General features: G+C 38.5%; 1 protein-coding gene and 1 non-coding gene across 6 annotated transcripts; both read left to right on the top strand.

The window, feature by feature from the left end:
• The first annotated feature begins 58021 nt into the window (after positions 1-58021).
• On the top strand, positions 58022-114707 carry TMEM161B (transmembrane protein 161B). Of its 5 annotated transcripts, none has more exons than XM_016186354.2 (12): positions 58022-58180; positions 71641-71744; positions 85034-85117; positions 87569-87666; positions 96624-96762; positions 102572-102723; positions 103512-103572; positions 104329-104469; positions 106894-107007; positions 111307-111481; positions 112424-112520; positions 114342-114707. In XM_016186354.2, the coding sequence occupies exons 1-12, from the start codon at positions 58178-58180 to the stop codon at positions 114617-114619; spliced, it is 1446 nt and encodes a 481-aa protein (XP_016041840.1). In that variant the 5' UTR covers positions 58022-58177; the 3' UTR covers positions 114620-114707. The 5 variants fall into 5 exon arrangements, with proteins under 5 accessions (XP_016041840.1, XP_007519038.2, XP_060057126.1 ...); XM_007518976.3 differs by having other exon boundaries at positions 96606-96762; XM_060201143.1 differs by lacking the exon at positions 104329-104469 and having other exon boundaries at positions 96606-96762.
• A 28913-nt stretch (positions 114708-143620) lies between these two features.
• LOC132541542 (U6 spliceosomal RNA) lies at positions 143621-143727 on the top strand. Its single transcript, XR_009552688.1, has one exon. It is a non-coding gene; the product is annotated as a U6 spliceosomal RNA (small nuclear RNA).
• The last annotated feature ends 452 nt before the right edge of the window (positions 143728-144179 follow it).

The raw sequence follows: 144179 nt of genomic DNA, 5'->3' as shown, positions 1-144179 counted from the left end.
GTACACACCTCTTTTTGGTTGGGTGCTATGGAGTCCTTGGGGTATAAGCCCAGGAGAGGAATTACTGGATCATATGGAAGGTCCATGTCTAGCCTTCTGAGAGTTTTCCAGACTGCTCTCCACAGAGGCTGTACCAATTTACATTCCCACCAGCAATGTAAAAGGGTTCCTCTGTCCCCACATCCTCTCCAGCATTTGTTGCTGCTGTCCTTTTTGATGTATGCCATTCTTACAGGAGTGAGGTGGTATCTTAGTGTTGTCTTAATTTGCATTTCTCTGACAATCAGTGACCTAGAGCAGTTTTTCATATGTTTGTTAGCCTTTTGGATCTCCTCTGAGGTGAATGTTTTGTTCATATCCTCTGCCCATTTTTGGATGGGGTCATTTGCTTTTTTGGTGCTAAGTTTGCTGAGCTCTTTATATATTTTGGTGACTAGTTTCTTGTCTGATGTCTGGCATGTGAAGATCTTCTCCCATTCTGTGAGGGGTCTCTCTGTTTGTTTAATAGTTTCTTTGGATGTGCAGAAGCTTTTCAATTTGATGTAGTCCCATTGGTTTGTTTCTGCTTTAGTCTTCCTTGCAATTGGGTTTGATTCATCAAAGATGTCCTTGAGGTGTAGGTGGGAAAGTGTTTTACCAATGTTTTCCTCTAAGTATTTGATTGTTTCTGGTCTGACATCTAGGTCTTTGATCCATTGGGAGTTGATTTTTGTTTCTGGTGAGATAAAGTGGTTCAATTTCATTCTTCTGCATGTTTCAACCCAGTTTTCCCAGCACCATTTATTGAAGAGAGCCTCCTTTTTCCATTTAATCCTTTGGGCCCCCTTATCAAAGATTAGATGCCCATAGGTGTTGGGATTTACTTCTGGGCTTTCAATTCTGTTCCACTGGTCTGTGTGCCTATTTTGTTCCAGTACCATGCTGTTTTGGTGATGATGGCTTTATAATATAGTTTAAGGTCTGGGAGTGTGATGCCTCCATTTCTGTTTCTTTTCCTCAAGATGGTTTTGGCAATTCTAGGTGTTTTCAGGTTCCAGATAAATGATTGTAGTGTTTGTTCTATTCTCTTAAAGAAGCTTGGTGGAACATTGATGGGTATTGCATTAAATTTGTATATGGCTCTGGGGAGAATATTCATTTTGATGATATTTATTCTTCCAATCCATGAGCATGGGATATCTTTCCATTTCTTCGTATCAGTTTCTATTTCCTTGAGTAGCGACTCATAGTTTTCAGCATACAAGTCTTTCACTTCTTTGGTCAGCTTTATTCCTAGGTATTTGATTGATTTTGCTGAAACAGTAAATGGGAGTGATTTCTGGATGTCTTCTTCTTCAGATTTAGTGCTTGCATAAAGAAATGCGACTGATTTTTGTACATTGATTTTGTAGCCTGATACATTGCTATATTGCCTAATAACTTCCAGTAGTTTTCTGCTGGAAGTTTTTTTATGTTTATTTATTTTCCCTTTTGTTGCCCTTGTTCTTTTTTTTTATTGTTGTAGTTATTGTTGTTGTTGCTGTTGCTGCATAGGACAGAGAGAAATGGAGAGAGGAGGGGAAGACAGAGAGGGGAAGAGAAAGATAGACACCTGCAGACCTACTTCACTGTCTGTGAAGAGACTCCCCTGCTGGTGGAGGGGTCAGCGAAGTCTTTTGGTTGTATTTTTCCGAACTGAGCATTAGTAGGTGGGGATGCCACGACTGACCTTAGAATACATTACAAACCCGGCAGTGTTCACTTGTGCACAGTGAAGGGAATTACCATCAGGTTGTTAACTGGCTCCCTAGCCTCATAGCATGCCATACTACTGACTTCATTCTTCACGCAGGTTTCTGGTGAAGTAATGGAGTGGGCTTTAAAATTCCAGATCTGGACCCCACCAATGCGTCCTGGAGCCCCGCCTCCCCAGAGCCCTGCCCCACTAGGGAAAGAGAGAGGCAGGCTGGGAGTATGGATCGACCTGTCAACGTCCATATTCAGCAGGGAAGCAATTACAGAAGCCCGACCTTCCACCTTCTGCATCCCACAATGACCCTGGGTCCATGCTCTCAGAGGGATAAAGAATAGGAAAGCTATCAGAGGAGGGGATGGGATACAGAGTTCTGGTGGTGGGAACTGTGTGGACCCCTCTTATCCTATGGTCTTGTTGGTGTTTCCATCTTAAAAGTAAAAAAATTAAAAAATAAAATAAAATTCCAAAACTGACTCACAAGACCTTGGGTGATCCTGTCCGTGCACCCTGGTCCAAACTACTCTCCCCTTCACACACTACAGATATGAGTCTGTTGTTCACATCTATTAACTAGATGAGTTGGAAAGGACTTTAAATTTTCTTTGCTGCACATCTAGAATAGTTTTCCTGATTTTAGGTTATTTCAGGCTAAGATTTCCATATATATATGTACATACACATGTATATATGCATCAAATGAGAAAAAAAGACATTTAATTTATTGTCATACCAATTTTTTTTTTTTTTTTGCCTCCAGGGTTATTGCTGGGGCTCGGTGCCTGCACTACGAATCCACTGCTCCTGGAGGCTATTTTTCCCATTTTGTTGCCATTGTTGTTGTGCTTGTTGCAATTGTTATTGTTTTCATAGCTGTTGTTGTTGTTGGATAGGACAGAGAGAAATGGAGAGGGGAGGGGAAGACAGAGAGGGGGAGAGAAAGACAGACACCTGCAGACCTGCTTCACTACCTGTGAAACGACCTTCTGCAGATGGGGGCTCAAACCTGTCATACCAATTTTAAAAGGTCTGAATGCACCTGACCTATAAATATTTGTAAAATAAAATCATCAGCTCAAATGATATGTGAAAAAAACATTCAAATTTTTAGATGTATTTAAAAAGAAATAAATTAAATTGGAGTTACTGTTGAAACTATATTAATGTTTAACAGTTAAACTACATCGTAACACTCAGCACTTCTCCCTGTACATATCATACTGTTCAGCAAGAATTCACTTTTGACTTAATAACTTTATTCAGAACTCACAAAAGAGAACTGATTCTACCACTGATAACTACACTAAAAGTTAGGCTTATAAGAGCAGCAGCCACTTCATCCTGAAAGGAAATGTTTCCCTTTGGGTGTCAAAAGATAAGTCCTATGTCTGCCATTTGTTTGCCTACAATCTATGATAATTTTTATTTATTTATTTGACCAATAGGATTGTCCTCAGGACATCTTGCCTGCACAACTCCACTGCTCCTGGTTGTCTTTTATTTTTTACTTTTTGATAGAGTGAGACAGAGAGAAGTAGAGAAAGAAAGGAATAGAGAGGGTGAGGGGCTGAGTGGTGACCCACCTGGTTGAGTGTACATGTTACAGTGAGCAAGGACCCAGGTTCAACCCCTCCACTCCCACTGCAGACGGAAAGCTTCATGAATGGTGAAACAGGGCTGCAGGTGTCTCTTAACTCTCTATCTCTCCCCCCTTCCCTCTCAGTTTCTGACAGTCTCTATCCAATCAATCAATCAATCTATAAATAAATAAATAAAATTTAAACATTAAAAAACAAATAGAGAGGGAGAGACCTGCAGCAGGTCTGTAGGTGAGAACAACGGGCTTGAACCTGCGTCCTTGTGCATGGTGACACGTGTACTCTGCTGGGCGCACTACCACCTGGCCTCTAATGTTATCTTATAAATTTTCACATACGAGGGGGTCGGGCGGTGGCGCAGTGGGTTAAGCGCATGTGGCGCAAAGCGCAGGAACCGGCGTAAGGATCCCGGTTCGAGCCCCCGGCTCCCCACCTGCAGGGGAGTCGCTTCACAGGCGGTGAAGCAGGTCTGCAGGTGTCTATCTTTCTCTCCCCCTCTCTGTCTTCCCCTCCTCTCTCCATTTCTCTCTGTCCTATCCAACAACGAACAACATCAACAATGGCAATAATAATAACCACAACGAGGCTACAACAACAAGGGCAACAAAAGGGGGAAAAATGGCCTCCAGGAGCGGTGGATTCATGGTGCAGGCACCGAGTCCAGCAATAACCCTGGAGGAGGAAAAAAAAATTTTTTTCACATACGAGACATAAATAGCTGAATTTCAGGTAACTGTAAAGATTACTTCCTTTGCCTCCTGCCTCCCCCCCCCACCGATTTTGAAAACACCCGTTTGTTTGGACTTATGAAGAGTTGTTGGTATTTTAGTCGCAAGAGAAGAATGACTAGATTAAGAAACAAGATGATTCTGAGACAAATTAAATTTATTTATTCTGTTTCGAGCCCCCGGTTCCCCACCTGCAGGCGAGTCGCTTCACAAGCGGTGAAGCAGGTCTGCAGGTGTCTACCTTTCTCTCCTCCTCTCTGTCTTCCCCTCCTCTCTCCATTTCTCTCTGTCCTATCCAACAACTATGACATCAATAACAACAATAATAACTACAACAGTAAAACAAGGGCAACAAAAGGGAAACTAAATAAATACTTTAAAAATGTATTTATTAACTTGTATGCTGTGACATGTACACATATAGCTGTTTCATTAGCAGAAACATAAACTAATATGTTATTATCCTCATATGCAGATGTTGCTGAAAAGGTTATTTCATAACATATTTCAAAGTGTAGATGACTAAAACTTGATTTGTGGCTACAGCTCTTTACTAGTAGTTCCTGCAGCTATTTGTGTCTTTGCCTCTTAGATTCTGTCTACACCAAATGACAGGGCATTCTGACATCCATGTCCCATCTCTAGGGCGACCAGACTGGCAGACATCCAGGTATGTTCTTCATTTTTATTAACCTGCTGTATAAATAAACTGAGCTGATTGAAAATTTGTGACCTGAACTATTGTAATTTTTCCCCTGGCTTTGTATACTAAAATATGAAGAAGCTATTTATAATTCATAGTTTTAAAGGACTGAGGTAACAAGATTAGTTTTGACAAGAACAATAGAGACTCTCAGAGAATTATTCATGGTTACAAACAGAATTTTTGTCTTACCAAAATTCATTTCTTGAAACTCTAACCTCCAATGTGCCTGTATTTGGAGATATGACCTTTATAGAAGAATTACAACTGAATGAGGTCAAAGGGTGGGGATCCAATCCTATGGAACCAGCAACCTTAAAAGAGGAAGAGGGTTTCTTTCTCCATGGCTGCCACCTGCAAATCACAGAGTCCTCACTGGGAAGTAAACATTGGGGTCTTTCTAAATTCCAAAATTGTGAGAAGGTAATTCTGTTGCCTAAGGCACTCAGCGTGGGGTATTTTGCTATGGCAACCTGAGTAGACCACTGAAACTGCTAAAATATGTGTGTGTGTGTGTGTGTGTGTGTGTGTGTTGTAGTCTCATTGGAGAACAATAGAATAGGAAAGAAAGCAGAATTAATCTGAATAACTTTATTTGCCATCTCCTTTCCAGCCCAAACTTAAGCAAATGGGTAGACTAAAGTCTTTAACTGTCAGTGAAAAAGGTACTTTCTTTTTTTAAAATTTTATTAGTGATTTACTATTGATTCACAAATTATAGGATAACAGTGGTATAGTTTTACACTATTCTCACTACCAGAGTTCTGTGTCCTCAACCTCTCCAGAAGAAACTGCTATAGCTCTTCCCAGGTCACAGATATGGATGGACTATATATTTCTAATATATATATATATATCCCCTACCTTCACATTTTTTCTAAGTCATACCAATGCTTATTACTATTTCTTTTTTTTTTTAATTTTATTTATAAAAAGGAAACACTGACAAAACCATAGGATAAGAGGGGTATAACTCCACACAATTCCCACCACCAGAACTCTGTTTCCTATCCATCCCCTCCCCTGATAGCTTCCCTATTCTTTATCCCTCTGGGAGTATGGACCCAGTCTTTATGGGGTGCAGAAGGTGGAAGGTCTGGCTTCTGTAATTGCTTCCCCGCTGAACCTGGGCATTGACAGTTCGATCCATACTCCCAGCCTCTTTCCCTAGTAGGGTGGGGATCTGCGGAAGCGAGGCTCCAAGACACATTGGTGGGGTCATCTGCCCAGGGAAATTCGGTTGGCATCATTTTAGCATCTGGAACCTGGTGGCTGAAAAAAAAGAGTCAGCACATAAAGCCAAACAAATTGTTGACTAATCATGAACCTAAAGGCTGGAATAGTGCAGATGAAGAGTTCGGGGGTCTCTGTTTTGTAGATAGGAGTCCTACTTAATATTACTATTTCTAAGTGTCCTTCCTTTTTTCCTCTTCTCTCTCAGATAAACAAAACAGCGCCGGACTTCCTCTGATGTTCTCCAGATTTTCTTCTCTTTCAGGGATGGTATAAAAACTAAGATGCCTGGTGACAAATGTTTGGAGTCCTGGCAGAATTGGGGTAAAGAGCTCTCTGGTCATCTTCTCCTATCATTCTTCCCTTTCTTTCCCTGGTAGGGTAGGCTTCTGGAGAGCTGAGGGTCAGGGTCATCGGCCCAGGGAGATCAAGATGGAATTACAGTAGCCTCTACAACTTCGTGGCTGAAATGCAGTAAGATATTAAGTAAGACAAAATGTTTATCAAATAGGCACCAAAGAGTATAAATAGATCAGATGAAAACAGAACCTTAGTGCGGAAAGGAGCTAGCATGTCTATTTTAGGCATATTCCTAGTGGCCCATGACTTTAGTAATCTTTGCTTGAACTTGATAGCTAACATGGAGATAGAATAGAAATATTTCTGGGATGATAGTTTCAGAGTTGAGAATAGAACTAGAAATCCAGACTAAAACAAAGAATAGCTCCCAAAGTTGAAAAACAAATGTATATATAAATACAATAACTGTTTACCATATTGATCTGACCAGAGCCCTGTGAACATTTATTTAGTATAGGAGTCAGCATAACCTCTGAGTCCCTATCAGTCTGAGCACACAGTCCACAGTCACAGCTGGGAATATTGTAGGCTGTACACATGACAGAATGAGTTTTCATCAAGTGGCAGGATAGGATGACCCAGCCTCCCTTCAGAAAGTGAAGCAGTCCTTATCATTGCTAGATTATAGTAAGGGTAAGGTTGTGGAGAGGCCCACAAAAGGGCTTATGCTAACATTCCTGATGGAGGTAAAGAACGGATCTGTTAGAGGTGTATGTCCATAGTATCTGTGGGGGAATCCAACGATTCCCTGACTAGGACCCCAGGTAATGAGGTGGTTTAGAATTGGCCAAAATGGACATCATTAAGTGAGCCAGTCTCTTGCCAAAAAAAAAAGTCACTTTAAAATCTACCATTGAAGAAGGCACAATCACCTGAAAAGAGAACTAATTTGAAAGCTTGCCTGGAAATAGATGCCTAGTACTTAAACCCCTTTCTTGATAAATTGTACTGAATTTCTGAAATTTTCTAATTCTAATAAATAAGTCAAAAGATGAATAATTTTTTTACACTTTTTCTCAGTTAGCTTTAAATTTCTTACTGAAGCTCCTGAAACTTCTCCCCTATAAATGTGGACCAGGGGCTTGAACCCAGGTTCTCAAGCACAGTAATATATGTTCTCTACCCAGTGTGCCATCATCTGGCCCTAATAAAGTGCTTCTTTACCATTTAGTTATTCCTGCGAGTTTTAGACATTTATCATCTATCTATCTATCTTGAAAAAAATAAAGATGGCCAGAGGAGGAAAAATGAAGTTCATTCTCACTGGCTTTACCCTTTTATAATATTTTATTTCTTTTTTTAAAGATTTTATGTATTTTTCTTTTTATATTTCTATTTATTACTGGATAGGGACAGAGAGAAATGGAGAGGTGAGGGGAAAATAGAGAAGGAAAGAGACAACTGGAGCCAAGCTTCACCACTCGTGAAGCTTCCCCTGGTAGGTGGGGACTGGAGGCTTGAACCTGGGTCCTTGCACACTGTAATGTGAGTGCTTAACCAGGGGCACCACCGCCTGGCCCCTAACCTTTTATAATATTTTATCTCCTTCATTATTCTGGACAAAACCCTTATTTATTATTTATTATTTATTTATTACCTATTATTTATTACTTATTAACCCCAAATAGTTTTTCTTTGTAGCTACACAATTTGAACTTGCTCTAGGAATTATGTTTAGTAGCACATCAATATTATTTTAGTAATTGTAACAGATGTTTCTCATTAATGCACGGTGTTAATAATAAACTGGGGGGAGTCGAGCGGTAGTGCAGCGGGTTAAGCACACATGGCACAAAGAGCAAGGACCGGCGTAAACATCCGGGTTGGAGCCCCCCGGCTCCCCACCTGCAGGGTGGGTCCCTTCCCTTCACAGGCGATGAAGCCGGTCTGCAGGTGTCTGTCTTTCTCTTCCCGTTTCTGTCCCCCCCCTCCATTTCTCTCTGTCCTATCCAACAACGACGGCACCAATAACAACAATAATAATAACTACAACAATAAAAAAAACCAACAAGGGCAACAAAAGGGAATAAATAAATAAATAAATAAATAAATGCTTAAAAATAATAATAAAAACTGGGATAAATCAAATTATTTTTCTGTAAATGTGAAAGTGCTCTAAAATTTGGTTTATTTTTTAAGACTATTGAGGACCTTACGATCAGTTGTGTTTGTGTTTTGCACTTGATGCCCCAGAATGTGTTTCCCTCTACCTTCCATAACATGCCAGATTGATCCCTGGCGGAACAACCCTTCCCCAGCTTTGAACAGCAGCATGGATATCATGAGATTGCCTGCCAAGCAATATTAAATTTCTCCCTGAGCTATGCCAATATAGGTTTAAAATGCATTGCCACTTTATTCTTAAGTTTTTATTTCAGTGAAACTGGACAAATACACAATCTAATAATAGATGTGTTGGAGTTTTTGTTCTCTTGAGACTTTCTGAATATAATGATTGGAGGGAGGGGGGAGAGGAAGAGGCTTGTATAAAGAACAAAATAAGAATACATCCAAAATGTTTGTAAATAATTCCTTGATTATTATTTTCCTTTGTTTTTTGCTTTGCATATTCAAGAGACTGTGACATCATACTTATTTTTAGTTGTAATACGTTTCGATGAAGTAGAAAAGTATCAGTATCCTGGGCTATAAATAGCTCTAGCTGAGAGCAAACAAAGGCTTCTATGTGCTATATAACACAGAGCCAATACAGTTATCATAAATTTCACTTCTAACAAAAGAAATCAGGGTTAACAAAATTGTTTAATTTGCTTAGGCAGAATGAACCTTGTGCCTCTGCAAATTATTTCATGAGCTTTATGTTGAATAATGCTCTAGAGAGATACTTTTTTCTCCATTTATACCCGACTAGGAGCTAGCTTCTAGTTTATTTCAAGTACATAATATATGTGGAAAAGTGCTTGCAAATTAGAGGAATTATTGTAACACAAGTCTGCCTTAAGACATACAGGCTCTCAAGTTAAACAGGAATTACGTTCTTTAGCTAGCAGATTTATGGAATGTAATGAAGTTTTTGCTACTGGGTAGTAAGAATAGACTGCATAGTCTATTTCAATGGATAATCAGAAAAAAGTAAGTAGGGGACAGTGTTGAGAAAGGGCAATGAAGTAGGTAGTCAGAAGCTCTCTATGACCTTGAGCACTTGATTTTTCTAACCCTTAATTCCTCTAACTGCAAAGTAGTAATTCCAAACCATATTATTATTATTAGGATGAAAATATGTAATAGGGCCAGCAAGATAGCTCACCTTGGGAGGCGCCTGTTTTGTCATGCAACCCAGGGAAGCTTCTGTGCTGTGATGTCTTTCCATCGCTCCTTCTGAAAATGTCAGCCCAGAAAGGTGAAGTCCTGGGGGCTGGGCAGTGGCACACCAGGTTAAGCACACCTATTACCAAGTACAAGTATCAGGCTCAGATCCTGAAGGCTTATGCTTCACAAGTGATGAAGCAAGTCTTCAGGTGTCTATCTTTCTCTGCCTATCTCTATTTCCCCACCCTCTTTCAATGTCTCTCTGTGTTATCTAATAAAAATTAGAAAGAAAAAAAAAAAGGGAAAAATGGCTTCTGGGAGTGGTGGAATTGCAGTGCCAGCACTAAGACACAGCAATAACCCAGGCAGCAATTAAAAAATAGAGAGAAATCCTGACAATAAACACACACACACACACACACACACACACACACACACACACACACACACACACACACGATGTGAGTGTGCTTTCTGTCTTTCAGAGAGTGATAATAATTTTAAATGTTAGTATCTAGGAGGTAGGGAACAAAAAAAAAAAACAAGTGAAAATAGGCAAAAGGATGAATTCACCTTCTTAACCTCATCTTTGTTGGAGCTTGAAGAAATCATGTTAAGTGAGATAAACCAGAAACAAAAGGGTGAATATGGGATGATCTCATTCATAGGAAGAAGTTGAAAAGGGAAAACACTAAGCAGAACTTGGCCTGGAGTTGGTATATTGCACCAAAAAAACTCAGGTGGAGGGAGGGTTCTGATCCTGGAACATGATGGCAAAGGAGGACCTAGAGGGAATTGTATGGTTATGTAGAAAACTGGGGAATGTTATGCATGGACAAATTGTTATGTTACTGTCAACTGTAAATCATTAATCCTACAATAAATTTTTTTAATATTTATTTTATTTATTTATTCCCTTCTGTTGCCCTTGTTGTTTTATTATTGTAGTTATTATTGTTGTTGTTGTTGGATAGGACAGAGAGAAATGGAGAGAGGAGGGGAAGACAGAGAGGAGGAGAGAAAGACAGACACCTGCGGACCTGCTTCATCGCCTGTGAAGCGACTCCCCTGCAGGTGGGGAGCCGGGGTTCGAACCGGGATCCTTATGCCGGTCCTTGTGCTTTGTGCCACCTGCGCTTAACCCGCTGCGCTACAGCCCGACTCCCAATAAAAAATTTTTTTAAAAAGACTCTGGGGAGTGGGGAAGGGTTCAGATCCTAGAACATGATTACTATTTTGTAGAGTCAAGACCTGGAGCATGTGTGATTTCACTAAAATCACCTGGAAAACTTTCATTCAGATAGGCAGAGAAATAAAGGAGAGACACCACAGTCTCAGAGCTTCTCGTAGTATTAGTACCTAGTACTCACCTAAGTCATGTACAAGGTGAGCTATCTATCTCTCTAGCTGCCGAACATGAACTTGAAATAACAGTTAACAAAAGATTTTGAGGAATAGCCTCACTTAAAAATCACTAGTTGAGAGCAGGGCTAATCAGGCATTTTCTGTAAAAGTCACTAGTCATTAGTGAAGATTTTCAGTTTCACTATAGAGAGGTGGGGTAGGGACACAGACCTTTGGCGGCAGGAATGGTGTTAATATACAATCCTATTAACATGTGGTCTTAGAAATCACTATATAGTCAATATGAGGGAGAAAATAGATTGAATGTCTCAAATTTTATGACGCATAGAATGCAGTTCTGAGTATATATTCCTTTAATCTAAGCACTTAAGGTTTCAAAATGGTAACCTGATTGAATTTTAACAGTTGGCTTAAATTGTTAATACATTTCTATTAGTGATTTTTTTTCTTTGAAGTATAAAATCACCTATAATCTTAGACCAGAGAGACCAGAAACAACTGGTCTTGTCAGTATATAAGATACAGTTACTTATAAATAGCATTAAATGACTTAAATCATGGTGTCATCTTGTATGATAAAGCAAATGTTAACCATGGGATTTTCAAAGTGAAACAAATTCCCAGATAACTTGGTTATAACAATAACTATTATCTTCTTAGATTCTAAGACAGCAGAAAGCTTTCCCATTCTCTGTAAAACCCATATTTCTCCCAGTCCTGGAACCTCTGGGATATGGCTTGATTTTCCTTCATGCTTTTCTAGATCCAGCCATTTGATTCTGCATCTGCTGATCTCAACCAAATCAATGCAACCAGAACCACCTCCACATGTTCCACTTAGGATTGTGTCTGGAGACACCAGGCATAGGATGTCAACCCTTCATTTCCAGTTGCAGATGCTACCATCACGCCAACCTGGCTTCCCTGGGCAGAAGACCTCACCAGCATACCCTGGAACCCCACTTCTCCAGAGCCCTTCCCCACTAGGGAAAGAGAGAAGCAGGCTGGGAGTATGGATCAACCTGCCAACGCCCATGTCCAACGGAAAAGCAATTACAGAAGCCAAACCTTCCACCTTCTGCACCCCATAATGACCCTGGGTCCATACTCCCAGAGGGATAAAGAATAGTAAAGCTTCCAATGGAGGGGGTGTGATTAGGAACTCTGGTGGTGGGAATTGCGTGGAATTGTACCCCTCTTATCCTATGGTCTTGTTGATCATTATTAAATCAATAAAAAAACCATCAGTCTCTCCAAGAACATTAGGTGTCTGTTTACCCTCCTGCTGCTGCTTTACAATCCTATAAATAAAATAGTCACTTTATTTCTAACCATACAAAAACAAACCAGTGGCAAAATTAGTTTTTAGAGAATAAAAAAACTACTCATAATGCAGTTACTTTAATTAGTACATCTCACATACATGTGTGTAGTATGTTTGTATAGTCTATATAATATACCACAGCTTCATCAGTGCATAGCCTCGTCATTACCATGAAATGTTTGAGTACAGAGCATTGTCTTATTTATTTCTATGTTCCTGGAACCTAACACATTTGCTAGCCCTTCGCAGCCACTCAGTAATTGCTTAGTGGATGAACAGAAGAAAGGTCTATTAAGAAAGATTAATGCTAGAGACTATAGCATTTGCAGAATTCAACCAATGAAAAGAGAAGTGATATTTCTCAATTCAGTTCATCAACATAAACATTAACCCACTTAAATCTACCAACTTATTATTATTATTATTATTATTATTATTATTAATTGACATTAACTATGTTGAACCTGTGCTTTCATGTAATGCTGGAAATCAAACTGTAATAGTTTGCTCACACATGTGCTGCACACCTGAGTCATGTCCCTGGCCCCATTATTTCTTGGTGTGTGTGTGTGTGTGTGTGTGTGTGTGTGTGTAAAAGAGAGAAACACTGCTCTACCATACACCGAATTCTTTTTTTAGTACTTTTATTAGTGATTTAATATTGATTTACAGACTTCTGTGACCCCATCCCTCTCCAACAGAAACTGCAATAGCTGTCCCCAGGATGACTATGTATCTCTATCCCTATCTATCCATCTGCCTATCTATCTATCTATCTATCTATCTATCTATCTATCATCTATCACCTATATCTATTTATCTATCTATATATCCATATCCATTTTTATTCACTTCTGTGGTCCTACCTTCACTTCCTTTCTAAGTCACACCTATGCCTATCACTACTTCCAAGTGCCCTTCCTCTTCTCTCTCAGAGAAGAGAAACAGTGCTTCATTTTTCTTCTGTTGTTTCCCAGATTTGCTTCCCTTTCAGTGATGATATAACAACTAGGATTCCTGGTGACAAATGTCTTGGTCTCTAGTGAAATTAAGGTTCAGAACGCTCTAGTCATTTTCCCTTGTCATTTCCACACCACCCTGCTCCCCCCATCTGAGAGTATGGAACAGAATTCTTTATGGGGTGCAGAAGGAAGTTGTTCCGGTTTCTGTAATTGCTTCTGAGCTAGACATGGGCATTGGCAAGTCAATCTTTACTCCCTGGCCTGTTTATGTATTTCCCTAGTAGAGCAGGGCTCTAGAGAGGTGAGGGCCTGCCTTCCATGGAATTGTCTTTGTTCTTATATGACAGGCACAAAAAAACATATATATATGTATATGTATATGTATATGTATATGTATATGTATATGTATATGTATATGTATATGTATAAATGTGAAATAATACAGACACCACATGATTTTGCTCATTTGTGATATTTAGAGAAAACAAACAAAATACAATAATAATAAGCTTTTAGACTGTAAGAATAACTATTGGCTGCCATAGTGAGAGGAAAAGGCCAAGGGAGCGGGTGGGGGATGGTATAAATCAAGACAAAGAGGACACACATGCTGATTTTCAGTGATGCACATTGAAACTGACATAATGGTATAGTGAATGATATTTCAAATATGGTGAAACCATACTAAAAAAAAGTTAACCAGCACACCGGGTTATGTAATGTACTTAATGTTCTGGATTAGTATTGAATGTACTAACAGTCTTTAACTATGACTGGTCACATAAATAATATTGTTTAATCTAAAGCTATTAATATTGGGAATGTGAGCACGATGATGAAGTGTGGCAGGCTATAGTGGGCTTATAGTCTAAAATAAGTCCTTTTAACATTTTAATTTCCCATACAGAACAGAACTTGGACTGTATTCAGTGTATTGTATGTACCACAGTAAAGGATTCTGGGGCAGGCAGGTGGGATGTTCCTGTTTTTCCAGTTCCTTCTGGTATATAGTCTCAGGAGGATACACGATTCTGAAAACTTATCCATCTCTTCCAGCTTCTCTAGTTTGGTCTCACATAATTGTTTATTGAAGTCTCACATGATACTTGATACTTTGGATTCTTGCGGTGCCTATTATGATCTCTCCCCTTCCATTTACAATACAATTATTTTTTGGATTTTCTCCCCCACCCCATTTATTGATTGATTGATTGATTGATTCAGTGAGTTTGGCCAAGGGTTTTGTTTACCTTTTCAAATATCCAGCTCTTAGCTTTATTGGTCTTTTGTATGGTACTTTTGTTTTCAGTGTTGTTGATTTCGGTTCTAATTTATGTTATGTCACTCCTTCTACTTGCTTTCAGATGCCTTTGTTCTTCTTTTTCCAAATACCTCAGATGAGAGGTCACAGTGTTTACTTAAGTTTTTTCTTGCTTTCTGATGTGTGACTGTATGGCTATGGATTTTCCTTTTTTTTTTTTTTTTTTTGCCTCCAGGGTTATGGCTGGAGCTCTGTGCCTGCGCTATGAATCCACTATTCTTCAAACAAATAAATAATAGAATAAAGATATTTTAAGTCACTTATGCAAATTTACAGATAAATAAAATTGTGGTAGATACACATACACAATGGAATGCATTCCATTGTCTTAACAGTGATTAAGATGTCTCCTGTGCCTCATCTTGGGTGGAACTTGACATCAGGTTAAGTGAGGTAAGTCAAACATAGAGAAACAAATACTGAATCATCTTATTGATAGATGGATGCCTCCAGTTCTGTTATTTCTTCTCAAGATTGTTTTGGCAATTCTAGGTCTTTTCTGGTTCCAGATAAACATTTATATCATTTGTTCTATTCTCCTAAAAAATGTGCTTGGGATCTTGATGGGGATAGCATTAAATTTGTAGATGGCTCTGAGTAGTAGGTTCATTTTGATGACGTTAATTCTTCTAACCCATGAACGTGGGATATCTTTCCACTTCTTTGTGTCTTTTTCAATTTCCTTGAGTAGTGACTCATAATTTTCAGTATATACAAGTCTCTCACTTCTTTGGTTAGGTTTATTCCTAGATATTTGATTGTTTTTGTTGCTATAGTAAAGGAATTGATTTCTGGATTTCAACTTCTTCTAACTTAGTGTTTGCATAGAGGAATGCCACTGACTTTTGAATGTTAATTTTGTAGCCTGACAGCTTACTGTATTGTCTGATGATTTCCAAAAGCTTTGATTTCTATTCTTTTTGGACACATATTCACATACTAGATCATATGGTAGCATTTTTAATTTTTGAGAAGCATCTATACTCTTTTCATATTATCAGTATTGATTTACATTCCCACTAACAGTATAAAAGATTTCCTTTACTCACACCCTCACCAATATGTGGGGTCTCTCTTTAATTTTTTTTTTGTAGAGACAGAGAGAAGTTAAGAGGGGAGGAGAAGATAAAGAAAGAAGAAAGGAGAAAAAGAGAGAGAGACCTCTAACACCACTCGTGAAGCTTGTGAAAAGACCTCTAACACCACTTGTGAAAGAGGCACTAGCAGCACTGCTTCACTGCTGATGAAGCTTCCTCCCTGCAGATGGGGACCAGGAGCTTTAACTAGGTTCCTTGCACATGATAAAATGCGCATTCTACAAGATGCACCTCTGCCTAGCCTCCGACTTCATCATTCTTTAAAAGCCGAGTATTATTCCATTGTGTGGAGATAGCATAACTTTCTTAGCCACTCATCTGTTAATGGACATCTAGATTATTGCTTCCAAGTTTGATCAAGTGAACCTGTCTTTCTGACTTGCTACCATAGCCTCTTGACAATCACCTACTTGTAGGTTCAACCGTACCAATTCTTCATGTTCTTTGGACATACCATGCCTCATGAATATCTCAAAAGCCATCTTGCTTTACTTAGTCGTGTCATTTTAGATATTGAAAATGTTAAACTTTAACAGAGCCCTGTGCTCTTTGAAAAAGTATAATTTATGAATTCCATGACTCTAACTTTTGTGCTTCCAGGAAAAGACATACTACAAAAAACCGCTCTTAGCTGTCTTACATAAGACTTAATAACTGTTTACCTTTGGCAATTTTCATTGTTCTTATAAATTATTAATTAAACTTTCCTCACTGATCAACCTAAACAAAATAATTTACTTTACTAACTTCAGTTAGATTTCTTTCACATTGAATTTTGGAGCAGAATAGTATCATTGTAACAACCTCTTCAGATGATCAGCAGACCATAAGAAAAGATTTTCTTGAATCAAGTAGCTAATCCTGAATCTATTTACCCCATTCTCTCATATCTGATTCTTGCTGCCATTTCTTTCCCTCTGAAGAAAAAAAATCCATGTCTTTCCATATGCTTACAAATATTATAGTCTATGCATTCTCCCTATTACAATAGTTCCCTTTCTCCCTGACTACAGAAGAAGATCTTACAAGTAGAATTTCTCCTTATCTAAGGACAGATTTGTCTTCTTTTACAATGTTATTACTCCAAGAATATTTTCTAGGCTCAAGATTTGGTTAGATATTTCTCAAAGGATCCCACCAATCATATCTTTATTCTAGTGAGGGTAGAGATAACACAGGGTAGCAAGACTGTGGTCTTGTTTGGATTCCTCACTAGAAGGTGAGCTTCTTGAGGGCAGTTTCTGTACTACTCACATTTCAGTCTTTATTACTCATAGTGTTTCAGGGCTTCTTAGAAGTGCAACTAAGGCAAGTTTAAGTGACGAGGAAGTAGTTCAAATATCAGAGGGCAGGACTTGCCTGCCTAAGGCTCCCTGTTCAATCCCCAGTACCAGCACACATGCCAAAGTGGAGCTCTGGGTTCTGTCTCTTCCTTTCTCATGTGAAACTCCCTCAAAATCTTCTATGAAATAAATGAAATAAATCTTAAAAACAAAAAAGACTTAAGTACTTTGATGCCTAATTAAATTGACAACTACCTTTTATTCCTGTGAAGATGAACAACTGGTCTGAGAACCCATTTTTGGTCAGTCAATTCCATTGATAAATGAACGGGGGGTGAGAGAGGGGAGACCACAAAGATTATTCTTCTACTTCTTCATAGGAATAGCATTCATGCCCAGAAGGGGTGATTTAGATTAGACAAAGGTTTGCCACCCTCCACTGTTCCTTATAAAACTATGTGGGAAAGCAATTTTGATTATTGTTGTAGAGGCCATCAGTTCTAGAAAAATATCCCAGAAGAAAATGGGTTTTTTTATTCCTTCTGGCTCAAAATTGTGACTTATACACTTCTGGAGATGGAAGGAATACCAGTTTCAATTTATCAAACACATAAAATGTTAACTGTGTCATTTTATTGAACCTTTATGACATACATCACCAAGATAAGATTTATATTACACCAGAAATGCTGCTTCCTTATTCCCCAATCCAGTCAAGAGATCCAGCCTAGCCTCAAGGACTCCAGCTAAAAGCCTCAAGGTAGACAATAAAGAAAGCTGGCTCCTATGTTTAGATATAGTCCCTGACCTGAGTCAAAATCTTTTGCAAATGTCACAATTTGCTTTGTTTCCTTTTTTTCCTCAAGGGTATTTTTGTCACTATCATTCAGATTCCTTGCCTAAACTCCTACCCATTCATAATTTTAGTTAGATCCCTGCCTTTCTGATTCTCAAATGATTTGCCTATGAACCTGTTACATTCACCCGAGTGCTTCATGGCAACCTAGTCTGTGTCAATTCTCACTATCCAGGGCTTTAGAAACTACCTGCCCATTTTAGTGACTTAGCAGTGGTTCATAAGAACACTCAATTAAAATTAAAGGGGTATAGTTCCAGGCCATACCCCCACCAAGGTTCTACAAACCCCCCTCCTTGCCCCCACCTGTAACCACCATTTAATTCTTGTCCACCTTTAATTCAGCCATGCATCTTTGATCCATAGCTATTCCTGAACCTGACAATGGTTTTACGACAGCTCATAATGGCTTACCATTGTCTATTTGACTTTATCTTATGAACAGTTCTCTCCATACTTATGATGGCTTCTCACTGGCTACTTGGCCATACTGACAATTAGACTGTGAAATCTAAGGTGGTTATTGGAGGCAAGGATTGAGAAAGAGAAAAGGATTAGGTGGAGAATTCCATTTGGTTGACACACACACACACACATACTTACACACACACACACACTCACACAAGTGAAAATATACTCTTAAGTATCTTATAAAACTATAAACCAATGTTAAATTACTAAATGGAAAGGTTGCCTTTCACAGCCATTTTTTTATTCAATTCTTTTCTAGTATCTTCACTATATTTCAATATTTTTTATTATCTTTATTTATTGGATAAAGACAGCCAGAAATCAAGAGGAAAGGGGGTGATAGAGATGGAGAGAGAGAGAGAGAACTGCAGCCCTGCTTCACCACTCACAAAGCTTCCTGCCCTGCAGGTGGGGGCCGGGGGCTAGAACCCGGGTCCTTGAGCATTGTAATACAAGCGCTCAACCAGGTGCTCCACTACCTGGCCCCTATATTTCAATATTTTTTCATAAATTTTTTTCATAAAAGTTTCTGAAAAATTTGGACTTTATCCCCTGAATTCCTGTGATGACAGATAAATGTTGAACTTGGCTGTAGACACCTATCATGAGGGAATGAGGAATTATACCCATGTGGAAACAAAGTACAATAAACCACTAACCCATGTTGACTCTGTCTGTTACCTATGTACAGATCTCCTGTCCTTTCCCAAACAGTTGCTCAGCCATCACTAGTCAATTGAAAGTTATTGCTCCACATTTTGGGGAACAGACTCCCCTCTGAAACATGGCAATTTGATAGGTGGAGGCATTTCTTCCATCCATATACCAGCACTGGAAGCTGTTACAGAAGAAGAGACCATCATCCATATTCAAAGATTTGCATTGCATCTCCCAGAGTGAGAAATAAAAAATTATAAAATTATAAAGGAAGTTTTGGGCAGGGTGAAAAAATAAGAAGAGTTCAGAAGTAGGCCAGTGAAAACCCCCAGGCTTAAGACACTTATAAGTGCAAAAACAAGCAGTCAGCTTCTAGTCATTCTGATTATCAAAAGATAAGGTTTCCACACCTGGAAATGAACAGGAGGCAATTGAATGTGACAGAAATCTGCCCCTGATGCCAGAGTGGCTATCAGCACATTCCTTTACCGTTTCCCATGCACCCAGTTTTCAGCTGAAACAAATAACCAATGCTTTCCTGCCTAGCAGCAGTCAGCTGCCTCTCTCCTTGCTGACTGTCCTCTCTCTGTCTCACCTGGGAAGCAGATGGCCCCTTTTTTCTGTCCTCTCTGCCCTTCTTTTGGTGACTATTTCTTAACTTGTTTTCTCTAATAATAAACTCCCTATAACCTTAAGATATTTATTTATTTATTTATTTATTTATTTATTTATTTTACCAGAGCACTGATCAATTCTGGCTTATGGTGTTGCAGGGGAGTGAACCTGGGACTTTGGAGCCTCAGGCATGAGACTCTCTTTGCATAATCATTATGCTATCTACCCCACTCCCCCGAAAAAAAAATTTTTTTTTTTTAAATCACTAGGAGAGGAAGAACTGAGCTGTTTTCTATTATGTCCGTTCTCCCCATTATATTGATATTTATATTATAACTCTTGACTAACACATGGTTATAGTTATTCAATCTTATTCACAGTTGAGCTGAATTTTGCTCTGATTACCTTCCCTTCATGGTACATTGTTACTTGTTTTTTTTGTTTTGTTTTGTTTTGTTTGTGAATTAAATAATTGTTCCCTTTTTATTTGCACAGTTTTCCATGAACACACTGCTAATTCTTCCCAAGCGCTTCTGTTTGTATGCTTACACCTCCTTAAAATTATGTCCTTGAATAATAGACATCAGACAATTACGTTTTTGCTATCATTCCCTGACGTCTCTTTTCACCCATTTGATAATGTCCATTTTTTCTCTCAAATAACTTCTTTATCTGTTTACTTACTCATTAATTTTTCTTCACTTTTTATTGAAATTACAATGTATCATAATGTTAAATGTTACAGGCTTTCATCATTAAACATATACTCTTTTAGATTCTATTTTTCCTCCTTTCCATTTTTTTTTAATAAAAAGGAAACAGTGACAAAACCATAGGATACGAGGGGTACAACTCCACACAACTCCCACCAGAACTCTGTATCCCATCCCCTCCCCTGATAGCTTCCCTATTCTTTATCCCTCTGGCAGTACGGACCCAAGGTCATTATGGTGTGCAGAAGGTGGAAGGTCTGGCTTCTGTTATTGCTTCCCCACTGAGCATGGGTATTGACAGGTTGATCCATACTCCCAGCCTGTCTCTCTCTTCCCCTAGTGGAGCGGGGCTCTAGGGAATCAGGGCTCCAGGACACATTGGTGGGATTGTCTGTCCAGGGAAGTCTGATTGGCATCATAGTAGCATCTGGAACCTGGTGGCTGAAAAGAGAGTTAACATATAAAGCCAAACAAGTTGTTGACTAATCATGAACCTAAAGGTTGGAATAGTACAGATGAAGAGTTGTGTGTGTGTGTGTGTGGGGGGGGGGGGTCTCCGTTTTGTAAATAGCTAGTAGCATCTCCCCAACCAATAACTTGGATTCACCTATATATCAGGTTTCATGCTCAGGAGGAAGGAAAAAAAAAAAAAAACTAGTATAGTCTTGGGCCCTTTGGAATATAACTAAAATAGGCCTTTCCACATTTTAAGATTAAATTTATAGCAGTATTATGTATGCACTCATTCTTAAATGAAAATCAGTTTTGCTGGTATGCTAAAAGTCAGACCATGCTTTTTTAAACAGAAAACTAGGGTCAGGGGAAAAACTTATGTTCTCTTCTGAAGTCATGTAACAGTTCTTGGATCCTCTTGATAAAGTCTGCCATCACTGAGTACCTACTCCTAAGCATTATCTAGTTAGCCCATCCATCTAACTGCTGGGGAAGTCAGAACTAAGGAATACAGTGGTGACAGCCGAGGTTTAAGTCACACCGCACACAGCACACAGTCAGGCAGTAAGTGTGGAGCTATGCTAATGACAGTCTGGAGCACCTTTGAGAGCCCTATTCAACAGTAAGTTTCTAAGGGCGCATTGGTGCTAATCAGATACAACTCTTCCTTTCTCTACTTTATTTTATTTTTTATTATTTTTTTTATTGTTGTAGTTATTATTGTTGTTGTCTTTGTTGGATAGGACAGAGAGAAATGGAGAGAGGAGGGGAAGACAGAGAGGAGGAGAGAAAGATAGACACCTGCAGGCCTGCTTCACCGCCTGTGAAGCGACTCCCCTGCAGGTGGGGAGCCGGGGTTCGAACCGGGATCCTTATGCCGGTCCTTGTGCTTTGCGCCACCTGCGCTTAACCCGCTGCGCTACAGCCCGACTCCCTCTCTACTTTATTTTTTAATTGTGTGATAAAACAACATATTTGGTGCTTATAAATGTGTCCACGGCTATGCAGCTATCAAGAACAATGAACCCACCTTCTCTGACCCATCTTGGACAGAGCTAGAAGGAATTATGTTAAGTGAACTAAGTCAGAAAGATAAAGATGAGTATGGGATGATCCCACTCATCAACAGAAGCTGACTTAGAAGATCTGAAAGGGAAACTAAAAGCAGGACCTGATCAAATTGTAAGTAGGGCACCAAAGTAAAAACCCAGTGGTGAGGGGTAGACATGTAGCTTCCTGGGCCAGTGGGGGGTGGGAGTGGGCGGGAGGGATGGGTCACAGTCCTTTGGTGGTGGGAATGGTGTTTATGTACACTCCTAGCAAAATGTAGACATATAAATCAGTAGTTAATTAATATGAGAGGGGGAAATCAATTGTATGTCTCAAAGTTTCTCAAAAGACAAACTGAATCTTTTTAATATATAGGCTATGTATTTGATATGCGGACTCTCTCAAAAGCCTAGACCAAGTAGATTAGAAGCTTCCAATAGCACAGCTATATACAAGATACTGGGTACTGTACAGCAAACCATAACAAAGGGACTTTTCAAAGTTAACCCAATTAACAAATAATGTGATGATAATATTAACTATCGATTGTCTTTTTGAACCCTAAGACAGCAGGAACCTCACATCTTGACTATAGAGCCCCTACTCCCCCCAGTCCTGGAACCCTTGGATAGGGCCCACTTTCCCGTATGCATCTCCCAATCCAAACCAAATAATATTGCATCCGCCGATCACAACCTAACCAAAGCAACGATTGCCACCTCAACATGCTTCACCTCAGACTGTGTCCAGAGACTTCACGTGTGGAATGACAACCCTTCAGCTTCATTACTCGGGTGAGACCTTTCCTTTAATAGTACACTCTAATTTCATCTCAGGTAGTTCACTTTCTAACAAAGTCCCATAACCTAGATATACACCAGTTTCTGTGAGAGAGAGCTTATGTTCACACGTATCCATAAACTACTGCAAAATATATACCTGAAAGCAGAAGTACATTAGAGTTTGCAGTGAGTACCTCCCTAACACTTCCTCTCCACTATTCCAAGCTTGGGATCCATGATTGCTCAACAAATTGTTTGGCTTCATATGTTAACTCTCTTTTCAATCACCAGGTTCCAGATGCCACCAGGATGCTGGCTAGGCTTCCCTGGATTGAAGACCCCACCAATGTGTCCTGGAGCTCAGCTTCCCCAGAGACACACCCTACTAGGGAAAGAGAGAGGCAGACTGGGGGTATGGACCGACCAGTCAACGCCCATGTTCAGCGGGGAAGCAATTACAGAAGCCAGACCTTCTACCTTCTGCAACCCTCAACGACCCTGGGTCCATGCTCCCAGAGGGATAGAGAATGGGAAAGCTACCATGGGAGGGGGTGGGTTATGGGGATTGGGTGTTGGGAATTGTGTGGAGTTGTACCCCCCCTACCTTATGCTTTTGTTCACTAATCCTTTCTTAAGTAAAAAATTTAAAAAAAAAATGTGTCCACGGAATTTACATCTAGTATGTATCTGCTTCCAAATGTTACAAGGTACTGACAAGAATAAAATTAAAAAACTTATTATTATAGTCACTTTTTTTCTCTTGAGAGATTTGTTGCATAATACTGTTTACCTTTACATACAATAATTATTTTACTAGCTCAATTTTTGCAGCCAATACAATTCACAGTTTAGTCAGCTGAAAGGCTCTTAATACTCTTTCTTCTATATTATCCCAGTATATTCAAAGGTCTTAACATTCAAACTTCATCCATTAAAATTTAGGCCTGTAGAGATCATATATTCAGAATATGATATTTGTGTTAGAAATTGCTTACTAGATCAGAGTTCAAATATTCTTTTTCATTTTACGATACATTAGTCCAATTCAGTATATCAATGCCTTCTCATATAAAATTTCATATAACATAAAATATTTTTATTTTAACATAATATTTGGAAAAACAGTGCATCTCAAAATATTGAGTTTGAGATACTAGAATCATGTTTTCTTAATTTTGTATTATTTATTTTGCCATCAGAGTTATTGTTAGAGCTCAGTGCCTGCATAACTTCCCTTCTTCCAGTGACCTTTTTTCTTTGTTTCTTCAAATAGACGGGATAAAAAATTAAAAAGAAATAAAGTGGTATCTGAGATAGAAACTAGAGGAGAAATAAGCAGAAATAAAAAAATTGGGAACTGCATATCAACACAGATCAACACAAGGAATAGATATGAGACTAAAATTCTGACTGAAAAAAAATGGAAAGCATTTTCCCTTCTTAATATTTAGACTTAGTTTTATCATCAATTCTCACATCTGAAAATAAAATAAATGAAGCTGTCCTCATCCTTTAAATTCAGCATTTTAATCTTGAATTTGCACTATAGGATATATGTTTTGAGCAGGGTAGTCTTAAAGCTTTAAGATTTTAATTTTATCTAAAAGGAAAAAAACTGGCATTTTTCTTCCTACTTAAGCCCCCTCCTTCCAGGGACAGTTTAGTGTGCAATGACGTGCTGAGTAATGAATCATACTGAACCTAAATTAACTCCATGAACCTTTTTCATGTTGACTTCTAGCTCACAAAAGCACACTATCATATGAGAGGATTACACCACCAGATTTTAAATACCACATGAATAATTCTATTGTGGTGACTGTATTAAAGTGCATAAGCAATTTGAAGAGCCATATCCTTTTGACGGCCATATCTTGTGAGCATAAAATAGTTAAAGAATAAATCTCTAAGGTAGTCCCAGAAGGATTCTTTCAAACCATTTCACAGCACACAATTTCTCCAGGTAGTATGCACCATGGATGTTATTCTCACAGTGGCACATGCCAGAGTCCTCCAGGAAGGTCTTCCATTCATCAGTGCGTAGCAAAAAGAACAAGTGAGAGAGTTCTCAGGCTTACAAAGTCCACATAGCATAGTTTTTTATACTTTACTATGAAAATCTTCCCATCTCCCCAAATTCAAAGACTATGTTATGTACCTTTAGAACTATTTCATGATTGTACTTTTGCCATCTTTTAACCCTCATGAAATTTCATTTGCTATTTATAAGGCTTTTTTTCAATCTTTTGAAAGATTTGCTTTCTTCTTTCTTTCTTTTTAATTTGTGTATTTATTTATTTATTTATTTTTATTGCCACCAGAGTTAGCACTCAGTGCTTGCACTATGAATACATTATTCCCAGTGACATTTTTTTTCCTTTTTCTCTTTCTTTCTATTCTTATTAGTTAGGACAGAGAGAAACTGAGAGGGGAGGGGGAAATAGAGAGGGAAAAAATAGACACCTGCAGCTCTGCTTCACCACTCATGAAGCTTTCCCTTTTGCAGGTGGGGACCAGGGGCTCGAACCCGAGTCCTAGTACACTGTGATGTATGTGCTTAACCAGGTGCACCACCGCCTTGCATCACCGCCTGGCCCCTACTTGTTAGGGTTTTCTTCCAGAGTCCAGAGCTCTACCACTGTGCCACCTCCCAGGCTGCCTTGTTAGGTTTTTCTATCTCTGTCTCTCTCTGAACAAGAATGGGAGCATTCCGGGTGGTATGGCTGTAGACAATCACACTCTATCTGAAAGAGGAAAAAAAATCAGTTTGGAGCATCAAAGCTTCAACATCCATTAGAAGAAAAATGGGGGTGGTGGTGGCTGGGATTGGGGGTAGACCTGACTGGAGGTTTCATAGGCTGTCTCACGGGAAGATGCTAGAGTTATTCCTCAAACACTGCAGTATGCTATGTAAAGTTTATTATAACAGTCTTTTCTGATACACTTTTAAATAAAACTTATTTTTGAATCACAGGTTCACAGAACAATTGAGTGCAGGTACAGAGACTCAAAAGGACTACCTATTAACATCCTCCACTATCCTGACACAGTTGATGAACCCGTGCTGACACAGAAACACCATTAGGATTTGCTCCTGCTGTGGTGTCTTCTACAGATTTCAATGACTTTATGCGACAGGTTGCCATCTCCCTAAATTTATCTTATAAATTAATTTATCCTGACACCGAACTGGACAAAAACAGTATAAAAAGTCTAAAACACACACATACACCACAACCATCACCACCAAAGCAGTGAAAACAACGGCAAAGTTACAGGCCATATTCCCTATAAGTGGAAAAAAAGTCTTTTAATATATTAGGAAATGGAATTCAGAAATACACGCAAAAGGAAGAATCCACCAAGATCAAGCACAGTTTACCTCATGGCTGCAATGCTGACTCAGTAACTAGAAATCAATCAACATATCCACCATATTAACAGACAAATGAAGAAAGTCACACAAACTGGCATAGAAAAAAATAGTCTCTAACATCAATTAATGATTAAAAAAACTTTGAGAATAAAAGTTTCTTCAGCTCAATGAAGAACACACATACACACAAATACATAAAGCTAACATACTTAATAGTGAAAGCATGAATGTTTTCTCCCTAATATTGGGAACAACGCAAGTATTCTTACCTTTTTCTTCAACATAGTGCTATCTTCAACCAGTGCAACAAAGGATAAGTTCAAGAGATGTAAACGACATCTGGAAAGATAGGAAATTCCAAAAGAAATCTACAAAAATAAACACTTGGCATTAACAAATGAAAAAATATGGTTACAATACTGTCTTATATTGGGCAAACAGAGTAAGCTATTGCATTTTGATTTATACTAACAGTCAACAAATTGAAACTGAAGTTAAAAATACACTACTAGTTATAAGTACTAAAAGAATGAGATAGAAATGTAATTCTTACTAGAATATAGTATCTAGGACTTTCATACGTGCAGGAAAAACAATGGACCCATGAAAGAAAACAAAACAAAACAAAAAATTACTGTGTGTGTGTGTGTGTGTGTGTGTGTGTGTGTGTGTGTGTGAACTGCAGCACTCATCTTAGTGAAGTTATCAATTGTCCCTAAATTCTCAAAGTGATACACAAGTTTTAATGCAATGCCTATCAAAATCTCAGCAAAATTTTCTAGGCTATAGAGAACATTATTCTAAAATTGATGTGAAAGAAAAAAGAAGCTAAACTAATTTTGAAAAAGAAAAATAAATTGTGAGAACTCAGTCTATCTCATTTCCAGACTTACTGCATAGCTACAGTAACCAAGGCAGTGTGCCTTGGCAGAAAGCTAGTCACAGAGCTCAATCAAACAGAACATAGAGCCCAGAAATAGACAGATGCAAATATGTCAAACAGATTTTTGTCAAAGGTGCAAAATAAATTCAATGGAAGATAAATAGCTTTTTAAACAAATGGTGCTGGTGCAACCGTAGGGGGGAAAAAAAAACCCCACATTCCTTGTTTCACGTGTAAGGCTAATCAGTTTTAAATAGATAACAAAACCAAATGTAAAGCAATGAAACTTTTTAAAAAAATATTTATTTATTCCCTTTTGTTGCCCTTGTTGTTTTATTGCTGTAGTTACTATTATTGTCGTCGTTGTTGAATAGGACAGAGAGAAATGGAGAGAGGAGGAGAGGACAGAGAGGTATAGAAAGATAGACATCTGCAGACCTGCTTCACTGCTTGTGAAGCGACTCCCCTGCAGGTGGGGAACCGGTTTCCTTATGCCAGTCCTTGCGCTTTGTGCCACCTGTGCTTAACCCACTACACTACCGCCCAACTTCCAAAACTTTTATAAAAACAAACAAAAAATAAATGAGAGAAAAAACAAACCAAAAAACCCATTATGTCTAGATTTTTAAAAAATGATAACTTGAGCTGACTAAAATTAGAAAGTTTTGGCCAACAAAATCTGTTAAGATAATGATAAGAAGGGGCCAGGTAGTGGCAAACCTGGGTAAGCGCATATGTTACAATGCCCAAGCCCCCAGTCCCCATCTGCAGGGGGAAAGCTTTGTGAGTGGTGAAGCAGTGTTGCAGGTCTCTCGCCCCCTCTCTGTGACCCCCTCCCTTCTTGATTTCTGGCTGTCTCTAACCAGTAAATAAATAAAGACAATACAAAAAAATTTTAAAAAAATAGTTGAAGAGTGAATTTCTTTAGATATATTTTTTCAGAGATATTTGAAAAAGAAAAATGTATATTTGACAATATATTATTTATCTAAAGTACCTAAAGATGTGTCAAATCTCAATAGTAAAAAATGGTGCTTTGGAAAATAGTATTAAATTTTCTTCAGAATGAAATATGCAGATATTTTCTAGTAATTGTACTCAGGCATTTAACCCAGAAAAATAATGACAGTCATTACTTCCAGATGATATGATTGTATACATAGAAATTATTAAACAGTATAATAAGGTTATAGGCTACAAAATTAATATCCAAAAATTAGTGGCTTTCTTTTGTTCAAATAACTATCTGGAAGAAAAAAAAAATCCAGAAATCAATCCCTTTACAATAGCAGGGGGGAAAAAATCGACTACCAAGGAATAGATCTAGCAAAGACGATAGACCTGTACATTGTGAGTCACTTCTAAAGAAAATAGAAGACATAAGGCTATTTTATGCTCATGGGTTGGAAAAATTAACATTGTTAAAAATTACTACCCTACCCAGAACAATATACAGATTCAGTGCCACCCCTAATCAAAGTCCCACTGAATTTCTTTATTGGAATCAAACGAGTACTATAAATGTTTATCTGGAACTAGAAACTCACCAAAATGAATTCTGAAAACAAAAGAACAAAATGGAGCTGTTTGTGCTTTATCTTCCAATTATGTTACAGAAGTATAATAATCAAAACTGTGTGTTATTAGAACAAAACCACAGACAAATGGAATAGTACTGAGATTCCAGAAATAAGTCCCCATACCTATAGACAATGAATTTAGGACAAAACATCAAATGGAAGAAGGAAAATAATTTCAATAAATGGTACAGGGACCAGAAATCATCAAATATATAGAAGAAAGCACTGCTAAGAACACTGCATGAAATTTGTTTCAGAAATGTTCTCAGAGACTCCAGTGCAACAACATGAAAAGCAAAAGCAAACATAAACCAGCAGGACTTATATCCAGCTGAAGAGTATCTACACAACAAAAAGAACTATCATTAAAACAAATACACCCTACAGAATGGGAGAAAATCTTTACAAACTATACCTAAGACAGGCTTATAACCACAGTATATAAAAATCCCAGCAGCCTCAGTAACAAAACAAAAAAATTGAAAAATGAGACATCATGAGCAGCATCTTCACCGAAGAAGATTCTTGGATGGCCAGTAGGCATATGAAAAATGCTAAATATCGGGCCGGCAAACTAGCTCACTTAGATAGTGCGCTTGCTTTACTATATGCACAACCCAGGTTTGAGTCTAGCTACCATTGTACTGAAAGAAACTTTGGTGCTGTGGTGTTTTCTTTCTGTCTCTGTCTTTCTATCTGAAAAAGGCAACCTAGAGCAGCAAAGCCCCAGTGATGGGGGGAAAAAAAAACAAGTTCAGGGAGTCGGGCTGTAGCACAGAGGGTTAAGCGCAGGTGGCGCAAAGCACAAGGACCGGCATAAGGATCCCGGTTCGAACCCCGGCTCCCCACCTGCAGGGGAGTCGCTTCACAGGCGGTGAAGCAGGTCTGCAGGTGTCTATCTTTCTCTCCTCCTCTCTGTCTTCCCCTCTTCTCTCCATTTCTCTCTGTCCTATCCAACAACGACAACAGCAATAATAACTACAACACTAAAACAACAAGGGCAACAAAAGGGAATAAATAAAATAAATATTAAAAAAAAAAAGTTCAAAGTCACGACTGATTATCAGATAAACCTAAATCAAGACAAAAAAGGCTTGCCACCTCACACTTGTGAGCATGTCATACATTAAGAAGAACAGAACAGAATCTGGGCTAGGGAGATAGCATAATGGTTGTACAAAAGTAACTTTAATGCCTGAGGCTCTGAGGTCCCAGTCTCAGTTCCCAGCACCATAAACTAGAATTGGCCAGTGGTCTGGTTGAGAGAGAGAGAGAGAAGGGAGGGGAGGAGAGAGAGAGAGAGAAGGGAGGGGAGGGGAGGGGAGGGGAGGGGAGGGGAGGGGAGGGGAGGGGAGAGGAGGGGAGAGGAGGGGAGGGGAGGGGAGGGGAGAGGAGGGCAGAGGAGGGGAGAGGGGAGGGGAGAGGAGGGCAGAGGAGGGGAGAGGGGAGAGAGGGGAGAGAGGAAAGAGAGGAGAGGAGAGGAGAGGAGAGGAGAGGAGAGGAGAGGAGAGGAGAGGAGAGGAGAGGAGAGGAGAGGAGAGGAGAGGAGAGGAGAGGAGAAGGGAAGAGAAGGGAAGAGAAGGGAAGAGAAGGGAAGAGAAGGGAAGAGAAGGGAAGAGAAGAAGAGGAAACTCAATCTCCACACCACCATCAGCCAGATCTGAGCAGTGCTTTGGTAAAAAGGAGGGGGAGGGGGGGTCTATTTTTATGAAGACACACAGAGAAAATAAAATGATGGTGGTGTCAGGATTGAACCTAGAACCTCTAGAATTCTGGGCATACAAATCTTGTGCTCTAGGGCCAGAAGGTGACGTACCTGGTTGAGCACACATGTTGCAATGCACAAGAACCCAGGTTTGAGCCCCATCCCCACCTTCAGGGGGAAAGCTTTGTGAGTGGTGAAGCAGTGTTGCAGGTGTCTCTCTATCTCCCTATCACCTCCTCCCCTTTTTATTTCTGGCTGTCTCTAGTCAATAAATAAGGATTAAAAAAAAATCTTGTGTTCTAATACATTAAGTTGTTACCTCGGCCCCATTTAATGTAATTTTAAAGACTTGTTCATGTTTATGAGTGAGAGACAAATCACCACACAGTTCTGGTAAATGTGGTGGGAGCTAACAGACCTCACACATGCAAGTCTTACACTCTAGTGTTGACCCTTCTTCTCAGCCTTGCTATGAGAATTTTTATAACTATTGGATTTTTTTTTCATTCTCTTAAAGTTCCTCAATAAAGACTGTGTGTAAATGCCCTTCAACTCCTATCTAGCACAGCACAGTGCAGAGTATAATAAAAGAGAATACGTTTTTTTTTTAATTTGAATTGAAATCTCTAGTGCTATATTAAAACGAGTTATTTTCCTGAGTTAATAGTTGTGTCTTTTGGCAAATTCTCTCTATACAAAGCCAACATGAGCACCAATTCTATTTTTAAATTTTATGAGACCCATGTGTTTCTTCAGTAATCCAAGGCCCTGTTTGGATTATCTCAATAATCACTCAATTCTATGCTGAGCCTTAGCTCAGGGTGACATTGGATAAATCATGTGGAATTAGCATAGTGAATATATTCTTTTTGCCTATTTCTTTATTAGCAAATTGTACCTCCCCATTCTAGCTCACTAGAGAATTATGAGATTAAATAGGGTAGTCACCTATTGATTATACAAGGTATAATAAACCATTCAGATTTTTTTTGTCTTTTCTAGATCTTTTGGCCAATTAAAAAAACATCGCTCATTAGTAGTCTTCTTAAAGGATGTTACAAAGAGAGAAAGAGGACACAAAAGCTTAAATTATTTAACAGTAGGGTCAGTAAAAAATTTGGCAGGGCGGAAAATCAGAACCATTAACTAAAATGAAGATCATCTGTCTTTCATTAATATGAATGATAATCATCTGTGAAACATTCTGAATTCCTTAGAGAAGCCTTTGTTTGTGCTTGTATATATTAAGTGTGTGGCTTCCTTATGGGCATTTTTAATTTCTTTAATTCTGATATTTCATTGATATAAGAATTTATACTATAAGAGAATACATAGAAATGAAACATGAACTTCATAATATCATCAGTTATGTTTCCATGATAATTTTGAGTACTGAGAATGGAATTGTGGCTTATATTTAGCTTTGATTATTCTTATGCATACTTTGAAGTGAAATACTACATCAAAAGTAGACCAAAACTGGAGTTATATAGAAAAAGTAAAAATCCCAGTTTAGACGGCTATATTATTATGCAAGGTTGATTTAAGGAAATGAAACATGTAGGCAACATATAAACCCAAAGAAATCGGCCAATGCTGTCATTTCTGAACAGTTTGTAGTTTTCTGCTTAAAGTATACATTGTTATAACACAAATTATGATTTTTTGAAGAGATGATGAGAATAATTGCATACTTTGGTAGTGTTGAGCAATCTGGGGAATTGTTTAAAAATTTATAAAGACACATCTTTATAAAGTCCAAACTGCTTTATTATCATGAGGAACTATAAAGAGCAAGAATAAGTGACCTAATCTAGATTTCTTGTTTTATTGTTTCATTTTTTAGAGAAGAGACATTAAGACTTCATGTCATTCATTTATTGATAACCATAACTAGTATGCTAAGAAAATTCTTCAGAGGGGGCCGGGCGGTGGCGCACCTGGTTGAGAGCACACATTACAGTGTGCAAGGACCCAGGTTCAAGTCCCAGTCTCCACCTGCAGGGGGGAAGCTTTATAAGTGGTGAAGCAGTGTTGCAGGTGTCTCTCTGTCTCTCTCCCTCTCTGTCCCCTCTCCCTTCTTGATTTCTGACTGTCTCTGTCCAATAAATAAATAAAGATAATAAAATATTTTTAAAAATAAAATTCTTCAGAGATTATATTTCTTAAAATTTTCCTCTTTATACATATTTTGTGGATAAGAGCCTTTTAACATCTTTATTTCTTAAGCTGTCATGTCCTACAAAGAAAGATCTAGTAAATCCAGATCCAAAGTACACAGTATTCATAATTAATAACTTCCTATTGTTTTTTTGTTTGTTTGTTTGTTTTCTTTTTTTTTTTTTAATGAAAATGGTAAATTTTTCTCTGGGGTTTCCTCACAGTGGCCTCTATAGACTATAGAGTTTGTAAACCTCTAGATGCCCCAACATAGTGCTTGAAAACTTGAAAAATGCAGACCAAGTGTGACACAAAGACTCCACACCAAACTCCTCTAAAAAAAAAAGATTAATTTTATTTATTTATTATGAAATAAAAATTTCACATGAGAACAAGAGAGAAATAAGTACACTGTCCCAGTACATGAGATACTATGGATCTATGTGGGAGCCTCAGGCAGGCAAGTTCTGAATGATACCAGCTAAGTTATTTCCCTGGCTACATCAAGATTTTTTTTTAGTAGCCTTCTAGATCAACTCCCTTTGTGTTGGGCATCTTTCTAAAATTACGTAAAGAAATCTTAAGGCTACATTGAGACATGTTATGTGCCTACCCAGACCTCGTGTCAACCAGAATAATTTTACTCTCATTGTTCTTCATGAAATGCCATGACAATTGTTTCTTTATTTTTAAAACTGAGTAATCAATAGTCAAAAAACAAACACTTGAAGATCATTGATGATACCCCTATACTCACTTATCTCCATGTAAAATTTTACTTGTACCTAAAGATTATCTGAAATATCAAACAGGAATCCACTTTTGAAATACATTACTACTAACTCACACCTGGGTTAAGTACCATCTTTTGAAGTCTTACACATTCTTTTAGTTTCTAGTTCTTCATACTAGATGAATTATTTTTCTATTCATAACCTTTCCCCTCTTTTTAACTCTCAGTGTTATTTTACTACTTACTAAATTATGGGTAATCTCAGAGCTCTGGCATTTGAAGTTTTCAATCACATGGCACCAGAACTATCTGACACTGCCTGTTTTAGGTAACCAGAATGCAGTAGGACTGAGGGACCAAGCAGTCTCATACATACTGAATTGGAATAATACCAAGGGGCCAACACTCTGCTATTCTCTGTTAGGCTTCCCACCAGTAGTTGCCAGCAATCAATCTAAAACAAAACATACAAAAAACTCAAATAAGAGATAAAAGGTATTTTATTTTTCTTCTTTCTTCTACACAAAACACTGAGGATTAGAGAGATAGCACACTGGATAGATTACTTATTTTTGTTTTGCCAGCTGCACAGCCAAGTTTCTAGCTCCGGCATCATGTGGCTTTCCTTCTGTCTGTCTGTGTCTCCCTTTCTACTACTTCTCCTTCTCCTTCTCCTTCTCCTTCTCCTTCTCCTTCTCCTCCTTCTCCTCCTTCTCCTCCTTCTCCTCCTTCTCCTCCTTCTCCTCCTTCTCCTCCTTCTCCTCCTTCTCCTCCTTCTCCTCCTTCTCCTCCTCTTCCTTCTTCTTCTTAATTTCTTTATTGGCGGATTAATGTTTTACAGTCGATAGTATTCTTCTGTCTTTTTTCCTCTCTTTTCTTTTGTTTCCTTTTACTTTCTTTCTTTCTTTTTAGTCATCACTGTGCTGACCTTTCCATACACAGAAAGAAACACTACAATATATTTAACATGAAATCTGACTGAGTAATATGGCTAAAAAGTGTCTAGTAAAACCACTAGTTTTAGTTTGCTTTCTGAAATCACATAAGAAAATAACAGTGATTATCTTTTTAGGCATGTAAGTTTAGTACTCCTGACAGATGTCAAATAAATGATTTATTTATGACTGGAACAAATTAGTTTAATAAGGGACTAACATAAAGAGTTCTATCACTGGTGTTTATACTAATAACTATTAGGCTTTATTGTAAAAAATAATTTAGAGGAGTTATTTTTCCTATTTAAAACCAAGAAATCTTAAAAGTTCAAAAAGTATGAGGTACATGTTTTTAAATTAAAGATAGTTTACTTATTTATATATATTTATTGTATAGAGACAGCCAGAAATTGAGAGGGAAGAGAGAGATAGAGAGGGAAAGAGATAGAGAGACACCAGTAACCCTGTTTCACCACTCATGAAGCTTCCCCCTCTTGCAGGTGGGGAAATATACACTTAACTGCGTTTGGGCTATTATGAATTGTGCTGCTATAAATATAGGCAGACATAAGCCTCTTTCAATAGGACTTTTTTTTTTTATCCAAATAACCTTAATTATTACCAGATGGAGGTAAGCAGATAAGCTACAAATTATGCATAGAAAATTGATTACTGTGAGTCGGGAGGTAGCGCAGTGCCTTAAGCGCAGGTGGGGCAAAGTGCAAGAACCAGCTTAAGGATCTCAGTTCCAACCTCCGGCTCCCCACCTGCAGGGAAGCCGCTTCACAAGCGGTGAAGCAGGTCTGCAGGTGTCTATCTTTCTCTCCCCCTCTCTGTCTTCCCCTCCTCTCTCCATTTCTCTCTGTCCTATCCAACAACGGCAGCAATAACAACAAAAATAACTACTACTACTACAACAACAAAGAAAGGGCAACAAAAGGGAATAAATAAATATTTTTTAAAAAAGAAAATTGATTACTAAAACATATTGGAAGTTAAGAGAAAAACAAGTAAATGTAATCGTTTGCTTAACTGTAGTTAATATTACAATAAAATGTACCTCAGGGGAGTCAGGTGGTAGGTAGCACACCCAATTGAGTACACATATTTATTTCTCTCTGTCCTATCTTTTAAAATAGAAATTAAAAAAAAAAGAAAGTGTAATGTGGCCTCTGGAAGTGGTGGATTCTTAGGGCCAACACTGAGCTCCGGTGATAACCCTGGTGGCAGTAAAAATAAATCTATAAATAAAAATGTACCTCAGGGCTTGGTGGTGGCGCACCTGGTTGAGCACATATGTTATGCACAAGGACCTGAGTTCAAGCCCCCCAGTCGAACTTCCCCACCTGCAGCGGGAAACCTCACAAGCGATGAAGCAGGTCTGCAGGTATTTACCTCTCTCCCTCTTTATCTTCCACTCTTCTCTAATTTTCTCTCTGACCTATCCAATAAAATTAAAAGGGAGAAAGAAAAGGAAAAGAAAAAGAAAAAGAAAAAATGGCCACCAGGAACAGTGGATTTGCAGCACAGGCACCGAGCCCAAGCGATAACCCTGGTGGCAACAACAACAACAACATAGGTGTGAATGGCTGTGCAGACACCTATCCTGAGAAAGAGAAGAATCTCTACTCATGTGATGATGGGCTTGTACATCATTTAACTAATAAAATGATAAAAAATAAACAAAAACCTAGGACATATGGATGCATTAAATGGCATATGATAGATTTTTATAATGTGTCTGATTTGCCCTGAATGCTTTGTAGCGGTGACCGTATAGAGGCTATATTTCTGCCTATTTTGTCTATATTTACATATACTTAACATGTGTTTTAGAAAGTATATTATAAATTAAGTGAGTGTTAAATGTCTTCAATTATAGTATGCTTTCCTTTTCCCTCAATTTTTTAAAAAGTTTATTCCAGGAATCGGTTATCCTAATCACAGTTCAACTTAAAAATCAGCTATGTTTTCATGTTGTTTATACCATTTTGGGGAAGCAGCAGAAGAGAAGATGGTGCAGAGGTTCTAGAAGCACAGAAAACTACTTAGTAGCTTGGTCTAGTGGTTTGTTATAAGCTGTAATCAGTAGGGTTTCCTACTTGCAATTATTTGAATATGAATATTTTATGTATCAGTAACTCGTCTTTTCGTGTTCACGTGCTTAAATGAACGTATTGTCGTAAGAATGCTATTCCTGTTTGCTCAGAAAAACCTATGTAGAATTATTTATATGAAAACAGGTAGTTAAAAATTCGGGGCCCTATGATGGCACACCAATGATTGTAGAATGCACACATCACCATGCACAAGGACTCACCTTCAAGCCCCTCATCCCCACCTACAGGGGGCAACTTTATGAGCAGTTAGGCAGTGCTGCAAGTCTCCCTCTTTCTATCTCTCCTTTCCCTCTCAATTCCCCTGTGTCTCGATGAGAGAGAGCAAGAGTGAGTGAGTGAGAGAGAGAGAGAGAGAGAGAGAATCAACTGCCATTTAAGAGTCTCTGTCTTCCTGGGCATCAAAACTTCCATAGCTTCTTATTGCTTCTGGCATGCCCTCCCAGTCTGTGACTCTCTGACTGTGCCTTTGTTTCAGTTTCCCTGAGTGATTATTCCTTAATTTCAGTCAGCCCATCCCCAAAACAAGCATAAATTTGTTTCGATTTAAGCCTGAACTGTGCTAACAAAAATATATATAATTATTTTATTTTTTCAAAGATTTTTATTTATTAATGAGAAAGGAGGAGGAGAGAGAAAGAACCAGACATCACTCTAGTACATGTGCTGCCGGGGTTTGAACTTAGGACCTCAAGCTTGAGAGTCCAATGCTTTATCCACTGCGCCACCTCCTGGACCACTATAATTATTTTCTATACAATATATCTTCCACAACAGAAGTAAGGGCATACATGGTAGAAGTAAACACAGTTAGCATGTTCTTTTCAAATCATCTCAGTTTTCCTATGAACTTCTGTATTGCTTGCCTAGCTAGAGTTTAAATTACAAAAAGAAGTTTGCCCAATGTATTAATATTCAGATTTTTTTTGCACTAGTTGTACCTGAAGTCTTAACTTTCTAGAGGGAATTTTGATTTTCAGAGAAGTATTTCTTCTCCATTTTGTTTTTGTTTTTGCTTTCAAAGGACTTGTTTGTTTAGAAGAGAGAGAGCATAAGAGAAAGACTAGAAAACTACTAGATTCTAACAGAACCTAGAGACTAGGTTTAAAAAAAAAAAGGTTTGTTTGTTCGTTTGTTGGAGGGGAGAGAAAGAAAGTGAAAGGAGCGAACCTAGAGAATGTATCAGTTCTGACCATGGACCAAACCTCGGGCCCCAGGTGCGCAAGTTCTATGCTGAAGTTTTTTCCCAACCTCACTTCTATATATCTGTATAAATTTAGCCACTACTGAAGGAGAAGTGATAGAGATATTTTGAGCCAATAATTTCATTATTATAGGAGAATTCATTTTATTTTATTCCGAGTGAGTGAAATTACTTAAAGTGAAGACTAGGTAACAGGTAACTTTTAAACTTTTTGCTTTTTTAAGAAACTTCACACAAATATCCTAGTAACTGAATTTATTCTAACATTGTATCAGTATAACAAGTACTTATCATTCATACTGAGAGAATAAAATATCTCAAACTATAATATTTGCAAAAATATGAAAGTAAACATTTATTAGTATCAAGCTCAGCTACTTTAAATACTTATTTACTTAAAATTACCATTTTAAGAAAGACTAAAATAAAATATAATCAAAACTCAAAAGATAGTAGCACATCTTTTTGAAGTAAGGGGAAAAGTCCCTTGGTCTAGCTAGGGAGTGCAGACTTGGAAAATTGGTAGTTTGACACTGTGAAGGGAATAAAATTGTCATGAACAAAGGTGAAGAGGGATTATATTTGTCAAGAAGAGACTCCTACTGGATGAACTGTCTGAGGGTTGTGGCATGTCACATCTTGTCTTAGAGAGTTAATGACTGGTAATGTTAAAGGAATGGGTCTTTTGTCAGATCATTATAGCAGCCCTAGTTACAACTGCCTCAAGATGTAACAACTGGCTCAGATAAGGGGCCAAAATACTTCAGTGAAACATGACTCAATCCAATCATATTTTCCCTGATTAGGAGAGGGAAGTCAAGGTAGTTTTTACCTAGAAAGCATTAAGGGTAAGCCCTAGGGCATGAATACAGAGCTAGGTTTGGTCCTCAGGAAATAAGGGTTGAAGAGTTTGCTTAGCCTCTGGTTTTATCCACATAGCAGAATAAACTTTCCTCAACCTTGGTTTACTACAGAATTTTTTTTTTCTCAGAATAAGGAAAAAAAAAAAAGTTAAGGGTTCAGGTCCCGGAACATGATGGAGGATGTCAGTGGGGGGTGTGTTGTTATGTGGAAATGTTATGTATGTACAAACGATTGTATTTTACTGTCGACCATAAACCATTAATCCCCCAATAAAGAAATACAAATTTTAAAAAAAGTCAAGATGGTAACACAAATGGGGCTAATGAAAGATATATTGTAAAATAAGTAAAACCTTTCATTTCCCCTTAGAAGAAAGGACAAAGTTTTATAGAGTTTGAGTACCTCAGTGATGTTAGGAAGGGAATAGGAAAATTGTCTCTTTCCAAGAGTCCCTGAGGTCAGATTTAACACCTGGGTATATTGAAGGAGTTCTGGTTTTTCTCAACTGTGATTCCGTCCCAAAATGTGATGTAGGTCTAGAACTCATCTACTAATGTTAACCTGAGGAGGACATTGTTCTTTTTATTCCAGAAGAATGAATCCATTCTTCATTCTTATTTTAAAACATTTGATTTTAAAAATCAGAAAGACTCCAAAAAAGCATGAAGAAAAAGTGACTTTATAATTCTCCCTCAAAAAGTACACACATTTTTTAAAATATTATTTTATTTATCAACATCTTAAATACTATTCCAAAAATGAACTTTCTAACAAACTTCTTCTTATGGTTCCCTCAGTAGTAGACTACAGAGCTAATAGTTATCCACCAAAGAAATACAGACCTACTGGGGTCCAGGAGGTAGTGCAGTGAATAAAGCATTGGACTCTCAAGCATGAGGTCCTGTGTTCAATCCCCGACAGCACATGTGATGTCTAACGAGTGATGTCTGGTTCATTATCTTTCTCTTCCTATCTTTCTGATAAATATATAAATAAATAAATCTTTAAAAAAAACCAGACCTACTAGTATATCATTCTAGAGAGTCATCTCTACAAGCTAGCAGATATTACTTTATAATTGAAATACACTATGGTTATGAGTTCTAATTATTATTTTTCTTCATTTATTTGTTTTGATATATCACTTAAAAATGCTTGACAATACCAATTGCATTTACTCAATTGACAAGCTTTAAAGAGTTCTGAAGGAAAGGTTTTGGATAAAGGTAGAAGTCAGTAGAAGAAAGGATGATATTTTGTTTTGTTTTCTTTAGTATCTCATTGTTATCTTTATTTGCATTTCTCTCTTTTTATTAGTGCTTAATATTGATTTACAAAAGTGCATGTCAACAGGAGTATAATTCTGCACCATCCCCACCACCAGAGTTCTGAATCCCCAATCCCTCCATTGCAAACCACTGTAGTTCTCCCAAGTTTGCAGACATGGATTAACTATCATCCTTGCAAATATTTGTCTATATTTGTACATAATTGCCCCCTTTTTCTTTCAGGTCCAGTCCTCTCTTCCCCTCCAAACCACTCATGATCCTTTTACTACCTCCAGATCTCTTTTTCCTCCTCTGTCTCTTCAGGTCCTGATGGAGCTGGAACTCAGAGACCTCCTATCACTTCACCCCCACTGGGAATATGGATCAAAATTGGTTTTGGGGTGCAAAAGGTAGGAGTTCTGGCTTCTGTAGTTGCTTCTTTTCTGGATTTGAGCATTGGCAGGTTGATCCATACCCCCAGCCTGTTTCTATCTTTCCCTAGAGGGTAGATCTCAGGATAGGCAAGGTTCCAGAACACATTGGTGAGGTCATTTGCCCAGAGAAGTCAGGATGGAATCATAGTAGTGAGTGAAACTTGGCTTCTGGAAGGTGTCAGGACATAAAGTGAAACAAAATGGTTAATTAACAGGAACCAAAAAGTAGGAACAGAGCAGATGAGCTTAGGGATCTTGGGATGGAAGAAGGCTAGGATGCCCATTTTAGACATGATTCTAGGCACCTATGACTATGGTAGTTTTTGCTTGAGTTTGATGGCCAGGATGAAGCTGAATAAAAATATTGTCTGAGAAAGTGGTGTCAGAGTAGAGAAAAGAGCTAGAAAGTTGGGAATTAGGGCAGAGAGTAGTAGCTCCATTCTTGAAAAAAATTCTGTGGATAAAATTAATTATTTACCTCCACCTCCACGCACCTGACTCAGGACCCAGCATTACCTCGGACTCTGTGATGTGAAAACTGTGCTGTTTATCAGGGTGGGGCATATGACTTTGGTGGAGGCTGTGGTGACTGACACACATCATGTGTGGCTATGAAATTATACCCCTGATCTTATACTTTTGTAAAAACACTGTTAAATTACAAATAAAAATCAAATAAAAGAAAAAAGAAAATTTAAACAAGAAAAGAAAGGAAGGGAGGGAGGAAGGATGGATGGAAGGAAGGAAGGAAGGAAGGTAAGAATGAAGGGAAGGAGGAAAGTGTCCAGGGAGATGGCTCAGTGTTAGGTCAAATACTTTACATATATGAGGCCCTGGGTTCAATTCCTGACAACATGTATGACAGAGCTCTCTCCTTATCTGTCTTTTGCTCTCTCTCACTCTCTACTCTTATTTTTTAAATAGTGATTATTTATTTATTTATGACATAAGAAGAGAGAGGAAAAGAGAATCAGACATCACTCTGATACATATGCTGCCAGGGATAAAACTCAGAACCTCAGGATTGAGAGTTCAACATTTTATCCACTGTGCCACCTTCCCAACCACTCTTTTGCTCTGTCTTAAAAACAAGGGGAGGGGGCAGTGGGAGTCAGGCAGTAGCGAATCGGGTTAAGCGCACTTGGTGCAAAGTGCAAGGACCTGCCTAAGGATACCGGTTCGAGCCCCCGGCTCCCCACCTGTAGGGGAATGACTTTACAGGCAGAGAAGCAGGTCTGCAGGTGTCTATCTTTCTCTCCCCCGCTCTGTCTTCCTCTCCTCTCTCCATTTCTCTCTGTCCTATCTAACGACGATGATATCACTAGCAACAATAATAACTACAACAATAAAAAACAACAAGGGCAACAAAAGGGAAAATAAATAATTTTTTTTAAGAAAGGGAAATGATGCTGGACTTACATTCTAGGCATGACAAAGAAATGCCTCTCCTTCCTATTTTGTCTTAGTCACTTTCATTCCATCCCATTGTATAACATGCCATCTTTCTGCTGTTGTTTATGCTCAGAGTAGCAAAATAACACCCCCCCCTCCTCCCTTCTCTTTATTATCATGACACTCTGAAATCACTGATTTCTAGGAACAGAGACTTCCCTCCAGCCACTCCTAGATTATATAGTCTTGTACTCTCCCAACATTTCCTTTCTGTTGTCAAAATGGAGCTGTCAGGGTCTAGTCTGACTTCTTGATCTCAGTGATTTCAAAATCACTTGCAGGAAAGAAGAATTTATAAATAATTCTGTTTTAGTTTTCCTACACACTGGTAACTGTCTTAAGTTATTTTTTAAACAAAAACAAATTAATTTCTAGTGGTAGGATTTTAAGGTTGAATACAAGGGTAGAGGGGTGGAGAGTGGAATTTTAGACTACTGGCCTTTCTTCTAACCTTTCCTCTGTTTCTTGGAACCATTACACATGATCACTATTTTTTTTTCTTTTCCAGTAAAATCTGTTTCTGTTTTCAACAGATTACAAAGTCTAGTTGTCTGGTTTGCCCTCAGTCCCATATAACTTTGATCTATACTCTTTCAAAGGTATCTTCATCTTGAAAAGGCAGGAGGAACGAGCACTAGCAAATATTTGAAAAGAATTCCTCTTCTTTTTTTTTCCTTCTTAGATTGAAATGCCCCAAGTAGCAAGAACTGGGTGATCTCAGTATCTCTGGAAATGACAGTGTTGTTTTCATGACTAGTAATAAACAAAGAACAGAATTCATCACTAGTAACACTTACATAAAGCAACCCTTCAGTCTGTGACCTACTGACCAAATTAATACCAGCTTCCAACAAAACTGTCTGTATGTGAGAACTCCGAATCTAAAATAATGCCAGTATTTGCAACTTCAGCAAAAAGCACTAGCAGCTAAACAAAGTTCAACCATTGAGGGGCTGGGCGGTGGTGCGCCCCGTTAAGCGCAGATAATACGAAGTGCAAGGACCTGCGCAAAGACCAGGATGGGAGCCTCCACTGCCCACCTGCAACAGGGACGCTTTACAAACTATGAAGTAGATCTGCATGTGCCTATCTTTCTCCCTCTCTTATCTTCCCCTCTCCTCTCGATTTCTCTCTGTCCTATTGAATAAAATGAAAAAACAAAAAGCTGTGGAGGAAAAAAAAATCACTACCTTTAGACTGGACAAGAACAGATAAGAGGCATAAATTCAACAGTTTATAATGCAAGGTATTGAAAAGTTATAAGCCTGAAGCTTTAATATTTTAAAGTACTATTTTGGAGTACAAAATTCCTGTAATCCAAATTGATAAACAGTATCTATTAATATATTGTCATTATTTAAAGTTAAGCATCAATACTAGAATGCTGGGCTAACGTCATGGGCGGGTGGAAGACCAGGAACTCCTGGCGGCATGGTAATAAGGTTCTTTATTGATGCAGGAGTCCCAGAGTCAGGCGTGAGCACAGAGGGTTAAGCCATGTGGCACCAAACAGCAATGGCCGCCTCCTGTTCGGCACACCAGCCCTTCTCCAGGTCTGGACGGGAGAGAAAAAGAGTGAAACCAGGAACAGAAGTGGGTTTTATGGGATAAAACTGAAAGTGGAAAGTCGGAAATGGCTAGGAAAGGGGTGGAGAGAGGCAAAAGGCATGCTGGGAAGGTAGAAGTGTCCTTAGCAACTGTTGTGATGGTTTTAACTGGTGGGATTAGTATACCCTGCAGGCAGGGCAGGTCTCCAGGTAGAAAGAAGATAGATCAGGCAAAACAATGATTATGCAAATAGGCCATACTATCAGCAATGCAGCATGGAGCAGGGGGAGCTGGCTTAATGCCTGACACTAGAAAAACTTAGAGAGATGGTGGACTCAGTGCCTTTTAGCAGCATAAAAAGTATAGCACTCTTGGAGAGTCTCTCATTTAATTCAAACTCTGCTTTCTTAGTCTTTTAGTATGAACTGTAAAACACCAAGTAAGTACCAGCAATATGGGGATTAATGTTAGCATAAGTATACCTTGGTTAAAACTAGATAGACTCAAAGACTTATACACTCTACCTCCGATATGTGTCTCTGGTTTTTACAGAGACTGAAAATTCAGTATCTAGGACAGAGGAGATAATATAATGTTTATGAAAAAGACTCTCTTGTCTGAGGCTCTGAAGTCACTTGTTAAATTCCCTGCACCACCATTAGCCAGAGCTAAGCAGTGCTCTAGGAAAAGAAAGGAAGGAAGGAAGGAAGGAAAGAAGGGAGGAAGGTGGGAAAATAGAAAGAGAGAAATGCAAAAGAAGGAAGGGAGAGAGAACACAGAAAGGAAGGAAGGAAGGTGGAAAGGAAGAAAGAAGGAAGAGAGAGAAAGGAAGGAAGGGAATAAGGAAGAGAGGGGGAGAGAGAGAGGTGAAGAGGAAAAGGGTAAAGGAAAAGAAAAAATAAAATTCAGCATCTGGAAGGAAGGTAGGAATCTATCCAAGTACATATGGGCATGGCTTAAGAAGTTAGCATGACAAAATGATTAAGTACATTAATGATAATGATAATTGCAGCTGCTATTTATAATACTTATTGTGTCAGAAATGACTTTAAATTCCTTAAGTATATTAACTCATTTAAATTTTGTCAATCTCTCTAAGTAATTATTATACCCACTTTACAGAGCATAGACCTATGAAATAGCAGTGCAAAATATTTCCTAACATTATATAATTAGGAACTTCCAGAATTTGAACGAGGCAACCTTGCTGTGAAACGTCATTTATAACTACCTGAGTTGTTCAGTCCCTTCATGAGATATTTGATCTTTCATTAAATATTTATCAAATATGCACTATGTCCTCAGTACTGTGGCTGGCTCCAGGGCATACTCGAATGAGTTAAGCAAGAGATGGTAACTACCCTTATAAAATGTAAGGTCTAGTCTGAACACAAACATTAATCAAATAAAGAAACAAATGAAACGTTGCAATGTGACAGATACACAAAGGAGGGATGCATTATGCTCTAAGAGGCTATCAAAGAGATCGGTGAAATTTTTTGTTGAAGAACTGGCATATGCAGTAGATATGAAGGAAAGGCAGACTTAAGCTAGACAAAGAGAAGAAAAAGAAAAGAGAAAAAACACTAAGGATAGATTAAAAACAGGCTGGGGGTATGGATCAACCTGCCAATGCCCATGTCCAGCAAAGAAGCAATCACAGAAGTCAGAATTCCTACTTTCTGCATCCTAAAAAGAATTTTGGTCCATTCTCCTAGAGGGGTAACTGCTAGGGGAAGATGACCAGAAGGTCCTGAATTCCATTTCCATCACTTCCCAGAGAGAGAAGGAGGTGGGTTGGCGGGGGCGGGGTGGAGGGGGTGGGTGAGTGAAAGATACTCAAAAGTAATAGGTATGACTTAGAAAGGAAGAGAAGGCAGGATCATAAAGAAAAAAATGGGCAAGTATGTATAAATATAGATAGATAGTTATAGAAATGATAGTCAACCCACATCTGTGATCTTGGGAAAACTAATGTAATTAATTTCCAGTGGAGGGAATGGGGACACAGATCTCTGGTGGTGGGAAGGTGTGGAATTATACACCTGTTATCTTATAATTTTGTAAACCAATATTAAAGCACTAATAAAAACATAAAAAATAAAAAATAAATCCAAAGAGAGAGATTCCAACGCAGAGAAAACAGAACATATAAATATTGTGTGGTGAGTGGAACCAGCAAGAATACTGGTCATCAAGAATACTGGAATACTGAGGATATTCCAGTCAGACATGAGATCCCAGAGGGCCAGAGGAAAAATAACACCAAATTCGAAAGGTTACTAAGTCCAGACTTGGCAGGGATTTGGTCGACCATGTTGTTTTACCTTATGGCCTTTTCCAAGTCCTGCAAAATGTGAAATAGGGCAGTAGTGGCAGAATTAGAATAGATTTGTGCTGGGGATCAGACATCTGGTTGAGCACACACGTTACCATGTGCAAGAACCAGGGTTTAAGCCTTGGATCCCCACCTTCAAGGGAGTGGGGAATGCTTCATGACCAGTGAAGCAGGGTTTCAGGTGTCTCTCTGTGTCCCCTGCCCCGCTCAAGTTATCTTCTGTCAAATAAAATAGAAAGGAGAGAGAGTGAGAGACGACCACCAGGAGCAATGGATTCATAGTGTCGGCACTGAGAACCTTAGCTATAACCCTGGTGGCAACGAACAAACAAAGAAATTTGCTTTTAAAATTACCATTGTGGGAGTCGGGCTGTAGTGCAGTGGGTTAAGCGCATGTGGCGCAAAGCGCAAAGACTGGCATAAGGATCCCGGTTCAAGCCCCAGCTCCCCACCTGCAGGGGAGTCGCTTCCCAGGCGGTGAAGCAGGTCTGCAGGTGTCTATCTTTCTCTCCCCCTCTCTGTCTTCCCCTCCTCTCTCCATTTCTCTCTGTCCTATCCAACAACGACGACAACAATGAATAACTACAACAATAAAAAAAAGCAACAAGGGTTAACAAATGGGAATAAATAAATAAATAAATAAAACTAACAATAAAATTACCATTGTAGCCTCGGTGAGAAAACATAAATGAATAAAACTGTCACTCCAACTTTAATATCAAGAGTGGGATCAAAATGGACTTTTAGATATAAGTATATGACTGAGGAAATTGTTACAGGGATCCAGATGAGAGATGAGGATAGCTTAAACAGCAGTGTTGATGCTCATAGAGAGAGAAGTAGGTAGAATCAAACTATAGTAGGTAGAAAAAAATCAATAGGACTGTCCTGAAAAAATTATCAAGCTGTGCTGGGTGGTGGCACATCTGGTTGAGTGCACAGGTTGCCTACCATGTACAAGGACCAGAGCTCAAGTCCCTGGTCCCCATCACAAGTGGTTCAGCTTATCTCCCCTTTCCTTCTCAATTTCTCTGTTTCTGTCCAAAATAATTTAAAAAATATTTTTTAAGTGATCAAACCAATTTAGTCATACATAACTATTATTTTACTCTTGACGGAAGTAGCGAGCACTTTTTGAGATAAGTGCTTCTTTGGTTGGTCTTGCTAATACGTTACAATCGCAGCAGGTCTCAGACCAAATTCTGTCAAATCAACTGCTGTTTTTTGAAAGAGAGAGTTTTGAGCGTGGTAGCTGACCTTCAGTAGTTCAAACACTGTCCTCTAAAACACAACGAAGTCGCAGGGATCTGTATTTTCATAAGCTATCATGTATTATATATCTATTACTACATGGACACACTACCACAAATTTGGGCTGACCTTTTCAGAAGGAAGAGCCAGACATAGACAGAGGGTGAAAGGGAAAGACATTCCAGCATCAAAACTTCCCCCAGTTTCCTGGGGGACCAGGGTGGCATGGATGACAAAACGGACACTCTCCCAGGTAAGTCGTTTTGCTGGATCTACACAATTATTTCAAAGTAAATTATAGATAATCTAACCCCCCACACAGGTAGCCTAAAGCAGAAGGCACACTTTATTATATTATTCAATGATAATTTGTTTGATTTTTTTAAAAAACATTTTCATACTTATATATTTAATCCTTTTTATTGCCCTTGTTTTATTGTTGTAGTTATTATTGATGTCATTATTGTTGGATAGGACAGAGAGAAATGGAGAGAGGAGGGGAAGGCAGAGAGGGGGAGAGAAAGACAGACACCTGCAGACCTGTTTCACCACCTGTGAAGCGACTCCCCTGCAGGTGGGGAGCTGGGGGCTCGAACCGGGATCCCTTACGCTGGTCCTTGTTCTTTGTGCCACCTGCTCTTAACCTGCTGCGCTACCGCCCGACTCCCAATTTGTTTGCTTTTAAATAGAGACAGAGAGAGTGTGAAAGAGAGCACAGCAATGCTTCCTTTAGTGTTGTAGGAATGGTCTTGAACCTCCATGGCACACATGGCGAAGCAGCACACTATCGAAATAAACTATTTGTACAACCTGAGTGAAACACCTTACATGAAAAAAAATGTATGTTATCTATAACAAGATAGTTCATAACAAACTGTAGAAAACCAACTACCAGATGATTCAATTCATATGTGGAATACAGATGCCAAAAACAAGCGAACTTGCAAAAATAATGCTAAGCAGAGTTGTCCCTTGGACTTTATAAGAACTATGGTGGTTAGGATGGGCGGAGAGGATTGTAGAACTTTGGTGAACGGTGTGGTGACTTACAGTCACCATTTATGGTTGTAATAGCACACTCTTGATTTCTTACAATTTTATGAAATTTCCATATCAGGAACTAAAAAGTCAATGCAAACAAAAAGTGAATGAAGATACAAAAAGATTTGTTTCCCAGAACCTTGAAGATAAATAAACAAAAACAAAACAAAACAAAATAACCTGAGTAAAAGCCAAGTTTTTTATACTATAAAGTCTTTTTTTTTTTTACATTTTTAAAAATTTCTTTATTGGGGAATTAATGTTTTACATTCGACAGTAAATACAATAGTTTCTACATGCATAACATTCCCCAGTTTCCCATATAACAATACAACCCCCACTAGGTCCTCTGTCATCCTTCCTGGACCTGTATTCTCCCCACCCACCCACCCCAGAGTCTTTTACTTTGGTGCAATACGCCAATTCCTGGTCAGGTTCTACTTGTGTTTTCTTTTCTGATCTTGTTTTTCAACTTGTGCCTGAGAGTGAGATCATCCCATATTCATCCTTCTGTTTCTGACTTAACATGAATTTTCCAGGTTTATCCAAGTTCAGCTGAAAACAGTGAAGTCACCATTTTTTATAGCTGAGTAGTATTCCATTTTGTATATATATATATATATATATATATATATATATATATATATATATATATATATATATCACAACCCATAAAGTCTTATCAGGGGGGCCAGGCAGTAGCTCAGCAGTTAAGCACACATGGTGTAAAGCACAGGGACCTGCATAAGGATTCCCCTGATAAGACCTTATAATATAAAAAACTTGTCTTTTACTCCAATTTTTGTTGTTGTTAGTGTTTATCTTCAAGGTTCTAGGAAACAAATAATTTTGTATCTTCATTCACTTTTTGTTTGCATTGACTTTTTAGTTCCTGATTTGGAAATTTCACAAAATTATAAGATTTCCTCAACAAATGAATACTATATGAAATGGGAGGGAAGACAACTGAGATTTTTTTTTTTTTTAAAGCAGAGTCGGGCTGTAGCACAGCGGGTTAAGCGCAGGTGGCGCTAAGCTCAAGGACAGGCATCAGGATCCAGGTTCAAGCCCCCGACTCCCCACCTGCAGGCGGGTCCCTTCACAGGCGGTGAAGCAGGTCTGCAGGTGTCTGTCTTTCTCTCCCCCTCTCCGTCTTCCCCTCCTCTCTCCATTTCTCTCTGTCCTATCCAACAACAACAACAATAAAACAACAAAAGCAACAAAAGGCAATAAATAAATAAAATAAATATTTTTTTAAAAAAGCAAATAATTTCAGAATTTTGATCTCTGTTTTAAACTCTTTTCAATATTTTCTTATAGTGTTCTAGAAACTATTTTGTTTTTCATAATTCTCCCAAAGACAGGGACACTTGTTCTTAGATATCATTTTCTAAACCCAAAGCTCATACCATTATACCCCCCTCCTCAAAATCTGAACTGTAAATCATTCAATGTAGATGACACAGTCTACAGTGAACGCATGAAGTACTATCTTAGAATATCTTGTTCAGTTTTGGAAAAGCATTGCTTCTGTCAATGCTTACACTACTCTCTGAGCAAAATTAGCAAGTTACTCTTGTTTAGCCACTACCATGAGTCTCGTTCAGTGTTTTGAGTATGTTACTTCTTTTATATAGAACAACTCTACCAGAAAGATTATTACTTTCCCCATTTAACAGCATGGGGGGGGGAAAAGATCAAAGGTTCTATAACTAGTAAGTGCTAAAATATGACATTAAGCTTAGGCTTGTCTGACCTCACAAATTTCTTTCTACTACACCAACCTACTTTTCAAATTCTTTTGTAGAGAACAATGTAAAATACCAACTTAGTGGTTTTGCTTTCTTATTGCCTCTAACATTACAGTGTAGAAACTGCAAGTGAAAAAGAAGAAGAAGAAGAAGAAGAAGGAGAAGAAGGAGAAGAAGAAGAAGAAGAAGAAGAAGAAGACGAAGACGAAGACGAAGAAGAAGAAGAAGAAGAAGAAGGAGAAGGAGAAGGAGAAGGAGAAGGAGAAGGAGAAGGAGAAGGAGAAGGAGAAGGGGAAGAAGAAGAAGAAGAAGAAGAAGAAGAAGAAAGAAGAAGAAGAAGAAGAAGAAGAAGAAGAAGAAGAAGACGAAGAAGAAGAAGAAGAAGAAGAAGAAGACGAAGAAGAAGAAGAAGAAGAAGAAGAAGAAGAAGGGGAAGAAGAAGAAGAAGAAGAAGAAGAAGAAGAAGAAGAAGAAGAAGAAGACGAAGAAGAAGAAGAAGAAGAAGGGAAGAAGAAGAAGAAGAAGAAGAAGAAGAAGAAGAAGAAGAAGAAGAAGAAGAAGAAGGGGAAGAAGAAGAAGAAGAAGAGAAGAAGAAGAAGAAGACGAAGAAGAAGAAGAAGAAGAAGAAGAAGAAGAAGAAGAAGAAGAAGAAGAAGAAGAAGAAGAAGAAGAAGAAGGGGAAGAAGAAGAAGAAGAAGGGGAAGAAGAAGAAGAAGAAGAAGAAGAAGAAGAAGAAGAAGGGGAAGAAGAAGAAGAAGGGAAGAAGAAGAAGAAGAAGAAGAAGAAGAAGAAGAAGAAGGGGAAGAAGAAGAAGAAGAAGAAGGGGAAGAAGAAGAAGAAGAAGAAGAAGAAGAAGAAGGAGAAGAAGAAGAAGGGGAAGAAGAAGAAGAAGGGGAAGAAGAAGAAGAAGAAGAAGAAGAAGAAGAAGAAGGGGAAGAAGAAGAAGAAGAAGAAGAAGAAGAAGAAGAAACTGCAAGTGAACTTTCCCCCTCACTTTATCAACTTCTGAACACAACTTTTAAAGTCCATTCCCCATTTGGGAACTTTAACTTTCTTGACACTAGCCTACAGGGTCCATGTCAGCATTTTATAATCACCCTTGTTATGTGGTTGCTCTCTACCAAGGTTCCTGTCACTTCCAATTAGACAGGCAATTCTTCCTTGTTGCTCAGAATTAGGCTTCCCAGTTGAACCACTGGAACATCAAATCATGAGAAAGGCATCACAAAAGCTTGCCAGATGTTTTGCTTTTAGTCCAGTGAAATATTCCAACTTTTGAAAGGTGTTCAGTTCTTTAAATTTTCTTTTTTTGATTGTTGTATTGTCATGATTTTTTTTAAATAGTATACTGTAAGCACTTCAATACCAGTAATGAATTTTTTATGTAGCAGTACATGTTTGGAACCAATTTTAAGTCTTTCAAATAAAATAAAGCAGTTCTATGTTTCCCAGTAAAAATTAGATATATTTTGCCATAACATAATTGTAGATACATCAAGATGTATTTGGTATTTAGGACCAAGAAATTAAAGATATTAGTAGACCATCTGCTAGACTATGTTATTTTGCTCATTGGGAAAGAAAAACACATACCACACTTTCATTAGATAGAAGGGTTAATGTATTATGTATTTTTGTCACTATAATGGGTTACAACATTGTAGGGTTTCAGAATATAGTTTCACGCTACACACCATCACCAAAGTTGTGTCCCTACCCTCCCGCCCCTCAAAAATAACCGTTACAGTTTTCACAAGTTTTAAAAAGTTTTCACAAGTTTTAAAAAGCTTGCTTTTTTTTTTTTTTATTTCACGTAGCATAATCACCTCCAGTTCCATTCTCTTTGTCCCAAACCTTTTCTTTTTGTTTGTTTTAAAATCTTTTTTTTTTAATTGAAAGTTTGAAAGTTAATATTTCATGGAATATGTATACCATAAGTTCTTTTTTTTTTTCTTTTAAAATGTAGTGTTTTGGGGGCTGGGCGTTGGCACAGTGGGTTAAGTGCACATGACAGGAAGTGCAAGGATCTGCATAAGGATCCCGGTTCCAGCCCTTGGCTCCCCACCTGCAGGGGAGGCACTTCACAGGTGGTGAAGCAGAGCTGCAAGTGTCTTTCTCTCTCTCCTTCTCTGTCTTCCTCTTCTCTCTCCATTTCTCTCTGTCATATTCAATAATAACAACGACAATAAACAACAAGCGCAACAAAAAGGGAAAAATAGCCTCCAGGAGCAGTGGATTTGTAGTGCAGGCACCCAGTCCTAGCAATAACCCTGGAGGCAATAAAATAAAATAAAATAAAATAAAAAATTAAAATGGCCAAAAGAAAAGATGAAAAAAATTGTAAATATAGTGTTTTAGTATAACAATAATCGACAGTTGACATGCTAAAATAGTAGTAACATAGTGGTGTTACATTAGTGTAAGATATTGATTGTGTATGTATGTGTGTGTGTGTGAACTTAGTTTACAGTGGAAGTTTTGCTTTTGATTTGATATGATACCTTCCTATAATCTTTTGCTAGTCATCTGTTGATGGGCTTTTAGGCTGTTTCTACTCTTTGGTCACTGTGAATAATGCAACTATGAATACGTGCTTACATATGTCCCTTTGGATGAGTGTTTGTGTGTTCTTTGGATAAATATCTAAGAGTGGTCATTTATTTTTATTTGTTTAAGGACTCTCCATATACTCTCTTGAAGGGGCTGTACCAGTATGCATTCCCACCTGTAGTATACAAGAGTCCCATTTTCTCCATAACCTCACTAACACCTTTCATGTCCTGTTTTGTTAATGTAGGACATTGCCAGTGTAAACTTGATTTGCATTTCCCTAATAAGTGAAGTGGAACATTTCTTCATATGTCTGTGGGCTATGTGTACCCGTTCTTTGGAAAGCTGCCTGTTCAGTTCTTTGGCCTACTTTATTTATTTATTTATTCTTTATCTTGAGCTGCACCAGTTCTTTATAGATGTTTACTATTAATCATTTGTCTGATAGGCTATGTGTAAATATCTCCTCCCAGTTACTAGGTTGCCTGGTTATTCTTGGGCAGCTTACTTTCAATGTAGAAAAGCTTTTTAGTTTGATACAGAATTATAATGTTTTACTTATGATACTATATATATTTATTTTACCACTGGACTCTCTCACATTATAGGTGCGCAAATCCTGTGCTTTAACACACTGAGCTATCTTCTCATTTTATTTCATTATTTTAAAATTATTATTATTATCTCTATCTATTGGATAGAGACAACCAGAAATCGAGGGGGAAGGGGGCGACAGAGAGGGAGAGAGACAGAGAGATACCTGCAACATTGCTTCACTACCCAAAAAGCTTTCTCCTTGCCAGGTGGAGACTGGGGGCTAGAAACGTGGTCTTTGAGCACTGTAACATGCACACTCAACCAGGTGCACCATCACCGGGCCATGGAGTTCTCATTTTAATAACTTATTTTTTTAATAACGATGTTGCTTCACTTTCAATCTTTATGTGATTTTGATGAAAAAAAAAAGAAATATTTATTTGTTTATTGTGAGAGAGAAAGGATGAGAAAGAAGTTCTGGAATATGAGCACTGGGAAAGAGCCTGGGATCTCAGGCATGTAAGTTTGATGCTCAAATAGTGAGGTGGTATCTCCTTAGCCTCTTGATTTTTTTTTTCCCACTGCCTTACAACGCTGGTTCTAATGCCCAGTATAGTACTTGTTTCTGGTACTACGGGATTGCTTTAAAAATGTCATCCTTAAATATGTTTGATGTAAGTTTGTGTGTGTGTGTGTGTCTCCGGGGTTATTGCTGGGGCTGTGGCTGCAGTATGCTCCTGGAGGCCATTTTTTTCCATTTTGTAGCCTTTGCTGTTGTTGTTATTACTGTTGCCATTGATGTTGTTGTTGGATAGGATGAAGAGAAATGGAGAGAGAAGGGAAAGACAGAGAGGAGGAAAGAAAGAAAGACACCTGCAGACCTGCTTCACTGCCTGTGAAGCGACATCCCTGCAGGTGGGGGGCAGGAGGCTCAAACCAGGATCCTTACATCTATGCTTGGGCTTTACACCCGCTGCACTACTGCCAGACCCCCTTAAGTTTTTTTTATTAGTGATTTAATGATCGACAAGATCACGGAGTAAGAGGGGTACAATTCCATACAATTCTCACCACCAGAGTTCCGTATCTCATCCCCTCCACTGGAAGTTTTCCTATTTGTGTTTGATGTTTGTTTCTGACTTAATGTTCTGAATAATTTCACTGTGGCAAAAGGCTTTATCCATAGATAAAATGTATCCATGTTATGAAAATTTGTAAAACTATACATTGATTATTTTTTGGAAAGGCTCCCTTGCCCTTCATTCAGATAATCACATGGATTTTATTCTTTAATCTTGTAACATGCTAAAACACAATTCTAGGTTTAAATCAATCTAATCATCATCTATTACAATTTTCTACAGAATTGCTGGGTTAAGTTTGCTACTATTTTACTTAAAATTTTTGCATCTATCATCAGGCATCTGGTTGGACTCTTAATATGTTTACTCTTGTTGTCAAGTTTTAGTGTCAAGGTGACACTAGAAGACTAATACAATAAAAAGTATTTTTTCTTTCGTATACTCCGGAATGACTTGTGTAAAATTGATATGATTTGTTCTTTGTATGGTTAGCAAAAGATTCTGGTTACTATATTTCCTTTGGGGGGGATGATTTTTAATTATTTCATCAATTACATACTAATTAGCTCATTCATATTATATATATATGTATATACATATACGTGTGTGTGTGTGTGTATGTATGTGTGTGTATTTAGCAGAGCATTGTTCAGCTCTGGTTTATGGTGGTGTGAGGAATTGAACCTGGGACTCTGGAGTCTCAGGCATGAGTCTCTTTGCGTTCATTCAATTTTTCTATTTCTTCTTGAATGTCTTGTTGTCTTGTAAAGCGAAATTTATCAGCTAATAGTCTACTCTTCTTGTGCTTGACCACTAGACCAAAGTTGTTCATTATAGTTCCTCAGTCTCTGCAGCAAAGTTGTTCGTTATAGTTCCTCAGTCTCTGCACCAAAGTTGTTCGTTATAGTTCCTCAGTCTCTGCAGCAAAGTTGTTCGTTATAGTTCCTCAGTCTCTGCAGCAAAGTTGTTCGTTATAGTTCCTCAGTCTCTGCACCAAAGTTGTTCGTTATAGTTCCTCAGTCTCTGCACCAAAGTTGTTCGTTATAGTTCCTCAATCTCTGCACCAAAGTTGTTTATTATAGTTCCTCAGTCTCTGCAGCAAAGTTTTTCATTATAGTTCCTCAGTCTCTGCACCAAAGTTGTTCATTATAGTTCCTCAGTCTCTGCAGCATGTGCAAACTTACCCCATCTTTATTCCTAATATGCTTTGTACTAGCTTTCTGTATAATCTTACCAAAGATTTGTTAGCGTTATTACATAAGATCTAATAATTTTTTGTTTCAATTTAAAATTTATCTCCACTATTCTTTTCCTAATCCTTTACATTCAGTTGTGAGATCTTTAACTTATAGGCTTCCAAAATTTTATTAAAGTTTGCATTTCCTTTTATTATTACTTTTGCTGCATTCCTCTGGTATTAATACACAATGGTGTCTGACTAGAGCACTGCTCAGCACTGGCTTTTGGTCGCAGTGGTGACCAGGTTATGGGGGGGGGTAGGTAAAGCCTAGGACTTTGGAGCTTCACCCATTAAAATCATTTTGCATATCCACTCTGCTATCTCACCCACTCAAGACTCGGGCCTCAAGACCCCTCCCCCCAACCCCTCCCCCTAGGGCACTGCTCAGCTCTGGTTTATGGTCGTGATGGAAATTGAACCTAGGACTTCAGAATCTCAGGTGTGAGATTCTTTTTGCATAACTATTATGTTATCTCCCCAGAATTTTTGTAGTTGTAAATATGTATTTTCTATTTTTTAATTGAGAATTCTTATTTGACTTTGACCCATTTCACATGGAAAAAGGCTTATTTCCAAATATATGAGGTCTTCAGGATTTCTGTTGCTATTCTTTTTTTTTTAATCGCCTCTAGGATTATTACTGGGGGCTCAGTGCTGGCACTATGAATGCACCACTCTCAGTGGCCAGCCACTTCCACCCCCCTTTTTTTTCTTTCTATATTATTTGATAGGACAAAGAGAACTTGAGGAGGAAAGGAGATAGAAAGAGATACCTGCTCCACCACCTGTGAAGCTTTCTCCCTTTCAGGTGAGAAATGGGGGCTAGAATCTGGGCCCTTGAAATGGTAATGAGTTCACTCTACCAGGTGTGCCACCGCCTGGCCCCCACTTTTTTCTTATTTTATTTATCTAAATGAGAGATAGAAAGACACCAGAGCACTGCTCCTGCTCCAGCATGAAAGTCTTTTGCATCACTGCTGTGTCCCTAGCCCACCCAACCCCTTTTAAGTATGTCTTGATGGAAAAAAAACATTACAAGTTGGTGCATGTGTTAGTAGAATATTTAGTATTTGAAAATAGTTCTCAGGACATTTGAACACATTACAAAGTCAAAACAGTAAGCAACTAAACTTTTTCTCAAAGACTGAACTAACTTCCTTATTCAAACTACCAACTTTTCCTTTTTTTTTTAGTACGTATGTATGTATTGCCACCAGGATTATCCCTGGAGCTCAGCGTCTGCCTAATACTCTGCACTCCATCAGATAAGCCACCTGCCAGCACTGCCCCTCTCTCCTTTCTTTTTAACCTCACCATTCACTTCTGATTTCCCTCCTGTTACAATTCTTCCTTAAATTTTTTTTTATTAAAGACTTTGTAAAAAAAATTCTCATCTATTTTAAGTAATCGGAACAGCTTAATCTACTTCAAGTCATGTAACCAATATAAAGTATTAGAATAATTCTGTGGGATTAAAAAAAAATGTATGGGTTTAATGTATGGTATGCCTTTTAATCTTAAGAAATCACTTCTAACAATAACAGATATTTTTTCATGTTGTAATAGAAATAGGGACATTAGAGGATACTGACCAGGGGTTATTTATCAATTTGCCATGTACCAAGTAACACTGAATCCCATGACCTATTAAAAGTTATAAGGAGATAATGAATATAAACTGTGATTTTCCTCTCCTGGCAGCTATGGATTCCACCCTGATAATAATACCATTCTTTCTGCCAGACAGGAAGAGATGCTTTGTGAACCTCAATGAGACTGCTAGATTTAGGATGGATGTAAAACCCAGTGTCAGGAATGAATGAAAAAAGACTTCACAGGATGCGTTGGCACTGACAGATTGATAGCCACTTCCCTCTCCATCTTTTCTTCCTCAAGGGTGGCAGCTGTTTCCTACACATACACCAGAGACTCAGATTCCTTTACCACAGGTACCATCCGCTGATGCCCTGGGGCTAGATACCACAGAGTGGATGGAACCCTCAGGGAAGTTCAGGTTTCAACCTCAGCAGCATCTGGTTCACAAAATGGAATTCCTTGCCCCACTCCATCCTCTTAGCATTTCCTCATCTTCGTGCTCAGGACTAGCCTCACTGTCAACGCTATTCCTACCCCCACAAATAATTGAAATAATGCAAACAGTCCCTAGCCCCCTTCCTAACACAAAACAACTGCACTGTCATCTTTCTTGTGAATGATGCAGATCTCTGTCAGGATTTCTGTAGGCATGGAAGGCGTTGATATCACAGTCTTCATGTACTTTGTGAGGAGGGTTAAGATTAATATCTAGGGTGAGGGAGATAGCAAAAATGGTTATGCAAAAGGAACTGGCAAGCCTGAAGCTCCAAATTCCTAGGTTCCATCTCTGGCACCGCCATAAACCAAAGCTGATCAGTGCTCTGGTTAAAAAAAAAAAATGATGGGAATCTCTGACTGCTAGACCTCCATAACGTCTGAAGCATCCCAGTTTCCTCAATGCCGGTTCTGCCAAAACTCTGTGAACTAGCAAAAGGAGAACCCACAGATGAAATTGCAGAGATAGTCACGAGTTGAGCAAATCATGAGATCAATTTCTGGGCTAAATGTGCCCTTGATTTATGTTCAAGTCTGGTCTCCTTGGAGGCGATGTCTAGCAGGTATGCAGAGTCCATTTCCTCATCTCCCTTCTAGTTATCTTCCACTTGGGCCACGCATTCCCGCGCAAGCAACTGTAGGTTCTTTAAGACAAGTTACTACAACTTAGTGTGGTGGTGGGGGAGGAACAGGCAGAAACAGGTGACGGGTACAGAGTTTGGAAACAAAACAAAGGGTGTTAGAGACTAAGTTGGGGGGATTTAACAATCTAGATACGTAACTATTTAAAACGAAAGGGGGGGGGGGAACCCCACAAAAAAAAAAAAAGTCGTCCGTATTGGAATAGAGCAGAGCCCCTGGGCGGAATAATGGTCTTTCTGGTGTCTCGTCTCTTGGAAGATGATGTCCTTCTGCTTTCCACTGACATCTGCGAACAGTGATGAAGAAACTCCTCACGAGCCGAGTCCCACTGCCCCCGAGGGAGGGGAGGAAGCGCTGGAGAAGCCTCCAGAACTCAGAAGGACGGTTCCCAACCCACCACCTGCGCTTCCTCCACCTCCGGGAGCGAGGACGAGCTTCTGCCGCCAGCGGCCAAACCCACCTCCGCTTTCACACGGGCGCGGCCCAGGCGCTGGCCCCGCCCACCTACCTGCCCTGCGCCTGCGCCTGCGCCCCTCAGGCTCGCGCTCAAGGTCAGCGCCGCCCGCAGCCCCTCGCCTAGCACCCACGGAAGTGGCTAGAGAGCACGTCCTGCGTCGCCTCACTTCTGCGTGGCGTGGGGTCGCTGGGCTTCGGGAGCAGGGGAGGGACTTCCTGTCCCGCGCAGGCAGAACTTCCGGCGGGGCCGGAAGACCCCTCTCCGTCGCGCTTTCGAGTGGTTGCGGACGGCGAGGTCAAGACGGGAGGTCCGGAGAGGTCCCTGGCCACTCCAGGACGTCTGGTCTGCGACCTGGCCTTGGCGTCATGGTGAGTTCTGTGGGGACTGGAGCAGCAGCGTGGGGAGGAAGAGGGCCGGGAGGTCGGTCCGGGGAAGGTGCCCGGTGACGGGGGAGCGGGAGCATTGGGTTAGATGCTGGGCAGCCTCCCCGTCACCCCCACCCCGAAGCGGCAGAGCTCGGGGACGTTTGGGGAAACACCGTCTGTCCTGCCCCGGCTGCTCTTTCTGTCCAGGAATCCAGAGGTGTCTGTCCATCAGCCTCATTACTCGTTTTCCTGGGGTCCTAGTTGACCTTGCCATCAACTCCTCCCTCCCAGCTGCCGTTCAGTCACTGCAGAGTAGTGGCCTCTCTCGGTGTCTTTCCTTTCTGACAGTGAAATCAACACCTGTCACTTGAATGGCAAACCGAGCTGCCTTTCAAACTTGGTAAGGAAGAGACTCTGGGGGAAAGGGATGGTGTCTGAGCTTGCAATAGGAAGCATGTGCTGTGCATTCAGGTCTGCAGGAATCTCAAAAGGTAAGATGAAAAGAAAACGGATTTGCTGCTCTAGGGAGTTTAAAAGGTGAGGAAGAACGGGCCGTGGAGAATTGAAATGAAAGGCTTCTAGGATTGGACTGACTGTAGGTAAAAAGAGAGTGATCTGAAGGAAGGCTAAAATTCAGGGACCCGGGGGGAAGAGGATCGTCGCTTGGCTTTGGATAGCAAATATTTTGTACGGGTTGGTCTGTGGGGACACTCAGCTTGTCACTGATGAAGCAGTGGGAAGGTGCAGTCTCTGAATCTGGACTTTAAGAAAAACTTCATTTTTGTGTATTTGATCTGATGGAACAGAGAAATCGCGAGGGGAGGGGAGGATAGAGAGGGAAAGAGACACCTGCAGCCCTGCTTCACCACTTGTGAAGCTTCCCCCCTGCAGGTGGGGATCAGGGGCTTGAACCTGAGCCCTTGTGCATAGTGATACATACATTTAACCAAATGCAACACACCCGGCCCTTGAATCTAGACTTGTCTGTCATAGGTAAATAAAGGAGGGCATTCAGTAGTCTTAAGTACTAAGGGCACTTTATTATTATTATTTTAAATAATTTATTTCTTTATTGGGGAATTAATGTTTTACATTCAACAGTAAATACAATAGTTTGTATATGCATAACATTCCCCAGATTCCCATTTAACAATACAACACCCATTATGTCATTCATCATCTTTCATGGACCTGTATTCTCCCCACCCACCCACTCACACACCCCAGAGTCTTTTACTTTGGTGCAATACACCAATTCCATTTCAGTTTCTACTTGTGTTTTCTTTTCTAATCTTGTTTTTCAACTTCGGCCTGAGAGTGAGATCATCCCATAGTCATCCTTCTGTTTCTGACTTACTTCACTCAACATGATTTTTTCAAGGTCCATCCATCAACAACAGATGAGTGGCTGAGCAAGTTGTGGTATATATACACAATGGAATGCTACTCCAAAAATGGTGACTTCACCGTTTTCAGCCGATCTTGGATGGGCACTTTATTATTACTATTTTCCTGTAAACTGCTGTGTGAGTTTACAAAGATAGCATACTGGTTATGCAAAATAACTTTCATGCCTGAGGCACCAAAGTGGCGACAGGAGATTTAGCCATTCCTGAAATCCCAATCACTGGTTCAGTAAAATTTATTATTGCCTGTTTCCTTCTTTTTAAGATTTTAAATCCTTGAGCCAAGAAATTGCCTGCATAGTAGAATACATGTTAAACTGTGTGAGGCCCTGGGCTTGCGGCCTGGCACTACATAAGGAGCATCACGAATAGAAGTTTTGTGGTTGTGTCTCTGTCTTCTCTTTTCTCTAAAAAGTGAAGAGTAAAAAATTAGTCTGGAAAGCCTGTTTGATGATATTCTTGCATGTGTATGAACTAGACTCAGGGTTCAGTCCCTGGTGCTGCTTAAGTTTGCCGTGCCTTTCTAGGGTCAAAGTTGCACATCTTAGGTTTAATTACGTATGATGATTGACTTTTTGAATGACTTAGACATATCTGAAAGTGAAACAAAAGACATTTGAGAAGAATGTGGTTCCTGCTCTGCAAGTCCTAACTCTTGGGCACTGTATGTTGATTTTTTGGTCGGGGTAGTTGAAGCTAAGCAATGATTTTAAAAATTAACTTGTAACCTGGGAGAGGGCACAGAGCTGAGAGCAAGGAACTTGTAGACATGAGGCCTTGAGTCCTATTTTGGCATTCATGTGCGTGAGTGATACTCTAGTTCCTTCCCTTGTTCTGGCTCTAGCTTTCTCTTTTACCTATTCAATAATAACTAAGTAAATTCTTAACTGTACAGCAGCTGACTGCAAACTTGTTCCCAATATTCTGTGATTCCTGGGCCTCTCTGTCCTCCCAGGAGAAGTTTGTTTTAAGCAATGTAACACATGCTGTTTCTGTCAAGAGAAGGTGAGTTAAGAGAATGAATTGTACTCTGATAGCTGAGCTTTGGTTTTCCCAGCTTGAAATTTGATAATGACTATATGCAGGTGTAACCAGTACTTGGAATCTTGCACTTGGCTTAGCCATTGAACAAGAATATAGGTTGACTGTATTTAGGATTCAGTGTGATTGAACTGAGAACTCCTGCACTGCTTTTTTGCCAGGTGACATAATGAAAACAGTGCTAGACTTGAACTTAGAAAGAACACACTTCATCTACTATTCTGTGAATTTGGTAAACTCTTGAGAGCTAAAAGTTTCCATTTTCTCCTACGTAAGATAAGGTCTCAGGTTCAGCCACCAGCACCAGTTCAAGCCAGTGCTGTGCAATGTTCTGGTTAAAAATTAAAATAATAAGGGGCCTGGCAGTGGGGCACCCAGTTACGCACACATGTTAGCATGCACAAAGACCCCAGTTTGAGGCCCTGCTCCCCACCTGTGAAGGGGCCATGCTTCATGAGCATTGAAGCAAGTCTGCAGGTTTCTACCTTTCTTTCTCCCTCTCTCCTTCCCACTTCCCTCTCAATTTTCTTTCTGTCATATCCAACACAAATTAGAAAGAAGAAAAAAAATGGGGCAGGTAGATAGTATAATGGTTATGCAAAGAGACTCTCATGCCTGAGGCTCCTTAGTCCCAGGTTCAATCCCCTGTACCGCCATAAACCAGAGCCGAACAGTGCACTGGTAAAAAATACAAAAAAAAAGGTAGTCTGGCAGTAGTACAGCAGGTTAAGCGGACGTGACGCAAAGTGCAAGTACTGGCATAAGGATCCTGGTTCAAGCCCCCAGCTCCCTGCGCTTCACAAGATGTGAAGCAGGTCTGCAGGTGTCAGTCTTTCTCCTCCCCTCTCTGTCTCCCCTCTCCCCATTTCTCTCTGTCCTATCCAACAACAACGACATCAATGATAACTACAACAATAAAACAAAAACAACAAGGGCAACAAAAAGGGAATAAATAAATAAATAAATATTTTAAAAAAGAAAGCCACTGGGAGCTGTGGATTCATAGTGGCAGCTCTGAGCCCCAGCAGTAACTCTTGTGGCAGGAAAAACAAAAACCAAAAACAATAACAGAGACACTTAGGACCTTGTGGGGATTAAAAAAACATACTCTCATTCTTAGAACTATGGATTTGCACTTTCATTCAAGACTTTTTTCAGTGACCTGGCAATGCCACTGGGTAGAATGCCAGACTTTCATGCTTGAGGTACTGGGTATGAACTCCAGCATTGTATATGCCAGAGTGATGCTCTGGTACTTTCTGTTGTGTAAATCAATCAGTCATTTTAATACCTTTTCTTTTTCCTCCAGACTTAGTACCTGTATCTAATTAAGTAAAGTTTAGTTTAACTTATACCATGTCCTTTTGGCTTCCTTAGGTTTGACTCTATTGGGTTCCTGCCCTCTATTTATTAATAGGTAATACTTGGAGTATTTGTCCAGATCTTTGGCCATATATCTCACTATTGGTCTTAAAAACTGCTTCTGAATGTAAAATAAGTCTTGTGCCATCTTATTTATTTTTTATGAATTCATTTAGTCTTTATATCTCATCTCATGTAGGTGAAAACTCAGTAGATGCCTATGTATGTAAAGAAGTTCTATCGTGAGCAAATGACAATAGTATTATGAGGTAGACTAGATATATTGAATATTCACTCGCCTTTTTCTTGCTTTAAAATTACTGTGAAAATGGATAGTTCATAGACTATATGCTAAAAGAATAGCCAAGAGACTCTTATGCCTGAGGCCCCAAAGTCCTAGACTCAATCTCCCATACTACCATAAACTAGAGCTGAGCTGTGCTCTAGTAAAAAAAAAAAAAAAAAAAAATCTATCATCTAAGCTGGTTCATGGAAGAAAGGTAGAATTATTAGCTCTTGGAAATGCAGCTCTCTTATGATAGCTTGTTGTTTTTTTTTTATCATATAGTCTCCTGTAGTAACTTACTGTTGAGATTGTATTATTTTATTTTATTATTTATTTATAAAAAGGAAACATTGACTAAACCATAGGATAAGAGGGGTACAACTCCACACAATTCCCACCACCAGAACTCTGTATCCCATCACCTCCCCTGATAGCTTTCCTACTCTATAACCTTCTTGGAGTATGGACCCATGGTCATTGTGGGTTGCAGAAGGTCGAAGGTCTGGCTTCTGTAATTGCTTCCCTGCTGAACATGAGCATTGACAGGTTGATCCATACTCCCAGCATGTCTTTCTCTTTCCCTAGTGAGGAAGGGCTCTGGGAAAGTAGCGCTCCACATTGGTGGGGTTGTCTGTCCAGGGAAGTCTGGTTGGCATCTGGAACCTGGTGGTTGAAAAGAGAGTTAACATACAAAGCCAAACAAATTGTTGAGCAATCATGGACTTACACGCTGGAATAGTGCAGATGAAGAGTTGGGTCCTCCATTTTGTAGATAGCTAGTAGGCATATTTTAGTTATATTGCAAAGGGCTTGTGGCTATACTAGTTTTTTGGTGTTTTTTTTTTTTTTTGCCTGAGCCTGAAATCTCATATGCCAGGTGTGTCCTAATTATTGTCTGGGGAGGTGATGTCATGGCTGGCAGAAGGACTGGAAAGCTGGATCAGGGAAGAGAGTAGCTCCCAAATATGGGAAAGGTGTATAAATAAATATTGTTGACTGTAAACCCCATCAATTTGATCTGATCTGGAGCCCATATTCAGAGCCTATGTGACGTCTGCATTCCTGTAGATCTGAGCTCACATTTTGTGGTCATAAGTAGGAATGTTCCAAGCTGCCCCAATATCAGGACCCATCTTCCTCAGGTGTAGCATAGAGTATATTGTCCATCCTCTCGTCGGAGGATGGAACATTCTCTACCATTGTTGATCCAAGTTGAGGGCAAGGTCCTATGGGGACCCACAAAGAGGTCTATTGTGTTGTTCCTGATAGGAGTGACCGATAACAATGAAGAGAGGGATTTATGCGAGGTCTAGTCCCATCATGTCTGTTTGGGAATCTCAGGACTCCCCGCAAAGGGCTCCAGCTGATGGGGGTAGCCTGATAGTGACTATGACTAAAGAGTCATCATTAAAATATGCCAGTCTCTTGCCTTTATTCAACTTCTGCAGTCCTTGCTTTGATGAGGTCAGCTTTGGAGTGAGTGAGAAAACTTTAATAGGAAGTAGGTGAGGAGGGTATCTTAAGTCTAGGTAGACACTATTTCATTATGAACTTGATACTGACTCACTACAGACTATTGTGTATTTTTGCTTTCAGGTATATATTTTGCTGTAATTTATGGATACATGTGAACATATGCTCTATCTTATGGGACCTGGTCTATATGTAGGTTTTGGGGTTTTGTTAGGAAATGAACTTCCTGGAATGGAATTTGAGAATACTATGAAAGGAAAGGTCTCACCCGAGTAATGAGGGTGAAGGGTTAACATTCTGAATGCCAGACATATATATACCACAGCTTTCTCAGCCACTCATCTGTTGTTGGGCACCTGAATTGCTCCCAGGTTTTAGCTATTATGAATTGTGCTGCTCTGAGCATAGGTGTACACATTTCTTTTTGGTTGGGTGTTATGGAGTTCTTGGGGTATATCCCTGGGAGAGGGGTGTGAGAGTTCTCCAGACTGCTCTCCACAGAGGCTGGACCAGTTTACATTCCCACCAGCAATGCAAAAGGGTTCCTCTGTCCCCACAGTCTCTTCAGCATTTGTTGCTGCTGTCCTTTTTAATGTATGCCATTCTCACAGGGGTGAGATGGTATCTCAGTGTTGTTTTTATTTGCATTTCTCTGACAATCAGCGACCTGGAGCTATTTTTCATGTGTTTGTTAGCCTTTTGGATCTCTTCTGTAGTGAATGTTCTGTTCATATCCTCTGCCCATTTTTGGATGGGGTCATTTGCTTTTTTGGTGGTACGTTTGCTGAGTTCTTTGTATATTTTGGTTATTAGTCTCTTGTCTGATGTATGGCATGTGAAGATCTTCTCCCATTCTGTGAGGGGTCTCTTTGTTTGTGTGATAGTTTCTTTGGCTGTGCAGAAGCTTTTCAATTTGATGTAGTCCCATTGGTTTGTTTCTGCTTTAGTCTTCCTTGCAATTGGGTTTGATTCATCAAAGATGTCCTTGAGGTGTAGGTGGGAGAGTGTTCCACCAATGTTTTCCTCTAAGTATTTGATAGTTTCTGGTCTAAAATCCATGTCCTTGATCCATTTGGAGTTGATTTTTGTTTCTGGTGAGATAAGGTGGTTCAGTTTCATTCTTTTGCATGTTTCAACCCAGTTTTCCAAGCACCATTTATTGAAGAGAGGCTGTAACTATTTTCTGCTGCCTCCCCTCATACCAGATGGTTGTCCTAGTGCTGCTGGGCTATCTTTATTCTTTAATAGTGGGTAAAGGGATTTTTAAGTTTTGATCTGATCATAACTATATTTCATAGCATGTCTTCTGATTTCAGTGAGTCTAAACTTGGGCTTCACCTTCCAGTATGCACTTTCATAACTTTTTGCCCCTAATAATTTTGTTCTTTTCTTTCTCTGTTCTTGTAGAATCATCTGTTTATCCTCTCTTTATTTTGTATCGTAATGGTCCATTTGTTTTCCTAGTGGAATTGCTATTCGTTGATGATAAAGGTTTTGCTGTTTCTTTCTGTTTTTGAGTGGTCAGATACTTGGCACATGTAAGTTTATTGTTTGGTGAATGTTTATTAAATACACTGAATTGTTTGTAGAAACAGCATAAGGGTTGGAAATTAAGGGTCTGAGTTCTGTGTATGTCTGTAACTGGATAGTTCTGTGATCTTAGTTATTTGGACCCTTATAGTCCTATTGATAAATTTTTGGAGTTGGTTTGTTTAAATTCTCTGTGTGACTTTTTTTTTTTTTTTTTTTTGACACCTGCAGACCTGCTTCACAGCCTGTGAAGTGACTCCCTTGCAGGTGGGGAGCCGGGGCCTCAAACCGGGATCCTTATGCTGATGCTGGCCCTTGTGCTTTTCGCCACGTGCGCTTAACTGCTTCCCTACCGGCGGACTCCTGACTTTTTTTTGTTTGTTTTAACTTTTAATAGTGATTTATAAAATTATAAATTAATAAGAGTGTATATTAACACTGTTCCCACCACCAAAGGTCTGTGTTCCCACTCCACCCTCTATAGTTAAGCTAAAAATGTACCTTCTCCCCCCACCCAGATTTTTTACTTTGGTGAAATACTCCAAACTCAGTCAAATTCTACTTTGTTTTTCCCTGTCTGTTCAGTGTGAGTTCTAAAGTAGAAATGATAAAAAGCTCATACCGGTTGGAAATATATCTGAACCTTTCTGGCTGTATTTAAAACATATAAACAGAAACAAAATAGAAAGCTTTTTGTTTTCCCCTCTTAACTCATTCAGGAAATGGATACTTTTTTGAAACCATTAGGGTAGTCTGAATACCTAGTGTATATATATGCTAATATGCTCTCTATATAACAGTAAGCAATGCCTTCTGTTTCAGTCTATCAGCAGGAGACTTTAATAATTAAAAAAAAAAAAAAAAACCTCAACTCCCCTGAGGTTGATACACTGTTCCAAATTCAAATCTTAAGTTACAGCATGTTTGTATTTAAGTTGAAGTTTTACCTTCATCACCAAGAGGTAGTGTTTGATATATTTTATTTCTTGGACCACTGTTTAATTTTCCTTGGTAAGAATTTTCCTATCCTACCCAGAAACAATTACTGACAGAAACTGAAATGATTATTCTTCTACAGACTAAAGGCAAATAACTTTCTTGCTTTTTATGGCCTTAGGTTAATAGATATAGAAAGGGTGGAACCCAAGTTGCCCCGGTGTATCACCCTTCTTGGGTCCTTATGAGCTATTTCATAAATGACTTTCCCTAGTTCCAGTTATCAAGAGAATCAGGGCCTTGGGGCAGTGAATCCAGACAGAAACCATCTCTCTGGTCAAGTTATTGTTTTGCAGTCTTAATAAAACCATTAGGGCTACGTGAGTCAATGACCCATATGGTTGTGTGCTTGAGACTTCAAAACTGATGAACTTTGTAGCTTTACTGCATCTCTGCCCAGCTTAACTGTATCCTATTGTGAAATTCATATTTACTTATGGTTTAAAAGTATTTATGCATTCTTTGAATTAAAACTATAGAACTATGTTCATGAAATTTAACTTTAAACTCAATATTTTAAAATTCTGCTTTTGTATAAATGTAATATACATAGATACTAAATTGGGCAGTGAAGATGGTTTATTTGTAAATTTTAAATATTTTAATTGGGATGTCAGAAATGTCGTGACACATTTTTTTTTGTATAGAATATCACATGACTTTGCCAATAGCCCAATAGCTTAGGTAATGAATTGAATAGTTGGTATTTTAATATGGACAGTTCCCTGGTATATATACTGTAATTGCCAATTATATAGTCATAATTCAGAAGTAGATCTAAATTATATTAATATGCTAAATTAGTAAGATACGACTCTATAGCATTTAAAAATATATTTCAAGAACCTGTCATGTACACTTGTTTGTATGAGGAATAACTTTGAAATATTTTCTTGTGTGATTTAAACATTAGATTATCTCTCATAAATGTTAGGTAAATTCCTGTATTGAGATAAATACAACTTTTTTTTCTTTCAAAAGCACAGTCACTTAACAGCAGATACGCTCTAGAGATTTGTTGACTTCTGTTGCAAAGTTGGAAGAAAACTTTTATTATATACTATACTTAGTGTTCTCTTTCTATACACCCACATATGAGTTTGAAAAAGTATTTCCAATTAATGTGAAAATGTAGTGGTCTAGGAAGGGGGTACAGTGGCTGAAGTGCTGGACTTCGGGTCATGAAATTCCAAATTTGCGTGTGCCAGAATGATGCAGTGGTCAACTGTCTCTTTCTACTTTATGTCATTAATAAATATATAATTTTTTAGGTGGAGGGGCCCAAGAGATAGCTCAACCAGTAGCATTTATACTGTACCATGCTCAAGGACCCAAGGACCAAGATTCAAGCCCCAGACCACCAGAGAGCACCATGAAAGGAGAGTGGTGGGATGGTGCTGTGATGTCTGTCCTTGTCTTTGTCTCTTTCTCCCTCTATATCTCTCAGCCTCTAAAAAAAACCCTTGAAGAGCAGTAGAAAAGTGCAGGAATACAGCCTCAGTAAAGCCCTGCTGGCAAAAAAAAAAAAAAAAAAAAAAAAAAGGAAATAGAAAAATAGAGGAGTGGGATATATATATATATATATATATATATATATATATATATATATATATATATATATATATATATATATTCCCCCCCACTTGGTCATCACTGGGTATTCACCATCCCAGGCTGACTTTTCAGATAAAAAGAGACAAGGAGAAACACACTACAGCTCCAGGGCTTCCTTCAGGGCAGCTTTGAGTCTGGGGTGTAGACTCAAACCTGGGTAAGAGCTTAATGAAGCAAGTATCCTGTCCACGTGAGATCTGTCATCCTTTCTTTTCCTTACTTTCTTCCTTTCATCTACTAGGACAGTGTCATTAAAAGTTCTTTGTAATGACATACACGGTGTGAAACATCCTCCCTGCAGGTACCCTGGGTCCATGCACATGGTAACGTGTGTGTGTACTCACCCAGATGCACTGCCACCAGCCCCACCCCCCCAAGTGAGCTATCATTCTGTTTTGAGCACCAGAGCTACCACTGCAATGTAAAATCAGTTTTCAGGGGCCGTGTGGTGGCGCACTTGGTTAAGTGCACATTACAGTGCACAAGGACCCGGGTCCAAGCCCCCAGTCTCCACCTGCAGGGAGAAAGCTTTGTGAGTGGTGAAACAGTGTTGCAGGGGTCTCTCTGTCTCTCTATCATCCTCTTCCCTCTTGATTTCTGGTTGTCTCTACTCACTAGATAAATAAGGATAATTTTTTTAAAAAGCAAAACAAACATTTTCTGTCTGGGTTATTGTAGAAACCTAATTGTCATTTCCAATTCTAGTCAGTCTAGTGTGCTGATGTTTATTTGGTTTTACTTCATAGTTTGCATGTTCAGTGGTGGGCATATCAACAGTTTTCATTATGCTTCGTAATTTTGGAATAAGAGGAAAAAAATTGGTGAGATGTTGCTTTTCCCAGCTCACATTCTATTATATGTATCTTTCAAATCAGTCTTTCTGAAATGCTGATTAATACCTGTAGCATTTACTAACTGTGACTAGGATATGGTTTCTGCTATTAAATAGCTTACTCTTCTATTTTTATATATGTTTGTGAGACATTGTATGCGATGACCTTGAAGATTCTGTGATACCATCACTTATTACAAGACTAGATTGAGACTCATTCTCCACAAACTTTCCCTGACTAAAAAAACATTATCTTTTAAGTCTACAATCTCAGACCAACTTCTTATATACTTGCTAATATACTTTGTGGCCTTGTCTGTCATAAAAAGTTCTGTGTAACGACATTCACTGTATGAAGATTATATCACTAGGATAGTAAGTTCAGCTGATAGGACATACTGAAAAAAAAAAGATTTAAAATCTATCTTGTGGTGTTAGTTGACTATGAAAATGATGTAAGCTTTAACCTAATTGGTAGAATTTAAGCATGAAAATATTTTCAGTAAATCTGTGGTTGAGAAAGGTTTTGAAGATGTTTTTAAAAACAATAATATGGGTAAGGGACATAGCATAATGGTTATGCAAGAGACTTTCATGCATGAGGCTCCATGGTCCTGCATTCTATCCCCAGCATCATCACAAAGCAGATCTGAGCAGTGCTCTGGTCCCTCTGGATTTTTCTGTATATCTCATGAACATAAAGTAAAATACTGTATAAAAAGTAAGCCAGATTTGGGCAGTGCCGTGATAAAAAATTAAATTGAAAAATGGAAACACCTCTACTGAGTAATTTTTATCCCTCTCTCTTCCACCATCCCTCATGCTCTATTTGTTCCTCTTTTTCAAAAGGTAAGTCAAGAGAACTAGCTAATTAGTGATTGAAATTCTTGACAATCACATAGAAGGTGGGCAATGAAGTAGATACTGTGATATTGTTTTATTTTTTATTTTTGCCACATGGGTTGTCACTGAGACTTAGTGCCAGCACTACCAATCTGTTGTTCTTGGCAGCCTTTCCCCCCCCCCTTTCTATTTTATTTGACAGGACAGAGAAATCAAAAAAGATGTGGGAGATAGAGAGGGAGAGAGAAAAATACCTGCAGACCTGCTTCACCGCTTTTAAAGCATACCCCCTGCAGGTGGGGATTAGGGGCTTGAACCCGGTCCTTCTACATGATGTCTTCTAGTAAAGAATCAGAAGTTTGAGCGAGGTGTATATATCTGAAATAGAAAAGATGAGAAACTCTCCCAGGAAGTGATGAACCTGCTTATGCCAGACTCCCCAAAAGGGGTCACAGGAGTTGAAGGAAATGGGAGAGCAGAAGAGGTTGATGGGAGTGTTTTACCTATTGCTAAAGGCCCACTCACTAGAAGTGGGTGGGTGTGGCAGTCCATTGCTGCCCCAGCTCAGACTTGTGGTCAAGTTGTAGTGATGGAATACAGATCCTTTATAATTAACGAGCTCTGGATGTTTTTGTTTGGTGGACTCTTTCATGCTGTCTGTCCAGTAGCTGACAGTAGACATTTGGGCTGATTGCTTGCTGCCTGGTAGGAGCTTAGAAAATGGGATATCCGTTAAAATCCCTCCACACTGGGAGCATAACCTTCCTATGATGCATGTCCGCTTTCTGTGTGAAGTGAACCGTCTTGTCAGGACCAGGACCGCATGTGTACCACATGGTTGTAAACAATCTGCTTCTCATCACCAGCTAGCAGTAGCTTCAAAAAAGGATTTTTTTTTAACTTTTTATTTAAGAAAGGATTAATGAACAAAAACATAAGGTAAGAGGGGTACAACTCCACACAATTCCCACCACCCAATCCCCATAACCCACCCCCTCCCATGCTAGCTTTCCCATTCTCTAGCCCTCTGGGAGCATCACGTTTCTGCGTGCTGTAAGGAACTTTTGAGTCCTTGGGGATCCCAATGATTGAGCTTGCTTATGTAAGATTCCAGCTTCTTTAGGTGAATACTTGAGTGATGGGTGTCCAGTGTTTCTTTAATCTCTTGTGCCATGCAATAAGGGTTTGACTTGATCAGTACCTTTATTTGGTCATCATCAACCTCAGTGGGCCTCCCTGACCAAGGACCGTTGCTGAGACCAAAATCACTGGCAGGGAATTTTGCGAATCATCATTGGCACTGGGGCTCCTGTACAGCGTTGTCGCCGTAAGCGTTACACAGCCGTTCACAAGTTTGGCACACATTCTTCCCTTTATGGAACTGAAACAGGAAAACACAGCAGAAAGGCACAGTTTGCTCTTCCATCTTCAACTTGTAAAATTTTCCAAGTCTCAATCAAATCGCTCAATTAGGAGATAGCAAAAACATAACTGTGAGTGATTCTAGTACTGCCAAAAATGAACTAGAACTATCAGTTGCAAAAATGTGTCATGACTTTTCCAACAACCCAGTAACAACAACAACAACAAGAATAACAATGTAGCCATACTATTATTAAAAATTGTCAAATTAGTGTTTTAAATGTGTTGAGGTGGTCCGGGTGGTGGTGCAGTGGGTAAAGCATTGGAAGGTCAAGCATGAGGTCCTCATGCAGCACATGTACCAGAGTGATGTCTGGTTCTTTCTCTCTCTCCTCCCATCTTTCTCACTAATAAATAATTTTTTTTTTTAAATGTGTTGAGTAAATTTGGAGATTTTTCTCTTAAATCACTGCTTTTCATTTCATTTTGATACTGTTAAATGAACATCTCTTGGGAATAGAGCTTACAGTGCATACGCTAAGTAGTTTATACTTTTGACCCCTGTAGGTAAGGCAGTATTTTAAATTTAGGCATTTTGTAGTTCTGAATACCTATCAAAATCTCCCTTAAAGTATAATTTTCAATTGGTATAAAAAGTTTTCCAGCAATGTCCTCAAATCTGAATTAAATATCAGTTTTGGTTTTTTCTTTTACACAGGGCGTGATAGGTATACAGCTGGTTGTTACCATGGTGATGGCCAGTGTCATGCAGAAGATTATACCTCATTATTCTCTTGCTCGATGGCTACTCTGTAATGGCAGGTAAGGAAAGAGCAGACTGATTGTGACTGGTACTTTCAAAGCTCTTACTTAGTTTACCAGGCTGGTTACCTCCCTTGAAATTAAATGCTCATTCCTATTTTCTAAACACATGACAGAAGGAAGTTAAGAGAAATAGCCAAGTTCCTTATTTATTTTTGTTGAGGACTTTCTTATTTTTCACAAAAGTCCAAGTATCAAGAATCCAGTTCCCCCACTCCTTGGCCAATAAAAATGTCACATGCTTTTTCTAGTTACTTAAAAAATTGTCAGCACGGGAGTGGGAATATAAATTGAAGTGTTTAAATGTAATCGCTGTTTGAAAAAAAAATGAGTTACAACATATATGCTATTGTAACTCCTGAGAATTTGTTATAAAATGGGGACTTGATTTACTGGAAACAATTTTAAGCTTTAGTTTAACAAAAAAGAGCATCAAGTTATTTTGTAGAATGTTAATTCTTCCTTCTGTGCAATAAGCTTTACAAAGAAGCTTAATTGTTTTGCTTGAGTGTGTACAAGAAATGGTGTATTACACCAAAGCAGAGGACTCTGGGAAAGGAGGGGAGGAAGAAGGTGGAGTGGGAGTTGAGATCCTGGGGCGTGATGGTAGAAAGGGACCTAAGTTGGAGATAAGACATCTATCATGGGGAGATAAGAAATTGTGCCTGGGGGCCAGGGTGGCGAACCTGGTTAAGCACACACATTACAGTGCGCAAGGAGCTGGGTTCAAGCCCCTGGTCCCCACCTGCAGGGAGAAAGCTTCATGAGTGATGAAGCAGGGCTGCAGATGTCTCTCGTCTCTCTGTCTCTCTCTCCCTCCACCCCATCTCGATTTCTCTCTGTCTCTATCTAATACATAAATAAATCTTTTAAAAAAATAAGAAATTGTACCCATGTATCAACAACTGTCCTGTAAAACATACCCCTCCTCAGTAACATGATTTAAAAAGTTGTGTACAAAAGCTTTGTATCAAAAGAAGTCAAATATAGGAAATAATAGTGACACAAAAGCAAGAAGTGAGTATAATTTTATACTGCAAAATTAAGTATAATTATGAAAGGTAAGTTCCAAGTTTAGTTTTGTGAATATAGTTTTATCTATGTTTATTTTCTTTTGTTCAGATTTTTTTCTTTTTAAGATTTTATTTATTTATTCATGAGAAGTGATAGAAGAGCGAGAAAGAACCAGACATCACTCTGGCACATGTGCTGGCGGGGATCGAACTCAGGACCTCAGGCTTGAGAGTCCAAAGCTTTATCACTGCTTCACCCCCCAGACCACTCTTTTGTTCAGATTTTTTTGAGAGTAAAAAGTAATGGAACTCTTTGCCCCCTTCTAATGCCCTTATATATTATAAGTCAATAATAAGGCTTTAATTGAGGACCATTCTATCAACAAAGTTTTAATTTTCTCCATAGAATTTTCCCATTTTATTGAACAATAATTGAAACATAGCACTCTATATTTGTCAAGGCATTTAGCATAATGGTTTGATTTACATAAATTTTGAAATGATTACCAGGGTAATCACAGTAGGTTCAGCTAACATCTCATATAGAAGCACTAAGAAGAAAAGGAAAACAAAAAAGTTTCTCCTTGTGGGGAGCTTTTAATTTCTCCATAAGATTTGTTTTCTATTTTGCTTATTTATATACTTTCTGTTTTTCCTTCTAATTCAGTATTTAAGAATGTAAAATAGTATTGAACATTAGAATTTTTTGGAATGCTGGTATGCACAAACATGCATAGAATATATGAGAATGACTATTTAAAATCGTATATTAGTAAACTAATGAGTAAAATTTGAAACCTGTACGTTATTTATAAGTGAACTATAAAAAACTAAAGTCATCTATAACTCATTTTTACCTATACGTTATGCAATTTTGCTTAGTTTTCTTGCTCAGCAAAATTTTTCCCATAGATTATGGAAGAGTAAATATCAATGTATATATAGTTCTAAGTAAATGGAATCTGATAAACTAAATAGATAATACACATTATTGTTATTATTTCATTTTTATTTGTTTATTTACTTATTTTACCAGAGCATCGCTCAGCTTTGGTGGTATAGGGAATTGAATCTGAAACCCTTGGTGCCTCAGGCACTGAAGTCTCTTTGCATAACCATTATGTTATCCTCCCCAGCCCAAATAATACACATTAAAGTGCCTATTTTTTAATGAAAATTGCACATTTCTAGACTCCTGTATGTGATGTTTTCAGTGAAACTTCTGGATCTCTGTTGTTTGTAAATATCTTGGTAAACTTGTCATATTTTAATCTGAAGGCAGCTTACCATGTACTTACAAAACCTACTGCCCATTTCCTTCTACAGAAAATAATTTTCATCAGAAAAAGCTTAAACTTCAAAGTTTGAAAACCATACTCTCTTCTTTTTGTTAATATTGGAATAAGGTAGACTATTTAAAATCTTTACCTTTTTGACAAGTAGGTACCATAATACCCAGTTCATGTAGGGGGAGCTAGCTCAGCCTTTAAGTGACATTGAGTTGATATTTCTGTTGTCTGGACTTAATTTGCAAGCAGATTAATTAATGCTGTCTCTAATGTCAAATCTGTTTTCAAAGATACTAATCACTGTTTCCTAGTGATAGTTACTGTTCTGCTGGGCTGTTTTGTTTCCCCCTTCCTGTTTTGTTGTTACTTTACAGTTACCTATCTTTCTTTAATGTTAACTCTGAAATCTTTAGGTCATGACAGCCAGCTGCTGAATAGCGTTGCCTAACTCTGCTGAATGAGATCATTGATGTACTTTTTTTAGGCTAGGATATTTACTCTTTTACCATCCTTTTGCAATTTTCTTCTTCTAGCGTTTGCCCTTCTTCCATAGCCAGTCAACAGGTCAGGTTGAAAGCTGTCAGGAGCTTCTTGTTGCTGGCTTTGAAAGTGACTGGGATCCATGTGGATTCAGTCGGCTAGGAAAGATCGTCAGTTTCCCCAGTGAATAGGTACTCATGGGATGCACCACGAGAAGGTCGATCCAATGCATCCCTTTTGCAGTAACGAAGCTGTATTGTTTTAATGTGAGACAATCTGAGAATCCCTTCTTAATAGAGCCTATAAAATATTGATGAGAAACTATAAGTATTGAAGAGCTGCATGGTGCTACTGAGTTGAAATCAATATTTGAGATCATTCTTTATTACCTCTAAAATAAAGTACTCCTTGAGAGGAGCTACATTGAATAAAATAACTATTCAAACTGTCCTAGTGAGTAGATGTATAGGTTAATCATGAGTGTGGCAGGAGAAACTTTTGAAGTTTCTGGAAATACTGTCTTTACATATAGTTATAGTTGTACTGTATCTTTAGATTGTGTGTGTATATATGTATGTTTTAATAATGTAAATATCTAAAGTAATAATGTAAATATCTAAAGTTGCCATTTTTGACAAGTCCATGCACACTAAGAGAGGAGCTCAGCCTTTTACTACAACAAAAAGTGCCGCTTGGATGGAGGAAATGAAGAGGCGCTTGACTGTTATTTTCATTTAACGCATATAAGACTGCTGTTTTCCTCCGTAAGTTAATATTCCAGGGGGATAAGCAGTCTTTTTTATAAATCATCAACTCAAAAAAATAATAAATTATCAACTCATGGATATTTGTTTGTTATTTACATTTAAAGATTTGTTTTCAAGAGAGCAGTAGGAACTGAGAAACATCAGAGAGAGCATTGTTCAAGCTTATTACAAGCACTAGGGATTGAATTTGAGACCTAGGGGTTCAGACATGCAAGTCCAGGATGCTTTCACTGCCTCTCTCCCCAGCCCCTTGTTGATTTTTAAATATATTGTGGCTGGTATTGAAGATCTCTACTTTCAGAAAGATCTGCAGTTTTTAATCTTGGTTTACTTCCATCATATTCTTTCTGTAATGTTTGAAAACTTTCTCCTGACACCATTTTTTATTTCTGGTACCTCACTTTGGTTTGTACAATCTAGATTAAACAAGAAAGGTATGCTGTAACCTCTGAAAACTCACTCTTTGAATTTTATGAACAAATTCTCATTGAGTTTCCTTAGACCGAAATTAGGGTCAACTGGAGAAAATGGTAATTTAACACTTTGGCTGACGTTCAACTGATGACTGATTCTAGGCTTCTGTTCCTCCTCCTACTTCAGAGTAGCAGATGTTATTGTTAGGTGCTGTGCCAGATGGCAAAAGATCTTCATAAGAGACTGTGGTTCAAGTCAGGACATAGATGCATCATTTCTGACCATTCCATAACCTTGTCACTAGTTCTGGGCAAAGCACAACAAAAGTGAAAGCAGGCTTGGTGTCTGGTCCTTCTCTGCTGCAGTTGATACTGTCTCAATTTTTACAAAGGAGGTAGCATTTTTATTTTATTTTATTTATTTGTTTTCCCTTTTGTTGCCCTTGTTGTCTTTTTATTATTGCTGTAGTAGTTGTTGTTGTCGATGTCATTGTTGTTGGATAGGACAGAGAAATGGAGAGAGGAGGGGAAGACAGAGGGGGAGAGAAAGACAGACACCTGCAGACCTGCTTCACCGCCTGTGAAGTGACTTCCTTGCAGGTGGGGAGCCAGGGGCTCGAACTGGGATCCTTATGATGGTCCTTGCACAACTTCGTGCCACGTGTGGTTAACCTGCTGCACTACCTCCCGACTCCCGGAATCATGTTTTAACTTCCTTAATATTCACATACTGAGAAATGAGAGATCCAGATGTCTAGCACTGGAAGTCTGGTTTATAATCAAGTATTTATTTAATTTATGTCTTCTCACTAATCCAAAACCTTATCCCTGTGTCTGTAAGAAGGAAAAAAAAAGGTGGCCACTTGGAGCAGTGGATTTACTATGTAGTTACTGATCCCCAGCAATAAAGGTTACCCTGGTGGTGAAAAGAAAAACATTTTTTTTTCTAGAAAATGTCATTACCAATAGCTTTTCTTTTACTTACTTTTTATATGACTGCCAGATTTTGCTGAAGAGATGTCTGCTTTAACAAGAATTAAGTAGCAGTGTCTCCTCTATTGATAACCTGTGGGTATATTTTATAGACTTTGAAAAGCTCAACTGTGAAGAGTTCAGTGCTCCTGTTCCTCCTATTCCTACCCGCACTCTTACCCCCACCCCAAGAAAAGTGAAATGATGGACAGTTTGTTTCTCTGTACCTTTGGTATAGACTACTTTTTTTTTTTTAATTATCTTTATTTATTAGATAGAGACAGCCAGAAATTGAGAGGGGCGGGGGTGATAGAAAGGGAGAGAGGCAGAGATACCTGCAGCCCTGCTTCACTACTCGCAAAGCTTTCCCCTTGCAGGTGAGGACCGGGGGCTCAAACCTGGATCCTTGAGCTCTGTAACATGTGCACTCAACCAGGCGCGCCACCACCTGGCCCCTAGACTACTTTCTATAATATAAGAAGCACTTACTTGCTCAGAGAGGCTGAAGATGTTAGTCTTTGCCATGTCCTACATACCACTGACTTGTAGCCAAAGTGTTCTCGATTGTAATTCAAGTTCCTTTTTGTTTTGAAGTTTGCTTGGCACCTCTTTTCATGGAAAGGTAAGTGGTAGGTTACATTTTTTGTACATCTGAATAGTGGGTTTTGCATGAGGAGTAGAATTTTTGCTTTTTCTCTTTAATAGCTTCCTTGCTGAACCTACTTTCCGCTTTCCTGAGTGTTCAGCTCAAACCTTACCTACTTTTCTCTGTCACTTTATCTCTTTCCCTAGGCTTTCATTTTAGTCCTATGTCCCTTATTGAAAATACATTATGGTCAGGCTTATTCTGATAAGTTTCATTAGTTACACACCTTCAGATTTCATTGTTTGCATTCTCTTTGCCTGTTTCCTTTCTCACATGTTGCCTGATGCAATCTTGCAAGTTCCCTTTAGTGAAAGAAACCTACTATTCAAATGCACAGTAGGTGGGACCTGTGGCCTAATGGAAAGAAAGGTTTAAAGTTTGAGTTACTATCCTTACGGAATGCTTTAAGTCCTTGCTCTCCTCACCTCAACTATTTTAACATCTAGTTCCAGAATGTTATATTCTATTAAATTTTCCAGTAAGAGAATATATGACAGACATAATTTTAGGTACATATATTGAACACTCTTCTAGGCTTTAAGTGATACTTGTTTTTTAAGTTTTTTTTTTTTTTTTTTACTTAAAATTATGGAGATTGAGAATAAAGACCTATGTTATGTGGTCCGGAGGTGGCACAGTGATAAAGCTTTAGATTCTCAAGCATGAGGTCCTGAGTTCGATCTCCGGCAGCACATGTGCCAGAGTGACATCTGGTTCTTTCTCCTTCTGTCTTTCTCATAAATAAATAAAATCTTAAAAAAAAAAAAAAGACCTATGTTACATATCTTAGAGAAGAGTTTTATATGATTGTGTACTTTTATTTTAGCTTCCTGTCAGTACTAAGCTTTTCTGTACTTGTTCATGTTCAGATTTCCGCATGAAGAAAAATTCTGAAAATTTTTACTTCTAGAAGTTTAGTAAGTGGTTTGCTTTAAATGATGTAGCCTACTATTCAACTTTTTTGAAGGACTTAAATTGATACATATTTTGTGATTCATATTTCTCAGTATTACCAGACTGCTGTATTTTATATAAGGCTCATTCAAGAAAATCATTGAAAATTTATTTCAGTAATTTAGGGAAATATAACATAAGTTTGGATCATTATCTGAGTAATACTGATGACCTTAACAAGTGAACATAAGTGTAAAAGTCAAGTGTAAAAAGTGTCACAAAATACGGTTTAAGAGTTTCTGTTTTTAGTGTAATCCTGTTAATATTTACTGTTTGTTTTTAAGTTATTTTATAGGTATAGTACATGTATACTTTGTATAAAAATATGGTGAATTGATCAAAAGAAAAACTAAGAGGTAATAAACTGTATTCCATTTCGTCAAAGACAGTCGCTGTGTAAATTTTGTTTTATTTCCTTCTAATCCCTTGTTCCTGTTTTTCCCTCATTATTGTGATGATATGATATGTGCAATTTTACATCCTATTCCCTTTGATTAACAAACATATTAACTTAATGCATTTTTCTCTAAGTTGTATTAGCTGCTACATAGACTCCCAAGCAAATAGTTGTTTATCTGTCTTCCAAACCTTTATGAAAATGGCACAGTGCAGCAGTTGTAAGCAGATTGCTAGTCATTTTGCTGAAATAGATACGTAAAGGAAAAGACTAAAAATAAGGACACCAACTTGTAGTCGATGAGAACTGTAGTGTATGGAATCATACTGTACATTGGCACTCAATATTGAAGAAACTCGTGTGGCTATAAATCCAGGCTTTACTTTGAAATCATAATCTTGGACCTTAGCTGGATACTTTATACTGCCTGGCTGTTTCTGAATGTTCCACTTCTTAGCCATCTTTTTCTACTCAAATGACTTTTGCTGCTTCAGTTTTGTCTTTCTCTTCAAAATATTCAAATATATACGAATGTAGTAGGTAGAGACAAATTGAGAAGAGAGGGGGACATTGAGAGGGACACCTGTAGCACTGCTTCACCACTTGTGAAGCTCCCCCTAGCAGGTGAGGACTCGGCGCTTGAACCCAGGTCCTCACACATTGTAATGTAATGTAATGTAATGTAATGTAATGTAATGTAATGTAATGTAATGTAATGTAGTGTAATGTAGTGTAATGTAATGTAGTGTAGTACAGTGCAGTGTGATGTTATGTATTGTAATATGCGCATTCAGCCAGGTGTGCCACTGCTCACTCCTGCTGTGACGTCATTCTGAGGTCTTGAAACTAGAACCCATCGCTCATTTTCATACCATTATACCTACAGCCTTAGTTAGACATGTGACATCTCTTAGTTTTTATATTTCTGTATATTTTAATTTTGCCCTATGGAGGAAATGCCTGTCTGTCAGGACCCAGATCTTAATCTGGACTATGTTTCTTTTTTAAAAAAAATATTTACTTATTTATTCCCTTTTGTTGCCCTTGTTTTTCTATTGTTGTAGTTATTATTGATGTCGTTGTTGTTGGATAAGACAGGGATGGAGAGAGGAGGGGAAGACAGAGGGAGGAGAGAAAGACACCTGCTTCACCGCTTGTGAAGTGACTCCCCTGCAGGTGGGGAGCCGGGGGCTCGAACCCAGATCCTTACGCTGGTCCTTGCGCTTGGCACCACCTGTGCTTAACCTGCTGCGCTACCACCCGACTCCCTGACTATGTTTCTTTTGCAAAATCCCTTCTTTTTGACCGAGATCAGACGAGATCAGGCGTGTTCAGGGTGTTATGGCCGTAGACCCCCTCTTCTTAACTATTAACTACGTATTTATGTTTGATTATTCCTGTTAATGTACATATTTTTTCGAATGAGCATCCAGTAAAGTTTTCAATTTCTTTATTTTTTTATCTTTATTTATTTATTGTATAGAGGCAGCCAGAAATCAGGAGGAGGGTGTAGATAAAGAGGAGAGAGAGAAAGAGAAACACCTGCAACACTGCTTTGCCACTTACTTACAAAGCTGTCCCTCTGCAGGTGGGGACTGGGAACTTGAACCTGGGTCCTTGCGCACTGTAACATGTACGCTCAACCAGGTGTACCACCACACGGTCCTTCGAGCTTCCACTAAAGAGGCCACCACAGCAAAGTGACGACCCTAAGAATCACAGAGTAACAAAAGACATCTTAAAATTGAATTAAATTTCTCTCCCCTGCTTTGAGATCATTATTTCATAATTAAATCTAGACATCATGCCATGAATCAGGAAACTTTGCATGATCTGTCCCCTTCATTGACCCTCATGTCTTTTCCTCTGCATGTAGCACTGCTACCTCACTGACACCTTGATTATTGCAATAATCTGCATTCGTTTATATTTTTGTGCTTTGGACAGCTTGTTCTGCCTGGAATGTTCTTTTCCCTTTCCATTCTTTCCGCCTTTTAGCTTCCTGGGCATATATCATCTTACAGAGGTTTCCTCACTTAGGACTTATCTCTTATTCTCATCACTTAACTACATTGTTGTGGTATGACAAATTACAATGTTTCTTTTCTTATTTTATTTTACTTTAATTCAGTTTTGCCCCAAGTAAAATATAAATTACAGGAAAGTGAGAACTTTGACTTCATTGTATCTCTATTGCTTACCAGAATATCAAACAATTGTAGGCTCCATAAGTGTTGATGAATGAGTAACAAGTTTGAAATGAAGTGGCCTTTAAAAACACTCAGTGTTCTTAGATTCCTACTTTGAACAATAATTGTTGCAATAATTGAAGATGGCCTAAATTGTACAGTTTATAAACCATTTTAGAAAATGAATTCACAATAAGATTAGGCAAATTTTGTGTATTTAAAGGGAAAATGAATCTTAGAAAGGGATCCTAAGGGCTTTAATGTATTTCTTTATTATAGGGTTCTAAATGTACCTGAAGTTTTTCTCTACTAAAAAAAAGTTCTTTCACTGATTACTCACTGTTGTTTAAGACTTAAGTCATGGATATTAGTACTTCTAGATGATTTTGTTTGAGTTATCTTAAATGTTGTGTACTCATTCTCTTATCATTTGTAGATTCTCCATTTTCCTTTTTAAAAATATTTATTTATTATTGGGTAAAGACAGAAATCAGTAGGGGGAGTGGGGATAGAGAGGGACAGGGACAGAGAGACACCTGCAGCCCTTCTTCGCTATTCCTGAAGCTTCTCCCTTATAGGTAGAGATCAGGAGCTTGAACCTGGGTGCTTGCACACTGTGACATGTCTAATCAGCCAGTTGCACCACTGACTGACCCTGATTCTATATTTTCTTTTTTTTTTTTAAAGTTTTTTTTAATTTATTTTTATTTTTTATTTATTTATTCCCTTTTGTTGCCCTTGTTTTATTGTTGTAGTTATTATTGATGTCATTGTTGTTGGATAGGACAGAGAGAAATGGAGAGAGGAGGGGAAGACAGAGAGGGGGAGAGAAAGACAGACACCTGCAGACCTGCTTCACTGCCTGTGAAGGGACCTGCCTGCAGGTGGGGAGCCGGGGGCTCGAACTGGGATCCTGACGCCCGTCCTTGAGCTTAGCGCCACCTGCGCTTAACCCGCTGCACTACAGCCCGACTCCCCGATTCTATATTTTCTATTTGCTTCTTTACTTACATTTCTTAGTAACCCCTAGTTATATGCTTGTGGTACTTTTAAAAGTCGTTCATCAGTATATGCAGAGTAAATACAGATTTGAGTAGCATGGTGTCTATATTCCCAGTAGAGGCCTACTTGATTTTACCTTTCCTGTTGTCAGCAAATATCCTGTTTTGGCCCGTTTATTTTTAATATTTATTATGAGAGAGAGAAACAGAGCATCAGGTCTGGTACATTTGATGCTCGGGGGTTGAACTTCAGACCCAATGCTCATGACTTCTGTGTTTTATTATTATTATTATATTTATATTTATTTTTCCCTTTTTGTTGCTCTTTTTTTTATTGTTGTTGATGTCGTCGTTGTTAGGACAGAGAGAAATGGAGATAGGAGGGGAAGACAGAGGGGGCGAGAAAGATAGACATATGCAGACCTGCTTCACTGTCTGTGAAGTGACTCCCCTGTAGGTGGGGAGCCGGGAGCTGGAATCGGGATTCTTATGCTGGTCCTTCTGCTTTGCGCCATGTGCGCTTAACCCACTGAACTACTGCTCGACTCCTGACTTATGTGTTTTATCCATGTATCACCTCCCAAGCTACTTTTGGAAATTAGCGCCATGTTTTTCACGCCTCACCACTTTTTGTCAGTGACTTTGCTATTTAAAGTATCCCTTAAGTTCAGTGTTAATGTGTTGTCTAGTATTCCCAAGTGCAGGACAGGCCTTAGGAAGTAATTTTGCAAGAATGATTCAGAGAACTGAGAAAAGTAATGTGCTTGAGATAATAGATATTCAGTAAGCTTTGTTCAAGTATGAGTTACAGTTCTGTCAAGCATGATTTATTTGTTTTTATTTTAATGAGAGTGAACGGGGAGGAGTAAGAGAATACCAGAGGATAGCTCTGGCACAGTTAGTGCCCAGGGATTGAACCTGGAACCTCACTGATTTTTATTTTTTAATCCACCAGGACCATTTTTGCCTGTGTGATCCCATTGCTCTCAGCAGACTTTCTTTTTAAATAATCTTTTCAACTTTATAAAGAGAAAAAGTGACAGAGAGAGGTACTACCACACACTGTCCTGCTATTCATAGAGTTTCCCTGTGCTGTGCTGGTACTCCTGCATAGTGCCAGGGGCAGAGACTCAGATCCTAATACATGAGAGAGTCTGTCTTACCCACTAACCACTCTCCTGGTCTCTTATTTAAAATTTAAATATTTAAAATTCCCAGTGTGCCCACCTTGAACTCTACTATCCGTAGTCTGTAAAAAGAGGAAGGCCATGTTCAGTGGGGAAGCAAGTACAGAAGCCAGACCTTCCACCTTCTGCACCCTATAATGACCCTGGGTCCATACTTCCAGAGGGATAAAGAATAGGGAAGCTATCAGGGGAGGGAATGGGATATGTACGGAGTTCTGGTGGTGGGAATTGTGTGGAATTGTACCCCTCTTATCCTTCTTCTTCTAGCGTTTGCCCTTCTTCCGTAGCCAGTCAGCAGCGTCAGGTTGAAAGCTGTCAGGAGCTGCTTGTTGCTGACTTTGAAAGTGACTGGGATCCATGTGGATTCAGTCGGCTAGGAAGGATCGTCAGTTTCCCCAATGAATGGGTACTCACGGGATGCACCACGAGAAGGTCGATCCAATGCAACCCCCCTCTTATCCTATGGTCTTGTCAGTATTTGTTTTATAAATAAAAAATTAAAAAAAAAGAAGAAGGAAGGAATAGAGGAATTGGTGAAGATAGATCTGGGAAATAAGACACTGGTCAATTCATCAAAGACTGGAAATTAAATCACAACCCTGTGTACATAGTTGCACCATATTACATGTTTTAGCTTTAATAGAATTTTCCAAAATGTATGAAGATGAGAACAATATTAAATGAATTCCTGTGTTTTCATGCTGTTGGTCATACTTGTGTCATTTGGTCTCCCTTCATCTCTTGTCCCCCTAAATTATAATTTTGTAAGAGATCTTGCTATTTTGTTCATGGATATCTCTGTGTATATTTGTAAAGCACACAAACTTTTATAAGAAACTTACTATAGTTAAACATTTAGTAATTTCTTAGTTTTATTGAATAATGATTACGCAAATTACCCATCTTGCAGTATTAAAGAGAGACAATCGGTTTTTAACACTTTGAAATCACAGGGATTTTTTTTTTTTCTTAATCTAAGTATTGGAGGCCAGCAAACTAGCACACTTGGATATTGTGCTGCTTTGCCATGTGCTCACTTCAGGTTCAAACCCAGCCCCTGTCTCTTTGCTGTTTCAATGTGGTCTATTCCAAGTAAAGCATCTGACAATTATAGGGCTATGGCTAAAGCCCTAGGTTTATTAGTTCACTTCCTGGTGAAGCCCTTGAAAATGATTTAAGGAGCTGGGAGATAGCATAATGGTTAATGTAACAGACTCTCATGCTTAAGGAGCTGAGGTCCAATGTTCAGTCCCTAGGATTACCATAAACCAGAACTGAGCAGTACTCTGGGATTGTGCTCTCTGCCCATTCCCCCCCATATCAATAATTAAAATAGAGTAAATAATATATTAGAAAAAGGAAATGACTTACACAGGCATACACCACATAAGATTTTAATTATGGTTCAAAAGAAAAGATTTTAATTATGGAAAAATAACTAGCGGGATCAGAATGCATGAGATAAGTCTCCGGGGCAAGGCTGGGAAATTAGTTACAAAGTTTTACCTGAGAGCAAGAGAGAAGGGCGCATTAAAGTTATTAACTGCACAAAGGTTGAAGGTTAGAAGTAGGCAAAGTTTAGAATTTAAAGAATAAAGAAGCAAATTAATGAAAACGTGGAGAGAGCATCATTAAAAATAAAATTCAGTTTCAAAATTTAGTTTACTGGCACACAAGAAATCCAGAAGAGAGATAAGATATTGAGAATGAGCAGATAGGTGATGGGGAGGGAATACATATATATCAGCACTGCCGCTTGACAGAAATAGACCTACAGAAATAGCTTTGTAGGGTCTAGCATTAGTAAGTATTTGGCAAGTATATTCACATCTAAACCTTTTAAATGTATAAGCAATAGTATGTTTTGATTTTTGTTACCTGTTTTCTTGGTATCTTCACCTAAAAATGACAATCAGTAAATCATTGTGAAATAAATAGATAATTGTTTTAACTGTTTATTTAAAATTATTCTTTTTCTTAGTTTGAGATGGTATCAACATCCTACAGAAGAAGAGTTAAGAATTCTTGCAGGGAAGCAGCAAAAAGGGAAAAGCAAAAAAGACAGGTAAGTTATATTATGGAACTTAATGAGGTATAAATATTTTACATACATGGTATATATATATATGAACATTTTTTGTACTTCTAAGAAACATTTATCAGCTGTGCCATATAGCTGATATCACAACAGTTTTTTTTTTCTTCTATTTTATTTTATTTTTTTTTAGAGAAAGAGAGGGGAAAGGGAACCATAGCATCACCTTGGCACATGTGATATCAGGGATCAAACTTGAGACCTTGTGCATGAAAACCCAACACCTTCTCTACTGCACCACCTCCCAGGCCACTCCAGCCAATGATTTAAAATATCGACTCATGAGTGGGAGAGAGCTAGCTCTCCAGGTAGAGTTTACACTTTATGGTGCGCAAGGACTCAAGATTGAGCCACCAGCTACTAACTATATCAATGCACTGTGTACAGAGAAGCTTCACGAACAGTGGAGTTTGCTGTGATTTCTCTGTCTTTGACCCTCCAGGGGTGCAGGTGAAGTGGGGGTCAGGGTGAGGGGAGGGGTATTAAATTGGAGCCAGCAAAATAGCACCCTGGATAGTGTGCTCCCTTTGCCATACACGTGACCCAGGTTTGAGCCCAGCCCCAACCACACTGAACAAAGCTTCAGTGCTATGATGTCTTCTCCTTTGTTGTGTTGTTGCTGCTGTGATGCTGCTATTGTTTTGTTTGTTTCGATTGTTTGTGTTTTTGTAAAGCACTTACTCAACTCAGGGGATTGAACCTGGGACTTCAGAGCCTTAACCACTCCCTTGCTTTCCATCCAAGAAAGTTAGCTTGGAATGAATGATAAAGCCCTGGCAACAAAAACTGTGTTTAACTTTATTTTTCATGTTAAGTTGTTGGAACAGGGTTACCATATTAAAATTTAGTTGGATATTGTTTGGAGAGACCCATAACCATTTCTTTATATTCTAACTTATTTGAAGGTGTCAGCTGCTTTGGGCTGTTTTCCAGATTTGTCATCATTCTGTGTTTATGACATTGGACAACGAACGTCACCTGATTTTTGCCTATTTCCTCATTTTTGAAAAATAAAGTAACTTCTTACTTGACATTTAACTGCTGAAAGCACATGTTAACAATGTGCAAGAATGTCTCTCTGTCTCCCTAACTCTCTGTCTTCCTCTTCCGCTCAATTTTTGGCTAACTCTATCCAAAGATAATAATAAAAAAAATTTTTTAAATGATTTTTTAATAGTTTTTATTTACTTAATCCCTTTTGTTGCCCTTGTAATTATTGATGTCATCGTTGTTGGATAGGAGGGAGGAAAGGAAGACGGGGGAGAGAAAGATAGACACCTGCAGACCTGTTTCACTGCCTGTGAAGCGACTCCCCTGCAGGTGGGGAGCTGGGGGCTTGAACTGTGATCCTTATGCCGTTCCTTGCACTTTGTGCCACGTGTGCGTAACCCACTGCGCTACTGCCCGACTCCCTTAAAAAATGATTTTTAAAACTATTCCACCATGCTTATTCATGACTACAGTTTTCAACATTTATAAAATTTAGTTATATATGCTATTGTTTTATAAACACGTCTCATGCTTTGCAGCCAACTTTATTTTTATAATTTTTTAAAAATATATTTTTTGGATAGAGACAGTCAGAAATTGAGAAGGAAGGGGGAAATATAAAGGCAGAGAGACACCTGCAGCACTGCTTCACCACTCGCACAACTTTCCCCCTGCAGGTGAGGCCCACGGGCTCGAATCTGGATCCTTGTGCACTGTAACATGTGCGCTCAACCAGGTGCACCGCCACTCAGCTAAATTTATAGTTATTTTACAGACTATAAGTGCCATGTACTGAGAGCCAGGCTGTGGTGCTTATGGTTGAACACACATGTTACCATGTGCAAAGCTTGGTTCTCTGCCTGCCTAGGGAAAGTTTCACAAGTGGTGAAGCTGTGCTGAATGTGCCTCTATCTTCCTTCCCCCTCCCCCCCTTTTTTTTTTTTGTTTGTTTCTTACTATCAATATAACTCAGTGTCTCTCTTCAGTTCTGACTTGGCTAAAGCTACCCACCTCTTTGTGTGTATAGATATGCCTACTTATATATTTCAAAAAGAAATGCATTTTGTTTTTCCTTGCTTTTACTCTTCTGTTTAAAGAAAAGCATGCTAGGTTGTCTTTAGATCTACAGAAGAGAGAGAAGAGAGAATAAGTGAAATGGGGTGAAATGCTAAGCTAGCAACCAAAGTAATATTTCTAACACTAATTTAGGAAACTCCCTTATAATTTGTATATTCATATAATAATTTGCATCCAAATTTTGTAGTACTCTTAACAAAAGTGCTTTTGAGTACTTTATCACCTTTTTATGAAATATACAAAATGCTTTTCCACTGTGAAATTAAAAATCTCATTTGTAATTAGTTTGATGCAAGCACTTGCATTAACAGTATAGGTAACTCTTTCTATATGTCATTTGTCTGGTTTTTATAGGAAATATAATGGTCACATTGAAAGTAAGCCACTAACCATTCCAAAGGACATTGATCTCCATCTAGAAACAAAGTCAGTAACAGAAGTGGATACATTAGGTAAGGGAAATCTTGGTAAAGTGTTCTGTAAATCCCTATTTTATATTGCTAGTAAAGGTACTTTTATTCTGTGTGAATAGATTGTTTCTGCTTGCTTTTCCAGTCATTCCATTATACAGAGTATAAAATTTTTCTAAGAGCTTATAAGCTCAGACTGATTTTATTTGAACTGAATTTCTTCTCCTGTTCACCTAGCTCATAATAAACATTTTGCCAGTTTTGCAAGAGATTTACGTAAGCTGCAGTTTCTGTTGAGATCTGTTAAAGTTTCATTACTTCAGATTTTATTTACTTATTTTTTTTTAAGACTTCTTTATTTTTTTATGAGTTACCAGAGCACCTCTCAGCTCTGTCAGATAGCAGTGCCGGGGATCCTATAAATCTTTTGGTCTGACATAGGCTATCTCCCTGGCCCTAAAATTTTAAATATTTTATTTTTCTGTAGTGCTCAATGGGGAAGGTGAGCCAAGGGCCTCATGCACATATGATGTTTACTAGCCTCCCGTGCCAAGTTCTTATTATTAATTTATTTTGAGAGAGAGAGTGCAGTGCCTTGATATACTCTCTTGTGGAGTCAAGACCTCACCACCCCTCCCCCTTTCTTTTTTTACCTCTACACATGGCATTCTGTATCTTTGTAATATGACTTGGAGAAACTCCTGTATACTTGGCTTGACTTATATATATATTTACAATCATACTACTTTATGCTAACATTTAGTAGAAAAGAAGGTGGATTTAGAATAATGAACTTGGTTAAGAATCAGAGCACTTTGCTTATTTAAGATTTACTTTTATCAGTGGGATATTACTGAATACATCATTAAGCTTCCCCCAAATTTCAGTCTTTATAATTGTATTATATCTATAATGATTTTAAGTTTTAAAGATGAAGGTAGTTGAGGTTCCCAAGCAGAGCTGTAGAATTGACTTTCTCCCTCCCAGAAAATACTTTACAACAAAATAACAGATTTCATCAGGGAAAACTGAGACTTCTAGTGAAGAAGGAACATCACTGTCTGAAGGGCTTTGGATTACAGTCATAACTAGAATGCATTTCTTTTTTAAAAAATATTTATTTATTCCCTTTTGTTGCCCTTGTTGTAGTTATTATTGTTATTGATGTCATTGTTGTTGATGTTGTTGTTGTTGGATAAGACAGAGATAAATGGAGAGAGAAGGGGAAGACAGAGAGGGGGAGAGAAAGATAGACACCTGCAGACCTGCTTCACCACCTGTGAAGCGACTCCCCTGCACGTGGGGAGCCGGGGGCTCGAACTGGGATCCTTTTGCGCCACGTGCACTTAACTCACTGCGCTACCGCCCGACTCCCACTAGAATGCATTTCTTTGGGTTGTTGCCACCATAAGCTATTACTGCTTCTGCTGCCCCTGCCCTGGGAGGAGTGAGTTTGGGAGGGAGGCCAGCCTCATTATCATTCCCAGCATCTCATCCTGGCCCTGTGGTCCACCCACAGGGAAAGATATGGGGGTGGGGACCTAGTGGCTAGCTCTTTACCTTACCCACTCATCTCTTCTACCAGGCCCAGAGGGCCTGACTCCTGGGACCTCAGGAGAAGAGTGGTGAGTTGGTTACCTCAAGATCCTGGTCCCACCCTCAAGCCTAGAAAGGACTGACTCGGGTAGACTGCAGGATACAGGAGAGTGGTGACCCCCCACAAAATATCTACCTGACAGCATTCCTCAGGTGGGCTGGACTGACCCCCACAGCAGGGACTCTGCCTCTGAGTAGCAAGCCAACGTGCCCTGGAGTGACAGGTTTTTCAGTGCAGAAGTAGGGAGGTAGCCAACAACCTCTTTGTGAAATTATCCAGATGGGATAGGCCTTGTCAGCTGTCTATCCCTGAAGTGTAAGGCAAGGCAAAATGCAGATGGGTCCAGGGGAATATCCACAACCAGTATCTACAACCTAATATGAGAAACAGTTGCAGTGATGTATCTGTGATAGTCTGAAGCCATTGGATTATACTCCCAGAAAATCTTTTCTCAAAACTGGTAGCCATCCCCATCAACCCATCTGTAGTCCCACCCCTTCCTCACCACATCAGACATATCACAGTGGTTGGCTCCAGAAGCACAGGGACCAATATAACTAAGGCCATTCCACACCATACCTGAACAGCAAAACCCAGGACACAAATTTCAAAAGACACAAATTTAATGGTCACACAAAAAACAACCATTGCAGCAGTGACCCAGTTAGAAGCCCAGAAAAAGAAAAGGAAAAAAAAAAAATCCCAACAAGCTAGAAGCCAGTAAGAATGAAGCAATCATCCAAACATTACTTGATGTGATATTCACAGGAGTGAGGAAAGCTTTTGAGAGAAATATCAGAAATGGGGAAATAACAAATGAGACTCTGAAAGAAAACAAACTATCCTGAGATAGAGCTGAAAGCTGAAATAGCTATTAACTAGTAAGAGCCCAGCTACGTGAACAAGCTAATACTAAGTGAACATGGTAACAAAATAGCTGAACTAAAGGTAGAGCTAATGAAAGAACAGAATAATTGAGCCAGAAAACAGAATTAGCAAAATCAAGGATGAATTAGAGAAAACTAAGAATGACTTAAGAGAACTAAAAAAGATTAAGAGACACTGAAAACAACAACAGAGACCTTAAAAGAAGTAATATATTCATTATTGGTTTGCCAAAGGAAGGGGAAGAAAGCATACTAGAAGAGATAATAGAAGAAAACATCCCATTCTAAACAGCAGAAAGAGCATAAAGATTCAAGAAAAACAGAGTCCCAAACGAATGGATCCAAACCTGAAGACACATCATAGTTTGAATGGAAAGGAGTAAGGACAAAGAAAGGATTATGAAGCTGGCAAGAGAAAAAGAGTCACATACAGAGGACAGCCCATAAGATTACTAGCAGATTTCTCCACGCATACTCTAAAAGCCAGAGAAGAATGGCAAGATATCTAATGAGCACTCAATGAGAAAATCTTTCAGTAAAGAATACTATATCCTGCTAGTCTGTTTTCAGACTGAAAAACCTCAGACAAGCAACAGTTGAAGAAGTCAACATTCACAAGCTTGATTTGCAAGAAGTTTTATAAGGTCTCCTATAAACTATAACAACACCACCAAAAACGTGCCATATATCAGAACACTCAGAAAAGGTCAGAATGGTGGCATTAAAATATCTTCAATCCATAATGGCAATATATGTCAGGTCAGAATGGTGGCATTGAAATATCTTCAATCCATAATGGCAATAATATATGTCATATATTATATATGTCAATAGTCTAACTTTGCCCATTGAAAATGAGTAAGAAGGCGGGCCAGAAAACACGACCTGCCGACATGCTGTCTGTGGGAATTTCACCTACTCAAGGCAAGCACCCACTCAGAAGTGAAAGGATGGAAAACTATCACGCAGACTGGTGGGTCACAAAAAAAGGCAGGGCCAGCTATTCTCATATCTGACACAAAAGACCTTAAATAAAGTAATAAAAGATAGGAATGGGCACTACATAATTCTTAAAAAAAAAAAAAATCAGTCTACTGAAAGAGCAACAAAAATCAGAGGCAACAAAGTAATAGGAGATCTCACAACCCCACTTTCTCAGATTAACAGATCATCCAGGCAGAGTGCCAATAAAGAAACAAGAGAATTAAAGAGACAGTGTAGACCTATTGGGTATTTTCAGAGCCCTTCACTGTAAGAAATGAGAATATACGTTCTTTTTGAGTTCACATGGGACATTCTTTAGACCATATGTTGGGCCACAAAGACAATGTAAACTAATTCAAGACCATTGAAATTATCACAGACATCTTCTCAGACCACAGCAAAATTAACATTTAATAAGCAGAGGAAATTTGCAAAAGTCACAAAATCTAGAAACTCAACTGTACACTATTTAACTACTGGGCCAGGAAATCAAAGAAAACATTCAAATGGTCCTAGAAACAAATGAAGATAGTAGCTATCAAAATATTTGGGACACAGCTAAGGCAATCTTAAGAAAATCCGTAGCTATATTGTCAAACATTAGGGAATAAAAAAGCAAGTCAACTAAACAACCTGACTACACACCATAAAGAGTTAGAAGAACAACCACAAAAGAATCCTAAAGCAATCAGGATTGAAATAACTAAAATTAGGGCTAAAATAAGAGAACCATGCAAAAGATCAATGCATCTAAATGCTGGTACTTTGAAAGGGTGAACAAAATTGACAAGCCTACCAAACTCAAAAAAGGAGGAAGACTCATAGAATTGCGAATGAGAAGATATCACAACAGATAACACAGATATCCAAAGCATACGAAGCTTCTATGAACAACAAACTTTTCTACCTATAGGTGGGGACCTAGGGCTTGAACTTGGGTCTTTGCACATTATAATGTGTGCTCTACCAGGTGTTCCACTACCTGGCCCTCAAGAGGAGCTAGAAAATATTAACAGACTAGTCATAGCCAAAGAAATTGAAACAGTATTCAAGAAATAAAAGTCCTAGATCAGATGGTCTTATAAATGAATTCTACAGAACATCCAAGGAAGAGTTAATACCTCTTTTTTTAAAGCTCTTCCAAAAGATGGAAGACTCAAGAATATTCCCTTCCATCTTATATGAAGCCAACAACACTATTAAATATTTCAAGGAAGATATTGGCAGCACTAATTTTTATAGGCATTTTCCATCTAATTTTTATAGGCATTTTCAATGATACAAATCTAATTGTAAATAAGACAAAATCCAAATTAAACCCATGGGATTTAAATCAAATTGAAAAGTCTCTGCACAGCAAAAGAAATCTTTACCAGACTCCTTACAGAATGGGAGAAGATCTTTACATGCCATATATTAGACAAAAAGCTAATAATAAAAATTTATATAAAGATCTCTGCAATAAAACAAATGACCCCATCCAAAAATAGGGAAAGGATATGGACAGAGTATTCACCAAAAAGAGATCCAAAAGGCCAACAGACACATGAAAAGATGCTCCAAGTCATTGATTGTTAGAGAAAATGAGATTCCATTTAACTCCAGTGAGAATGTCACATATCATAAAAGATAGTAAAAACAAATGCAGAGGAGAGGTTGGAGGGGCAAAAGAACCTTCCCTGCTGGTAGGAATATAAATTGGCCCAACTCCTGGGGAGCTCAGTCTGGAGAACTCGCAGAAGGCTAGAGAACAAAGATGAAGATATTTGAATCTGTCAAGAAAAATTTAACTAGGAGTTTATCCAAAACACTCGACTTCACATCTTATTGTGCATCAACATTACTTAACCAGTATATTTAAAATAAAAATCACTATTGTACTAAGAAGAAAAAAATCAGGCTATTAGATTGAATTTATAAAAATTTTCCCTCTTGTTCTATGGTCTTGTTGATCATTATTAAATCAATAAATGATAAAAAAAATTTTGGCTTATGAGGCTGCTTAGCAATAAACATACTAGAAGCTCTGGGAAACCCACTGTTGCTTTGGGGGGGGGGGGGGCATTCTCCTGATTTTCCAAAATTTTCTCTTTATTTGTAACAGAGGAGTTAGAAGCAGGCATCCCTTTGACATCCCCAGCGATGCTGGGGTTTAAACTTAGGACCTCATGCTTCAGAGCCCAATGTTTTATATTCACTGTGCCACCTCCCAGGCTGTCCTCATGATTTTACAGTGCATATTTTTGTCATTTTACTGACAATATCTAAGATTTTATTTAATTGATGAGAAAGATAGGAGAGAGAAAGAACCAGAATCATCCTGGTACATGTGCTGCTGGAGATTAAACTCGAGACCTCATGCTTGAGAATCCAATGCCTTATCCACTGCACCGTTTCCCTGACCACTGACATAAAATCAGCAAATGTACTTTTTAGTGAGAGAGACCCCAGAACATGGCTGTGTTATATGCACTATGAGGATTTGAATCCAGGACCTTTCTTAGACAAGCATGTCATGTACTCTACAACTGAGCCATCACCCAGGTAATTCACTTTAATAATAGATTTAACTTGAATTTTTATCAGACATGGTTATGTACTCCTGTTAACTCATACTCTGAATTCTTTGAGATATGTGAATACTGTCAAGCCCTCCCCTTTAAGCATTTATTAGATGTTGCTGAGGAATTATTCTGATGCAGTCTCCGCCCCCAGGTTTTTCTACGCCCCGCAAAATCCTAGCAGTGCCCCCTTCAACCAGTCCTGGCCCCACACGTCACCCCTGGTTGTCGTTCAATAAAAAGCCCCCTCACCCCCCCCTCTCTCTGGGCTCTCAGCTCCCCCTCTCTCAGATATCGCCCCCTTCTCTTCCCCCTGTGGTCAGGTAGTGGGGACGGCCATTGCCAGCTGGCTCCACGTGGTCTGAACCAACCCCCCCCATCCTATAATAAAGATTTGTGTACCCCTTTGCTCTGGACGTCCACTCTCTTCTCCGCGGTGCAGCCCGACACCAGACCGCCACAACAACAGTTAGAGACTAGCAAAATAGAATATCTGAATGGAGTGTCCTTCACATAGCCCAGGCTCTGGCTTTACCCATACCAAAGTAGGAAGCTTCAGTGCTGTGGTATCTTGCACTCTCTCTGTCTCTTAGTCATTGGACCTGGAACATTAAAGTCCCAGTGGTAATTTAAAAAAATTGGAAAAAGGACATATCTGTTTGTTTGGCAGGAAAGTTATGACATATTTTTGCTAGAAAAATAGAACTTTGGGGGGGCCAGGTGGTAATGCACCAGCTTACAAAGTGCAAAGTACAAGGATCCTGGTCCCCACCTGCAGGGGGGGAGGGGGCTGCCACTTCACAAGAGGTGAGGCAGGTCTGCAGGTGTCTGTCTTTCTCTTCTGCATCTACCTTCTCCTCTCTCAATTTCTCTTTGTCCTATCCTATTAAATAAATAAATAAATAGGCCTCTAAGAGCAGTGGACTCATAGTGCCAGCACCAAGCCCCAGTGATAACTCTTGAGACAAAAGAAAGAGAAAAAAAACATATATATGTATGTGTGTATGTATGTATATATATATATATATATATATATATATATATATATATATATCTTTTGTGACAGCCCAATATATTACATAGGGGAATTAAATAAGTTGTTACAGCTTACCTTACCCAGATTTTCACTTTTTAATTTTTGAGAACTAGTTGCAAATGGTGGTGATTTAAAAATAAAGTACTTTGTGACCTGACTTTAAATAATTTCAGTTTAGCAAACATGACCTTGATGATCTCCTCTTCTTTTGATGTCATTTTTATTACATATATGATGATAGTGGATACAGATATTATATTGTGTAAACTGATAGCCAAGAATATGTGTGGCTTGTACTTTACATTGTATATATCACTGATATTTCAGTAATTTTCTTGAAAGTCCATTTCAGTTTGTATTAGTTATCTATGATAACCTCTTAAAGATCAAAAGGACATTTGAATGTCAGTTGGCCATTTACTATGAATTAACTGGAGGAGGCCTGTTTGAATACTGACAGGCTATCTCAGTTTTTTATTAATTGCCTTTGATAAACTTCTAAAGGACTTCTAGAACTCTTGAATGTCACTTAGCCACTTGTTGTCAGTTCCTCAAAGCAAGGAGTTTATGTAAGTTTAGATAGGCTTGAAGGAATTAGAATGCTTCCTTCAGTTTTAATTGGCATTAATGAAATCTACCAAAAAATGTTAGGTATTTGTCTTGTGTTTCATTCATTTTCCCTGTCTTTTCAGAAAGTTGTTCTAAGGCTAAAATGAGTGATGTTAAAAAAGTTGACTAGAGAGTAGGAGTCTTACAACTTCCTTAAAGTGAATTCTTATTCAGCATGGTGTTAAAAAGTTACCATGTTTATTAAATCAACAAAAATTAAGTAAATTAAGATTATTGGATCCACTTGAAGCAAATAAAAAAGATTAACCAGTCATAAAAGGAATTTAAATACAAGTTTGGTTAGTTTTGATTTGTCTTAGTTTGGTATTTTATTTAAAAGTGCTTTTGTATAAATCTATAATTTAAAAATATCCTAAAGTATATTTTACAGATAAAATTTCTACAGTACTGTAGATCTTTTTATTGTACACCAGTAAGGTGATAGATTTATATATGTAGACTTTATTCCCACAGTTTTGGAGGCCTTCTCTAAAGTGATGCCAATGCTTTGTATTATACTCTGGCAGAAATAAACCAAAGATGAAGGGTGATTGAATCACATTTACTTCCAGAGAATACTAGTTTAGATGTAAACTCTTATGGATAGACTAATTTATTGGATGGGTTTGGATTTATGAATAATTGACAGGCATAACTCTCTCTTACAGGAGAGGGAGTAAAAAGTTTTGAGAGCCAGGTGGTTGAGTGCACATGTTACAGTGTGCAAGGACCCAGGCTCAAGCCTCCAGTCCCAACCTGCAGGGGGGAAGCTTCGCAAGTGGTAAAGCAGGTCTGCAAGTGTCTGTTTCCACCCCTCTCGATCATCCCCTTCCTTTCAGTTTCTGGCTGTTAAGTATTTTATTTTAATTTGCAGGAACTAAAAACAACTTGTCATTGGCGCAGTTAATAGCTATAACAAAGTAACTCTTCACTGAGTACAGATCTGTAGTATTGTATGCAGGTCTCATTCTCAAAATTAAACTTTCTTAGTATAGTTTGCTAATAAGCAAGTTCTTGGTAGGTAATTTTTATTAATAAAAACTACTCAGCTAGGAAAATTTCAGTTTATATTACAGTCATAATTATAGCAATTTAAATAGTTTTTGTAATAACTCAGCTTTGTTTATGAGGTTAAAATTTTGTTTAGGATATCAAAATTCTCAGTTTCTTAGATTCTTAGATTCTGATATTTGCACACTGTGAGATAAAGCAAAGCATGTGTATGGTGATTATTAAGAAATTCTCCTAAGCTTTTGATGAAAGTGTAAGTAAAACTTAAAAAAAAAACCCAAACGTTTATTTTTCAGCATTGCATTACTTTCCAGAATACCAGTGGCTGGTGGATTTCACAGTGGCCGCGACAGTCGTGTACCTAGTGACCGAAGTCTACTACAGTTTGATGAAGCCGACACAGGAAATGAACATTAGCTTGGTCTGGTGTCTGCTTGTTTTATCTTTTGCAGTGTATCCTTCAAAACATCATTACTAGTAACTGAAGAGTTTCTTTTTCTTTTGTAGCTCACACCATTAGATTCCATCTCTGATATGGAAAAGCTTTTAGATTATTATGGACTTTTTAATTGAAATTCTCTGTTAAGTAGCAAACAGAATTCAAAGAAGAGATTGTTTGAAATATAAGTTTCATATATTTGTTTTCCTTTCCGAGTCTCATGTCACTGGGCAGCCACTTTTACTTATTATGTTTTTGTTGGTGTTGTCTGTCTGTTTTTAAGGTTTCCTTCTATGATGGGCATTTCCTTAATTTTAGCTATTATTGCATCTTTCTCACCTCTCCCCTTCCATTTACCTCCTGTTCTTTTAGTCTGTCTCCTAAAGCAGTAAGGAAGCACTTTGTGTATTAGATCACTAATCAGCTTTAGTTATACCTGCGAAAATAACATATGTGAGTAAACATTACCGTCTCTTGTTATCTTCTTTGAACATTTTTGTAATTCTTGGTAGGTAGAAGTCAAAGACTTCTATAGAGTTCTAAGCCTTAGTTTGGGTATATCATTTATATTGTTTGTTTGTTTTGGAAATGTCCTGTTGGAGTCCCTGGCTCTCTGTTTCCTATCTAGATGTTTTCCTGGGACTTTCATCATTTTCTTAATAAGAACTCCCTGTGTCTCTTTTGGTCACATGATCTCTGTGACCTTTTGGCAGAATACATTCTTCCTTACTGTTCTTATAAAGAATGAATGGTACATTTTTTTTAAATTTATTTCTTTATTGGGGAATTAATGTTTTAGATTCAACAGTAAATACAATAGTTTGTACATGCATAACATTCTCCAGTTTCCCATTTAACAATATAACCCCCACTATGTCATTTATCATCCTTCATGGACCTGTATTCTCCCCACCCACCCACCCCAGAGTCTTTTACTTGGGTGCAATATGCCAATTGAGTGGTACATTTTTCTATAATCTCTATAACTGAAATCATTTTCCCTCAAAAAGTTTGAGTTTTTTGAGAATTTACATGTCCTCTTACTCTTGATACATGCTTCCCTTCCCTTTTCTTTCCCCTGTCCTTTTAGTATTCTGCAGTTTTATGGCTAGTTATATTATTCTCTGTTTAGCATTTAAATCTGGAAATTCATATACTTTTCTATTGGACAGTATTTCTTTAAGGCATATTTGTTTGTTTGGGAGAGTGTATATCAGAGAGGCACAGAAAAATCAGTACTGTTGAACTCTGATGTATGATGGTAGCAAGGACTAAGCCAGTGACTCGGGGGGGGGGGGTCTCAGGCAAGAAGTTCTATGCTCTAAGAAGCCGAACAATGACCTGTGCTTTTTTCTGTATTTGTTAAAATGACACATTCTTGACTCCCTTTCCACCGCTCTACTGGCAATTTTTTTAGGGTGTATTTTTTAAAAAGATTTATTTTGGGAGTCGGGCTGTAGCGCAGCGGGTTAAGCGCAGGTGGCGCAAAGCACAAGGACGGGCATAAGGATCCCGGTTCGAGCCCCGGCTCCCCACCTGCAAGGGGAGTCGCTTCACAGGCGGTGAAGCAGGTCTGCAGGTGTCTATCTTTCTCTCCCCCTCTCTGTCTTCTCCTCTCTCCATTTCTCTCTGTCCTATCCAACAACGACGACAACAACAATAATAACTACAACAATAAAACAACAAGGGCAACAAAAGGGAATAAATAAATAAAATAAAATATTAAAAAAAAGTTTAAAAAAAAAAAAAGATTTATTTTAATGAGAGATTGAGACCACCACACCACTCAATATGAGATACTTATGTCTTGTTAATGACTTGTAAAGATAGTAAACTAGTATTTATTTATGTACACATACAGATTCTTGATACCCAGTTTTATTTGATGTGATAACTCTTAGTAGCTATTAACAGAGACATTAGAAGAATGTACATCTTAATAGCTACTCAAATTATTGTTTCTGTAAATAAATTTTATCTTTCATTTCACTCAGTAATGCCCAAAAATGTGAAAGCAAAGGTTCCACAACCTTTACTGGTTCTGCTTAGTTTTAAGTAGTGCATCTGTGAAAGATGTCAAACAGTACTATCTCTGTAGGAATCTAGAAGCTGGCTGTCTCTCCATCTCAGGGAAAACAAAGTATTAGAGGTCTTTAGAATCCAAGCTAGTTTCAGCCAACTTTCACTCTCCACAGAAGGGGAAAGAAAGTAGAATGGAATATATGCCTGGGTACACGAATACCCTTCAGAGGTCATATGAGAGCTTGCAGTAAATGCCAGACATTTAGATTAACACTAAGGAGGAGTCTGTTTGCATAGCCTATCTTTTTTTTCTTAGTTTATAACGTATCTGGTATGCCTTTCACACCCTATGAACAGAGTCTAATTGCTATGACCTCTCTGTGGCTTCACTTCACTTTCTTATTGTATGTGCCAACTTATTAGTCAAACACATGCCTCCACTGATTACGGAAAACAGTAGCTCCACTTAATTCCACAATCACATACATCATCTGATTCAGAAATTATCCGAAGTTGTTACCCTTTGTTAAAATGGCCCCAAATACAGAACTTAAATAATTGGCTTACATAAAAGGAAGAAAGAAAATTGTTTTGTTTTGCTGGTGATTTTGTGTTTTTTCCCCCTCATTTGTTTTATTCAGCATACTTAATTTGGGACAAAAACATTTAATTACTACAGAACTATCAAAGTTTTGAAAACTTGGAACCTAAAATTGCCATTTCTTTTAGCTAAGTTCTATATGCATTTCAATTAACATACCTGCTTTCAACTCCTAAATCAGCTAATTCTCACTTCCAAAACTGCTTATTTGTAATTCTAACAACCTCACTTGTGTGCTCTTAATTCTAGAGGATGGGGGTTGTGTGGTGTGGTATGGAGAATAAGAAGAATAGGAAAGACTTCGAATGAGTATGCAGCAGTTTTAGTAATTGTCTTCACGATAGCCTGTGAAGTCTTGGAGTCACTGGTGGGAAAAAAATTACTGGCTTTATAATATGAAGCATAAAGTTTTCATTTATGAAAATAGAAAAGGTTAAAAGGTGCTTGCAAAAAAGTTAGGAATTCAGTGGTGGAAGTAAAACTATTTTAGAAATTAAAGTCCTCTGGATTTTTTTTTTTTTTTTGAAAGAACTTTTCTTACGAGTAAGCTGCATCACAGAATAACATTGAGTCAGTGAACGTAAATTCGAGCGAGCGAGAGCAAAGTTATTCTACAAAGAGTGATAAAGTTGCTCGGTAGCCCTTTTATCTTTGGTTGAAGGATTGGACCATTAGTCACAGTTCCACAGTGCTTGTGTTAACAGTGAAATGCTTGAAGGTACAGAACCCTTTTACATACATTTTCAGGCTATGTTTTAAAATGTTTAATTTGACTTGATTGCCAGACATATAGGCTTTGTACAAAACAAACAACAACAATAAAACATGGTTTAAGTTGAAAAAAATCTTTTAAGATTTCTTGTGTTACATACTCCATCTTGTATGTGCTTGTGAATTAAATCAGGAGCATTAGATGGTATTTTAGTTTTCTGCAAGAAATAACGGGGGCTCCAGCAAAGTAATACTATCGAATTACTTTTTCTTAGAGACCATGAAAGATTTTTCAATAGATATTTTCTTTATAAAAGTGTTCAACTTCAATTAATAAGAAAAAGTGGAACTAAACACTGGAATGGATTGTGTAACTTCAAATAATCCTAGTGAGAGAAAGCAAGAAAGTAATAGCTATTGACAAAAGTGAAGCATTGGGCTTGCATGAGTTGAGTGCCTGGCATCACAGGTTCTCATTAAAAATTTAATACATTTTTTGAAAAGTTTATTCAAAGTGAAGTGCTTCACTGTTATTTCTGTTTGATCATTTCTGTTTTGTTTATGTACAGAGATGAGCAAAAGTACATATTGCCTAGTTTATTTGGAAATTGTGGGCAACTTTTGAAGAACTGAGTCAAAATAAATAGCTCTAAAAGGCTTTTTTTTTTTTTAACCTCCTGGGTTATCACTGGGGCTGGTGCCTACACCAGGAATCCACTGCTCCCAGAGGCTGTTTTTTCCCATTTTGTTGCCCTTGCTGCACCTGTTGTAGTTGTTTTTGTTGTTGTAGCTGTTGTTGTTGGATAGGACAGAGAGAAATCGAGAAGGGGGGAAGACAGAGAGGAAAGAGACACCTGCAGACCTGCTTCACCATTTGTGAAGTGACCCCCTGCAGGTGGGGAGCCACGGGCTTCAACCGGGATCCTTACTCCGGCCCTTGTGCTTTGTGCCATGTGCACTTTGCACCATGTGCGCTTAACCCGCTGCGCTATCACCCAGCCCCCTGGGAATTAATTTTTTAAGTTTGTTTTTAAATTTTTCTTATCTTTATTTATTAGATAAATAAATCTAAGAAACCAGGAGTCGGGCTGTAGAGCAGCGGGTTAAGCACAGGTGGCGCAAAGCACAAGGACCGTTGTAAGGATCCCGGTTCGAGCCCTGGCTCCCCACCTGCAGAGGAGTCACTTCACAGGCGGTGAAGCAGGTCTGCAGGTGTCTGTCTTTCTCTCCCCCCTCTGTCTTACCCTCCTCTCGCCATTTCTCTCTGTCCTATCCAACAAGAACGATAACAATAATGACTACAACAATAAAACAATAAGGGCAACATAAGGGAGTAAATAAAATAAATATTTTAAATAAATAAATAAATCTAAGAAATCAAGAAGGAAGAGGGAGATAGGGAGAAAGAGATACTCATACCCCTGCTCCAGGCCTTGTGAAGCAGGAATTCCCCCTTTAGTGGAGACTGGGGGTTTAAACTTCTTTTTAGTACTTTTTCCTCTCCCCACATAGATACTTTTCTTGCTTTAACCTGGAGTTCTGAAGAAGACTTGACTTGTTTTTCAGCCCTTGAGCATAACCATAATCTGGGGCCTATTTTTGCTTTTAGCTGGGGATTTGGCTTTGGCTTTTCCCCAAGATTACTTTTGTGTTCTTTTTCTCAGTTTCTTCAGATACTTTGGTAGAGTGAGTGTGAGGCGACTAGTTTAAGATTCTTCAGCTTTCCACGCTTAATAATCTGGTTGGTATTTTGATGGAATGTAGAATTCTGAATTATCAATATATTTTTTCATAATTTTGGAAGCATGACACTTCTCTCAAAAGTTTTACCCCAGGGCTTGAACCTCTAGTAGAATATACTCTACTTATAACTGGTCCTGCTACAGTATACTCTACCAGTATACTCATAATTAATAGTGCAGCCATTGGTTAAATGGGAAGAAGGTTGCCAAATATGTCTAGGAGAAATCCATACAGTAATATTAGGTTATAAGTACTGGGATGTAAACATTCTTTGTACTATGATTTGCTGGGATTGTTTTGCCCAAATTTAGAAGATTTTTTTTTTTTAAGTGTTGAGTGTTTTAAGACTTAAGTATAAGATGGAAGGTGTTTGCTCACGGGTTCTTTACTTAATCATGCTGTGGAGTAGTAATTCTATATATTTAGGCTCCATCACATAGTGACTTATCAGTAATTCTTAGATTTTGTATTGGGTGGCTTATAGGGGATTCCTGTGGTATGTCTTGTGTAAATACACTAGAAATATGTGCTTTCATTAATTACCACTTAACGCGTGAATGTGCACTTCTCACTAACCTTAAGGCGATACAAACTTTAATAAGTTTGCTTCGTTTTTTTCTCAGAGATCAGGTTTTTCACTTCCTGCCGAAGTGCATTTTATAGTTAAATGTGTTGTAGAATAAGATCGATGGCTGTGCTTAACTTCCACAGGTATTTGTGGTTTTCCTAAACTTTTCCTTCTGCAGCAAAATTCTATTTTCATTAACTACACATTATTTTAAAGTAGAAGATGGTGGTGAAAGATCACTTTGTGTCACCTTTGGATTTTTTTTCTTTGTCAAAGCAATGGCGGTCTTGATTGTCACAGAAAACTATCTGGAGTTTGGACTTGAAACAGGTAACATTCAAAACAGCTTAAAACTTCATTTTTGCTTGATATTCCTGACCTCAACTTTCTAATAGGTTTAGAAAATTCTGTTTGACATGTATACATTTAATTTCCTAAATTAGTAGCCTTCATTATTAAGTAAAATCTTGATTTTGTTTTAACTAAGGCTAAACTGAGTTTTTCTCTCAAAAAGATGCTGCCCTCTCCATTTTTTTCCATAATGGTAAATAAGCTTAGTTCTGAAGTTACATGAATAAAGATGCAAGTTTTTTATTTTTCCATTGAGTGGGATAGTCATTGTCACATGAGTATAATTTCATTATGTACCAGGACCCCAAGGTAAAGACTCAGGTGTTAAAGTAAGTTTTGTCACACATAGAATGAACAATTAGGGGCGTGGGAGACAGCATAATGGTTATGCAAACAGACTCTCATGCCTGAGGCTCCTAAGTCCCAGGTTCAATCCCCCGCACCACCATAAGCCAGAGCTGAGCAGCTCTGGTATTTCTCACTGTGTGTGTATTTCTCTCACTCTCTGCATCTCTCTCAAAAATAAAATTAATAAAAATTTTTTTTAAAAAAGTGTTAAAAAAAAAAGAATGAACAATTATTATAAGGATGTTTTTAACTTTGTCTACTAGTACCCAAACTATAGTATTATAACTGGCACACTGATTAGCACACGAAAGCCATAAGCTAGTCAGAATTTAAGGTGGCCTGTTTACTAGCATTTATTTACAAAGACAAGGTCTGTATTTTACCCCTGTGATAAAAGTGATTTCTTTTTTTCCTTGCAGGGTTTACAAATTTTTCAGACAGTGCGATGCAGTTTCTTGAAAAGCAGGGTTTAGAATCTCAGTAAGTTCTTTTTATTAAATATTAATCAAACCATCCCATTTTAAAATAGCATTTACTCTAAATGGGTCTTTGTTTTTAATCAATGAAGAATTCTTTTTGAAAAGTAGGACTGTTGCTTTTAGAAATCATTACACGGGAGTCGGGCTGTAGTGCAACAGGTTAAGCGCAGGTGGCGCAAAGCACAAGGACCGGCATAAGGATCCCGGTTCAAACCCCGGCTCCCCACCTGCAGGGGAGTCGCTTCACAGGCGGTGAAGCAGGTCTGCAGGTGTCTGTCTTTCTCTCCTCCTCTCTGTCTTCCCCTCCTCTCTCCATTTCTCTCTGTCCTATTCAACAACAACAATAATAACTACAACAATAAAACAACAAGGGCAACAAAAGGGAATAAATAAATAAATATTAAAAAAAAGAAATCATTACACACGGTTTTTACATTTTTAAGAAGTTGGTATCTTTCTTTGGATAATTCTTCTATCATAAGAAGTTAAGCTAAATTTGTATCTTAATCATTAGTTTATATGTTGAACATATAGTTCAGATTGCTACCAATGTGACTAAAGTAATACCTGACTGAGTTTCTAGTTCCCCAAGACTGATCAGAAGTGATTTCTAAATAAAAACTTATCTTTTTGGTTGAAGTTTACTATACTGTACTATTATTGTTATGAATATTCTGTAATGTGATTAAGAGAAATACCATTTCTAGGAAGTGAACTGTAAAAATGTATCAGCTCTTTAAAACATTTTTATTTCTAGGGGTCCTGTTTCAAAACTTACTTTCAAATTTTTCCTGGCTATTTTCTGTTCACTCATTGGGGCTTTTTTGACATTCCCTGGATTACGACTGGCTCAAATGCATCTGGATGCCCTGAGTTTGACCACGGGAAAAATTAAACAGTAAGCGGAAAATGTACATAAGCACATGCAGATAAATATATGTTTTCCATCTTATGAAGGTATATTATTGTAATGAAATCATAAATTACTGTATTGAAAACTTAATCATTTGATGTCACAGTACTTCCTTTTTCTACTATAAGCAAGTTTCTTTCATTTACTTCTACATGCCACATTTTAAAAATAGGAACTAAATTTCTGTTTTACCTATTAAAATAAAAATAGCAGTACACCTTTATGTTATTTTTTAAATGGAGAGGACAGTGTTTACAATATAATTTCTGTAACTGAACTAAGAAACAAGGAAATTTCCTCCAAACTGTAATGCATGAGACTCCTGTTTTCGCCAAATCATTAATCTGTTTGTAATAAACTAGTTACTCTTTATGAACTAACACTGTACATTCTAAATTTTTAATTTTAACTACCAACTTTATTGTTTAAGTGAAGAAATCAGTTGAGTATAAAAAATTCAATGTATGTGTACTGTACCTCAGAATACACATACATTTTAAAGTAAGATTTACCATGAATACCGTCAGTCAAGTTCTAGCATATCTCAGCCTGTACTGAATCAGGATGGTAGACTTTTCACAGATGGTAAGAAAGGAGGAACAAGAGTACAGAAGGGTTGACAAAAAAAAATTTTTTTGTTACTGGTATAAACACTTTTGATAGAACAACAGGCTTATAGCTCTTTGAAGTAGAACTGTTTATATGCAAATTTCCATCTTTTTCTTTCGTAAAGGTTCAAGCTAAGAATGTTCCATATTGACCTATCTAATTTGGACATGGAGCTTTTCTGAATGATCATATTCCCTAACAGTTCTGTTATTTGAAACCTTGTCTTTAATGGTGTTGATTCTTCAGTCTTTTCATGTTCTGATTTCATGTCTGTGTCATTTTCTTGTTTCAGTCTTTCTTGACTCTGAGTTCCTGCTTCTACTGTGCGCATACTTATTCTCACCTTCCACTATGCACTTTATCCCTCTTTTTTCCTTCTCTTTTTACTCAGCATGCTCTTGGCTACATCCTGGCTTTCACCCTCCATCCATCAATCCACTGGCTTTTCTAAAAACAAAACCTGGCTCTCTCCCCCCCCTCTCTCTGCTGCATACACACTTCAATCCACTAACCCTAGTGTTATGACTTAAAATAAGCTAGAAGGGTGGGTGGAGGGGTGGCCTTCACCAGCTTCTGAAACTGCTATGGGCTGTTCCTTGAACCAGTGTGTTCCCTAGCAACACTGCAGACCTAATACTGCCTCTTTCTCCTCCCCCCCCCCCCCACCTGGTGGTTTACTCAGGCAATAGGATGGAATGTTCACTTTATAAAAACATTTAAAGCATTGTAGTTGGTGGATGGATTATGCTTTCGTTACCTTTTTAAGAAAGAAGTTGGAGTGTTATTGGACTTTGCTTTGTCACAAGGGGAGGAGCAAACTAGTCTGTAGCAGGAGTCTTACTTAGAAAGAGCAGCGCTCTTACCCCAAGCACTAGTGTATATTTTAATGCCTTTGGTTGGAACTGGTAGTTGGAAACTACCTTTCCCTGTCTGACATTCTTGGTTGCCTGACTGAGTCCTGGTTCTTCTTACAGATTACTACCACTGGCATTATGGTCGTATTTCAAAGTGTGTCTAAGTGTATCCATTAACTTTGAGTTTAGACATGCATCATGAATGCAATGCATGTCAGTTAACTGTGATGGCTTTTTCTGAAGTAAGGTGTTCTCTAAGATGAAATAAAAATCTGAGCTTTTCTGACAATGTAATTAAAATAACTACGCATGGTCATTATTCATTAAATTAAGATAATTATTAAAATAACTATGCATGGTCACTATTCATTAAGATAATTAAATCATTATACCTGACTATACATTTTACACAGTTCCTTAGTTTAGAGTTGCTGCAATAGATTTCATCTGCTATATGCCCTCTGTTACTGTGAACATTAATAATTACTACATCTTGTAAATAGTAAACATGCAACTTCGTTTCAGCTGCACTGAAAAACATCAAAAGATAATGAGTGTATTGACAGTTATTGGATTCATTGTGCGAAGTCATTTAAATTTCATGTAACAAAACAGTAATATAACATGGGTTTATTACAGAACTCTAGAATGGGAGTTAACAGCTCCAGTCTATAGTGCTAGATCTGTCTGTTATAAGCAGGTCATTTAACTTTCTTCAGTCTGAATTTTCTCATTTGAGAAATTAAGGTAATGAGGTAGTTTTGTAAGAATTCAACTCAGTGTAAAGGGATAATGAAGAAGATCGAATGATGGTAACTTTAGAATCTTTATATGGAATACTAATTTTTAGTCTCCACCTTTGTTTTCCAAGTCCTACATCTATAAAGTTAGTGAAGGATTTTTTTTTCTTTCTGCATTTTCATGTTTATCTCTTACCTACTTTCAGAACATTACTTCATATCAACTTCTTGGCACCTTTATTTATGGTTCTGCTCTGGGTCAAACCAATCACCAAAGACTACATTATGAACCCACCACTGGGTAAAGAAAGTATACCTTTGTAAGTATATAATATTTGAGAGCAAATTTTTTGCCTCACTGTAAAATCAAAGCTAGTTTCCAAAATGGCATGTGTATTTATTTGATGGTGTTAGTAGAACACTGTACTTTAATAATTTTAATTGAAACAGTAAAATATGCGTTACAGTATTGATGTTAACAGGCATGATTTATCCTTCTTGTTTTCTATATTAATAATTATTGGGAATTGTTACTCTATATTAGTGTTATCTGCTATACTTATGTTTTCTGCTTTCTCACTTAGTATCCAGTTATTATCTGATATTTTTCAGTTGTCATTCCACTTACGTTTAAGCTATCTCTATGCTGTTTTTTCTTGTGAAAATTAAGAAGGGAAATGAATTATATAAATGAAGATTAATGTAGTGCTGTCCCTATGAATTATAAGTTTTTCGTTGTAGCACTCTTTTGTCTTTTTTGATATACTTTTCAAATAAATTAGTGATGTGACTTTTTTTTGTTAGTGATTTAATATTAATTTACAAAATTATGAGACAGAAAGAATATAATTTCACATTGTTCCCATCACCAGAGTTCTGTATCCCCATTGGCAACTGCAGTAGTTCTACCTTGACTATATTTTAGTAGGCACCTCTCAAAAGAACATGGTTATACATAATGTCTTTATACCTAATAAAATAAAAATTAATACCTTGACATTAATATTAAGTTTATGTTTCTCCAATTAACTTGTTTTAACATAAAAAAATTATGGTACAGGTAATGGTTATGCAAAAGATTTTCATGCCTGAGGCACAGTGGTCCCAGGTTCAGTCCCCACCACTACCAAAAGTCAGTGCTGAGCAGTGCTCTGTTCTTTCTCTCTGTATCTCTCTCTATTAAAATAATGTTTTGTTTTTAAAAAAAAGAAACCATTTATTAAAAAGAGTTTAACAGCTGTGGGCTAGGGAGGTAGCATAATCGTTATATAAAAGACTTTCATGCCTGAGGCTCCGACATCCCAGCTATAACCCCTGGGACCATGGAAAACCAGAGCAGAGTAGAGCTCTGCTTTAACAATGAAAAAGCAGCCCTGTGTGTGACACATGTGTCACGTGTTGACCCCTTACTGCAGGGCAGCTCTTACTCTTTTCTCTCCCCCCACCCTGTCCTCTTACTTACTAACAAGTAAACAGACCTTTTTAAAGGATGTTAACAACTGTACTTATATTAGCTCATAATCTATGGGAAACTGTTAGAGTCACAGATTTAGGAAGAACTAATTTAACCTCCCCCTGTTCCGCTTCTTACTTCATTGAATTTCACCAGCCTCTGTTTCCCCATCTGGAAAATGAAGATAATAGTACTTCCCTCAAAAAGTTATCACTGGAATGAAATGAAAGAACCCATGTAATGCAACCCTCTGGAAATAAGTGCTTAATGTTCCTTTCGCTTCTTTGTCTCATCAGAATTAAAATAGGCAACTTTGGGTAGCCACTGGTGTCTGCCTACATTGCATATTGTATCAGTATATTCTGCATTTCTTTTAGATCCTAGTAAAACTTGTCATGGATTTTAATCAGTGATGACTTGGTGACTTTAAAACAAAAAAAAAAAAAAAGGAGATAAGCTTACTGAACTATATAAGTAGTTCAAGCTGTAATGTTTTTTCCACATAAGTAGACCATAATGGTAATTTCAATTTGACATGTTCATGAAGTATTTAAAGGATACTAGGCCTGTAGTTAAAAATCTCAGGGAATTTAACTAATGACTCTTGTTAGTTCATTTAACATTGATTTACAGTATTATAGTGTCTGGGGTTGAGCTTTACACTTCTGTATTTGTTTAAGACTAGTTTTTTTTTTTTTTCTTTCCTATCTATATCTATCTTTTAACCAGGGCACTGCTCAATTCTGTCTTATAGTGGTGCAGGGGATTGAACCTGGGACTTGGGAGCCTCAGGCCTGAGAGTTTATTTGCTTACCATTATGCTGTCTCCTCCACCCCATAAGACTTCACTTTACCACAAGATAGTCCTACTATCCTCTCACAGTCAAAACCATCTCTCTATACACTGCTCTCATCACCCTTCTGTTTCCCTTTTGTAATTGCTGTATTTTTCACTTATGCTGTTGAGACTGGCTTATGGTGGTGGTGCAAGGTTTTAAACCTGGGGCTTCAGAGCCTTAAGCATGAGAATCTCTTTCCACAACCATTATGCTATCTATCCCTGCCCTAGCCTCTCTAAACTTTGTCCAGATTTATTAAACACTTCATAATCAAATAAAACAAGATAAAGAGTTTCTTCATCTGTCACATAGATTAAGCTGTTTGCAAGAAGGTCTTTATTTGTAGTCAGAAGCAAAATATATTTATTTTGTCAGAGCACTGCTCATCTCTGGCTCTTGTTGATACTGGGGATTAGGTCTGGGACCTAGGCATGAAAGTCTGCTGCAGAAACCACTGTGCTATTTCCCTGCCTCCCACAATATTTGCTTTACCACAGTTTCAATCTGGAAGAGTGTCTATATGTTCATATTGCCCATATGTTTTGATTTGATATCAAGAAAAATAAAACATGGGCGAGTAGAGTCCCTGTGTGTATATAAGCTGGTAAAGAGAATACAAATAGTGAAATCTAGAGTGGCCCTGGGAATTTAGAGCAGTCTCTTCTTGCCTTTTAAAGCAGCTCAGGCTGCTTTCTGAAATAGACCATCTTATCAACTCAGCAAATCTTTAAGTTGTTAAATAATCTGAAATAAAAGGTACTATTTAATAACTATTACCCTGAGTCTCATAAACTGAGCAGATAGGTTTTGATTGACTACCTTATATCATTGCTACGATGTCATCTTCCAAGTCTAATTAACAGTGGGCCTCAGGATGCTTCCAGTCAAGTCTCCTTATTTGCCTCCAAGAAGCACGGTGTTGCCCTTTGAGAAAGTTCAGGACTGGATGCCCTGTGTCTTGTGTACTGTCAGTCTCACATGACGAACTGCTTGATATCATTATTCATTGTGGACATGTGGTAACAGAAAGTTAGGATTCTGTCCTTCCTAGCCATCAGTGATTTTCCACTGGGACTTAATGTCCACGTACATTAATGACCTGGTAAAAAGAAAACCAAAATAGAACATATATAATAAACTCTTTGTTCTATCGCTATTAGTGACCTCCATAAATAGTTCAAACAGAATGACACTTTTAGCATCTTTTGTCTTTTCTGTTTCATAGACCATTCTTCAACTGTGTTTTCTCAGGCAGCCTCCTCTTAGATTGTGGTTTCAGTTTGTTTCTTTGTTTCTTTGGTTTTTGGGTTTTGGTTTTTTTTTTTTTTTGTAGATGAAAGAGATAATAGAACTTGTTTTGGGGAGGCGTATTAAATGGTTTTTTGGTTTTTTTTTTTTAACATTTGTTACCGTTTTCTTTTAAAAATATTTTATTTATTTATTAATGACAAAGATAGGAGACAAAATGAACTAGACATCACTCTAGCACAGCACACTTTCTGCTGCCAACGGTCAAACTCAGGACCTCATGCTGGAGAGTCCAGTGCTCCATCCTCTGTGCCACCTCCTGGAATCTCACTTATCTTTCAAATCTCTCTTAATGGAGTCAGCCTCAGGACTTAGCCCTCTAAATAACTTATTGAAGAGGAGTCTAAGGTATCGGATTTCTTTATAACGTATCAGAATTCTTTTTCAGTGATGCCAGTCAGGAGCACTGTACCTAAGATCCACGTATCTATCTCTGTAGTCAGACAAAATCGTAACTACTTGTGACTTAATAGTTAATACAAGCATTCTGACTCCTAGTACCCAGTTTAAGAATTGCTGACCACGGGGCCGGGTGGTGACGCCTATGTTACAGTGTGCAAGGACCCAGGTTCCAACCCCTAGTCCCCACCTGCAGTGGTGAAGCAAGACTGCAGGTGTCTCTTTCTCTCGTTTTCCCTCTCTGTCTCCTCCTTCCCTCTCAATTTCTGTCTCTGTCCAATAAATAAATAGAAATAATAATAAAAATAAAGAATTGCTAACTACTTCTTTGTTCTGTTTATAGTCTGTTTTCTCGCCATGGTGAAAGCTAGATAAAGGGAAGGATTCCAAGTATTGCTCTGCAATTTCCTTCTGTATAGTTTTACTTTTATGATACATTTATCTACATGGTTTTGTAACATGAAAGTGTTATATATAAGACTATGGCAGACTGGTATACTTTTATAACTCCAGCTAAAGCTATATATAGCTTTCTTTTATCGTGAAGGTCTAATACATATAACTAGTATATTGGCATATTTTGGTCTTTAAGAACAACATATCAACTTTTTGTTCTGTAGAATGACGGAAGCTACATTTGATACTCTGCGACTGTGGTTAATAGTCCTACTGTGCGCTTTACGGTTGGCCATGATGCGCAGTCATCTTCAAGCCTACTTAAACTTAGCCCAGAAATGTGTGGATCAGATGAAGAAAGAAGCAGGACGAATAAGTACAGTTGAACTACAGAAAATGGTAAGTGTATACTGTGGTCAAATGAAAATACAGTAAATATTATATTGTAAGGAAAAAAGGTGTTAGTTTGCTAGGTGGTGATTTCATCCTTATATATTAGTATTGTAATTAAGTAGAGTTGTCATAAACCATTAGAAACCAAAGACACATTCATTTGATATTGGTACTAAGTGAGGAGTGGGTCTGACCTCAATTCCTTTTCCTGCCTTAAATATTTTAACTAGTGTATGGTATGCCTGATTTTGCTACAGAGGACTCATGATATTATTGAAAGTTGCTACAATAAATTCTCTACTTTTAGCCAATACATTTGTCCTGTTTAACATTATCCTAAGTACTTGAACGGAAACATAAATATTTAACTTAACAGGGATTTCAGAGGAAAGTACTAGGATTTCACCCTCTACTGTAGAATGAATGGTACCTATTCATAACCTGATCTTTTTCTTTCCAGAGATTTGATATTGAGTCCCTGTTTTTTCCTCTCCTTCAAGATTCAAACTTTTCTGTTTTTCCTTCTCTATTTTTTCTCTATAATTTGTCCTCTCTCAAACATCCTCATATTAAATGGTGACATAATGTTTATGTTCATAAGTAATTCTACCTCTTGTTTAGTTTGAAGTTTTAGTGTCTATTTTTAGACTTTGACATTTTGTCCTATATTTAAAATATAAATGAGCATACACTAATTTAGTGGTTTTCTCCAATTTATATTAGTCAGTGCACTAGTTTTTTTTTGTCTGCATTTTAAAATCCTTCAAAGTAAGCCTTTCTGAAGTTTAAGAACACTGCAGTTAAGTGCAAACTTACTGCCATTTAATTTCTTTCACATGAAAAGACTACTTATTTATTAAGGAATTTAGTTTGACAGTTTATCTGAAAGTTGAAATTATTCACAGCCTGTCAACCATATTAGACCATTTAGAATGTTGTTGATTACAGGTGGCTCGAGTCTTTTATTACCTTTGTGTCATTGCACTGCAGTACGTGGCCCCTTTGGTGATACTGCTTCACACAACCCTGCTTTTGAAAACTCTAGGTAAGCATGCTCTCACCTCTGGGACGCATGATATTTTACTTTATACCTATAATTAGTCATTTATTTCCTACCTATAAAGAAATGTGCCTGTTAAAAATTGTTTCTCCTTTTATACTTCACAAGAAGCATGGGGAAATTTGAGTTATAGAAGTTTATTGAGGGCCTGAGAGGTGTAGAAAGGTAATGCACCAAATTTTCCTTCACAGTCTCCTGGTTCAGTTTTTGGTGACACTGTATGTCAGAGCTGAATAGTGCTCTGCTCACTGTCTCTTTCTCATAAAAAGAGAATCTTATTAAAAAGTTGATTCATGGGAGTCAGGCGGTAGCGCAGCGGGTTAAGCACAAGTGGCGCAAAGCACATGGGCTGGAGTAAGGATCCCGGTTCCAACCCCCAGCTCCCCACCTGCAGGGGAGTTGCTTCACAGGTGGTGAAGCAGGTCTGCAGGTGCCTATCTTTCTCTCCCCCTCTCTGTCTTCGCCTCTTCTCTCCATTTCTCTCTGTCCTATCCAACAATGATGACATCAATAACAATAATAATAACTACAACAATAAAACAAACAAGGGCAACAAAAGGGAATAAATAAATATTTTAAAAGAAAAAGAAAGTGCTAGAGCTGTGGGCACAGTGTGGTCCCAAGAGGTCGGCTCTGGAAAAAAAAAAAAAAAAAAAGTTGATTCATCATCATTAAAAACTAAGATCCATTCATTTTTTTTTAAATATATTTTATTTATTTATTCATGAGAAAGATAGGAGGAGAGAGAAAGAACCAGATATCACTCTGGTACATGTGCTGCCAGGGATAAAACTCAGGACCTCATGCTTGAGAGTCCAATGCTTTATCCACTGTGCCACCTCCCGGACCACAATCCATTCATTTTTATAGCATTGTCCTTAATATAATTGCTTACCTAAACTTTATTTAGTTAGCTTGATTAAGCACTGTTGATCTTACTTTTTTTATAAGAGGGTGGTTACAAAAAAAAACAACCAATTAGCTAAAAGCATTATTTGGATAGACCTAGTAAAGATTACCCAAGATGATGGTAGGAAAAATAACCTTTAAGAATCTAGGTAGCAAAACAATAAGGGCAACAAAAGGGAATAAATAAATAAAATAAATATTTTTAAAAAAAAGAATCTAGGTAGCAGGTCTAGGGAGACAGCATGATGGTTATGCAAAAAACTTTCATTCCTGATGCTCAGAGGTCCTAGGCTCGGTCTCCAGGACCTTCTTAACTCAGAGCTAAGCAGTGCTCTGGTTTAAAATAATAATAATAATAGTCTAGGGAACATAAAGGAATATCTCAGATGTAAATTATGTGACTCATATCCTACTAGACTAGTAAAGTATATGATAAAATAAAAATTTCTGGAAGCTATTAATAGTCTCTCACATGGAAATCATAGATAGTTTCTGAGAAAGAAATTCATTGTGGTATTCTAGAGATAGAATAGATTTCTGAGAAGTTATTGAGTCTGTCCCTAACACTCTAGCAGAGGTAGTTGATTCATATATTATACAAGGAAAAAATGTTTTATTTTACTAGGTTTTAATGCAGTTAATTATAAATAAATTAAAACTAGCTTTTCTGTCAACTTTAATTGATGAGGCCAAATTATAGTCTTAATCAGATTAAATGAATGTTTTTTTCTCTATCAGCTATGTATAAATACAGTTCTGTCACTTAATTTTCAACAATATTTATTGTGCAGCCAACCTTTTATACTTAATTTCAAATATAAATTTAAAAAAAATTTAAATAAGGGACATTGAAATTAGCTTCTTTTCAAGTTTGTAACTGTGTCTCAAATTTTCTAGGTAATCATTCCTGGGGGATTTATCCAGAATCTGTCTCTGCCTTACCTGTGGACAATAATATGCCCTCCCATTCTGCTGATTCTGACTTGGCGTCTGCTGGTGGGAAGGTGAAGGTAACTGTCACACAAATAACAGTGGCACTGAGCAGCTTGAAAACCATTTTTACTCCTCTGCTTTTTCGAGGACTCCTGTCTTTTATGACCTGGTGGATTGCTGCTTGTCTCTTTTCTACAAGCCTTTTTGGACTTTTTTATCATCAGTATTTGACTGTAGCATGAGTCTCGGTCAACAAAAAAAGGATATTCAAGTCATAACTTTGAATTCAGATACTTGTGCCCTTGAAGGACTGATGAAAACATGAAGAAAGGAAATACAAAGAAGAAAAAAAATATATATATATATATATTTCGGGATATCTTGTTTTAAATGCTTCCTCTGTATTCTCAGGGTGAATTAATGGATATATTTAAAATTACGGAATAGATCGTTAACTGCTATACTATGGCACTGGGATTTTTAACTCCTTGTATTAACTGATATGAGAGGGCTATCTACAGGGGTAATACTTCTGATTACCTTGGTTTACAGAACCCTCTTGTAACTCCAGTTATTGACTGACTGTTCTTAATGGTATTGAGGTACTATTAATATTCTTACTGGCTGCCTATAGAACAGTCTTCAAACTGAGCCATGCTTTAGAGTTAAGGAAAGAGTTAAAGTTGCTTCTGTTGGTAACATAGTAGTTACTCTTCACATAACTAAACCCAACAGAAAGGGAGAAACTGCTACTGTATATTACAGTAAAGAAAGCTGCAGAGTCATTTTAAATTGAATGGAGATGTGTAAGCTTAATACCTACAAGTACTGCTACTCAACAGTAGTAAGTGTATTATTTAAAATCTATCCTGTCCAATTTGAGGGGTCTTTTAAAATGATTGGTCATGTGAACATTTTCAACCTACCTTTATTAGGTTGGAACCTCCTGTACTTTATTTTATTCTGTGGTCCTAAATAGTAGTCTAAAAATATTTAAGTTGATCAAACTTTTAAAAAGTTATTTTTTAATCCTGCTGACTACCTATATGTAATGTATATATTATACATTAAATATATAATATATTGAGATTATAAAAGATTAAAACGTTGAATCCAGTGATATTTTAAGTTACTGAATGTATGTTAAAATGTGATTGAATGAACTATTTATATCTAGAAATTTTCTTTTTGGAATGAGATTAAAAGATGTTTTAAAAGTTTGTCAGGGCAAGCTGTTTATTTTTGTTGTCTATGCATGAGAGTATTTAAAATTTTACACTGACATGATTTCTTCAGAAATCCTTTTTCTGTCATTTTTTAAAATTTATTTATTATAAAATGGAAACACTGATAAGACTATAGGATAAGAGGGGTATAATTCCCACCACCAGAGCTCCATATCCCATCCCATCCCCTGATAGCTTTCCTGTTCTTTAACCACGTGGGAGTATAGACCCAGGGTCATTATGGGGTACAGAAGGTGGAGGGTCTCTGTAATTGCTTCCCCACTGAACACGGGCATTAACAGGTCGATCCATACTCCCGGCCTGTCTCTTTCTTTCCCTAGTGGGGCAGGGCTCTGAGGAAGCGAAGCTCCAGGACACATTGGTGGGGTCGTCTTCCAGGAAGTCCGGTTGGCATCATGGTAGCATCTGGAACTTTGTTGGCCCAGGCAAGACCAAGGCCCTCTTTCTGTCATTTTGAAAAATAAGAACTCTTCCCAAACTGGAAAAATCTGAATAACTTGCTTTATATTTGTGTTAAAATTAGAAATACTCAAGTTTTTATTTAGAAATAGTTTGAATGAAAAATTTTAAATGAGAGAAGAAAAACTATTTTTTATCAAAACAGTGAAGAATTACATTTATAAAGGGAATAGAGATGAGCAGAATAACATGTATGACTTGAGTAAATATTTACCTATATAACCACACAAGGGATGATGTATTATGTTTCAGTGTTAATTGGGAAACTGGGAAAGGCAGTTTTCTTTCTAATTACTTTCAAGGCTTGAAGTTCACATTCATTTTGGTGATTACATCATAACATATTCTTGGTGTAGATTGGGTATTTTGCAAATAGCTGGTAAATTAAAATGGAAATAGTAAGTACCTAAATTAGATAAAAATGTTAGGTTGAAATGAATTGTAGATATAACCTTAATGATAACATATCTCTAAACGAAGCATTCCAAGTGGATCTGGTACTATATCAGTATCACTAAAATAATTATCTTACAATAAAATTATAGCAAAGTATAACATTCATTTTGTATGGGAAAAATCTCACATAATGGACTGAAAATAAAACTCAGTTATACCATTCTTATTAAAGTTCTGTATTTTAAACATTATTAATCTATTTCTTTGAGACTCATACAGGGAATTGAATTCACTTTATTTTTAATTAATTAATTGGATATATCCAAAACAGCCAGGAGTTGAGAGGGAAGGAGGTGACAGAGACGGAGAGAGACACCTGCAGCACTGCTTCACCACTCACAAAGCTTTTTCCCTGCAGGTGGGGACTGGTGGTTCAAACCCCGGTCCTTGCACATTGTAGCATATGCATTTAGCTAGGTGCGCCACCAGCCAGCCTGAATTCACTTCTTAAAGGATACTAGCTCTTTTTAAACTTGAATTTTATCTAAGTATACTATGGTCTTGATCAACCCACACTTTAACTTAAATCATGGGTTGAGACTTGGTTTCTTTCAAAGCAAATGTGAACAGAGTGATGGCTTTAACTAGAAGTGGTTTACCTAAGCATCGTGTCTTTGTACTATGCTGTGTTCTTTAAGTGAAAGGGTTTACATTTTAAGAAAACTAATTTTGGGATTTATTGACATGTAACATTGTAATAGTTTTAGATGTATAACATAATTTGACATGTTGTGAGATGATTTCAAAATTATGAATAAATTTTCAGCGCCCTATACTAAACCAAATTATTTTTACTCGAGTCAATGCTAATAATTCAAGGTTTAGTTTTCTAAACAATTATTGTTAAATTATCTGTGAGCCCATATAATCATGCTTGTATGAGTATGGAATTTGAGTTTCTTTATTGCTGGTTTTCCTCTTCCCTTTTCATATTACACTATAAAACCAGCTCTATTCTCCCTCCTCTTATTTGTCTGAAATGAAAAGCATATAATTTTATCTTAATATCTGTATGCATTTTGATTATCTTTCCCTAGAATTCTAGATGCTGTAGATAAATGACCATTCCTCTAAGCAGAATGGGCTCATTGTCTTATTGTTTCTGATATAAATATCATTAGTAAAATAGTGATATTTCTTCTTGAGTAATGATTCAGAAGAGATATTCATCCATTAATGGAACTGATAGGTCCAGGAAGCAATAAGTAGAATTCATTATGAAATCTATAATTGGGGCTTCACTGGACACATTTTACTCTTTCAAGTAAAGGCTTAGATTCTCAGTACTATTAAACATAGGGTCTCAACATTCTCTGAATTGAGAGAATTCTTAGCCATGTCATAATTGGAATTGGCCTGTCATGGTTATAGCTGTATTGAATAAAACTAAGTGATTTAAAAAAAAAAAAATGGAGCATCCTATGTCTTCACAGAGCTGTAGGTGACTTGCAAATTCAAACTTAAGCACAGTTGTGGTCTTAGTCCTAGACCACCCAATGTCTCAAATGGCCATATCGTCTTATCTTTTGACCACCATTTGTCTCTGATGTCTGTACCCTGGGCTTATTGCTAAATTTGTATGCTGTGAAAATGCTGGTGGACACTAAGGATGAGCCACAGGCTAGTGCCAACCTTTCACTTATTTAAAATGATGAATAGTTTTACAATTTTAGATAATTTACTATTTTAAACAAAAATACTTCTTTGTTTTCCGACGAGGCTGGGGAAGGACAGTCTTCATATGCTTATATTCTGTTACCATTGAACTCATTTTTAGTTGTAAATTACTATTTTGATTGAGCCTCTTCAATGACTTGGAGAATTTCTCTTTATTATTGTCTTTCCTTATTTTTTTATTTTAATGTATTTATTTATAAAATGGAAACACTGACAAGACCATAGGATAAGAGGGGTACAATTCCACTACCGGAGCTCCATATCCCATCCCGTCCCCTGATAGCTTTCCTGTTCTTTAACCACGTGGGAGTATAGACCCAGGATCATGGAGTGCAGAAGGTAGAAGGTCTGGCTTCTGTAATTGCTTCCCCGCTGAACATGGGCATTGACAGGTTGATCCATACTCCCAGCCTGTCTCTCTCTCTCTCCCTAGTGGGGCAGGGCTCTGAGGAAGCGGAGCTCCAGGACACATTGTTGAGGTCATCTTCCAGGGAAGTCCGGTTGGCATCATGGTATCAACTGGAACCTGGTGGCCAAAATTCCCACTAAATTAGTTTTCTTTCCCTCCCCTTTGCCTTGGGAATAGTTGCAGATCATGTTAGAATTCATTCATATAACAATTGCTTAAAAATTACTGAGAATGGGAGTCGGGCTGTAGCGCAGCGGGCTAAGCGCAGGTGGCGCAAAGCACAAGGACCGGCATAAGGATCCCGGTTCGAGCCCCGGCTCCTCACCTGCAGGGGAGTCACTTCACAGGCGGTGAAGCAGGTCTGCAGGTGTCTATCTTTCTCTCCTCCTCTCTGTCTTCCCCTCCCTCTCTCCATTTCTCTCTGTCCTATCCAACAACAACAGCAACAATAATAATAACTACAACAATAAAACAACAAGGGCAATAAAAGGGAATAAATAAAAAATATTAAAAAATATTTTTTAAAAAAAAGAGAAAAAAATTACTGAGAATATCTTCTCCAGGAATATTTTAGTTTGTATACATGTTATTTGCTTAACTAATATTTAATATCTAGGGTTCTGAGATAACTCAGCAAGTAGACTGTACTTTTATCATACACCAGAACTGGAATTCAGTCTCCATCACCTAATAAGAACCATGCAGGTGTTCTTATTGTCATTCTGTCACATAAGCGTTTGTTTTAGTGATGTGTATCCGTCATCCAAATGTGGGTTAGTTTGCCTAGCAAACATTTAGTGGTTACTGTTTGCCACTATAATGTGTACTATGCATATAAATGAACAAGACAGTCTCTGACTTAGAGTGACTCATAACCTAGTTGAGAGTCATGGGAGCCATATAAAGTGTTCATTGAAGACTAATACAAATTTGATTTTCATGGAAAACTATGAAGAACAAATACTATCTTGAAAATTAGAGTTTGTATAACTGAATGCCAGAAATGTTAAGAAAATCAAGATAACCATTTGTGTAAACTTCTTACCCATTTTTATGTTGGTAAAATGTACATAGCAAAAATTACATCTTTAATCATGCAGTTTCATGGCATTAAGCATATTCATGTTGTTTTGCAGCTGGTATACTATCCCTAGATTAGTTTCATTATTTTATAATGTTATTTGTTATTGATATGCCTTCAAACCCAGTATTCTATCTACTGTGCCACCTCCTAGCTGCATCTTACACAATATTATTGACTATGATCCCCAAGGAATAATCAATAAATTTATTGTTAAGAGTAATCAAGGCAGGGGGCCAGGCAGTGGAGTAGCGGGCTAAGTACACATGGCGCCAAGTGCAAGGACCTGCCCAAGGATCATGGTTCGAGCCTCTGGCTCCTTCCCTGCAGGAGGGTCGTTTCCCAGGCAGTGAAGCAGGTATGCAGGTATCTGGCTTTCTCTCCCCCTCTCTGTCTTCCCCTTCCCGATTTCTCTTCGTCCTATCTAACAACAATAGCAATGGCAACAATAACAAGGGAAACAAAATTGGAAAAAATGGCCTCCAGCAACAGTGGATTCGTAGTGCCGGCACCGAGCTTCAGCGATAACCCTGGAGGGAAAAAAAAAAAAAAAAGTAGTCAAGGCAAAAAATTTCATATGTAGAGTTGGTATAATACAGGAAAACCTACAGTAGGATCACAGGTCTGGGGATGAGTTATAAAATATTTAAAACCAATAGTTTAGAAATTGAGGATCTGAATTAAAAACTTGCTTTACAGAACTCTTTATTCATAAGCTGAAAGGAAATAAAACTAGATGTTTATCTTCTCGGAGTCATGTAACAGTCTGTATCTTTGTATTCTCAGTTGAAACACAAAGCAGAAAACAGTAAATGTTTAGTGTATGTTTATTTAGAGACAAATCTAGCCAAGCCTAGAGGCAGGACTCTGATTAGAGATAAGAGAAGCACCAGTTTGGTTTCTTTCCACATTCTGTACCAGGCAAAGATCACATTATGGACTCATAATTATTTGCTACTAAGCAAAATGAATAAAGTCTTAGCAACTGTTTCCCTAGTTTGTTTTCAATTTTAGCATACTCTGTAAAATTTGTACTTAACGGTGGATAACTCTAGCTTCCCCTCTGTTTCACTTCTGAAGTTGGATGGTTTGTCTCAGGGGTGGAAGAAGGGGCAAGCTGAGAAGAAGTTACTTTGCCCAGGTCTTCCAGGTAGGTGAAATGTGTGTATGTAGTTTTCTGTCATCTCCACGTATAGTTATTGCTGCTCACCCTATTGTAGGACCAACTTCCAGAATATACCCAGCCAGAGCTGTAACACCTAAAACAAACTATTAGGGTTTTTTTTTTTTTTTTTTGGGGGGGAGGTTGTATAGCATTTGTATTACAGCTAATCCTCATTTATTTATCAGTTGCTCAAAGTTTTGATCAGCTTTCTTGTGATGTATGAGATCTTTGGTCATGGTAAATGATAGCACAGGGGCTCCATTTCAAGAATCTCATATCTTCCATCAGTTCTCTAACTTTTTTTTGTTGTTGTTAAGTGATTTTATAATGATTAACAAGATTATACGATAACGGGTATAATTCCACATAGTTCCTGGAGTACTGGAGTTCTGTGTTCCATCTGTTTTGGGAACCTTCTCTAGTCTTTATCCCTCTGGGAGTATGGATCAAAATTCTTTATGGGATGAAGGTGGAAGGTCTGGCTTCTGTAATTGCTTCTCTGCTGGACGTAGATGTTGGCAGGTCGATTCATTCCAACAGATAAAAACTAGTGTTCTTGGTTTAGTGTGTTTATACTTTGTTGTGTACCTCATGGTACAATTTATTTCCTCTTTTTCTCTAGATTTTAATATTTATTTTGGATAGAGACAAACTGAGAGGGAAGAGGAAGAGAGACAGCTACAGAGCTCATGAATCTTCCCCTGTGGAGGTAGAGATTGGGACCTCGAGCCCTGGGTCCTTGCACATGGTAATATTTGCAATCTATGAGAAACTTTGCCTGTCCCCCCCATCTCTGTTTTTAATTACAGTACAGTATACAGTGCTACATAAGCATTTAAGATTGTATTTAGCTGTTTTAAATAATTCAGAGTGAACTTAAGCTAAGGATGGTTGAGAAGGTGAGGGGGAAATCTAGTTGGAAACTAAACTACATCCTGTGGTCTGGCAGGTGGTGCAGTGGATAAGGCATTGGACTCAAGAATGAAGTCCAGAGTTCAATCTCTGGCAGCACATGTATCAGTGATGTCTGGTTCTTTCTATCATTTCTCACAAATAAAATCTTAAAAAATAATAACTGCATCCTGCCTAGATTGCAGCAGAGGAATGCCAGAAGCCAGGGTACAGCTTGAAACAAGACAGCAATAATTTATCCTGTCTAAACCTATAAGGTTATCTGGAAGACTCCCTGCCACCGCAACATATAAACAGCATAGCCACAGCACCGTCTATAGGCTGACCAGCAGAAAGTACACTTAAGCCAAAAACGTGGGGAAACTCACTGTTCAAACTCACTAAGATATGGGAACATGTCAGATTTTGAATTCAGAAAGCTCACTATGAAACAATTCAAGACTGTAACATGCAGGTGCAAGTTCAGGATCTCAGACATCATTTCACCGACAAACAGTAAGACAAAGTAAGCTTTGAACATAGCTAAGGATAAGAAGGACACTTTGGAAGGAGTTGAGGCTTACCTATAAGGCCTAGTAAGTAGAATAAATCAGCTTGATGAAAGAATATCAGGGCTAGAAGATAAAACCACCACACACGGAGTGCAAAGCTGTCAGGAAAGGTTCATGAAAAATGAAGCAATTCTCTGTGAAATAGACTCCATCAGAAATGAAGCATTTTCACTGAGAACATCTTACTGTCTGGAACAGCAAGATATGATAGACTTGTCTTACAGTTTTTCCTACTCTAGAATCATTTCCCTAAGATAACCTAATTTCTTTTAATTAAGAGTGGCATTTGGAAACTGAAAAGCATTTTAGTATCTTTGTTTATTTAGATCGGCCTTGTTACTAGACCCTCTCATGGGTGATAAGTAGCAACAGAATTTATGGGTATATGCTCACAGTAAACATACATAATACATGCATTTACAGTTACATTTATTTTATTTTATTTTCAGTTACATTATTTTCAATTGTCAGTCTAATTGACAGCAACGGCAGTCACCCCTCCCAAGGCACAGCTCACCTTATACTTAAAAAAACTGAAAGAGTTCAGAAAGAGGGAAGGCCCAAAGACTGCTTTAAAATATTCGGAATAAAATGGATGGAATTTGAGGCATGATTATGCATAGTGAAATAAGTAAGGAAGTTGAAGACAGCTGTCAGATGGTTCCACTCATGGAATATAGAGAATTGAAGAATGAACTTACAAAAGAAGGCAGGCGGTGGTTGGGGGGTGGGGGTGGGGGGTTGAATTGTCTCCAAGACTGAAAAGTATGGTAGTTATCACAGGGTTAGGGAAGAGGGTATGAGCACAGAGCTATGCTCGTTTCATTTTGTGTTCTTGTAAACAACTATTAAGTCATAAAAAAAAAAAAAAAGAAAAGGATGAGAAAGCCATGTGTCAACAATTTTCCTGTAAATCATTACTTGCCCTGATAAAATGATTTTGTGGGGGGAGAACATATGAGCAAAAGCTAACTAAAGATGTTACTGGTTGTTTGTTTTTTTTTAATTCCTCAAGATTCCCCAACTTTTTGATGTGTTGTATCTTTTTTTCTCCACCAGAATAAATACACTTTTCTACATATAAGAGAAAATCCTCCACTGGAAGAGGAATACAGTGCTTTTAAAAATAATTTTATTTATAAATTTTTTTAAAGTTTTATTTACTAATGAGAAAGAACCAGATATCACTCTGGTACATGTGTTGCGGAGGATTGAACTCAGGACCTCATGTTGAGAATTCAGTGCCTCATCCACTGCACCACTTCCTGGACCACTGATTATTTCCTTCATTACCAGAGCACTACTCAGCTCTGGCTTATTGTGGTGCAGGCGATGGAACCTGGGGTTTCTAAGCCTCAAGCATGAGTCTTTTTACATAACCATTGGACTCTCCCCGTTCACCAATACTGTATATTTATTGGGTGTTGTTGGTTTTGTGATTATATGTTTTCATAGGAACGATCAATTATATTTAGGCTGATCAGCTTCTAGCTAAATGTCAGGCTACACTCTGTAAATAAACATTACAGGATGGACTTGAGGAAAATAAAATAAGAGAACTCTCAAGTGTGACCTGAGTTGGTCTCTCCTGGAGAAGGCTGAGCTGCTCTTCCCATCCTAAGACATAGAGTCAGATTCTTGGGGAGTTGGGTGGTAGTGCAGTGGATTAAGTGCACGTGGTGCTAATCGCAAGGACTGGCCTAAGAATCCAGGTTCGAGCCCCAGGCTCCCCACCTGCCCGGGAGTCACTTCATAGGCAGTGAAGCAGGTCTGCAGATGTCTTTCTCTCCCCCTCTCTGTCTACCCACTACCCCATCTCTCTTCTTATTTCTCTCTGTTCTATCCAACAGTGACAACATCAAATAACAACAATATTATCTTTATTTATTGGATAGAGACATCCGGAAATCAAGAGGGAAGGGGGGGAATAGAGAGGGAGAGAGACAGACACCTGCAGAGCACTGCTTCACCACTCGTGAAGCTTTCCCCTTGCAAGTGGAGACTGGGGACTCGTACCTGGGTCCTTATACATTGTAACATGTGAGCTCAACCAGGTACACCACCACCCAGCCCCGAAAAGATCTGCTTCTTTGAAATAATGTCTTAATCTAATGAGGGTGATATATATATATGTATATATATCCCAGAAGGTGACACAGTGGATAAAGCATTGGACTCTCAGGCAGGAGGTCCTGAATTCAATCCCCGGCAGCACATATACCAGAGTGATGCCTGGTTCTTCTTTCTCATTAAAATCTTTTTTTAAAAAAGTGGAAATTAAAAGTACTGTAGACTGGATGACTTAGGTGTAAGGAACACATTTTATTTGTCATGGTTCTGGAGACTGGACATCTCAGATAAGTGTCAGCATCTGGTTTGCTGGCCACCATGTTCTCCTTGAATCTTCCCATGGCAGAAAGATGTCCTGAAGAAGGACACTAAGTTCATTCAGGAGAACTGCATCCTTGTGATCTAATTTCCCAAATGGCTCAACCCTAATGCAGACAGTCTATTGCACACTGAAACTCAAAGGAGTAAGAACTTGCTTATGTTTTATCCTTATGAACTTGCTACTTGGGGGGGAGGGGGAACCAGAATGCCACCAATTCTACACATATATGAAAAAAAATAGCAATGTTCTTTCTTATTTTTTGTCATTTTATTAATGTGGATTTATAAGATTGTTGGTTCCTTGACTATACTGTAATATTCAAATTTAACTTGTACACACCTTTGTCCCCTAATTACTCCCACAATATATATGTAAGTCCTTTTCTTACAGTGCTTTCCCCACCAACACCCCCTGCCCCAGAATACTCAAAAGGAATCATGTTTCTCTAATGTAATTCTTTGAGAAAAATTATTATTATTACCAGTGATTTACAAGATCGTAGAATAACAAAGATATACAATTCTACTCCACATTCACCACCAATGTTCCATGCCCCCATCCCTAATGATAGAAGCCTTAGTTCTCTCAAAGTATTGCTACTTTGGGGGTGGGGGTTCCTCTCAAAGTCTTAGAGACAAGTTGGCTACTTTTTTTTTATTATAGTGTAGTACTTCATGGACTACGTCTCCCATACATTTTTTTTCTACCAGGGATATCACTGGGGCTCTGAGCTGGCACTACAAATCCACTGCTCCTGGTGGTCTTTTTTTTTTTTCTCCTTTTCCTTCCACCCCTATTTTTTATTAGAAATTGAGTGCGAACAGGGAAATAGGGAGGGAAAGAGAAAGACACCTGCAGATCTGCTTCACCATTCATGAAGCAGACCCCCTTGCAGGTGGGGAGTGGGGGCTTGAACCTGGGTCTTTGGGACTGATAATGTGTGCACTTAACCAGGTGCACCACCACCCAGCCTACTATCCCATAACATCTCGATCCAGTCATCTGTCTATGGGTATTTCAGTTGCTTCCATATTTTGGCTATTGTGAATAATGCAGCTATGAACATGGGTGTGCATAAGTCCCTTTGATAGAGTGTTTTTTTTGTCTTTGGATAAGTACCTAGGTGATATTCCTATCTTTTCCCTCTTTTTATTTGTGTAAGTACTCTTCATACTGTTTTCCATAGTTGCTATGCCAGTTGTATCCCTGCCTACAGTATAACAGAGTTCATTCTCGCCACCCTTACCAACACCATTTCCTGTTTGGTTGGTGTATGTCATACTCACTGGTATGAATGAGACTCTCACTGTGTTTTTAGTATACAGGGAAAATGAAGTGTAATCCATAATGTATTTTTGGAGAAAATCAATTGAGACTTAATAAGAAGCTCTAGTTAAACATATAGCTTTAAATGTTAGTGGGGCAAAGCACCAGGCAGTGGTACATCTGATAGAGTGTACATGTCACAACACAAAAGGACTTCAGCTCAAGCCTCCCCCACCACGTTCTCCATCATGAGAGGTAAAGCAATAGCTGCAGGTATCTCTCTCCCTCCCCCTCCTCCTCCTCTCTCTCTTTCTCTCTCTCTCTCTCTCTCCCTCTCTCCCTCTCTACCTCCCCATTTCTTCTCAATTTAGATCTCTGTCTAAAATAAATATTTTTAAATTAATGGTGCACATTTGCTCTGTTTTAGGGAACAAGAGTAGCAAAGGTATTTTCTGCCGATCAGATATGTAGTAAGTAGCTCTTCCACACTTACCGCGTCTCTTGCAGTCAGCTAGGGTTCATCTTCAAAGCAGCTTCCCAAGCCATTCCTCATGGGAGACGTGCTAACTATACGCCTTGTCTTGATGCTGAATGCGAGCAACTACTAAAGCAGTATGATGAGTCAGGCGACCCAGATGTGGCTGACCATCTCATTGCCTCCCTGGATGCAGCACGCCAAGCCCGCTAGCAACAACTCATGGAAAGTCTGAACTTCACCCACTCAAGTAGGAAGGCTTGGAAGCTTCTTCACAGACTGGGTGCCAGTAGCCAACCCCCTCCCATCTCCCATCCTCCCGTATCTCCAAACTCAGTGGCCAGTCACCTAACTCAAGTTGGACATGCTAAGATCGACCCAGTCTGGAAAAGAGAAATTTCCCATGAGTGGTCATCCCACTTCCGGTTATCTTGTCCATCTCCAAAAATCTCTCCCTTTACACTGTCTGAACTGGAAGACGCTTTGAAGAGGGTTAAACTGGGAACAGCTGCTGGCTATGATAACATCACCCCAGAACTCATTCTTAACCTGGGGCCCACGGCAAAGAAGTGGCTCGCTTCATTCCTGTCCCACATCTTGGAATCTGAGTCTTTGCCCAAAGTTTGGCATCGTACGAAGATTATAGCGGTTTTGAAACCAAAGAAAGACCCAACACTGGCCACTAGCTATAGACCAATTTCTCTCCTCTCCGTGTGTTACAAACTCCTTGAGAGGCTGCTTCTGTCACGTATTTCTCATCTTACAGAGAAATTCCTATCACCCGCCCAGGCTGGTTTCCGCCCAGGAAGATCTACCTGCGAACAAGCCCTGGCCCTCTCAACTTACATTGAAAATGGATTCCAGAAGAATTTAAAGACAGGTGCTGTCTTTGTTGATCTCACAGTAGCCTATGATACGGTCTGGCACCATGGTCTCCTAGTCAAGATCTCAAGATGCCTGCCTCCATGGGTGGCCAACAATATATCGTTTCTTCTCCAAAACAGAAGATTCCGGGTGCATCTGGGTGACAAGTCTAGCAGATGGAGACTTGTCTCAAGTGGCCTCCCCCAGGGCTCTGTTCTGGCTCCTACGCTATTTAATATTTACATCAATGACCTCCCAGAAACTTCTTCAAGGAAGTTCATCTACGCCGATGACATCTGCTGTGCAACTCAGGCATCCAAGTTCGACATCCTCGAGGAAACACTCAAGAAAGACATGTCTCTGATATCTGATTACTGTAAAAAATGGCGACTAATCCCTAGCACTGCAAAAACGGTATCATCTGTTTTCCATCTACACCATGCCTCGGCCTCGCGTGAGCTTCATGTGCAGCTTGGCAATACGAGAATCCGGCATGAAGCCCAGCCAGTCTATCTTGGCGTTACTCTTGATCACACCCTGTCATTTCACAAACATCTCATAAAAACTGCAGCAAAGGTGGGCGCGAGGAATCACATCATTGCAAGACTGGCCAGCTCCTCATGGGGCGCGAGCGCTTCCACACTACGATCATCATCTCTGGCATTATGCTATTCCACTGCAGAATATTGTGCCCCAGTATGGTTCCGTAGCCCTCATGTCCACTTGGTCGATTCCAAATTATATTCCTCCATGAGGATAATTTCTGGAACCATCCGTTCCACCCCGGTTCCATGGCTGCCAGTTCTTAGCAACATCGCCTCGCCAGATATTCGTCGGGATGCGGCATCATCTAAGTTCATTTCCCACGTCTATGCTCGACCGGACCTGCCAATATACGCGGATATCTTCGCCCACCCTGTCCAACGTTAGACGTCTCGTCACCCAATCTGGTCCCCTACGCCTACACTGAACTTCTCTGTCCCAGTCTCTTGGAAACAGAGTTGGCAGTCAGCTGAGGTAAAGAACAAACACCTCATCACAGACCCCTGCGAGCGTCAACCCGGCTTTGACCTGGCACGTTATGATTGGGCCCTCCTCAATCGCTATCGAACAGGCCATGGCCGGTGCGCCGCTATGTTCCATCGCTGGGGAGCCAGAGACGACCCGAACTGCCCCTGCGGCTCCAGACAGACTATGACCCACATAGTCAACGACTGCCACCTTTCCAGATTCAAAGGAGGTCTCGAAACTTTACATCAGGCTCAACCTGATGCTGTTGACTGGCTACGGAAGAAGGGCAAATGCTAGAAGAAGAAGCTAGGGTTCGATGGATAATTCTTCCCAACTGTGAGCTAGTGCTATGAGAAGCTCTGTGTGTCACTGCAAACTCGTGTTTTTAAGGATGTGTCAATTTGTATGCCTGCTTTCAAGTGTGCTGTGCTTTGAATTCAGCTGAAAGTGGACATAGAGTGTTTCTGTGATAGTTTCCAGCTACCCTAGGAAATGGAATACATTATTGCAGTAGTCTAGAAGGATACCTTTTTAGAAACTATTTGGTTTGATTGTTAACAAGTTTGAACAAACTAATGATTGGTTAACTGAAAGAATCTCGTTTGAAAGGTATCAATTCAGTAATTTAAAGACAAAAGCAAACTAGAAAATTGTATCCACGTGATCTTGTCATCCTTCTCAGTGGTTTATGCCAGAGGAAAATGAGTAAGAAATCCACATGCTCTCAGAGCACATTTTATTTCCTTGCCATTCTGTCTCTTCCCTTCCCTTACAACTTGGTTTGCTTCATCTGAAAGGTGTTCCCAAGGAGTTGTGTCCAAGATTTTCTTAACACTGGTGAATGGCCTCTTTGAGTTTCTTTTGGACCCTAGACTGGTATGTGTGCGTGCACACACACTCACGCACTTAAGAGTATCTTACCTAAAATCAAATAATTCCAAGAAATTTTTAGAATCTTGATTACTTGGTGCTTTTGAAAAAAAAAATGGAGATTTTGCACATTGTGTCCTTATGACCATTTTTTTTTATTGCACTTGGTGAACAACAAAAACAAGGAGAAAAAACACAGAACAATTTTACACCTCAAATTGAAGGAGTTGATTACTGTTATTTTGATGATGTGCCTTTTCTACGTTTGAAGTGGTTAAGAAAGACTTTATAGTTTGGAGCATGAGCACTTTAAAGTGATTCAAAATTATTGAAGAGCTACAAATTTTATAAAGTGCTTCAATTTGTTACTGACTAGATCAGCAGTGAAATGATTCGGCAGAGCTTTTAGTACTATGCACCGCCTGTAAATGTTCTCATAATCTTCCTCCCAGGTATTGCTTCTTTACATGTGGGGATTCTGAACGTCCCTGCCCCAGATCCTCTGTCTCTTACAACAGCAGAGCTTCTGTTGTGGAGACCCGAGTACCACAAAGCACTGCTCACGTGGGTGTAATTTTGGCAACCCTGCAAACTCCAAAGCAGTCTTCTGTTATTATTTGGCTTTTCTAGAAGAAGAAGAAGGGAAAAAAAAAATTGGTCTTAAAAAAAAATGGTAACTTAAATTGATCTCTGGATGGGCTTGAGTAAATAGACTATGAAAAATGTGAGAAAGATGACTGAGATGCTACAAAAGGAGGGAGAAAAGACCTTTTGGTCTCTTGAGACATGTAGAGACTGATATTTTAAAATTCGCTACTTTTAAGAGAGGCTGAAACTTTGTAAAAGTAGGTTTTAATCATTCTGCTTTGCTGGTAGTTTTCATGTATTTTTATTCACATATTTTAGAGCAATAGGGAGTCTTACTTTGTAAAAAAGAAAAAATAAGGCAAAATCTTTCAACGTAAAAATGACCAGGTCATTTTTTGTAATGTGGGATTTCAACTAAAGTATATGTATGATTTTGACTTTTAAAGTGAATTTACACAGCTTAGATGCATCCTGATTAGTGTATGACTTCCTCCATGTGACAACTGTCGATGGCATATTTCATTTTTTTTAGGACTAGACTTGTAGAACATAAAAGTCAGAGGCATGGGATCAGGTGGTGGCGCACCTGGTTAAGTGTTGACATAACAATGGTCAAAGACCCAGGTACAATCCCCTGGTCCTCACACCTGCAGGGCAAAAACTTCGCAAGTGGTGAAGCAGGGCTGCAGGTGTCTCACTATCTCTTTACCTCTGTCTGTCTCCCTCCTCCCTTATCAGTTTCTGTCTCTATCCAGTAATAATTAAATAAATAAATAAATAAATAAATAAATGCAATATGTTATTCCTTGAAATCCATGCATGAAAATATAAAACTGTCATTGAGATCTACTAATATGACTAATTCAACTTCCATCACCCAGAATTAAAAGGCACTAAGCATTTTTCTCCATCTTTTACTGTCTTGGAGTTTTCAAGTTAATCCCTGTAGATGCCTCTTTTATCATATAAAAATAAAGTCAGAATGGTTTCTTTTTTAAATATTTTTTTTATTTTAATTGGAAAGGGCAGAGAAGTTGAGAGGTAAGGGGAGATAAACAAGAAGAGTGAGAGACAAATGCAGATCTGCTTCACCACTTATGAAGCTTCCCTTCCCCCCAGGTGCCTTCCGGGCTCTTGAACTTGGGTCCTTACTCATTAATATGTGTGCACAACCAGGTGCACCTCTTCCTGGTCTCCAGACTTGTTTCTGACATGACCCAAGATTTCAGAGCCTCAGCAAGGTAAGGGAGAAAATCCATCCTGTTACACTATCTTCAGGACAACAGTGGGGAAAACTATATGTGATTTTAAATTTAAACATTCAAGTCAGAGAGCTAACTCACCACACAGAGTCTGATTCACCAAGCAAGTCAAGTCAGGTTAAACCCATCCCCCACCCTCACTCCTAGCCCGCCCCCCCACCCCCACCCCCACCCCAAACACACACAGTATGGAAGGTGTCAAGTTAACGAAGGAAGCTCCAGTGCTGTGGTGTTTCTCCCTTCTCTTTCTACCTCTCTCTTTCTCTATCTGAATGAAAAAGTTGGCTAGTGGCAGAGAACTTGAGCCTGTGGAAGGCCCTGGCTCTGAAAAAAGAGGGAGAGAGGGCCAGGCAATAGTGCACGGGGTTAAATGCACATAGTGAGAAAGAAAGAAAGAAAGAAAGGGAGAGAAAGGATGGAAGGAAGGCAGGCAGGCTAGGAAAATTAATTTTAAAATTAAAGTAAGGGAGGAAGTGAAAGACAACTGCTGGATGATCTCTTTTTTTTAAATTTCATTACTGGGGAATTAATGTTTTACATTTGACAGTAAATACAATAATTTGTACATGTTTTACAATACAATACAATAATTTGTACAGTTTTCCATATAACGATACCACCCCCACTAGGTTCTCTGTCATCCTTTTTGGACCTGTATTCTCTGGATGATTTCTTTATATGTGAATTACAGATATCAGAAAACACATGAATTTGCAAAAAAAAAAAAAATCTATAAGAATCTAATGAGCAGGAAATAGCATAATGGTTTTGCAAAATTCTTTCTTTTTAAAATTTTAAATATTTATGTTACTGGCTAGAGACAAAAATTAAGAAAGAAGGGGGAGAGATAAGGAAAAATGTCTATAACATTATTTCATCGCTTGAGAAACTTCCCTCTGTAAGAGGGAACCAGGGTCTTGAACACAGATCTGTGTATACTGTAACATGTGCCCTCAACCAGGTGTGCTACTCCCCAGCCCACCCTGCCCCCCGCAAAAAGCCTTTCATACCTGCAGCACCGAAGGTCTCAAGCTCAATCTCCAGCACCACCATTAAGTGAGAGCTGAGAAGCACTTGGTGGTGGGGGAATAGTGAGAACTATGGTGATTTCAATGGTAGGATGAAGGATGAAGGGTGTAACTTTGTGGGGGTTCATTGTGGCATTATATCTCTGTAGTGTTGCCAGGCTAGCATAGGGGTGCCTCTTCCTGGGTGCGTACTCTTTGGGTTGGAAAGAACTTGATAGGAGCCAGCCTGGGCTGCTACTAACTCAGCGACGCAGGAGAGATGACTCATGAACTCATGGTGGCGTGGCAATACAATATCTCTATTGATCAGAGAGCCAAGGCTTTTTAAAAGGCAGACCCAGAAGTGGCAGGTCAAAACGGAAAGGGCTAGGAAAGAGGCGGAGAAAGGCAAAAGTGAGCTGGAAAGGTAGGAACTTCTTAACAACTGTTGCGAGGGTTTTAACTAGTAGGATTATAATAATATCCTGGAGGCAAGGAGGGGCTTGAGGGTAGAAAGAAGATAGATCAAAGGAATGGAATGGGTGGGGATCTTTCATGCAAAACAATGATTATGTAGATAGGCCATAGTATCAGGAATGCAGGGTGCTTTGTGAGTCCTGCCGAGCTCAACCACATCCTCACAATTTCCAGACATAGTGTTATAGTTTGTAAACCATTATTGAATTGCTATTAAAAGGTGAAAGGTAAATAAAGGTGTGCAGGGGTGCGGGGGTCCCCCAGATCATCCTGTCGTGAATGTGTGCACCACCAACTCAGCCTGCCACAGTCTGGGAAATCTCTGCCAGGTTCATTTAGTTCTTGCTGATCCACATTGTCACTGATTTGGCTGAAGGTTAAGTGCCTGAGTATTTGTAAACAGAACATGAAAACATCCATTCAGTTTTCATGAAGATAAATCCAAGGTCTATAAATTGAAATTGCCAAAACTGGGAGTTGGGCAGTAGTGCAGCGGGTTAAGCGCAGGTGGCACAATGAGCAAGGACCGTGGTAAGGATCCTGGTTCTAGCCCACCCCCACCCCCAGCTCCCCACCTGCGGGGGGGGGGGGGTTGCTTCACAAGCAGTGAAGCAGGTCTGCAGGTGTCTATCTTTCTCTCCCCCCTCTGTCTTCTCCTCCCCTCTCCATTTCTCTGTTTTATCCAACAACAACAATGAAGGCATCAATAACAACAATAATAACTACAACAATGAAACAATAAGGGCAACAAAAAGGAATAAATAAATATTTATTTAAAAAAAAGGAAATTTCCAAAATTTAGTAATCTAGAATGAGAGATATTGGTCGTTATTTTCTAGGCAATCAACCATAAATTAGCCATGTTTGCATATTGATTTATATCTTTTAATTCAGCTTCCATAAAAGCTGGTATGGTATGAAACTCTTGAGTTGTTCCTCGAGAATGTGACTGTTGTTTTTTGGGTTGGGTAGAGTGCAGGACTTGCATGCCTGAGAAACCAGGTTTGATGCTAACTTTGGCTTCCATATACCGTAGAGTAGTGCTTTGGTTTCTCTCACTCTCAAAAGAAAATAATTCAGTATTTATTTACTTAGGAGAGAGAGAACCAACACATCGCTCTGGCATTTGTAATGGCCAGAAATTGAACATAGGTCCACATATTTGAGAATCTAACACCTTTTACATGACACCTCTCAGGCTGCTCAAATAATTTATTCAAGAAGATTTTAAGAAACCTTAAAAAAGTAAAATAAAAAATAATATAATATACTTCAATGTCTTTTTTTATTTTTGCCTCCAGAGTCATTGCTGAGGCTTAGTGCCTGCACTATGAATCCACTGCTCCTGGAGGCCATTTTTTCCCTTTTGTTGCCCTTGTTGTTTATAGTTGTTATTATTGCTGTCGTTGTTGGTTAGGACAGAGAAAAATCATGAGAAGGGGGAAGACAGAGAGAGGGAGAGAAAGATAGACACCTGCAGACCTGCTTCACTGCTTGTGAAGTGACCCCGCCCCCTACAGGTGGGCTCGAACCAGGATTCTTAAGCTGGTCCTTGCACTTTGGGCCATGTGTTACCACATGACACCCCCCCCCCCAATATGTTTTTAAAAATGTATCTATTAACAGGCTAGAGGTATGGATCAACCTGCCAACACCCATGTCCAGTAGAGAAGCAATTACAGAAGCTAGAACTCCCACCTTCTGCACCCCAAAAAAGAATTTTGATCCATCCTCCCAGTGGGGGAGAAGTGATAAGAGGAAGAGGATAAGAGGGCTCTGAACTCCAGCTCCATCAGGACACTGAGAGAGAAGAGGATAAAGAGGACATTTGGGTAATATGTGTAGTTTGGAAAAGAAGACAGAACCTTAAAAAGAGGGGGGGACACACACAATTATATACAAATGTAGACAGATAGTTGTAGAAATAATAGTTAACCCATATCTTCAACCTTGGGAGAACTGCTGTAGCTTCCAATAAAGGAATTGGGGATTCTGATGGTGAGACTGGTATGGAGTTATGTAATTTGACATGTAATTTTGTCAATCAGTATTAAATCACTAATAATTTAATATATAAATATATATATATACATATATATATATATATATTAGTGAGAGAAGGAACCAGAGCATCCCTCTAGTATATATAGTGTCAGGAACTGAACTTGTGATCTCATGAGGGTCCCTCCTGCTTCACTTGAGTTCTGCATTTTGATGATCACTTTCACACGCTTGCTTGGATGCAATGTACATGAGACATTGACTAGACACATATCTACCAACTCACCACATATGAAAAGCCATGCTAGGTGCTGGAGATATATCAGTGAAAAGGAATATTACAGTCCCTGTGAATCTCTAAGGTGAAGAGGTGAGTTAGGATCCCCACCTGCAGGGGGAAAACTTCACGAGTGGTGAAGCAGGGCTGCAGGTGTCTCTCTGTCTCTTTCCCTCTCTATTGCCCCCTCTCCTCTCAATTTATCTCTGTCTCTATCCAATAATAAATACATTAAATATAAAAAAGAGAGAGGAAGCGAGATACCTGCAGATCTGCTTCATGACTCATGAAGCCTCCCCCTGCAGGTGAGAAGTAGGGGCTTGAACCCAGGGCTTTGCGCATTGTAATGTGCACTCAACCAGGTACACTAACATCTGGCCCCCTTAAGAGTTTGTTGTTGTTTTTTTTTTTTTTCCTCTCTCTTTTTTTCTTTTCTTTTTCTGAGTTTTTTTTTTTTTAAGACTTTTTAAAAATATGGCAGCCAAAGTGGTGGTGTAGTGGATAAAGTGTTGAGCACTCAAACATAAGGTCCTGAGTTTGATTCCCAGTACCACATGTACTGAAGTGGTACTCTGATTCTCTCTCATTCACTAAATAATCTGAAAAATATATATATATATATACTGTCAACATTATTCAAACTCATCAGAATGTCCAAATCAAAGCTTTTATGTACAGCCAGCTTTTGTTAACACTCCTCCCAAAGTATTGAAGAGCACTGAGGAGTGATTAGTGGTTTCCCTGTGGTAGTCACTTTGGTTCTTCAGCCCCACAGTGATGCCATCCTTGTTTACCTACCGATTTTCAGGGTCACTCCTGAAGCTGACTTGCTGGAGCCCACATCTCTGCTTGCTAAAGTCATGCCACACTGCAGAGAGGAGGTGGTGCAGGAACAGAAAGTTCTGCTGCAGCTCGGCTCTGAAGAGTCACTCCAAGCCAGCATGGCACTGTTGAAAGCTCCTTCTATTATTGTCCATGAAATGGAAAAAAAAGAAAAATAGAGAATGAGAGACAGGAGCCAGGTGGTGGCACACCTGGTTGAGCACACATGCTACAGTGCAGAAAGACCCAGGTTTGAGCCCCCCCCCCCCCCGTCCTCACCTGCAGGGGGAAAGCTTTGCAAGTGGTGAAGCAGGGCTACAGATGTCTCTGTCTCTCTCCCTCTCTATCTTCCCCCTTCCTCTAGATTTCTGGCTGTCTTTATCCAATATATAAATAAAGATAATTTAAAAAAATTAAAAAGAAAGAGAGAGAGCATGAGAGACCAGACCAGAGCACTGCCCAGCTCTAGCATTAGTTAGTTCTGGAGATTTAATTGGTGGCTCTGGGGCCACAGGCATGCAAGTCCTTTGCACTAACATTGAGCTATCACACCAGTCTCTCAGAAAATATTTTCTTTTCTTTTGCTAGTGATTTGATATTGATTTACAGAACTGTGAGATAACAGAGATATAATTCTGCAGGAGTCCCACCACCAGACTTCTATGTCCCCATTCTCTCCAATGGAAACATAGTAGTTCTCCCAAAGTCACAGATATAGATTGACTACTATTTCTATAACTATCTACACTTGTGTATATTTGTCCCCACACCCTAGCGTTTTTCATTTCTTTTTCTTCTTTTTTTTTTTAATGGTCCTGCTTTTTCTTTCTTTCTAAGTCACAACTACACCTATTCCTACTTCCAAATATTAGTCGTTTTTTTCTCCTCTCTCTCCAGGTCCTGATGGAATTGAAGTTGAGAACCCTCTGGTCATCTTCCCCCTAACATTTCTCCCCTTCTGGGAGTCTGGACCAAAATTCTTCTTGGGGTGGGAGTTCTGGTTTCTGTAATTGTTTCTCCACTGGACATGGACATTGGCAAGTTGACCTATACCCCCAGACTGTTGAAAAATCATTTTTAATGGCTTCTTCTTCTATCTCACAGCAAAGGGAAACTTTGAAAGTTAAGGAAGTTGAAAAAAAAAAATGAAGGAAGGAGTGGCAACTGATAAATCATAAAAGAAACAGCTAAAGAATAAGATGATAATTCAACAATTTGTTTGGCTTTGCATGTTAACTCTCTTTTCAGCCACCAGGTTCCAGATGCCAGCATGATGCCAACCAGACGACCCCAACAATGTGTCCTGGAGCTCCGCTTACCCAGAGACCCACCCCACTAGGGAAAGAGAGAGACAGGCTGGGAGTATGGATCGATCAGTCATGCCCATGTTCAGTGGGGAAGCAATTACAGAAGCCAGACCTTCCACCTTCTGCAACCCACAATGACCCTGGGTCCATGCTCCCAGAGGGATAAAGAATGGAAAAGCTATTAGGGGAGGGGATGGGATATGGAGATCTGGTGGTGGGAATTGTGTGGAGTTGTACCCCTCCTATCTACGGTTTTGTTAATGTCTCCTTTTTAAAATAAATAAATAAATTTTAAAAAGAGAAAACAATGAACACACACACAAAAAAGTATAAGATGATGAGAAGACTATGGGAGTTGGGCGGTAGCGCAGCAGGTTAAGCGCACATGGCACAAAGTGCAAGGACTGGCTTAAGGATCCCCACCTGCAGGGGAGTCGCTTCACAGGCAGTCAAGAAGGTCTGCGGGTGTCTATCTTTCTCTCCCCCTCTCTGTCTTCCCCTCCTCTCTCCATTTCTCTCTGTCCTCTCCAACGACGACATCTACAACAACAACAATAATAACTACGGCAATAAAACAAGGGCAACAAAAGGGAATAAATGAATAAATATTTAAAAAAGTAGATGTATAAATATCTCATTTGCAATATAGTGGTGAAAATCAGAATCAATTTAAAACATTTAAATGGATCCTTTCTGAGAGGTTATAGTGGAATTGGAGAAGAATGGCTTATTATCATTCTACACTATTTTTAAAATTCTATATATGTTTTAATTTGATCAAAATTCAAAATATATATATATAAGTGATCCGGGAGGTGGCACAGTGGATAAAGCATCGGACTCTCAAGCATGTGGTCCTGAGTTCAATCCCTGGCAGCACATGTACCAGGGTGATGCCTGGTTTTTTCTCTTTCCTTCTATGTTTCTCATTAATAAAGAAATAAAATCTTTAAAAAAAAGAATATATATATGTAGTTAAATAAACGTAACACATAGTTAGAAAGAGCAGTGAGAACTACTCTTACAGGAAAAGTAATGACCAGAATAAAAGTCTGTTTATTTTCATCCAATTCTTTACCCACTACACCACCAGATTGTCTTTTCTTTTCTTCTTCTTCTTTTTTTTTTTTTTTTTTTTTTTTTTAACCAGAGCACTGATCAGCTCTGGTTTATGGTGGTGCAGGGATTCGAACTGGGACTTGAGAGCTTTGGGACCAAGTATCTCTTTGCATAACCATTATGCTGTCTACCTCCACCCTCTATTCTCATCTCAAACTCCTCGTGCTCCTGCGCAAGTTGTTTCATATTTCAGGCCACTTCCGGAAGAGACATTGTTAAGACTTCTGAAATAATGCCCCCATCCCTGCCCACCAAATAGGGAGAGTGTTTGCAAGTTTGTCTCTAAATTTAAAAAAAAAAAAAAAAAAAAAAAAAAAAAGGAGAGCTGTTTGGTTTCAGTCTAACTGTAATAGAAAAGTCCTTTTAAAATATCAGGATGGGAAACTAACTACAAGTAAGATGTGGAAATAGCAGGTAAGCCTAACTTAGCTAAATATTGACATTTCAAATTCCAAATAAAGTCAGTGCCACAGTTAGGACGAAATTCAGTCCTATAACCTAAGCCTCACGTAGAGCACATCAGAGCTGATGTTTGCTGCATACTTATTTTGTGTTAAGTACTCAGTATCTGTTATAGATAATGACTATTATTCCTTGGGACTAGTGTTTACCTAGTTATTTGTTTCTTTACTTATTTATTGAGAAAGTCTGATACTCTTAAACATATAGTGCCAAGAAGCTCTCAGCCTCTAGCATGGAAGTCCTGTGCTTTCCCACTGAGCCACCTCCCTGGTCATAGTATTTTTTCTATTGGCCAATTTCAGTTAAATATTTGAGTCTCAGAGGGTTTAGATAACTTGCCCATGGTGTCACAGTAAAAATAAAACTGGAGGTTTTAAAATAATGAATAAAGTTTAGGTACCATGTTGTTCTGCCATTACATTTATTTATGATTTGTTATTAGAAAAATGAGTGTTGGGGGTCAGGCAGTAGCGCAGCGAGCAGGTTAAGCTCATGTGGTGCAAAGTGCAAGGACCGGCCTAAGGATCCTGGTTTGAGCCTCCAGTTCCCCACCTGCTGGGGGATCACTTCACAGGCGGTGAAGCAGGGCAGCAGGTGTCTGTCTTTCTCTTGCCCTCTCTGTCTTCCCCTCCTCTCTCCATTTCTCTCTGTCTTATCCAACAACGATGACATCAATAACAACAACAATAAACAACAGGGGTACAAAAGGGAAAAGCACAGCCTCCAGAAGCAGTGGATTCATAGCACAGGCACTGAATCTCAGCAATAACCCTGGAGGTAATAATAATAATAATAATAATAATAATAATAATAATAATAAATGTCTTTGAATTCTTGGAAGCAACAATCATTCTTCTGTTTCTCTGACTCCTCCTCCTCCTCTTTTTTTTTTTTTAACCCCAGATCATTAATCAGCTCTGGCTGATGGTGGAACTGGGGTTGAACCTGCAACTTCGAAGCCTCAGGCATAAGAGTCTCTTTACATAACCATCATGCTATCTACCCCCACCCTTCTGCCTAGCTTCTTCTTCATGAATAAATTAAATCTTAAAAAAGAAAAGAAAAGAAAAGAAAAGAAATCAAACCCTCAAATGACATAAACATCATCTTAACGCTGTTTTGTGTGAAGTACTGCTGATGTCTCTAGAACAAGACTGCCTCCATTTGAATCTTGGCTCCACCAAATGCTAGTTATCAGCTAATTACTCTGAACCTGTCCTCAACTGTAAACGACCATAATAGTCTATGTCATAGATTTCTGAGGGAAACTCACTGATAGTCCATACAGGGGGGAAGTGATGGCATACCTGGCTAAGCACACACACTACAGTGCTCAAGGACCCGGGTTGAGACCCTTGTCTTGTCCCCACCTGAGGGGGGGAGAAGCTTCACAAGTGGTGAAGCAGGGCTACAGCTGTCTCTCTCTTTCCCTCTCTGTTTCCCCTTCCCCTCTCACTCTCTCTCTGTTTCTATCCAATAATAAATTGAGAGAGAGAGTCCACACAAAGCAATGTGAATAGCCTGATGCTGCTGTCTTGGTCTTCTCAAGGAAACGTTTTTACTTATTGCCCCTATTTCCATCAGTTTGAAGACTGAAAAGAAGTTTATACTAATAAACTATTGAATACACTTATTTTAGATTTATGCTATGCATTTAGCATTTTGTTGAATTCATTTTGTATTTTTCATTTAAAAAACACTTCTGATGTAAGAACCCTCATAAGACTCACTAAAAACCTCCCTCTATCCCCAGCGCTGCAAATAGTTAAAATATAATAACTATAATAAATTTTTAAAAACACTGGGTACCCTACACATCGATTCACTTAATTGCTAACTCATTTATTTTCTCAGTCATGTTCTAGATACACTGATAGTGAAAGGTGAAGACTTATCAGTGTTCCAACTTTATCTGCACAAAGCACATACAATCTGGTGCTCAGATTGGTATTTGATCTTGTGTCATGTGTGAGTGCTAGCTGCAGTAAGAAATAAGATAATGGGGAGTCAGGAGGTAGCGCAGTGGATTAAGTGCACACGGTGCCAAGCGCAAGGACAGGCTTAAGAATCCTGCTTCGAGCCCCCAGCTCCCCACCTGCAGGGGAGTTGCTTCACAGGTGGTGAAGCAGGTCTGCAGGTGTCTGTCTTTCTCTCCCGCTCTGTGTCTTCCCCTCCTCTCTCCATTTCTCTCTGTCCTATCCAACAACATCTCTAGACGACATCTCTAACAACAACAATAACAACTATAATAACAATTAAAAAAAAACAATAAGGGCAACAAAAGGGGAAATAAATATTTTAAAAAATTAAAACATTTTTAAAGAAAGAAAAAAAAAAAGAATTAAGATAATGATATCTGGAATTCCAAATGTGCCTCTGTAAGGCCCTTGTAATCTGTTAACATTTAACAATTAAATGGTTGTGAACTAATACAACAGAATGATGCCCAAAATCCTGTCAATGAATGCAAGAGGATCTTAAGCAGCTTACTGAAATAAAAAAAAAAAACTAATGTTTTTATTCTGTAACGAGAAGAAAAATGCCAGTGCTTTAATTGCAAACATTATTTCCTAAAGCATTCCAAGGTTTCCTCAGAGATTTTCAGGGCAGGGATTGACTATCCTTATGCTTACTTGGATAGAAAAGAGCTTGATAAAAGTACTATGTCTACGAGCACGGTTTAATCACTTAATACCTATTCCAATTGAAAACATACCCCAAGCCCATTCAGATGATGGAACCCCTACACTTGATCTGGCTCTGACTTGTGTAGTCACTGATATTTCCAGGGGAAGTCTTGTGATTGTTGAAATGGAAATTAATTTCATAAACTTGGGGTTCTGGCTGGAGGGGAAAAAAAAAAAAGTCCTTGTTGCAATCTGCCCACAATGATTCCTTCAAATGTTGCTCAAACAATTGGAACAATAGCATAGGTGGTAGTGGTGGTAGCGGTGGGGGGTGGGTGGGCTGGATATTGGGAATACATGTGGAAGTAAGGCGTGAGCAAATAGAGGGCCTAGAAAAGATTCTTTAATCTTAGAGGGTAAGTTGGAGGACACTATCAGAATGTCCTTGCATAGTTCTTGACTCTTCTAATCACTGAAATGAACTGTCTTCCAGACAAATAGTTGGAGGAAAGAAAATTAAGGTTCTCTTTAGAGGTACAGATTTCCTATATAGAACACTGTTCCTGAGATCTAATTTCTTTCAACTAAAGGCAGTGCTATTGTTGAAGTTCACATAGCATACGATGCCATTAAGTTACTTCTTTCTCCTTCTTCTTCTTCTCTCCCTTCTCTTTCTTTTCCTTCTTCTCTTTTCTTCTTCTTCTTGCCTCTAGGGTTATTGCTGGGTCTCAGTTTCTTGCACCACAAATCCACTGTTCGTAGAGACTATTTTTTCCCCCTTTTGTTGCCCTTGTTGTTTTTATCGTTGTTGTGGTTATTATTGTTGTTGTTATTGATGTCATTATTGTTGCATAGGAAAGAGAGAAATCTAAATAAGAGGGGAAGACAGAGAGGAGGAGAGAAAGATAGACACCTGCAGACCTGCTTCACCACTCGTGAGGCGACTTCCCTGCAGGTGGGGAGCCAGGGGCTCGAACCTGGACCCCTACTCCGGTCCTTGCACTTCGTGCCATGTGCTTTTAACCCACTGTGCTACCACCTGACCCCATTTTCTTCTCCTTCTTCTCCTCCCCCTTCTTCTGCTCCTCCTCCTTCTTCCTTTTCCCCTTCCCTTTCCCATTCTTCTTTTTCTCCTCCTCCTTCTTCTTTCCAAAGCACTGTTCAGTTCTGGTTTATGGGGTGTGGAAGATTGAACCTGGGACTTTGGAGCCTCAGGCGTCAGAGTCTTTTTGCATAACCGTTATGCTATCTACCCCCGCCCCCATTAAATTACTTTAAGAACCAATTGTTTTATTCATGTAAGGAAATGTAAATGTTCTGGCCAAGGGAATAACTCATCTAGTGGAGCAGGGAAGAGCAGGAAGGCAGTTCTTGTTCCATTCCTTACCTGCCATGTGCTACAGTGACTTGTCTCTCTCTGTCTCCTGGAAGCTCTCTCTCATATGTTATAAGCAAAATAAGCCTAAAACTTGAAATGTAAATGCAATGATTGCTGAGGGTGTTATCTTTCTGTTTATGAATGCTTCTTGTGTAGATCAGCAGTTCTGAATTTTTTTTTTTTTTTCCAAATTGTAAATCCTTTGAATCCAGAGAAAAGAAGCTTGAAGGAATCATGTTAAGGGAAATAAGCCAGAAAGAGAAGGATGAATGTGGGATGATCTCATTCATGGGTACAACTTAGGAAATATGAACAGAAAGTTGCAACAAAGCAAAGGACTCTGGGGAAGAAGGACAAGGAGAAGTTTTGGGGAGAGGGGGATTTAAGATTTTGGTAAATGATGACGGAAAAGGATCTAAGTTGGGGTTGAGGGTGTTTTGCAGACACCTATTGTAGGCAGATGGAGAAATTGGACCCATGTGCCAACAATGAACTGTACTGTAAACTAGTAAACTCTCAATTAAAAAAAAAAATCCACAATTCTTCACTTTTTCATAGTCTTTCCTGTATATTCCTGTATTCATGGATACTAACAATCTTAAGGGGTGAATCAGGTTAGGAAGTCCTTCTAGTAGGGCCAGGTAGTGGCACATCTGGTTGATGGCACATGTTACAATGCTCAAGGACCTCAGTTCAAGTCCCCGGTCCTCACCTACAGGGGAAAGTTTTGTGAAATAGTGCTGCAGGTATCTCTCGGCCCCTCTCCCTTTCTATCTCCCCCTTCTATCTTGATTTCTGGCTGTCTCTATCCAATAAGCAAATAAGGATCATAAATTAAAAAAAAAAAAGAAAGAAAAAGAAAAGGAAGTCCTAGGAGTCAGGCAGTAGCCCGGTTCAAGTCCCCGGCTCCCCACCTGTGGGGGAGTCACTTCACAGGTGGTGAAGCAGGTCTGTAGGTGTCTATCTTTCTCTCCCCCCTCTGCCTTCCCTCTGTCTCTCCATTTCTCTCTGTCCTATCCAACAATGACGACGACAACATCAACAACAATAATAATAACTACAATAATAAAACAACAAGGGCGTGCTCGCTTCGGCAGCACATATACTAAAATTGGAACGATACAGAGAAGATTAGCATGGCCCCTGCGCAAGAATGACACGCAAATTCGTGAAGCATTCCATATTTAAAAAAAAAAATAATAATAATAAAATAAAATAAAACAACAAGGGCAACAAAGAGGGAATAAATAAATAAATAATGAAGTCCTCCTAGTCAGTTACAGAGTAGATAATCTAAATATAAACTCGGGAAAGGGGATGGCATAATATTTATGAAGAGAGGGAGAGGGAAAGGGAGAGGAAAAGTGGCTGGGCGGTGGTGCACCCAATTGAAGGAACAAGTTATCATATAAGCTTATCAAACCACCAGTCCCCACTGATGGGGAAGAAGCTTCATGAGCAGTGAAACAATACTGAATGTGTCTTTATTTCTCTCTATCTTTCCCTTCCTTCTCAATTTCTCTTTGTTTATATAAAAATAAATTTTAAAAAATAATAAAAGAAACAGATACTAGGCAAACTATAAAACAGCCAGGAAAATGTTTACTTTGATGTGACTATTGCCTTACATATGCTACTAA

The sequence above is a fragment of the Erinaceus europaeus genome, chromosome 11 (assembly GCF_950295315.1).
Source record: "Erinaceus europaeus chromosome 11, mEriEur2.1, whole genome shotgun sequence".
NCBI lineage: Eukaryota > Metazoa > Chordata > Mammalia > Eulipotyphla > Erinaceidae > Erinaceus > Erinaceus europaeus.
Note: the sequence above shows the minus strand (reverse complement) of the source record. Positions and strands in the feature narration are given on the sequence as shown.

Bases quoted from the DNA above. Each gene is read 5' to 3' on its own strand.
- TMEM161B (XM_007518976.3), top strand. The intron at 103,573-104,328 runs GTAAGTTCTTTT...TTTTATTTCTAG, and splicing joins AAGCAGGGTTTAGAATCTCA to GGGTCCTGTTTCAAAACTTA. The intron at 107,008-111,306 runs GTAAGTATATAA...TTTGTTCTGTAG, and splicing joins GGTAAAGAAAGTATACCTTT to AATGACGGAAGCTACATTTG.